The following is a 144179-nucleotide window of genomic DNA, read 5'->3' as shown; positions in this document are numbered from 1 at the left end:
TCCTTTGCACACACAACAGCAGTGGCAGGAGGGCTTTCCCCCTTCATCACACCAGGCCTTATAATTAGGCTGGGGCCCTGTGACATGCAGTGTGCCCTCCACTCCCATTAGCTTCCAAGGGAGCACAGCATAAAATCAGGCCCATTCACGGCCCATCCCTGCTCTGCAGATCCAGAGACGACTTGGGACTGCTGAGGGGAAAGGGGTGTGGGGGGGAGAGGAGGGAAGAAGCAGAGTGAGGGCAACTGGCTTCAGCAGTGTTACTGAGCATGCTCAGTCTGTGTGAGCATGCTCAGTACAAGCCAAGCAGCAAGTTGGGGGTGGGGCACATGACCCTGCATGCCCCCATCCATGTGTCATCTCTGACAGGGCCGGCTCCAGGGTTTTGGCCACCCCAAGCAGCCAAAAAAAAAAAAAAAGCCATGATCGCGATCACAGTCTGCGGCGGCAATTCGGCGGGAGGTCCTTCGCTCCCAGGTGGAGTGAGGGACCGTGCGCCAAATTGCCACCGAATACCTGGATCTGCCGCCCCTCTCTGGAGCGGCCGCCCCAAGCACCTGCTTGAGAAGCTGGTGCCTGGAGCCGGCCCTGATCTCTGATATCTATCCCAGCATCCTTTGTGCTGCCTTCCATAGTGCTTCAGTCCTTAGGGAAGCTCCTGGCACACCCCCTTTCATGGCATTCCGTTTCTCCAGTCATTTCGGTCTGGAGGGCTTTTATTTTACATTAAAGGGGAGCAAACAAGATGGCACCAAAGTACGGCCTCCATAAGAGCAACCGCTCTGTGCTCTCTCCTCTGGCACTACGCTGCATCTGCCCTGCTCCATGCCCGGGCAGCTGCCTCCAGTGACAGCAGCCTCCCAGGCACAGAAAATGAAATCCTAACATTTGCACCCCCTTGGCATCACAGATTAAAAACCTAGGAAAAGGAACTGGAGTGAGGTCAGGCCTCTCCCCACCCATGAACAACTGCTGGCGATTCCCCTTTGTGAGGTGTGAGGACAGCAATCCACAGGCTATGCTGAATCAGAGACATCTCAATGTTGGCAGATGCAGCTGTCCTGCAAGGAGGGACCACGTTCTGTCCCCATAACACATATGCCCCTGCTGCCCACCCTGCGTTTGAGCCTTGTGTGTTCAGCCAAGCCTGGAACTGCCCACATAAAATCGAAACACCACAAAATGAAGAAAAAGGAAGCAAAACTTAACTACATCTACTTCCTGAGCAAATGCAAGCAACAACATCGCCAGAAGTCTCACCATCTATAACCTTCTGACCACTACATACAACTCCAAATGTGCTGAACAGCTCTGCAGATGGACTTCAGAAAAACTGAGGAACCATTTACTGCACCTTACATACTCCAGAAGGGGCCACCTCAAACAAGAAATCACCAGATGCTCCCACACATTGCAAGGGGGGTGGGAAATCAGGACATTTATCTGGAAATCATGTGAGAAGTCCAAAACAACTACCAAAAAACCTGATGAGAGCCATCCAACACAAAAAGAAAGTGGAACCAACCACTACTTTACAACCCACAGAACATCATATCTGGAGAAGCCATGGCACCCGTATCTACCCCATGGACCCCATCTACACAACACCTGAACATCAGTTTATCAAGACTACCCCTAACTGAATTAGCTGTACTCTAAGGGAAATTAACTTCTGCCTCACTACAGAACCTTATACTGTACTAACATGTGGAAAATTCTTCTGCTGACTCCACCTAAGAAATTCTTTCACAACAATTTCACAGTTACCACGTCCCCACAATCATAAGAAATAAGAATCCTCTGACTGGACAGAGTGCATGAAGTCACACACTTGATCATTACATTGACTGCCTAAGGAAAAATATTGACTGTGAAATCCTTAAACATCATATCCACCACAGTCTCTCCACCACCAAGAGGACAGTTATGCTGTCCCTGAAATCTAACCACCAGATAGGATCAACCCAGCAGATAAAGGGGGCTCCATTGTAGTCCTCAACCACAAGGACTACATTAATGAGGCCAATTGTTGACTCTCCGACACCACCTACTAAAAAGTTCTCAAAGAAGATTCCACACCACAATTTCCCCAGGAATTTAAGGTTATCATCAAATCTTTCCTCAAACAACTTCAAGAGAAACTCTACAAACTCATCCCCCAAGAAGCCACCCCCAGGGACCTTCTACATGCTTCCCAAGATACACAAACAAGGGAACCCAGACATACTCACATATCTGGCCACGGCGATCTTACTGAAGGAATGTCAGGACTCATAGAAACCATCCTTCAGGCCACTCACCACATAAAGAGCCAGTTTCCTCCAGGACACAACTGTCTTCCTCCATAAACACCACAACATTAACAATCTCCCTCAGAACACTATCTTTGTCACCATAGTTGTCATCTCCCTATATACCAACATCCCTCACAAGGATGACATCGCTGCCTGCCTCAAATATTTACAAGACAATGGACAGGTCTCAGCTCTCCACCCCAAAAACACATCGCCAAACTCATCCCTGTCATCCTTACCCATAACAATTTTATATTCAACAAACACTTTGTCCAAACCATGGGAACAGCCATGGGTACTAGGATGGCTCCTCAGTATACCAACCTCTTTATGGGTCACTTTGAAGAAGAATTTCTGGACAAATGCGCCACAAAACCAATGATATACCTGTGATACATTGATGATATTTTTATCCCCTGGACGGACGACTTAAACTCTCTCATAGATTTTCACCACAACTTCAGCCACCACCACCCATCCATTAAACTCTCTCTGGAACACTCCCACACTATCAACTTCTTTCACAACAGGATCAGTTTCAACAATGGAACCCTACAGACAACTATATACAAGAAATCCACAGATCATCATACTTACCTTCACAGATCTAGTAAACACCCCCAAACACAACAAGAAATTGGTCATCTACAGCCAGGCACTCAGATACCACAGAATGTGCTCCAAAGAGAAAGTCTGGGATAAAGACCTTAACACATTCAAAACCGCCTTCACCAGACAAGGACACTCCACCAGAAAATTATATTGCATCATGGAATGGGCCACCCAAATAATCCAAGAGAACCTGCTTCAATTCAGAAATAAACCCACCTAGGACTGCACACCCTTAGTTGTCACCTACCACTCCATACTGGAATCCATAAAGGGTATCAAACTACTACAACCATACTCAGTGGGGACCCCATCCTGAAAGAAATATTTCTTGAATTCCCTCTTCTGGCCTTCAAACAACCCCCCAAATTCTCCAAACTCACATCACAAGCAAGCTCCCTGCAGACCAGGACACCCCAATACAAAGCGGCACCAGACTCTGCCAGAACAACAGATCCAAAATCCAAAACCTGCAGACAAATCTCCACTGCTACAATGATCAACATCCCCCATAACACACCTTTCAAGATCCAGGGGTCCTACACATGCCTATCACAACATGTGGTGTACCTCATCCAGAGCACTAAATGCCCCAATAGCAACTATATGGGTGAAACCAGACAATCACTATGCTCTCAAATGAACTACGCAGGAAAACTGAGACAAAAACACCACACCACCTGTGGGTGAAGACTTTTCACAAAGCCATCACTCTATATCTGATCTCTCAGTCCTCACCCTCAAAGGAAACCTGCACAACACCTTCAAAAGATGAGCCTGGGAGCTTAAATTCATAACTTTGCTAGATACTAAAAATCATGGTCTTAATAAAGACACTGGATTTATGGCTTATTACAACAATGTGTAACCCACTAACCCCCCTTTTTGTCCTGTGACTATAGGGCTATTAACAAGTCACTTTACCTTGAATGGTCCCTTAGAATATGTACTAACTACTAATGCTAAATTATCTGTTCCATCTTGAATTTAGCTGTGACACTCTCAGTACCTTTCCAGACCTCTCCATGTAAGAAGAGCTCTGTGTAAATTCGAAAGCTTGTCTCTCTCACCGACAGAAATAGGTCCAATAAAAAATATTACCTCACCCACCTTGTCTCACAATCTCAGGCATTTATGTTGCTAACTCTCACGATGTTATCACTAGTCTCACAACAGTTGGTGTTTTTCTTACAGCCCCAGCTCCCGGAGTCAGGTGATTGCATGAGAATCTCAGCTTTTGTTTCTTTAAAACAGGTACATTTCTAGCTCTCTCTGAGGAGAAAGGCTTGCAAATGTGTCCTTAGTACACCCTAAAGGTTCAGAAATCAGAAGGCAAAGACCTACCCCCCACAACAACATTTATTGAAAAATCTCATGATGTTAAAATAATCTTATAAATGTTGATGCTTGTGGGTGAAAATATGGATTTTTACAATACTCATTGGTCAAATGTCTCATCACCATGGTCTGCTGCTGCACCTGAACTGCCTATGCTACCAGCCTATAGATGTGAGTGACTGGTCTCACTGGGGGATCCGAGCTATGGAAGTAACTTTCCCCACTGGTCTGACAGAATGAGAAGATGTACTGCAGCATTCTGCCCTGCTGCATATCAGGGTCATCTGGATCCCCGTGCACTGTGTCCCTGAGCTGTAATCCATGCTGCCCGACAGCTTGTCAGTACCACCTGCATTCCAGTGCAGTGTCCTTGCAATATACTGCTGCAAATCAATATCATCTGCATCCACTGCAAACCCCAAAGGATCCTGCAGCGTTACTGCAAATAACTATAAACTATACTACAAAGTAACTCTCCAGTGGCCAATAAAGTGACTTGATGCAGTACAGTGCAGCATCCCACATGGACTGGGAACCAATTAGTCACCTATGTACCAACCCAGGGAAGGAGGCTGCCATGCACTGCAAGGCGACAGTGCTCTGAGAAACACACCACAGGAAGGCAGTGCCAGTATGCTGTGATGGCCCCTGTATAGGTTCACAGCAGCAGTGCAGGGCTATTCGGAATGACAAGGAGAGACCAAGCACTGCACGAGATTGGGAGATGGAACCACTGTCTTACCCACAGAGGCAGTTTCCCTAGAAATGGGGTAAGGTGTATTAGCAGGCCAATGCAGGGAACTTTACATTGGCATTGCTGCTGTTGGGTCAGTTGTGTTGAGGAATAGATGACTTGCGTCTCCAGTACTGTCAATCTTACACCTCTGACAAATAATATGGCATACCCCAAGCATTCAAAAATTGAGAGTCAGGCCCCCCAAAATCATGACAGTTGGCTTAAAAATCAAGAGATATTCAAAATAGCAGCTTTGGTGTCCTGCTTGTTTTCCTTTTTTATTCTTTATGGGCTACATTTTCCAGCTTTTCTCTACAACCACGAGAGCTAGAAAGGTGCCTCCTTTTAAAAGAGGAGAGCCTAGTCTCTCCTGTAATCCCAAGACTTCAACTGCTGGAGCCTTACAAAAAACAAACAAACCACAAATACTTCAAGACTCATGATAAAATCAGGGGAGAACTTGGCAACATTGGTAAGAGAAGTGTGGGTTGGTTTGGAGCAGCTCAGGGAAGCCTACTGCATTAGACCAAGGCCATGTCTACACTACAAAATTATGCCAATCTAATTTATGTTGGCATACAGCCGCCACAGTAACTACATTGCTTGTGCATGTCTACAATTTGCTCCTGGTGTTGGTGGTGCATGTATTGATTGTACTGTCAGTGTGGGGCATTGTGAGATAGCTCCTGAAAGCCAGTAACAGTCAATGTCAGCAATGCAGTGTCTACACTGACACTGCGCTGACCTAACTACATTGACCTTGACTCTATGCTGCTCATGCAGGTGGAGTTAAGTTGGCAGGCAGTTAACTGCCAGGCAGTTACATCGGCAGGAGCGAAATATAAGTGTAGACACTACCCTAGTCAGATTGATGTAAACTGCTTTTCCTCAGCCTAACTCAGTCATGTAGACCAGACGTAAGGAGATTAATAGGAACTCTACTGAGGCGGAGCCTGCTGGGTATAACACAGGGAATGGATAGATAGCACAGTGCAGCAAGAGTGTGTTCCAATGGGTGCATTCTCGAATCCTGAGGCTCTCACTCAATCACTGCTCAGTCTATAATTAGGCCAGTGAAGTCAATGGATGTTTCTCCTGGGGGACTGCTCTGCCACCTCAGTACCTTTAAAAATCTGGCCTTTAGTCCAATGTGAGTAAGGACCTCAGGAACTTGAGGGTGCCTAGATCCAAGCTCCAAAAGCAAGAAGGTTGAAGCATTAGCTGCTGGCCTTTGTCTGCCTAAACAGCAATGGAATCTGGTGTTACAAAACAAGCACATCACACCCGCAGTGCTCAGAGATGCGGATGAAGACAGGTACTCAAATGCTGATTATCTGAGGTACAGAAGGGATGTCACAGAAAAGGGGAGACTAATTTTAACTGTGCTGGGGATTAAAAGCCTAGGAATACTATAGTGCTAGCTGCATTAGAGGCAGTTATGATTATTATTCCACTAGCAGCTAGATACCAATTAAGCTCAGGGCCCCAGTGTGCTCCGTCCCATACATACACATAGTGAGAAACGACCCCTGCCCCCAAGAGCTTACAGTTTAAAATAGACACAGACTGAGAAGACAAAGTAACTTGCCCAAGGTCCCAGAGCAGGTCAGTGAAAGAGCCAGGACTAGACTTGAGGTCTCCTGAGTCTTAGTCTAGCTGCCTGTCCCATAGGCCATGCTGCCTACAAAGACAATGACCTAGCAGGTGTCATGAAGTGACACTCTTACACATAGTTATGCAAGTTCTTTTTCATCGTTTGACTCTTGGGAAGACATGCTGTGTTAGGTTTTTGTCGAGAGACTAGCTGGGGAGAGAGGCAGCTGGGAGAGCAGCAGGAGAGTTTGCCATCTGCTGTGGGCTCTGACTAGAGTCAATTCCCGAGGCACAGTTGCTCCTTGGGAACCAGGCATTGAAGTTTGGCCGGAACTCACAGACTTTAAGGTCAGAAGGGACCATCATGATCATCTAGTCTGACCTCCTGCACTTTGCAGGCCACAGAACCTCACCCACCCACTCCTCTAACAGACCCCTAACCTCTGGCTGAGTTACTGACATCCTCACATCATGGGTTAAAGACTTCAAGTTACAGAGAATCCACCATTTACACTAGTTTAAACCTGCAGGTGACCTGTGCCCCATGCTGCAGAGGAAGGCGAAAAACTCCCCAAGGCCTCTGCCAATCTGAGCTGGAGGAAAATTCCTTCCCAGTCCCAAATATGGCAATCAGTTGGACCCTGAGCGTGTGGGCAAGACCCACCAGCCAGACACCTGGGAAAGAATTCTCTGTAGTAACTCAGAGCCTTCCACATCTAGTGTCCCATCACTGGAGATATCTGCAGCAAGCAAATTCCTGGAAGAAGAGGTTGCCCTGCATGATGTTTAACCATATAATCTTGGGATCGGTTTGTGTGTATACATAAAGCAAGAGCACCTCAAGCATAGCCCGACTCCATGTCACTGGTTTCTAATTCAGTGGGGAGCCAACCTGCAAGACCCTGCCTCTGATACTGTTTGCCAGTGGGGCGAGGCTGGTGCCAAAAAGGGGCAGCAATAGACTAGATGAGATTTCTCCCAGTACACTCCTAGGGTGCTGCAGAGAAGTGTCTTGAATGAATTTGGTCCCTGAAGAAGTGCAGCTCTGGTGTGCTATAGAGTGGGGAGGAGCCCACGTTCTTGGATGGGCTGAAGACTTGTTTACCCTGTTTCTCCATGTCAGGTACTTGCACAAGAGCATCACCACGGCACCTCTTTCCATAGCCAGGCACTTTTTACTAACAAAAAGGTCACATGTTTTTTTTAAATTTAGATCTAATTATTTGTCATGCGAAAAAATGGCTTCTTTCCCTGGCCAAAAGGCTCTCTGAAGTGACCCAACAAGGAGAGGTGAAATGATGCTCTTTCCTTCTGTACTCTAAGCCTTGCACCACAGATAAGTGCTGATGAGGATACGCACTCTTCCGTGCTGCATGGCTTCCAGTACCAGTACTAGCGACTACTCCCTGCAGCCAGCCACACATCGTCTCTATCTGCGTGCACTCCTTGGTGGAGATGGTTGGAAAATGAGGCTTTTTTCCTGGAAGTTTTTGATGAAGAAAAATCTTTTCTCTCTAAATCTTCCACAGAAAATTGATTTTTTTTTTCTAAGTGAAAATTTAAATAGTGAAAAATTTCAGCCAATGCCTGTGTAGTAGTTTTGGGCCGCGGTTCGGCCCTCAGCAGGGCTGTGGGGTAGCCCACCGCCTCGCTACAGTCAGAAAAGAGCCCCGAGCCCTCAATCAGGGTGGGGCAGTAATCACACAGTCAGGCAAATACCCAGGCCCTTAAGCAGGGGCTGGGTCAGAGTTTGTAGCAGCCCAGGCCCTAGGTCAGGGCGGGGCAATAATCCAATAGTCAGGCAGGCACCCAGCCTCTCTAGGCCAGGGAAAAAAGGGGGAGTCTGCTACCCAAGGAGTGGGTGGCAGGGGGGACGCAGGCCCTCCCACTCCACTGCATCCCAGCCCGGGGCCCTAGCAACGACGGACGTTCGCTGCTGTCAGTGGGGATCCTGGCCGCAACACACTGACATCGGCTCTGGCAGTGCAGCAGCCAGACTGGGGTCAGCTGCCCCCGGGCTACTTCCACATTCCCCCTCATATGGTACCTGGGCCGTCTTAGTGTCGTCGGTGCTCTCCACCAGCATGGGCTCCTCGGGATAGGTAGCAAAGGGCAGGCTCGGCTCCTCCTCGGGGTAGCTGGCACGGGGCAGGCTTGGCCAGTCCTCCTCGGGGTAGCTGGTGAGAGGTAGGCTCAACCGGCCTGGTGAGTCAGCAGGCTGCTCGCGGCCTGTGGCTGTTTCCCAAGCGGGAGCTCGGCCAGGGACGTCTGCTCTCTCCGCTGGCCTGGGCTCCACTGAGCTCTGCAGGCGGGCTTTTATACTTCCGGGTCGGGGCCGTGACCTCGGAGGGGCGGGCGCCGGACCCGGTGGCTCCACCCATGTTGGTAGTAGGGGAGGTTCGGCCCTCAGCGGGGCTGTGGGGTAGCCCACCGCCTCGCTACAGCCTGAAATACTTCAGTTCAGAAATTCTGCCATGGAGTTGTAGTTTGGAATGCCTCATGCTTCCATTGTCTTCCACAGGTTGAACTTCTTGGTTAATTATACCTCTCTTGATGCACCACACTTTCCCCTCTTGGAGAAGGGTTGCAGTGCATCAGAGAACTCCTTGGCCATGGTGCATCATGGGAGATGTAGGGTACAGCTGGGAAGCTTAGACCATAGCAGAGAATAGGGACATAAAGCAACCAAACTTCTCCTATGAAGCACTATGACAGCATTTCCAAATCAAAATATTTCAGGTTTGGGGTGTTCAGGGGGTTTTTTTGGAAGGGAAGGTGTCAAAATTTCCTGTGGAAAGCAAACTTCTCACAAAAATATTTGTTTAATTAAAAAACAATTTTCTGTTGAAAAACATGGTCATTAGAAAATTTTCAACCATATCAACTCCTCACACACTAACAGAGACCATGCCATGTTGGGCAGCACTCAGGTCATAGCTGAAGTGCTAAGCAGTGTTGCATTTGGCAAGCACTTGGATGGATAACCTTCAAAGAAAATTTAGGTTCTGGAGGAAGAGAGATTGAAGAGATTTGGATTGTTTGCCTGAGAAAGGGGATGAATAAAATGGGATAAGATAAAAGTATATAAACTAATGAATGGTCTAGTGAAGGTGGACAGGTAGAAGAGAGGCTCCAAGTCTTGTAATACAAGACCAAGGGGGTAGCCAAGGAAAATGAAAGGCAGCAAATTCTCAACTGAAAGGACACCCTGTACTTTTTCACTCAGCTGTGGAACTCACTGTCACAGGAAGTCATTGAGGCAAAGAATTTAGCGCGATTCAAAAAGAGATTGGACATTTATATGGATAAGAATAGCCAGAATTATCATCAAAATTAATGATAAACATACTGGAAGGGATATTAAACCTCCTGCTTCAGGTCTTAAACCAATCTCTAACTATTAGGGCTAGTCTACACTCCCGTGCTACACTGGCACAGCCGCACCACTGTAGCGCATCGCTGAAGATGCACTATGCCGATGGGAGAGTGCTTTCCCATTGGCAGTGATCCCTCTAATTTGTCCCATCCATGTGCGGAATGAATTTTGTTATGTGCACCAATGTGGAGGGGATGTGTGACACATCACCTTCATATTGGTGCACATAAAATTCATGTGTTGTGGTGCAGCTGAGGGGTTTGGAGTGTGGGAGGGGGCTCAGGGCAGAGGGTTGGGGTGCTGGGGGGTGAGGGCTCTGGCTGGGGGTGCAAGCTCTGGGGTGGGGCTGGGGATGAGGGGCTCAGGCCTGGAGGAGAGGGTTGGGGTGGGGCTGAGGGATGAAGGCTCTGGCTGGGGGTGTGGGCTCTGGGGTGGGGCTGAGGGGTTTGGGGTGCAATGGGGCTCCTTGGGGCTACAGCAGGGAGAGAGGACTCCCTCCCAGCTCTCTGTCTCCACAGCTGCACTTGGACTGTGGGAGGCTGCGGCAGGTCCAGGCCGTGCTGGGTGAGGGTGGGGAGAAGGGTGCCTATCCCCCAACTGCAGCAGGTTCCGCGTTGGGCTGGGTCGATGTTTGGGGAGAGGCATCTCTCCCCACCACAGCCCTGAGCACCTGTGCGGTGCTTAATAGGCAGCTGTGTGGCTGCACAGCTTAGAGGGAACTTAGCCCATCAGCATGATTACTCCACCTCAAATGAGAGGCGGAAGCTATGTTGGTGGGGGAGCATCTCCTGCTGACATAAAGTGGTGTCCACATCCGCGCTAAGTCAATGTAAATTACGTCGCTCCAGGGGATGTCTTTTTCACAGCCCTGAGCAAGGTAATTTACATCGTTTTAAGTGGTAGTGTAGACAAGCCCTTAGAGACCAGGGTGAGACCTAATGGGGGAAAGATTATTTCATGTCTGCTTCTGTGGGTTCTTACACCTGCCTCTGAAGCAGCTGGTGCTGGTTAGTGTTAGTGATACTGGACTAGATGGGCCTCAGGTCTGATCTGATCTGGCAATACACCTCTACCTCGATATAACGTGACCCAATATAACACGAATTCGGATATAACACGGTAAAGCAGCTCCGGGAGGGCGGGGCTGCGCACTCCGGTGGATCAAAGCAAGTTCAATAGAACGTGATTTCACCTATAACACAGTAAGATTTTTTGGCTCCCGAGGACAGCGTTATATCGAGGTAGAGGTGTACATACTTTCCTAGAAGTGTTAGCCTTACTATCCTAATCAGTCTGGGCAATTACATCCTGCCTCCCTCAAGTCCACCTATTGTTTCAGTTCTATAGGCTTTTCTCCTTCCCTTTCTGCTGTGTAGTACTGCTAAACAGCTGCCACTTTCCACTCAGAGGTGGCTGCAGTTCAGTGGTGGTTGAGGCACTCTCCATATATGGTTATAAGGCTGGGGGTTACTTTGAAAGGCAGGGGCTCTATAAAGGACAGCTAACATGTTAGAATTGAGGATTACTCCAAACCATGCACTGAGTGGGGATCAATTCTGACAGCAGGCCTCAAGGCTTTAAACATGGCCGGAGATGACATGGAGTGGTGTGATAGAGAGCTAGCTCTATCTAGGGCTCACTTACACAACAGGTGAGGGATATCTGACCGGGAAGGGGAAGTGGTGCAGCAGGACATGTGAAGGGAGATGGTTATGGTAGAGGCTACTGACCCAATCTGTCTCTTCTTCTGGTTTTTCCACCTGCTAGGACTTGATACGTTCTTCTGCTTCCCCTTCAGGTAGGTCCTGGGTGGGCAGGAAGCAAGGCGAGCACATCAGGGTCTTCTCTCCCTCCACCTGCTGAGTCCAGGGAATGGATGGGAGCACTGAGAGCTTCCTTGCAAGGGATTTTCTAACTCCCATCCCCTTGTTTGGCTGGGGGGAGGGAGAGTGCTCTAGGGGCAGGCAGAGAGCAAGGCATGGTTGCTTCTGCTCCCAGCTTGTGGGATGGTCGACTGTTCGTCAGCTGAGAACAGCATGAAGATCATTCATGCACTTGGGCAAATCTAATTTTCGGCACACACCTGTACGCACTGCATGTCAGACAAGCCAGGTGGGCTCAGTTTGGAGATCCACATTTTAAAGAGACAAAACTGGACAAAGTGAAGGGGAGAGCAAATTTAAAAAGTGATCCCAGGGTTTTGGGAAACAAGTCTCCTCAGGGCAGAGTAAGAGCTGGGTGTGGGTGCAGGGGGGCCAGAAGAGAAGGGGGAAGGTCCAGTGGTTAGGGCAGTAACTGAGGATTTGGCAGATCTGGGTTTAGGTCAGTCTTTTGCCACAGATGTCCTGCATGAGCTTGGTCATGTCACTTTCTCTGTGCCTCAGTTCCCCATTTCTGAAATGGGGGATAACATGTCCCTAGCTCCCAGGGGTGCTGTGAGAATAACCACATTAAAAATAGTGAGGTGCTCAGTTACCATGGCAATGAGGGGGTCTTACAAGTACCCTAGATAAATAGGATAGGCAGCATAATGGTCTTGTGATCCAAGCAGTGCTGCTGGTTGCTGTTAAACACGTTACATTCCCCTCCAGAAGTGGTCGTGTTTTAGGGATGACTGAAGTGACCCTTGCACACACTGATGTTTGTGAAGTGCTTTGGGATCCTTAGGGATGAAAGAAGCTAAATCAATGTAGAGTGTCATTCTAAAGTGGTCAGGGGTTATTCCTGTTGCTTGCTAAGCACAGGTGACCTGCTCCCTAGGCACTTTGGAGGACCAGGAGGACAGAACAAGGCAAAAGGGACTTTAGATGAAGCAATGAGAATTCACAAATCTCTAGGGACTACAGTCCCAGCTGGTGTAAATCGGCATTGCTCCATGGAAGCTACACCAGTTTATGCCAGCTGAGGACCTGGCCTGTGACTCTACAGACAGGTTGAGAATGGGGCAAGGTGCCAAGGGAGGTAGTGCAATAGGCAGCACTAGAGAGATTCGGGACAATGGTTCTCTGAGGGCTGGTGAATGTGGTGAGGGAGGGACTAGACTACTCCAACATTCTAACGAGGTTTCACATTGTACATTTCACAATGGTACTCAGTCTCCCCCCCCAGGCAGGGAATCATTTGCAAACAGTCTCTCAAACTACACCAGTTTCCTCGGTGCTGGGATAAAATAAAAGCATGAATTTACAATGTGTGGCATCTTTCTGAGCTGACACAGGGGTTCCATCTTGTCTCAGCTGATGGGTCTTTCCTCCCCACTCCAGACAGACCACCAGAGTCTTAGCTGCACAGGGTACCCCAATGAGCAGGGCCTGGATTTCACACACACTGAGAGCAGGTATGTGGCATTTAGGAAAAGGTTATAGAGGAGATCTATGGCTGTCTCTCTACAGGAGATATGGACCAAAACTCAAACCCCAGAGCTGAACACTCCCAAAGTTCAGACCTGGCTCAGGAGCCAAACTCTCCGCAGAAGCCCCGTATCTCTTGGGCGTAGTAGAGTAAATGAGGTGGGTATGGGAGGTGCACAGATACCTGCAGCTCTGTACTTGTCAGCGGAAGGCAACTCACCCCAGCGTGGAGGGAGAAGTGTCTGTTCCTCCCTGGGATGCTTGAATCAGAAAACATACCCTTGTTTGAGAAAGCTGGGGAACTACTGCTGCCTTCCCATGCAAGAGGACCATTGCTGCCAGGGCTAGTTAGCAGTGAAGAGACACATTGCTCAAGCTTTCACAGGTAAGTGAGGCTAGAGTACCCCCTGAAGTCAATTGCAGAACTTGTATTAAGTCAAGGGGCCAACATTTCCCCCAGAGTTTTCCACCCAGAGATGGGAGATTAGGGGTTGCACATGGCTGATGTGTAAACCCTTGGCAGGCACCAGCACATGACAAATGTCAAACAGGGTTGCCAGTCAGTTGCATGCTCCTGTCTAGGACTGTAGTCAGGAGACTCCTCCAGTTCCTGGGTGGATTATTTAAAGAGGAAGCATCAAGCATGTGCTTCCTAGCCTTAAAGGCACAGTGAAGGGACAAATTGCCAAACTCCCATTCCAGCTACTGGCAGCCATGGGATTCCCCCTTTGCCTCCCACCCCCATGGTTTTTAACTCTTCCCTGCCTGGGAGAGCCACTTTTACCCAGAGCACCAGCACTGCTCTTGCTAGCTGCCCCCCTTGGTTGATCACGCAGGGTCAGTGGAAGGGGCTAGGGTGCGGAAACGACCCCTTCTGCCCACATGCTGTGGGATCGCTTCCCAGTGACAAGAAGGAAAGTTGATGAGTCCGTACAGAGACAGCGAAGTGGCCACTGTGCTGCTCCACATAATTAATAAATAAAGCACTGGGGGAGTTTTTGCCATGGCGGCTGCTATGACAGGGCTGTCTACGGTGCACTTAAGCATTAAATGACCAATTTCTGTCAGACTAACTTCCCAAGCCTCTCTCTCTCTCTCTCTCACTCACAGAGCTAGCTTCCTCGCTCCCTGCACTTGGAGTTTTTCAGCAACTGATGGCTCCTGGTTCATTTCTGTGGAATTAATTGGTCCCTGAATGAATTCTGTTGACAGGGCAATTTATCATGTGTTTGGGTTGACAGTGCTGGAGAGTGGCGGGGGGTGTGAGTGGGATGAGGGTAGATGGACAGGGTGGGGGTGGACAGGAAGATGAAGAGGAGGAGGAGTGGAAGAAAGAGGAGGAGGGGAAAGGAGGAGGTTGTTTTGGGGGGAAAAATAAAATTCTATTTATCTTCTGCTCCCTCCCCCACCCCAGCCTGGTGCTGTGAATATGAGAAGGGGGTGGCTGTTTGGCTTCTGATGGCTCCTCGCCAAAAGTCACACCATTGGCTGGACAAATAACAAAGACAAAATAACTTTCCTGGTGGCTTCAGGCTTAGCCCCAGACCTCTGCACTGCCAACCCTCTATGACTTGAGCAGGATCACAGGGCAAATCAGATTAACCCTTATAATGCCATCATGTCCCAAACAGCTTCTTCAGTGGCATCCCTCCAATAAGGCACAACCTGAGTTACCCTCATGGCATGGTTAGCCACAATACTTCCCTGCTGGCCACGGTTATCAAAGCCAGCAAGGGGATTTGGGAATTGGCCTTTGACAATCTCAACCTCTGCATTATGTCAGGTCATCCAGGTTTTGGACAATAAGAATTATCACTGTAATTAATATTGGGGAGTCATCTTCCAGTAGCTAAGGGACATACATATATATAGGTCTCACTACAGGAATCTCCAGGTGACAGTCTGATCTGTGCTATGCAGATGAGGCTAGGTGACCACAAGTGTCTTTTCTGGCAGTAGGTTCTAGGACACTTCACATGCGGAAAGATACGGGCTCAGCATGCAAAGAGTTAAAACCAACCTCAGCAACGAGGGAAAGAACTGGCACCTAGAGAGTTGGGTAAATAATCTAGATCAAGTCACTGGTCTCTCTTCCAGACAGCTGGGAGGCCTTTACGTAACCTAAGGACACAGTCTGGAAACCCCCGTGCTGAAGGCATGTCTTTGGAATGGGCGGGTGTCAATAGCAGCCCCAAACATTATCTTCACCTTTGTCCCCATGCTACCTAGCTCTGCCCTCCACAATGGAGCTGGGACTTTCCAGAGCCCCCATTGTTGGCCTAACTCTGCTCCTGCTGAAGTCAATGGGAGTCAGTTTCAGAGTGGGAGTTTTACCATCAATGCAACTGGAGCAGAGTTAGGCCAATGTTGTTTGCTTCTGAAAGTCTAGACTCTGCTGCGACCTACATTTGGCCCGTGGAGCCAGGAGAGGCACTGAATTTCCAGTGGCCAGGGCCAACTGAGGATGGTGAACCATTGAAGTTACACAGGAAGTGCACCAGCCAGGATTCATTTGCAATGGGCTAACGAGGCTCTCCTGGGATGAAATACAAGTACATTTCTGTCCATGCAGTGGAAGACTTGGGGCTCTTGGCTTAAAAAGGGGATAGATCAACAATTATTATTGCTGATGGGACTTAGATCATAAACTCTTCAGGGCAGGGATTAAAAGAGAACTAGATAAATTCATGGAGGTTAAGTCCATTAATGACTATTAGCCAGGATGGATAAGGAATGGTGTCCCTAGCCTCTGTTTGTCAGAGGGTGGAGATGGATGGCAGGAGAGAGATCACTTGATCATTACCTGTTAGGTTCACTCCTTCTGGGGCAGCTGGCATTGGCCACTATCGGTAGACAGGATACTGGGCTGGATGGACCTTTGGTCTGACCCAGTATGGCCGTTCTTATGTTCAGGGCATTTTTTGTTCTGAGTGTATGTGCAGAAGCTCACAATGGGGCCTATGTACTAACAATAATAATAAATAGCAAATAGGGCACTAGGTTTCCCTGCTACAAGTTATACAGGAAGGATAAGTTAAGCACACACAGCTTGGCGAATGTGAGCGATAGATAAAGGGGATCATTCCAGGCTAGGGTGTCTGAAGGTGGAATCTAGCTGGTTACAAATTCCATGAAACAGAAATACCTGCCTAATGGTTTTCTATAATACACAGACATTTGTACAGAAGCTGAGATACACTTGGTAATGTGGTCAAATAGGTTTGATCTCAGAATACAGATCATAGATGTTTAACTTAAAGAAGATTAAGGGGTGACGTGATCATAGCCTATAGGTACCTATGTGGGGAACAAAAATTTGATCTACGAGGGCTCTTCAGTCTAGCAGACAAAGGTATAATGAGATCCAATGGCTGGAAGTTGAACCTAGATAGGTTCAATCTGGAAATAAGGCCCAAGTGGTTAATAGTAGGGATAACTAAGCACTGGAACACCTTACCAAGAGGTGGTGGTGTCACACTCTGTACCTTGGGAGAACACCCAGCACCCCCATGTTCATCCTTACAAAATGATTGTGTGGTATCCAATGCAAAGTTTGTCATGTTGGGTGTCTTCGGAAGGCTTATGATGCACTGAGCATTGTTGTTATAGTAATTGTTACAGTAATGTTATAGGTTATAATTTCATGTATATAGTTATGAGGCTGAAACTGTGTCTTCATGCCTTAAAATAAGCCCAGGCAAAAACTTCCAAGAGCAGAGAGGCAGTTCACACCTCATCAAGGCATGTATGGGACAAACCTAGCTCAGCCTCACAGGAACAAAGGATGCTGGTGTAGGCAGCAACAAAAGGATCTCTTGGACTCGAGTGAGTCACCCCCCCTTCCTTTGGTCAGTTTGGGACTGCAATGAGGTAATGCTCATCTGACTTGGGGGCGGGGGGGGGGGAGGGAGGGAGCAAAGCCAAGAGGGAAGAAAGGACATGATAAAAAGGAGAGATGTTTGCCATGCTCTCTCTCTTCCACCTACATCTACAGACATCACTACCAAGCGACTGAAGCGCTGATCAAAGGGGAGATCCTGGCTGACGGGCAACCAGCCAGCCTGTAGTGAGAAGCATCTAAGTTTGTAAGGGCACTGAAAGTGTTAAGATCAGCTTAGAATGTGTTTTGCTTTTATTTCATTTGACTAAATCTGACTTGTTATGTTTTGACTTATAATCACTTAAAATTTATCTTTGTATTAATAAATCTGTTTGTTTATTCTACCTGAAGCAGTGCATTTGGTTTAAAGCGTGTCAGAGACTACTCTTGGAATACAAGCCTGGTACATATCAATTTCTTTGTTAAATTGATGAACTCATATAAGCTTGCAGTATCCAGCGGGCATAACTGGACACTGCAAGACAGAGTTTCCTAGGGTTGTGTCTGGGACTGGAGATATTGGCTAGTGTCATTTGGTTGCACAATCCAAGGAGCAGCTTACATGCCAGCGGCTGTGCGTGAACAGCCCAGGAGTGGGGGTTCTCACAGCAGAGCAGGGTAAGGCTGGCTCCCAGAGTCAAGGATTGGAGTGACCTAGCAGATCATCGGTCCGGATAACACCAGAGGGGAACGTCACAGGTGGATTCTCCATCACTGGAGATTTTTACAATCAAGATTGGCTTTGGTTGAACTAGAACATCTCAGAAAAACAGCCATTGAAAGAGGAATTAATGCAGGGAAATCCTGTGGCATGTAAAGGATCCCAGTGGTTCCTTCTGGCCTTAATATCTGATTATAAATCTGCCCTGGGATAAGTGTGGCAATGAACTTGAAAAGTTTAAGCTAGATTCTAATCTCATGTAGCCCCCTTTTACATGAGTGCAACTCCACTGACTTCAGATATCTTATTTACATGGTGGAAGTTGAAGGAGAATCAGTCCTTCTGAGAAAGAGGACTGTATGGAACCAGCCAGGAGAACATTGGGTGTAAAAGGACACTGTTTCACTGAAGTCAATGGAAATGCAGCAATTTAAGCCACATGAGAATTTGGTCCATTGGGTCATAAACACCGATTTTTTATGAGCTACACAAGAAGAGTCCCTATAAGAAGTCAATGGCTATTAGCCAAGATGGGCAGGGATGGTGCCGTTTGCCAGAGGGTGGGAGTGGGTGGCAGGAAATGGATCACTTGATGATTGCCTCTTTCTGTTCATTCCCTCTGGGGCACCTGGAATTGGCTGCTGTCGGAAGACAGGATACTGGGCTAGATGGACCTTTGGTCTAATCCAGTATGGCTGTTCTTATGTTCTTAAAGTAGTGAGTAAAACCTATAATTTGAAATGGAGGTGAACATAAGTTTTAGGGTTGAAAAAAGCATCCATTAAAATCTGTGCTTTAATAGCACAGATAACAAGTAAGCTGCACATTGAAACTAGAATATGAGGGGCAAATAGCCAAAGATAGTAGGACAGAAGATTAACAAATTATTCAATACAATCTGCATGGGCTGGAGAACTGATTGCTGTTAGCACTTAATGCAAGAGGTCTAGTGAGATCTCCACACACTCCCCACACTGTGGATTTAGGAACATAGGAATTGCCAGGTGGGATGACACCTGAGCCCCATCTAGCCCACTATCCTGTCTCCAAGAGTGGCCAGCACCAGATGCTTCAGAGGAAGGTGCAAGAACCCCCAGAGTAGGCAGATGTGGAATAACCTGCCTCCTGCATTAGGACTCTCTATCATCGCTAATAGCTAGAGATTGACTTAAGCCCTGAAGCACAGGATTTAATATCCCTGCCAAAGTTTGTTGGCATTAATTCTGGCAACTCTGGATATTCCTGTTATCCATATTCAATCCCTTTTTAATCTTGGTAACTTCTTGTCCTCAAGGGAATCCTGTGGCAGTGAGTTCCACAGTTTAGTTTTGTGTTGTATGAAAAAGTTTGATCAGTTTTGAATTTTGCTGCCCTTTAATTTCATTGAATGTCTCCTTGTGCTCTGGTGACTTGCCAGGCCTGGGAATGCTAAGGAGGCTGCAGGCTCAGCCTCTGGAGAATGAGGCACCCTGTATTGCTTGTCAAATCAGTCCTCCTCGGCCAGGGAATGTCCCTGAAACATAGGGCTATGCAGATAGCTTAACCAGCTCAATGGCCGATGAAATGCAGCATGGATAGAGGTAAGGAAATGGCTCTGGGGCATAACTGAGCTGAAGTCCTTGTAGACACTGATGGCCCCTGAACTTCCAGGATTCTTTGAGAAGGGACCCCCTGGCGTCATTGTGGATGGTTCAGATAATGTTTCTGCCCAGGGTGCAGCGGCAGCTAAAGCAAATGGGATGCTTGGTGGAGGAGACAATACATAGATTATCCTGGCCTTACATTGCGGGATGGTTGCCCACAACTGGAGGATCAACTGGGCCCTGTTTCGGTTAGCTCACTTTAAGCTTAACACAGCAGAGATTGCAAAGGTCCAGGGAAGGTCAATGAAACGGGCAGCAATACAGCAGGACACATGCATAGATTAAGACCCATAGGGCCCATTCGGATGATCAAGCCTGATCTCCTGCATAACATAGGCCAGAGAACCTCCCCCAGTAACTTCTACATCAAGCCAGGACTTCTGCTTGAGCTAGAGCATGTCTTTTAGAAAAATACCCAATTGTATGTCAATACTGCAAGTAATGGAGAATCCACCCTGATGGGAGCTGGCAAAGGCTGGGGCTAGCATCAGGGGATGACTCCAGTTTGCATTCTGTACTCAGTAGCTCACATGCTACTATAGATGAGGGGTTGTTGTGGATCTTTTCCAGCCCCTTCCCACTGCAGCTCGTCCTAACTCCAACTCCATCCAATACCATTACCCCCCTTTCTTTGAATGATTTCCCTATTTAAAAGCCAGAAGCCACATATCTGGCCTTTATGGAGTCTGACACAGGGCAGGCTTCATGGGCAAGGGAAGAGCCAGGAGAGTTGATGGGAGTGGAAGGAGAGTGGGACACTTGGACACCTGTAATTTTTCCTCAAAACACCACACACCTCCCTCCTACACAGAGCAAAGCAGACAGTCAGAAGGGCTTCATGGAAGTAGCCTCCTCCTTTCCCCCAGAAAGGCTCCACTATTACATGGCAGTCCCCTGAGCTTCTTCTGACCTCCAAACAAAGACCTAATGAACAAGTTTATGCTTCCATATGCCTGCACCCAAACCTCTGACCCCATATAGCCCCTGGCATAAGAGGCACAAGTCTCTAGGAGCTATGCCCACTTAAACCAGGGTGAAACTGGGCCCAGATTCCTGGCTATCATCTTCATCTCAAACCAGACGTGTGACCTTGTGCAAGTCCCTTCACTTCTGTGCCGCAGTTCCCATCTGTAACATGGGGGCAATAACATTCTTCTCCATCATGAAAGTGCTTTGTACAACACAAGATGAAGAGCACAAACCCCCCCGCTAAATCTGGCAATTCGAGTTCAGCCATTTGTGAGTTATTAGCATGGGGGGAAATCCCTGGAATTTCCCCCAAACTCAAAGGTCTATCCTTCCCTGGCTCAGATAACACAGAAGTGCCACCAGGGCCTTTTGTCAACCTTTCAACAATAGAAATCATATCGGGGGGCGGGGGGGGGGGGAAGAGAAGCATGACTCTAGCAGGAGAATGTTTGAGAAAGTTATGAGTGGGTGAAAGTTTTCACAGCCCTCTGGCCGAGTCCAAAGCCCCGTAGAAAGACTTCCAATAACTTCAATAAGTTGTGGAGCAGGCCCTTGTAGAGCTGATACAAATATACTCCCAACTTGATTGCACCTTGTTCTAGGTGACTGGGCAAGCTGGCACAAGGAGCTCTCTCCTCTTAGCTCAAGGGCTACACAAATCCAGCTCCTTGGTGATGTTTGACACCTCCATAGGGGTAGCTGGTTCTACATTGGTCAAAACATCCCCTGCCACCCCATTTACTTCTGGCTTGAGCAGAAGGCTGAGAAATCCCAGGCCTGCCATTTAATCATGCATGCCTCCCCCCCGCCCCCCCAAATGCCCTGCATCTCCCTCTCCTCCAACACAGGAGGTGACATCTATTATTGGTCTCGGGGGCAAAGAGGTCTCGAATCAAATCACAATGGCATTGATTTTTGGCTTTTGCTACATCAGCCAAGCAATATATGAACCACCAACAGGTCCAAATAGGCAATCCATATCCAGAGATAAAAATCAAAGAGACACCCTGGATGATTATGGAAACCCCAGTGGCATCTGCATAGTTAAGGGTCTGCCTTACTGCCAGTAATAACACCCCACCCCCCAGACTGTCCATAACCCCCATCCCCTTTGGGTCAGAAGCGTCTCATGTGGAGTCTCAGGCCAGGAGAGCCTTATTTTAGAAGGGAGTAAACTCAGAAAAGCTGTTCTCAAGGAATAAAAGTGTAGGACTTCACTAGGGCTCTGTCCAGCCACGGGATCAGAGCTTTTGGTTTGGAGCTTCTCTACCAAGTGAAGTGATTATTTCTACTACAGTATTGCCTGGAGCCCCGGTCATAGACCAGGTCCCATGGTGCTCAGCACTGTACAGGCAGAACAAAGAGATGGTCCCTGGCCCCAAACAATTTACAAGCTTAGTGAGAGACAAAGCAGGTGAGGTGATAGCTTTGACAGGACTAACTTCTGTTGGAGAGAAACAAGCTTTCAAGCTACACAGAGACTGAGACCTGAAGAAGAGCTCTGGGGAGCTCCAAAGAACATCTCTCACCACCAGAAGTTGATCCAATCATAGATATTACCTCACCCACCTTGTCTCTCTAATATCCTGGGACCACCACTCACTGCAAGCTATCATCTTAGTAAGAAAAGGGATAACAGGCGGACAAAGGCAGACAAGGGAGCACAAGGAAACATAGCATTGTATAGCATTGTATACAATGTTGTATAAGCTTAAGTGTTTTAGGAACAGAAAAGTGACTCACCACTAGCACTCCCTCTCATGGCAGGTTCTCCTCATTCACCACCCCCAGGTCACAACTGCTCTGGCCTTGCAGTGGTCTGCCCCTTCTCCCAACTCAGCCCTCCAGCTGGGTCACTTTCAGTCCCACCCCTTCTGGGGTAACAGAGAAGGCAATAAACTGAACTCAGATCAGCTGAACTCTTCATCCCTTTCCAGGCTCTGCAGGGCTGGCCTCCCACACCTGCATCAAGTGACACCTCCAGGGCCCAGCTCCAAACACAACAGTCCATCTTCCCTTGTGTCAGGGTATTTCTGCACCACTTTTTCTTAGAGGAGCAGTAGGGGAACCCAGGCAATCCCCCTCCTTTGGGAGCAGTCCAGGGACCCCACAGCAAGCAACTAAGCCCTGCTCCCTCAAACTCCTCATTATCTCCCATGACTCCTTCCTTCACCTGCCTCTAGGTCCTTTCCCACAACTCCTCTGTAGGCCTGCTGTATATTCACCTCTCTCTCTAGGCCCTTCCTTCACACCCTAGCAGCCAACAGGACTGTAGCCTCCTTCCCAATCACCTCCCTTTATACTCACCACCAGCTCCTCCCCCAGCCGGGCTTCCTCTCCAGTTGGGCCTGGTCCTCCCGACAGGTGCAACCAGGTGCACTAATTGCTTGTGACCTCCAGTTAACTCTTGCATTACCTGTGTGGGATACACAACTCATCCCAGGAACTTACAGCGGAACCAAAAAAGGGCTTGGTTGGAGCATGAGAAACGTCCCATATACCTCTGCTGGTTGGAGAACTAGGGGCAGATTTTTCATAAGGATTCAAGGCCAGAATTTTGGGGGGAGCCAAATGCCCAGCTCTCATTTAGGCACCAAAAGAAGGGCCAGATTTTCCAAAGCACCCAGCAACTGCCACGGTGACACCTATGGCTTGGTTGTCAAAAGGGCTCCGCAACCAACGTGCACCCAATGTCCTGACCTCTTATGAAAATCTGATCATTTCTTTATGTGTCTTGGGCCTGGTCTACACTAGGAGGTTATGTCAAATTTAGCAGTGTTAAATCGAATTAACCCTGCACCCGTCCACACAACGAAGCTATTTAGTTCAACATAAGGTCTCTTAAATTCGATTTCTGTACTCCTCCCCAAGGAGGGGAGTAGCGCTAAATTCGACATGGCCATGTCGAATTAGGGTAGGTGTGGATGGAAATTGACGCTAATAACTCCGGGAGCTATCCCACAGTGCACCACTCTGTTGATGCTCTGTACAGCAGTCCGAGCTCGGATGCTCTGACCAGCCACATAGGAAAAGCCCCGGGAAAATCTGAATTCCTTTTCCTGTCTGGGCAGTTTGAATCTCATTTCCTGTTTGGACATCGTGGCGAGCTCAGCAGCACTGGCAACGATGCAGAGTTCTCCAGCAGAGGTGACCATGCAATCTCAGAATAGAAAGAGGGCCCCAGCATGGACTGATCAGGAAGTCTTGGATCTAATCGCTGTGTGGGGCGATGAGTCCGTGATTTCGGAGCTGCGATCGAAAAGACGGAATGCAAAGATCTACGAGAAGATCTCAAAAGCCATGACAGAGAGAGGATACAGCCGGGTGCAACGCAGTGCCGCGTGAAAATCAAGGAGCTGAGACAAGCGTACCAGAAGACCAAAGAGTCAAACGGACACTCCGGATCCCAGCCCCAGACATGCCGTTTCTACGAGGCACTGCATTCCATTCTAGGTGCAGCCACCACCACTATCCCACCACTGACCGTGGACTCTGAGGATGGGATATTGTCGACGGCCGCTTCCTCGGAGATGTTAGCGGACGGGGAAGATGAGAAAAGTGAGGAGGAGGAGGAGGCAGTCGACAGCGCTTACAACGCTGATTTCGCAGACAACCAGGATCTCTTCATCACCCTCACAGAGATCCCCTACCAACCGTCCCCAGGCGTTAACCCAGACCCTGAATCAGGGGAAGGATCAGTCGGTAAGTGTTTTAAACATGTAAACATTTATTTTGAACAGAACAGGAATATTAACAATAGGTTTTTCATGATTTGTTTGCCCTAGGCGCTTAACGTTTTAATCCTTGGCAGTGCAACTACTGCAAAAGAATCTAACAATGTCCGGTTTATCATGATTAGTTTGCCCTAGGCACTCTACTTTTTAGTCCTTGCCAGTGCAGCTACTGGAAAAGAAGGTCTATATGTTCGGGGATAGAGCTGAAATCCTCATGGGACATCTCCACGAAGCTTTCCTGGAGGTAATTGGAAAGCCTTTGCATGAGGTTCCTAGGGAGAGCGGCCTTATTGTGTCCTCCATGGTAGGAAACTTTTCCTTGCCAGGCTATCATCAAGTACTCTGGGATCATTGCCTTGCAGAGCATGGCGGCATACGGCCCTGGTTTTTGCTGGCTTTCACGCAGCATGCGTTCTTTCTCAGTCTCAGAAATTCTCAGCAGAGTGATGTCGCTCATGGTGACCTGCTTAGAATTAGGGGAATGTTACTATTGGGACTGCTTGCCTGTTCCTTTACAGAACTGTCATCGGCGTTTTACCGCCACGCGGTGGAGGCGGGAGAGGGGCAGCATACAGTGATCTTTCCCGGGGACAGCCGCGAGGGGGTGGGACAGGGGCAGAGTTCATGCTTGCCGGATTGCCGGCAGCAGGAACTGCCCAACGATAGGAGCATTGCTTTGAACGTGAAAGGAGGGCACTGCTCTAATTTAAGTTTTAAGCAGCCAAAAGTCTACGGCTTACCATGTCAGCCTGCTACCCGAATTCCGCTGTCCTACCCCGCTTGTCTGATCTCCACTGCAAGACCCCAGGCACTGAATGCGAAGGCCGAAAATTCGACCTTGTCCTGAGTGCGCATGTGATAGGTGCTGTGCATGGTCTTGTTCACAGAGAAAGACTATGTTCATTGTTCACAAAAAACTTATCTTTGTGAGGAATTCACTCCCTTTTTCCCATCCCACAGCTGTGACTGTCTCCCGACCTACCCTGGCATCCCCCTCACAGAGGCTGGCGCAGATTAGGCGGAGAAAGAAAAGGACACGGGACGATATGTTCTCAGAACTTATGGGCTGCTCCCGAGCCGATGCGGCCCAGCAGACCCAGTGGAGGCAGAACATGTTGCAATACCAGCGAGCACACAGCGAACGGGAGGAGAGGTGGCAGCAGGAAGACCATCAGGCGACTCAAACGCTGCTTGGAGTAATGAGGGAGCAAACGGACACGCTCCAGCGCCTTGTGGATTTTCTGCAGGACCGGAGGCAGGAGAACAGAGCCCTGCTGCAGTCTATCTCTAACCGCCCTCCCCCACCACAAACTCCCATACCCCCCTCAGCCAAAGTCCCAAGAAAGAGGGGCGGCAGGGGCCGTGAAAACTGTCACTCCACCCCTGCAGACTGCTCAAGTACCAGAAGGCTCTCATCCCCAAAAATTGGATAAGTCCTTTCCTTCCCACCTCACCCAAGCCCCCGTCCCAGTTTCATCCCCTAATTGTGTAGTTGCTAATAAAAGATACATTTCTGTTAATTACTGTTTCCATCATGTTCTTTTAGGGGAGAGTGTGTTTGAAGGGGGAGAAGGGGGTTGGTAATTGGAGAGGACAGTCACCTTTACCAGGGTACAGACACGGGGGCAGGTTCAGCAGAAGGTCACACACACATTGCAGTCACTAGGCACCCTGGTCAGTCTGGGAGGTGGTTTTCATGTTCTGTGTGTGTGTGTGGGGGGGGGGGGGCGGATAGAGATCTTATGCTGCGATCCTTATCCTGGATCACAGAGCCACGCAGCAGGGGATCTGTAACCGTCCTCCCCCGCCACAAAGTCACATAGCCCCCACACACAGAGTCCCGAAAAGGAGGGGTGGCAGGCTCTGTTGAAACAACCAGTCCACCACTGCGGACCTCTCTAGGAGCAGGAGCCTGTCATTCCTCGAGTTTAGAAGCGTTCTTTCCAACACTACGCCCGCTCCCCACCACAGTCTGTGTCCCAGTTTCAACACTTTACCGCGAAATCCGTAATAAAGAAAACGGTGTTCATTAACAAAGTTCCATTTATTTTATTTTTAAACGTGTGTTGGAAGGGGCGGGACAGGGTGAACGGGGTATGAAACTGGAGAGGATAGTCAACAGTAAGTGGGTAAAGAAACGGGGGCAGGTTCAGCTTCTCTTTAAACAAACTTAATAGTCACAGGTTACCCTGCTCACTGAGGAACCTAGCTTTCAAAGCCTTCCGGATGCACAGTGCGTCTTGCTGGGCTCTTCTAATCACACGGCTGTCTGGCTGGGCGTAATCAGCAGCCAGGTTATTCGCCTCAACCTCCCACCCCGCCATAAAGGTCTCCCCCTTGCTCTCACAGAGATTGTGGAGCACACAGCAAGCTGCAATAACAATGGGGATATTGGTTTCGCTGAGATCAGAGCGAGTCAGTAAGCTTCTCCATCTCTCCTTGAGACGTCCAAAAGCACACTCCACCACCATTCTGCACTTGCTCAGATGGTAGTTGAAGAGTTCTTTTTCACTGTCCAGGGCGCCTGTATAGGGCTTCATGAGCCAGGGCATTAGTGGGTAGGCTGGGTCCCCGAGGATCACTATAGGCATCTCCACATCCCCAAGAGTTATTTTCTGGTCCAGGAAGTAAATACCTTCCTGCAGCCCTCTAAACAGACCAGAGTTCCTGAAAACACGAGCGTCATGAACCTTGCCCGGCCATCCTACGTTGATGTTTGTAAAACGTCCCCTATGGTCCACCAGTGCTTGTAGCACCATTGAAAAGTAGCCCTTTCAGTTAATGTACTGGCTGGCCTGGTGGTCTGGTCCCAGGATAGGAATGTGAGTTCCATCGATAGCCCCACCGCAGTTTGGGAATCCCATCGCGGCAAAGCCATCTATGATGACCTGGATGTTTCCAAGGGTCACTACCTTTGACAGCAGTAGCTCAACGATTGCGTTGGCTACTTGCATCACAGCAACCCCCACGGTAGATTTGCTGACGCCAAAGTGATTCGTGACTGACCGGTAGCTGTCTGGCGTTGCAAGCTTCCAGAGGGCTATGGCCACTCACTTCTGGACAGTCAGGGCTGCTCACATCCGGGTGTCCTTGCGCTTCAGGGCAGGGGACAGCAACTCACAAAGTTCCAGGAAAGTTCCCTTCCGCATACGAAAGTTTCGCAGCCACTGTGATTCATCCCAGACCTGCAGCACTATGCGGTCCCACCAGTCTGTGCTTGTTTCCCAGGCCCAGAATCGCCGTTCCACAGCATCAACATGACCCATTGCCACCATGATGTTCACGGCGCGGGGTCCCGTGCTTTGTGAGAGGTCTGTGCAACTCTCAGACTTCATGTCCTCACCGCGCTGCCGTAGCCTCCTTGCCCGATTTCTCAGCATCTGCCTCTGGAAAAGGTGGATGATAAGGTGCGAGGTGTTGACAATGGCCATAACTGCAGTGATGGTCGCAGCGGGCTCCGTGCTCACAGTGCTGTGGCGTCCGCACTGTCACTCACCAGAAAAGTGCGCGAACTGATTGCCTGCCGGCGCTTTCAGGGAGGGAGGGCGGGAGTGACGGTTGGATGACGACAGTTACCCAAAACCACCCTCGACACATTTTTTTCCCAGCAGTCATTGGGGGCTTGACCCAGAATTCCAATGGGCAGCAGGGACTGCAGGAACTGTGGGATAGCTGCCCACAGTGCACTGCTTCCAATGTCGATGCTTGCCCCGTTAGTGTGGACTCACAAAGTCAAATTACTGTCCTTAGTGTGGATACACACGTTCGACTTTGTAATATCGATTCCACATATTCGATTTAAGTACAATCGAACTACTCTTGTAGTGTAGACATACCCTCAGAGGGAGCTGGGCTTCGCTAGACTCTGCCCCAGACTGTGCTCCTTTCCAAATGTCCACCAGGCTGGAGGTGTGACCCTCTGGACTTTCTGCAAGTGGTTGGAGACCTAGTCTTTCTTCTGGAGACTTGTGTGGCTTTATAAAGAGGCAGCATTACCTAGTGGCTAGGGCACCAGCATGGGAGTCTGGAGAGCTATGTTCTACTCCTGGAACTGTCACTGACCTGCTGAATAACCTTGGTTGAGTCATTTCCTTCTCCATCATGTTGATGTAGTGTATAAAATCTTTGGGGCAGGGACTCTCTCTCATTCTGTGTTGGTACAGCATCTAGCACATGAGCCCTGATCTCAGATGGTGTCTCCAGGTGCTACTGTTATATGAATAATAATGCACATAGATTGCGTGTTGTTTTCCATGCCTGGCACCTGTAACTTCACCACTTTCTAGGCTCATCCAGTACCCCAATGCTGGTTGCTATAAGCGCTGACTTTCTCCAAGCTCTTTTCCAGAGCTTGACCAATGAACCATGATGCACAGTTTGCAGCTTGATTTCACAAGCCACGCCAGCAAGCTTCCACGTGAGTGTTAGCTGGCACAATCTAGCATAGAAACTAGCCAGGGTCTCAGCTGGTGCATGTCTCACTTGCCTGAAGTCATATGTTCTAGATGCGTTATATTGCCAAGTCCAAGCATCAAACATCAAGAGTCAGGCTCCACAAATCCTGAGATCAGCTTAAAAATGATGAGCTTTTTTTAATGTTTTTTTCCCTTTGCCTTGCGGGTTCTGTGCCTGTAGGTCACATTTACATTTTCAAGCTTTTCTCTACAACCAGGGCGGCTAAAAACTGAGATTCTCCCCTAATCCCAGGATTCCAGGAACTAGGTCTAAAGTGACAGATATTACAAGTCCTGTGCTCAAGTCGTCCGAGTTAGCAATGCTGCCACACAATCGATTTCTGAAAGAAGTGGCTAGCTACAGCTGGGCTAAGTGAATTGCAGCAACACCCACAAGACAGTACAAGAGACAAAGTGGGCGATGGACCAAAACAGAAGGAAAGAGAAAATAAAAAGTGAGTGGGGCTGGGTTTGTGGGGTGGCTTGAGAGGCGGATCTGCAGTCAGGTGGCAGCATGGCAGGGGAAACAAGATGCCTTGGAAGGCAAGGAGCTAGTGTGAGGAGAACATTCCAGTTTTGACACGCTCAGAACTTCAAGCCAAACTGTGCTAAAGCTCCAGAGCAGGGAGTGCCATTGCCATCTTTGCTGAGGGCTAAAGAAGCTGCCAGGAACCATGTGTCAGACATCTTTGTTGTGGGCAGCAGAGTACAGAATCTTATAGCGGAAACTGGTTCAAAGGGGCTGGCTGCTAAGAATCTGCAATACCAGACTAAACAGGAAGGAAGCAGCAATGAGTGAGGCCTGGTCTTAACTAGGGGGTAATCGATCTAAGATACGCAACTTCAGCTACGAGAATAGCGTAGCTGAAGTCGACGTATCTTAGATCGATTTAGAATCACTTACTTCGCGACCTCGCGGCGTGGGATCAACAGCTGCCAGTGCCCCGTCCACTCCGCTTCTGCCTCTCGCCGTGGTGGAGTTCCGGAGTTGATGGCAGAGCGCTCGGGGATCGATTTATCGCGTCTACACTAGGTGCGATAAATCAATCCCCGATAGATCAATCACTACCCGCCGATCTGGTGGGTAGTGTAGACGTACCCTTAGTTATAGGTTTGAAAGAAAACAACAGCAAGGAGCAATTGTCGGCATGATTGTTGCATCACCTAAGATCCCATCATGGAAGAGATGGAGCAGTTGGGCTTTGTCTACACTAGCACTTTTGTCAATCAGGGATGTGAAAAAACACACCCCGACCTACAAAAGTGCTGATGTGGCGAGTGCTATGTCGGCGGGAGATGCTGCCCTTCCAACATAGCCACCGCCGTTTGTTGGGGATGGTTTAATTACACCAGCCAGAGAGCTCTCTCCCGCTGGCATAGAGTGGCTACCCGGGAGACCTTACAGTGGCACAGCTGCAGTGCTGTAAGGTCCGTATTGTAAACTTAGCCTTACTCAGAGATGGCAGAAAGGGATCAGCAGCATCAGACATCTGTTGGGTGCCCTTGATACTGAAAGCCCTCAACTACGCCCTTCTGCCATGCTATGGCCCAGACTGTGACAGTGCAGCCAACTCTGCCTGTCCAAAAATCAGGACGCAGGCCTGCAAACAAATCCTGAGATTAGATTCAAACTAACAAATGTGGGGTTCTTTTTATTTGCTATCTGGTTCTGAAGCCTTTAAATGGTCACATTTGCAAGTTTTTCTCCTCAACCAGGAGAGCTACAAACTTTTTTCTAAATAGTTGAGATTCCCACGTAACCACCTGACTCCAGGAGCTGGGGGTCTAAGAGAAACACAAGACATCACTAGATTCACCATCAGAGCTAGCAACACGGCTGCGAGTGATCCATCTGCAGCTGCATGGGGGGGTGACATGGTGATCAAGAAGGCTTCCCCGGCTCCTGCAGCTGCCCGGGGACTGCCCCAGACCAGCAGGCCATGAACTCTGTGGAGTGCTCACGTTTGCTCTTCTCCTGGGGGCAGAATGCCGAAAGAACAGTGGGGAAGAGGTGGGGCCATAGTGGAGAGAAGGTGGGGCCATAAGTGGAGTGTTTCACACGAACCATGGCTAAGTCCTACAGCCATGACAGGCCACTCATTGCTGGCAGACGCAAGCACTGCCCAGCCTCACGGTGCCTGTTTGGATGTCACTTGAAATCCCCTCTAAACAGGTGACAGCTTCAATGGACAGGGTGTGAAGTTCCCTGGACTCCAATCTCCATGAGGAACAACCTCCGCCCCACAGCTCTAACTTCCATGGAATGTGTGGAGTAGATTATTGCTGCTTGCTACCCAACCTCTCCTTCCTGTGTTGTCTGAAACACCTCTTCTCTCTCACATCCAGGGTCTTGCACAGTTCCTTTCTCCAGGGTCCTGGCTGGCAGGACCCTGTGTCTTCTATTGGATGGGCAATCGGACCTTGGCAGGGTGCTCAGAAAAGTGGAGGGAAGGACTTTGGTGGTGTCACCTCCCACCCCAGCTTTGCTGTGGCTCATCCCCCAGAACCCCGATGGCATAATCTGCCAGATCGAACAGTCTCACATCGCCTTTCCAGTCATCGGGAAATCTGCCTGCACTGAGGGGTTGCGGCTTTAATTCACTACATGAGAAATGATGTACAGAACAAAGCCAATGGGAGCCCCAGGCCTTTCCCAGAGCCAGGAGGAAAGGGACGAGCTGTGGATTTTATTGAAAATCTGAAACTGAAAAAGGCAAACTCCCCCCTCCCTCTTCCGAAGCCCCAGCCGCCAATAGGGATTCAAGGCTCCATGAAGAGTCCCTCTGAGCACAGGGCTGAACCGGAGGAGTGACAGGTGCCTCCTGATATGCCTAAATGAGAAGAGCCAATGGGAAGAGCCTGCTCAGCTTTTGTTGTCATCTGGCTTTGCTCGCAAAAGATGCGTTTGATTGACAGATGCATCAAGGTTCACAGTTTATTGGTTTTTGCAAAAGAGCCAGATCTGCCAATTTAGACAGGGGAGTGACACAAAACTTTCCATCTAAATGGACTAATTTTACCACAGGGAATTCCCAGGCAGAGCGCACCGAGGCAGGCGCAGTCCTGTTTTATTTTTTAACAAGGACTGAATGACAAATATAAACGACAGTTCGAGGCTGATGGAACATCAGCATTTGACACTTCACAGGGGAGCGGTGAAATAAACAATAGGCAGAGAAATTGAATTAGAATCAGCTGAGAGTCAGGGGTGCTAGAGGGAGAGAGATGGCCTGATCCTTCACAGTCATTTACATCAGGGCAAAGTGAGTGCTAAGTCAGTGTAAAGTAGCTTTGCTAGCCGTTTGCATCCATTTGCATTGATGTACATAGCTGCACAAAGATGCATGGCAGTGGAGACCCAAACCTGAGGGCAGTTAATCGCTCTCTCCCTGCTAATTCAGGTAATCCAAAGCTGCGTTATTGACAGCATCATCGAAGTTAAAGATGGCAAAGAACTACAGAGTGGTTTAATTGATCTCCCTGCCAATGCTGGACTGTTCCTTACAGGACATTGTCTAGGGTTCTGTCCAGTCTCGTTTCATTCTGCCATCTGCTAACTTTTGAGTGCTTGGTTTTGCAGCCTAATTTTAATTTCATTTTTTGTATGGAACTTCATAGATCACAAAAATAAATAAAAAATCTCCATCATGTGCAAGTGTAATGATCCTGACCATAGGTCATCAGCCTTGGCCTTTCAGGTTAACAACAGAGCCGTTACCACTTGAACTACAGGAATAACACTGTTAGCTGATAGCTGTAGTAGGCTGTTATCCTCTTTGTGCACAAGCCACTTAGGGAGATGTGACTTAAACACAATTATTTGCTGCAGTAGCATGCTGGGAATCTGGATTCCTGGGTTTTATTCCTTGTTCAGGGGTTGAGAGTGTGGGCTAGTCATTAAACCCAGCCAGGGAAGTGGAGGGAGACTGTGATGTAGGACTCTTAGGTCTGGTCTACACTGAGGGGATCGATCTGAGTTACGCAACTTCAGCTACATGAATAATGTAGCTGAAGTCAACGTACTTAGATCTACTCACTGTGGTGTCTTCACGGCGGTGAGTCGACAGCTGACCCTCCCCCGTCGACTCTGCCTGCGCTCCGGTGGAGTACCGGAGTCGATGGGAGAGCACTTGGGGGTCAATTTATTGCATCTAGACTAGACACGATAAATCGACCCCCACTGGATCAATCGCTGCCCATCAATCCTGCGGGTAGTGTAGACAAGAGCTGGGCAAATCATTGATTTTTTTTTTTGGTGTTTCGTGGTTGAACCAAAATATCGCCAAAAAATATTTTTTTTTAATTTGACACGAAACAACAATTTTTCATTTCTTTTCTCACCAAAATAATAACCCTCTCCCAAAAAGGTGTCATTTCAGGACGAAAAAACATTTTGTTTCACATGAAACCCAATGTTTTGTTTTCAATATTTTTAACTGTTTTTGTTTGTAGTTAAATCTGGCTAAATTGAGAGGCACCATTTCATTCAGAAAATGTGGAAACAAAATATTGTGCCTTTTTCAGAATTTTTCCCCATTGTTTTCCCCAGCTGAAACTATTTGCCAAATTCAACCCGAATTCATGAACAATTTTGCTCAACCCAAAACTGCATTTTTTTAGTGAAAAACCCCCGCAGGGAATCATGGTGGATGCAGGAGGTACTCTGAGTGGACAGGAGAGTGGGGGAGGAAAGGGGCAGAAACACGGGGACCATGTGCTTGGCAAAGTCATGTACAATATGGATGGACAATGTGAGTGGGACAGAAGACTGGGTGGGGGAAAGGAGGGGGCCACTGAGGGGAGAGGCAGAGCTGCCGAGGAGGGCCACAGGATAGTGAGAGGAGCGGGGGATGGAGCGGGACAGACTGGCAAATCCCTCATCCCAGGGGTAAGGCTAGGGTAAGTGGAATGCCCTCTCCACAGCCAGGAAGGGAGCTACATTTATGTTTATGAATTTTACATTGAATCTGGAACCTGAAGTGACAAACACACCTTGGAAGGGTGGCTTCTCCTACAGGCTCAAACATCAGCTGGCAGCAGGGAAAAAAAGGATATTTTTGTTTTTAAAAACCACCCCAAGGCCTCATGATTTTTCAGCCTGTCTCATGATTTGTGTGAGTGTGTCTGATTCGTGATTTTTCAACACTTATGCTTGGCAACACTGCTCTGCCTTTCCCCTCCTACTACAGTCCCCATTCTCCTCTTCCCGCCTTGTCCCAGCCCTTGGAAGCTCTAGGGAGGAGTGGAGGCAAGGAACTGATAGGCCAGCTACCACCAGCTTCCGTACTGTCCCAGCTCCTGGGTCTGAAGCCTTGTCAGCACTCAGTATATTATCCTGTGTCTTGTGAGATTTGGGGCACTTCCGGAAGCCCCAAGCCCTGCAGGGCTGCAATGAGTTGAGCAGCTCAGCTTTCATTAAAAGAGAAGTACTAGTAAGTTTCTGGCTCTCAAGGTTTGGAGAAAAGCTTGAAAATGTGCCCCAAGTGCTCCCAAAGCCTCCAAAACCAGAAGGCAAATAAATATTGGGTTCGTTTTAATATGTAGGTTTTAAAAAATCTCATGATTTTACCCAAGCTCTTGAGTTTTTACCCAAGCTCATGATTTTCAGAGGGCCGGACTCGTGCCTTTAAAATGATTGGGGTTGGCAATCCTGGGTTTGACAAACTTCCCATAATGCATCATGGGGAGCGAGGGGAGCTTCTCTGTGCTGAATCATGGGAAATTAATTGGCCAGACACTGCCTCCAGCTGCCATGCCAATGCAGTCTAGTTTTTGTTCTTTACAAATCCGTGCAGTTTATTGTCCATGTCTCCATTAGCCTCTAGCTGTTCCGTGAGTCTTCCCTTCACCCCCATATTTCCCCAGTATTTTATTCAGGATAGAAGGACCAATATGTAGACACGTGAGCTGTTAATTAGCAGGATCATTCTTCTTTTCTTTAGAAGATGGGTACCATATTTGCTTGTCTTCCATCCTCCCTAGTCGCCACGTTTTTTCAGAACTGATTGCCAGGGGACAGAATTCATTAGCTAACTCAATATCCTCAGATGCATATCATCAGGACTGGTTGGCTGGGACCATACACGCTCATGGATGCCAAGGGCTCTGTTACCTGCTCCTTATTCAAAACTCTTTTTATAGGGCCTTCATCATGTCAGAATAGTTCAAGTTTTCTTATCCAAGTAGCTATAAAAAGAAATTCATTGTCTTGGCCATTGTTGTGCTATCCCTTATTTCATCCCTCTCCTTGTTGAGGCTCAGATTCTGATGCCCTTACTCATGCATGGTACCTTGCCCTTGAGAATGGCCGTGGGCTGCAGTAGGATTAGTAGAGGGATAAGAGTATGCAGGAGGATGGCAGAATCTGGTGCTCTCTACTATTTCTTTTTTCCAGGCTATAACAGCTCCTGCGACTGGATGTTTTCTCAAACTATGCTGTAACTCAACCATGAATTACAGGGCTAGAGGCCGGAATTACAGAGTGAAATTTTCTGGCCTGTGCTACGCAGGAGATTAGATTAGATGAACAGACTGGCTTTAAAAAACGATGTAGCTATTATTAAAACGGAATGAAATTTGAAAATCCATTTTCCTTTCCACCAGTGACACTGGTTGTTGACTCTTAGTGAGATACTCATCTCTGACAGTGAATGTAGATTGGTCAATTTCCTTTGTTTGTAGTCAGGTTCACTTCCCAGTTCTCACACATCAGCCCATTGCTGTCCTGGGCACAGGGGTGCTGGAACAATTTGTATAGTGTGGGAGCTGAGAGTCATCGAACCACACTGTAAACCCTGCATATGAAGGAAACCACTTCAAGCCAGGGGGTGCAGTAGCACCCCCTGCAACCCTAATTCCAGCACCTATGCCTGGGCGTATTCCTAACACCTGCAACTGTGCAGAGAAAGGTAGTTTTGTTTTGTAGAGGATACTGATATTTCAAAATTTGGTCTCGTTCTGATTTGGAACAAAACCCCAAAATTCTTTGTGAAAGGGACTGGAGTCCTGGCTCTGGGCCTGCCTGCCTGCCTGGGGGCGCTGCCGTGGACGCTGGGACGCTGGCTGGAGGCACTGGGGTCTGCAGCTCTGAGGCAGTCCACCAAATGGTTCCATTGCAATATCGTCAATTTCGACGAATCAGCATTCTCCAAAAGAAAAAAAAGTTCTGGAGAAAACAAAATTTAAATTGAACCAACTGTTTTGATTACAACAACAGAAGCCAAAACAATTTCATGGAAGCATTTCTGTCCAGACTTCAGAGGAGCTATGCTGCTTTACATAAACTGGGGATCTGGTCCCTTGATGTCAATGGAACTATGCAAATTTACATCTGCTGAGGATCTGGCCCATTGATTTTGTGTAAAAACAATTTAAAGAAGCATGAAAAATGTGGATGCAAACCTAGTTTGGCCAAATTGCGAGCACCTTGCTAGGGTTTCACTGGGCCTGTACTAAGTTAAGCTCCCTTGGACTTCATGTTGAGCTGATGCCTGAGGAAACATTGAGTAAACAGTTCAGGATCTGGCCTGTTTACGGTTCTCCTTAAAATAACATACAGCTATTTCTTATGCAGAGGATGAATACTAAGGCTGGTGACTGGGCTATTAATGATGTTGCATTAAGTTTTGCCCCTCAACTGACCAGGATGATTCAGAGTAGAGAGGAGGGTGCGGTAAAGCACCAGGTTACAGGGATTCCACTCATGGAAATAAAGCATATGTATGTAAGTGTAGCAGATTGGCAGGGGTCAGCTCTGACAGCTGTCAATCACCCTCCCTTCTGTTGAGGCTTTGCAAACTACACCCACTCTGTCCAATCACTTTGGTTGAGAATTGGGACTAACTCTGGAAGGTTAAAATAGGCCCGGAAGACACCTTGAGCAAGTGATGCTAACCCCTAAATGAGACTACAAGGAGGCTGGAGAGGGGTGAAATGGGACCGGTGCCCTAGGTCACTGTAATGCAATGGCTAGCCCAGTAACATCTGGACTGCTTGGGAGACACCAGATGTATCATTGGGAGTCCACTGAGAGAGATCAGTGGAAGAGGAAGTTCCGCTGGCACTTCACAGGGCTGGGAAGCTGGGCTAGTGGAAGCTCACAGAAGCGGGACACATTGCTAGAATGCATATGGCGCCTTCTATCAAGCAGAGTGACAGTTAGAAGTAGTGGTGTTTATTGTTTACAGGGTGTCCAAAGGGTGTAGGTGCAGGGACTGTGACAACCCAGAAACCCCGGGGTGAATCTACTGGAGAGAGAGAAAGAGAAACAAGCCAGGAGCCAGCAGGGTGACATACAAAAAAAAATTGTTTTTATTTCTCATGTGCGCACACACACAAAAAAAAAAAAAAAAAAAAAAAAAAGGAGAAGAGGAGGAAGAAAGAAGAAAAGATTCAAACAGAATTGAAGCAATGAGGAAAAGCCAAGAATGGCTGCAATAGCCTAGAACAGGTATGACCCTACGCCTGACAATGCCCTCCTCTCCCACCCAGCTTCCTCCCAACGGCTGCTGCTAGTTCTGGTTTGATTGTGTCGTCAGTTCTAGAATTGTTATTTGATCCCTTTTTCCTGCCTTTCAAATCTTTGTCACCTTCCCAGACCTGAGCGGGGAGCACATTGCAGTAGTATGGGTGGGTCCTACAGAAACCCTCATCCAGTCAGTCCCGAGCAAGACGGGTCTGGCTGTTGTTTCTTTCCTTGGGGACTGCAGATCCTTTGGGCGAAAAAAGTAATTTTTTTTTCAACAGTTCAGTAAAACAAGATTCCTTTTGGGGGGAAAATGTATCCAGAATAACACTCGCGAGGAGAGATGGGTGCAGGGTTGTTTGGGTTTTGTTTCTTTAATATCCTCACATTCACGTTGTGATTAGTTCTGAAGCCTTGCTCTGAATTTGACTCAGCACTATTGATGGATCAGAAAGCATGCAGACATGGCCCCGTTTCAGCACCCCGAGGTAAAAAAACCCACATTTACAGGTCATAAAAGGTGTCGCTTTAATGGAATCATCCCTCCCTCCCTTCCCTCCCCCATTGCTCCCATATCCCAGCAAGGCCGCTAAACAAGAGGTCAGTTAATAAGAGGACACAGGAACTTCAGAGAACAGGCCTCAAGTGCCACCAGGTTCCAAATGCCGCATTTCCTGTTCCTTCCAGCAAAGCACATCATTTGCAACAGCTCATGGGATTCTTTCCCCCGAAAGAGAAAAAAAATGGGTTGTGCCACCCTTCTGCTTGGTCTGTTACAGAGAGCAAACATGGCGATGGAGCAAAGAATGAATGGAAAAGACAAGGAGAGCAAGGAAGAAGAGTAAAGAAAAGAATGACAATAAAGAGAAGAGAGAGAGAGAAAGAGGAAAGGAAAATGAGAGGGAAGGGCAGTGGAAATCATTGCTATTGCTAATAATACTTTACACTTCTGTAGAGCTTTCTATCCAAGGACCTCAAAGCAGTTGGCGAAAGTAACAAATTCAGCCTCACCACCACTCTGTAAAGTAGGGAAGTATGATCATGCCCATTTGACAGGTGGGGGACTGAGGTGCAGAGAGATGATGTGACTTGACAATGTTTCCCCAAAGCCAAGAAGAAAACTCAGGAGTCCTATCTCTGTCATCTGGTCTGACCACTGGAAACATCAGTCCCCTCTCCAGAAGTGATGGTGGGCTAGAAATGAAGGAGTAGTGGAGGAAGAAATAAAGGGTGTTGGGGAGGAAGATAAAGAGGAGAAATGAAAGGAGGGAGAGGAAAATAAAGGAGATCGAGGGAAGGAAAGAGAGCAGAATGGAGGAGAGACGTGAAACACAGCGACAGATTTAGCTGGATTTTGCATAGTGATTTTGTTTTCCTTCCAAACTTTATTTTTTGTTTGTTTTTTGTTGTAATTTTTTTTTAAGAAAAATGAAAAAAAAAATCCACCTAAAATAAACCAACTCCCAGGCTCCTGGGGAAGGAGCCCTTCTACAATTTGGCTGTTCCCTCAGGTTCTGGATTTGTGCTGTGCTTTATTGAACAGATAGTTTTGTTTTCAGTGAGCACAACGAGACTTGCACAGTACAGACAGAGCGTTCCTTATGTACAGGATGAGACGAGGCTGTTTTAATAACTACCATGATGAAGATGGAGATGAACTTATATACAAGAGGAATTGCCTTCACATTACACACATTATCTTCCTACAAAGCAGCAATTGTTTTTGCAAATAACATAATATTAAATAATTGGTAGAATTTTTGTGTTTCCTGCATAGTCCAATCTAATGGAATCTATATGAATATTGATGGTTTTCTTCTGCATAATATCACCACATAAATCCCCGTGTCAGCTACTAGACTTTAGCTATAATACTGCTTTACAATGCATCCATCGACTGTAACTCAAAACAACCAACACAAGAAACTCTTTGGCAAATGTAATTCAGTACATTCGCATGGGGCTTTACGGGGGAGGTGATGGAAGAGGATAAGAATGCCTAGTCCTCTGCATATTACTCTGTACTTCTGTTTTCCTGATCAAACCCACTTGCTGTTCTTCTAAACTTTCCAGGCCAAATCAATGCATGGGAGAAATCCCCTTGCATCAGTGGAGTTAAACCAACTATGAATTTGGCCCTCTGAGCATCAAATTAAACCAGCCATGACTGAGCCAACCAAATCCTGCCTTCTTAGCCTGTACTATCTCTCTGTGAAATGCCATCATAAGAGTGGACTTTTCTCAATGGCTAGTTGCTTTGGAACAGGCTTCCTGAACTGCATGTTGTCCAATGTGAGGTGTGTCAGTCTCATGTTTTCTAGCCCCCTGGGTTATTCTAGTTGTCAGGCTGGGTGAAGCTGGATTTTGGACAAGGAGAGCAGAGGTACTACTGAGAGAATCAAATGGGGACATCACGGCTTATGGTCCAGCATTTGTCTAGTATGTGGGGGACAAACCAAGGGGATGATAAGGGTGAGTTTTTAAAAATGATTAACCAGTGTCTCTTTTTTCATAGACTGAGACAATAGGCAAAATTCTCAGCCCAGTCACAATGACATAAATCTGGATAAATTCCAATAACCATTGACTTCAGTGGGTTCACAGTAATGAATCTGGAGCAACTCCATTGACTTAGTGGAGGTGGAGTAACTCTGTTGACTTTACTGGAGTTACTCAAGATTTACCAGAACAGATTTTAGGCCCTTATCTTCTGTGTAAACAAAAACACTCCCTCTTAGCATTCTGTGCCATCCCATTGCAGAAAACGCATCCATATGGTCACCCTGAGATATGCAAGTGCTGAAAAGAGCTCTGGGTGAGTGGGGTCTTTGGGCCCATACAGCCAGTTGCTGACGATGGACTTTTCTTGCCTTCAGTCTAACCCTGGAGACAGAAAGCTGAGTCAATGTGCACATTTCATTCAGAGGCTGGGAACCATGGGCTATATACAAATGCTAGTTTTGGAAATTGCTCCACGGTTCACATTTCCACCCTCAATAGGTTGACTCCTTTATTCATGGACAGTGGCCCACTCATCTTATCCCAATCGTCTCTCTAAACCAACAATAAGAATCTACCTCTTGCTGCCCAGGAGATCAGCTCTAGCCTTCATGTTTTCTTTGACTAGCTTTTTGGGAGTGTCAGTCCAAAGAACAGGAGCATCTGAAGTTGCCAGCAATACAGGAGTAATAAGCATTTCCACTGACAATCAGCCTTTTGCAAAACAATGCTTGGCAATCACTGGGGAACCAAAGAGAGCAGAGAATCACTACAGAACCATTACAAGAGCATTCAGGAATCAGAGAGTGAATATTATGGGGGGTAATATAGGGTTGAGGGTGCAAGGATGAGGGTATAGGGGATAGATGTTAGGGTGCAGAACACAGAGAACTAAGTGTAGGGATTAGGGTGAAGGGACCGTGGGAATGGGATAGGGCATAGATAGCAAGGCTGTAGGGGTTTGGGAATTGAGAATAAAACACTTAATGGGACTGTAGGGATTAAGATGTAGGTATTCAGGGACCAGTGTAGGGCACAGGTATTAAGGTGTGGGAGTTAAGATGTCAGGTTGACTGAGGCAGGTGTGGGTGAAGGGAGTAGGTGCAAGTTTAAGTGCATGGGAACCAAGTGTAGGGAACCAAGCAACAATCCCAGCCAATTCTGAATTTGTCTGTTTCAGCTCTGCTGGCTGAAGGGAGATCTAATGGACCTGCATGAAACCCCACACGTTCCTTTCTACCACAAGCGCAGTTAGAGCAAGAGACTGGGTTTGTTTTCTTTGTTTGATGACAACTGACACGGAAAAAGCTGACTTCCCACGGGGTGCGTTTAGTTGGCTGGTTTGTTTGGTAATTTTTTTTTGCCAGATGTGAATTGTCCACACTGCTCCCCAGAGAATGGGATTGGGATTAGGAAAAGAGGAGGTGATGGGGCCTCCAATCCTCTCCACCATCACATTCTAGTGCAAAACAGAAAGGAAATGAAACCCAAGAGTGAAAGGGGAGCATCAAACATCAGAGGAACTTGTGTGCCATTCGGGCGAGGGGATTTGGGTTTATTTTTCTAGGGTTTTTTTTATTTTGTTTTTTTGTTGATTTTATTATTTTTTTTTAGAAAATTGGGGATTTGTTCATTTTTTTTTCCTTTTTACAGACCTTCATGACAAAGCATAAAAACACAGTTATATTTATATATCTATTTATATATTTCTTCATTTCATCGGTCGGTTGGTTGATGTCGCTCCATCCTCCTGTCTGAACTGATTGTGTGTCACAGAAATCATGTTTGTGTGTGTTTCAACCCAACTCCGGCCTGCGAGGTCACAACATGCCGGGTGTGGCCTTCAAACGGAACCTTGAAGGAAGCCAAGACATGAAGAGAAGAGTGGGGATGGAGCACACAGAGAGACCTGGGGCGGGGAGGAGGGAGGAGGAGGAATGGAGAGTGTTGCACTTGGGCCTTTCCTTCACTGCCAGATGGGTTGCCTCTCTGTGCTGCCATCCCCATGCTAGCCAGTCCCTCAGGCCTTTGAAACAGGCTTGTCGGTTAGCGTTTTGAAGCATCCACCATGGAAGAAAGTTTCTCGAGGGAACAATTTGTTGCAGGTGGTTTCCTCCCCACTTCACCTTGCCTCTACCGCTCCCTGGAGAACAGGGTCCTGTATAAACAAGGGTTGCGGGTTGCATTGCTTGAATTCCCTCAGTCTTCAAAATCAGGGAGGCCTTGCATGGCTGAAGTGTGCCTGGGATGGTTTGAAGGTCTACAGCAGCAGGTGAGCTGGTCACAGGCCTTTCCTGTTGTCCATGGAAGTAGTTGAGTTGGGGCGAGGGACAGAGTGCAGGGGACGCGTATTTCTCAGTCCGATGTTGCGATCGCTTCGATCCAGCACATTCTGCAGGGAAGGGGAGGGATAGCTGGGCATGGAGGGGGACGGAGAAGTTCTCTTCACCCTTCCCGGGGATGGAGAAAGTTGATCAGACAGGTACAATATGAAGGCCTAAGCTGTCGCCCTGCAGTTTCATGTGGTTTCCATGGTAACTAGTGGCGGTCATAGGCAGCGGCAGCAGTGGGAGGTGCAGCGCCTCGGGATGTGGCACTATAATAATAAGGGGAACCTGAAAGTTAACACAGGAGAAGAATGGACTGGTTTGAAAGGACAAACAGTAAAAAAATAAAAATAAAAAAAGAAGAAAAGAAAACAAAACAAAAGAAAAGAACAAAAGGAGAAGGACCAAAGGAAGGACCTGTGGCCAGGAGCAGGTGGGCCAACACTTCCACCCAACTGCTGTATTTCTCTGAGGATACATTGCCACACATCATGCTCCTGGCAGAGCTGGTCTCGCCAGGGCTGGGAAATCCTCTTTCCTGTAGACCAGCCATTCCCATGCTATGGGCTGCGCCCCCACTTGGGGTTGTGCCATCAGCAGATGAGACTGCGATCCCAATTGAATATGATGGCACCTCCACCAAATGGCGCCCTCTGCTTGATGTTGCATGCACCCTGAGTGCACACCTATTTCTGCTGGGGCCCTGTGGAGGCGCTGCAAAATGAGCACCCTGTCCTGGATTCTTTGGTTGCTTTGTTGCTTTCTGGTATTGTGGGAATCAATAAGTCTCCAAATGGGGGTGTGCAGGCAAAACATCTGGGACCCATTGCTGTTGCGCTGAGAGGTGAGTGTGTGAGTATCACTCTGGCAGCACCCTGTACCTGAGCTACAGCAATTCATCTGCTGTAGGCCTCTAGGGGTTGGATTGACTGAACAGATGTGATATGGAGCTGCCAGCCATCTCCAAACACAGCTGGGGGAGAAACAAAACAATTGTCCGTTGTTTCATTGCTTGGGATTTTGGTCACACTTGGAAGAGAAGCATTCCGGGTGGTTATTGGATGGGAGTTAAATAGTGATTGATTATTAAGATCACATTTGCTGAGGTTTAACAACACTGGAATAAAATTTGTAGCTATTACCCAGTTGTTAAACCTTAGTGAATATGTAGTTAATAATCACAGCTTATTTATTTTACATACAATAAATCTCATCCTGTTCCCCTACAAGGAAATGCTGTGTGAGAGGACAGAGTTTTAGGGCTTTTCTCCCTCCCCCCAACAGATTTTACTTTTTCTGTGAACATTAGGTTCAGTGGGGCTCCAACCCTGCTGGACAGACTCCACCAGCCACCCACAAACTTGGTCAAATTGACCCAGGCATTGTGGGCATTGCTCCTGGGTGGAGAACTTGCTGACCACCCTTGGAATGGGCTCTGGGTGCAACCCATGGAGAAAGGAGAATCTGAAGTGGATTTCTGCCCTAATCTGAAGTAGAGTCTTGGAGCAGTCTCAGGCCAGAGAAAAAACAGATGTCATGAAAATACTCACTGACAGGCCAGATTGGACAGTGAGGGAAAGGACTCTTAGCCTGGCCAGATAGTTGCAGACCCATTTCAGAAAACAAACGAACAAACAAAAAGAAAACAAAGAGACGTACAGAAGGAGCGCGAGGCGGGTGTGTGTGTGTGCGGGTGGGCAGGTACTCACTTAGTAACGCGGGGTTGCTGAATCGCCAGGCCTCATTGTAGGTCGTGTACTGAGGGTGACTGTAAGGGTTCCCCGAGAACTCACTCCCTGCAAGGAACACAGTGGGAAGTGAAACACAGTGGGAAAGACATGTCTCTACCCTTCCCCTGAGCTGGTGCTTAGGTTCATCTGACCCAGGCCATACCAGTTTGTGCAGTTTCCTCACCCACCTGGAAGTGCAACTTAAGGATATACAATTCTTTAATTTTCAGTGCAATGCTGCCAACCCTGGACAGTCAAAAAGCATGAGTCAGGCCCTCAAAATCACAAGATCTTTCTAAAATGTTTAAAATATTGGTGTCTTTTTCTTTGCCGCCTGGTTTCCAGATCTGCAGGGTGCACTGTGGGGTCATATTTTCAAGCTTTGCTCTGCAACCATGAGGGATAGGAATTTGCTTTTTTTTTTTTTTAAATGAAAGCCAAGATCCACACCTAATCCCATGACTCCAGGAGCTGGGCCTTTAAAAGAAACACCAAATATTGCAAGACTCATGATAAAACCACAGGAATTGGCAACACTGTCAATAGCAACTCGCGTTGGTCAGTTTTGTTCTTAGTAGGATGCTGGGGGTTGTGAAATAGGGAAAGTTTGTTAAGGAGGAAATCGTGGGTGGTGGTCATCAGAAGCACTTCACAGGGAAGTGAGGGGGAATGTTATATATGAACTGCAGAGTGGAATATGAATGCACAGCCCTTTATTTCCTCCCCCCTCCATAGCATCGTCCAAGACACAAGAGTGGCTCTGATGTTATGGGCGCCCCATTGATATTCTCTCAATGACTCTTTCAAGTACATAAAAGGTTGTTACAAGGAGGAGGGAGAAGAGTTGTTCTTAACCTCTGAGGATAGGATGAGAAGCAATGGGCTTAAATTGCAGCAAGGGCAGTTTAGGCTGGACATTAGGAAAAACTTCCTAACTGTCAGGGTGCTTAAGCACTGGAATAAATTGTCTAGGGAGGTTGTGGAATCTCCATCATTGGAGATTTTTAAGAGCAGGTTAGATAAACACCTGTCAGGAATGGTCTAGATCAGGGGTCGGCAACGTTCGGCACGCGGCTCGCCAGGGTAAGCACCCTGGCGGGCTGTGCCAGTTTTATTTACCTGCTGATGCGGCAGGTTCGGCCGATCGCGGCCCCCACTGGCCGCGGTTCGCCGTCCTGGGCCAATGGGGGTGGCGAGAAGTGGCGCGGGCGAGCGATGTGCTGGCTGCTGCTTCTCGCCGCCCCCATTGGCCCAGGATGGCGAACCGTAGCCAGTGGGGGCCACGATCGGCCGAACCTGCCGCGTCAGCAGGTAAATAAAACTGGCCCGGCCCGCCAGGATGCTTACCTGGCGAGCCGCGTGCCGAACATTGCCGACCCCTGGTCTAGATAATACTTAGTCCTGCCATGAGTGCAGGGCACTGGACTAGATGACCTCTCGAGGTCCCTTTCAGTTCTATGATTCTATGACAAAACTTGCTCAGGTTACAAGTCAAAAGGTGATTTTTCCAAATGCTAGTGCAACGGATGCTGCTTGAGTTTGAAAGGCGAACTGGGTTCTTTCTGCCTCTGGGTTCTCTTTGTCTCTTCATCTTTGCCTGAGATGGGCCCAAACCAACATGCCTATGAACTCTGTGAAATGCTGGAAATCTGGATCAGGATCCAAATTTTGCAGCTTTGGCTCAGAAGAGCACCCAGTGCACCTCCCTCGCTACATGGGCTCTTCAGGGCTAATGAACTTGCAACTGAGAAAATATGACTGGAAGACAAACATTGAGGTCAGACTGGGTGATCATAATGGTCCCTTCTGATCTTAAAATCTATGAATCTGTTGAATAAGGAGATGGCATTTTTAAATAGATACTTGTTTGATCATCACCTCTCTTTAATGAAACTGCAGACAGGCTGGGAAAGAGCAATGCCAGCCGAGAGCTAATGCAATGCACTCAAATGTCACTGAACATAGGTCTGAACTTTGACAGTGGGAAAAGAACAAAGTGGCCATGGTGCCTGGTCTGTACAGTCTGATAATAACTTGCCAGCTATTCTCTGTAGGGACCAGAGTCCTTGGTAGAGAAACAATGAGTGTAGAAAGCATCCAGGCCTTCTAATAGAGATCCACAGCATGGAGGTTAAAGGCAATAAAGCAAAGTACATGGAATGCCTCAGACACAATTACCAAAGAGATTTCAATTCATTATTCTCTAATCTCTGCCAGTGCTTCCTTCTCAGGAGCATTAGAGCGAATAGGCCATATTCTCTGCTGGTGGAAACTGAGTCCATGGAGTCAACACAGCTACAATGATTTACCCTTGATAAGGTCCTATTGGGTTTTCTAAGGAATTTAGAATAATAGCATAAACTAGTCACCATAAAAAGGTCAACTTTTGTCAAGAGCTATACCCCCCCTTCCATCCTCCCCTCTCTGGGGTCTAAGGTACCGCAGTTACAGTAGTTCTTACTCTGAGGGCTTGTCTGCACTTGAAATGCTACAGCTGTACTGCTGTAGCACTTCAGTGTAGACACTACCTATGCCGACGGGAGGGGCTCTCCCATCAGTGTAGGTAATCCACCTCCTCGAGATGTGGTAGCTAAGTCAATGGAAGAATTATTCCGTCAGTTTAGTGCTGTCTACATGATGACTTAGGTCGGTTTAACAATGTTGCTCAGGGAGTTGGATTTTTCATACTCTTGACTGATGTAGTTAAAACAACCTAATTTTCTAGTGTAGACCAGGCCTGAGTAGAGGGAAATAGATCAGATTCTCAGATTCTACCGAGTTGGAGCTGTTGGCAAATGTTGACTTTATAATGGCAACCACTGAATGTGCTTCCAATCCAGAAACATCCAGTCCTGGAAACCCTGACGGATAGATGGGGGATAGTCAGAACATCCCTGCTACAGATAACATGGGATGCCCTGGGGGGCAGGCAGAGGGAGACTACACAGAGGCAGAGTACCAAGCATGGCCCTGCTGTAACACCACTGAAGTGTGCTGCTCAGCAGAGTTGTACCAGGGAGAAACCTAGCCCAGAGAGAAGGAAAAGGCCAACCAGATGGGCATTTCTGCTCCAAGATGGCTCATATAGCATAGCCCATGTCTCGGTATGGCTGCGGGGGAGAGCAAAATTCTGATATTTCAAAGCCTCTCTCTCTCTCTCTCTCTCTCTCGCTCCCTTCTCTGTTGTCATCCTAAACTGTTTACAGTGATCCTAAACCACAGGTTAAGTAGAGGAGAAAGAGCCCCACTCTGGTGCAGCCATGGGGATTTGGGGAGGATGGAGGGCAGCCATTGGAAACGGTGTTTATTGATGAGGAGTGAAAGCATGCATGCAGTAGGATAATGAGCTTTTGAGCTCAACTGTGACCAAGAGGAACTGAGCTATTGCCTTTCCCGATCGCTAATGAAACAAGTGTAATTTCCTCATCAGCATTGGATTCTGTTTAATGCTCCCCCCGTTGCTGCTACCAGCCCTCTGCAGGCTCCATGCTGCTCTCTCTAAACCCCTTCTCCTTTTGGAGAGTCCTCCAGAGGGTTTGCAGAGTGACTCCAGCAGGCAAAGGGGTTGAGGCTGGGGCTGCCAGCTTCTCTAAGAAAGAGGGGGAAGGGAGTCAGGGATTGAAAGTGTCCTGTCACTTGAGCAGCAAGCCTCCCAACATGCACAGATCCAGCATAATATTAAAGTACTGTCTGATTAATCCTCCTTTGAGTGACCAATTCCTGTCCTTTGCAGGACGATGCACTCAGTGACCTAGTAGCTTCCATCCATCTCTAGAGCCAGTGAGACTAAGTTGCAGCTGTGAAATGTGTGCAAACAGGTGACTGTGAATGCAGGACACATCTTAAGGCAGCATCTGTATGAGCCAGAGGGATACTTGTACCACAGATTACCCATTTTGCACATGTCTGTGTGTCTCTAAGGAGGACAAACTCCTTTCTGTTACACCAGTGCAACCCCATTGATGTCAGCGGGGTTTTACTGATGTAACAGAGATGCATTTGGCTAGAGCTGGTCAAAATGTTTTAGAGGGAATAATTTTCCTTCTCAAAATGCTGCTTCAACTAAATTGAAATATTTCACAGGAATGTGTAGATTTCAATGACATTTTCAACAGACAAGTTACAAAATTATTCAAAATTGAGTATTTCGTTTAAACGTCCTTGTTTTGTTTCCACTTTCTCATTTCATCTTAACTTTCCTGTTTTGTTTAACTTTCTTCTTTTGTTTTATTTTGCTTTGACATATATTATTGAAACTAAGCATTTTGATAGTATCAGAATGTTTTGTTTCAATGTTACTGCACCAAATATTTCAATATTTTGATTTTTTGTCACAATTTGAGATAAAAAACAAATTTTGAAATGTTGGAATTTCCTGCAGGACAGAAATTCCATGTGTGTCCCTTTGGATCCTGAATGCAATCCCCTGAATCTGAACCTTTCTTCGCAGAGTCTGTGTTGTCTTATGATTCAGTTCTTTAGGCCATACATCTGCACCTCATGTCCAACCACAGAGTCACATCTATGCTCTGGCATCTGTATCATGGCAGCTTAACACAGGAACCAGTAAATCAGGGAGGACCCAAAGAGGCTCCAGTGGTGAGGTCTCAAGATCCCTGCAGTGGAGTGGACGTTCAAAGCAACTGGACGATGCAGCTCTCTGGCATGTCGGTACATTTGATTACATCCCAGGAAGATGTTCTCCGATTGGTCAGCAAGAAACCTTCTCTTACATAATTCCTGTTTCTGATACACTTAAAGAGTTTCCTACTATTTGTATCTAAGTCTCTGGATGTTTGCATTTCACATTCCCCATTGGGCCTATCAATGTCTATCTCATGTTCTATGGAACACAGTTATGATGGCTCCAGTTGGACTAGAATACAGGAATTGCCAGACTGGATCAGACCAGTGGTCCATCCATCCAGTCCAGTATCCTGTGACTGAAAGTGGCCAGCACCTGGCACTTCATAGGGAGGTGTAAGAAATACCACAGCATGTCCAAGTAGGCACCAGGAAAAATGTCCTCCTAACCCTCAGGTTGGCTTAAGCCCCAACATGGTTGGATTTTCATTTTCAGAAGGATACCTATTTGGCTTGAATAATTTCTTACACATTGCAATTTAACTAGCCTGGTTTTTTTCTTTACCTTCCTGCTTCCATTCTTTGTTTTGGGTGTCTGCATGCCCTGGGTGTTAACTCTGTTGTCATATGGGTAAGCTGAATTCCCTTACCCTGGACTTAAGGGTCTCTCTGATTAGCTTCCTCATTGTTGTCAAATGCACATTTTCTAAAGCGGACTGTCCCAAAGCTAGATTTTGGTATGATCTCTGCCATGGGGATGATGAACTTCATTATACAGTGGTCACTAGTATAGAGTGCCTCAAGGAGAATTACTTCTTAAATAGACTCCTGTGAGTTACTAAGCGTATGTCTACACTTCAAAAAGAGGTGTGTTCTTAATTTGGGTTAAAATAGCAGAGAAGGCACGGCAACACTACTTTAAGCATAAACCGGTTATAAGCTTTAAATATGTGATTTACCTGAATTCACCCATTATGACTGGGTTTTAACTGCTATACATCACCTTTGTGTTCCCCTCGCCCTCGAACCAGCTGGGGGCCAAGCCAGCTCTTGGCACAACTCAGAGCAGGTTAGGGGCTGCTCTAAATAATGCTGACTCTGCACCACTTGGAGATTTCAACACACAGATAGCGGCGGGGCAAGCTTTGCAGCCCCTCTGCACTGCTGGAGTGGTGAAAGAGGCTGGAGTGGTGCAAGGGGCTGGAGTGGGAGCCAGAATCTGGCCCTATCACTTTTCCTGATCCTATAACCTGACAAGTATATCCCCAGTTATCTTAGGGCTGTAGGCAGTGGGTAGTTTGTTAGCCCTGGGCAGAGAACACTACTACTACTAGCCAGTACCTCTAGGGATGTAATCAGGGATTAGTCAGTTAAGGATATTAGGGCTCAGACCTGCACACATTTATCGTCAGTGATAGTGTTCACTGTTGTGAATAGCCCCGCTGACTAGCAGTATGCTCAATAACGTTTACCAGATCAGACCCTTAGCTAGCTATTCCTGGGGTCTGGGCAATGGCTAGTTGGCCTTTCTGTGAGCAGCAGGCAGTACAAGTTAGGCTAGGTCTACACTACCCGCCTGAATCGGCGGGTAGAAATCGACCTCTCGGGGATCGATTTATTGCGTCCCGTCAGGACGCGACAATTGATCCCCAGATCGGCGCTCTTACTCCACCAGCGGAGGTGGGAGTAAGCGCTGCCAACAGAAAGCTGCAGAAGTCGATTTTGCCGCCGTCCTCACAGCGGGGTAAGTCGGCTGCGATACGTCGAATTCAGCTACGCTATTCACGTAGCTGAATTTGCGTATCTTAAATCGACTCCCCCCTGTAGTGTAGATGTACCCTTAGTCAGACTTGTGCTGAGTGAAGATATTTATCCGTAGCCAATAGGTAGCAGAGAGCCATTTGTCTCTTGGATGCATGGAGCAGGTAGCTAGATATCCTTATTCTGTGGGCAGTGGCTGTGTATAAGAGCAAGCAGTCTGTGGGTGGCTGGTTAGCCCTTGGGTTGTTGTAATAAGTAGTTTTCCTTGAGTTGTGCTACTTATTCCTGGTATGTGGGCAATGGGTTCTTAGTGAGTCTAGGCTGTGGGTAGCACTGTAGCCATCCATGGCTGTAGATAGTAAGTTACCATTTGCATCTGGTCCTTAGCTGTCCTTTGGACAAAAGACAGCTTGTTACCCTAGGTGGGTGGGTAGTTAATTATCCTGAGCCATGAATAGTGGATAATAATTTACATGGACAGTTGGAAGTTAATTACGATAGTTAATGAATACTAAGATTAATTAATTACCATAGGTTATAGATAGCTAGTTGCCCTTAGCTGTGATGAATCAGTTTTCATGGGCAATGGTAGTGCATTATGTTTGACTGTGAGCCATGGGTAGCAGGCAGGGCTTTAAGGGCAGCAGAGACACTGATGGGAAGGGACTTAGAGCTGTAGCAGAATACTCCAGTGCCTGAGCAGAATGATCAAGGCCTATACACTGGCTAAGCACAACACAAATGCTTTTGGCATTGACTTACCAGGTACCATTCCTGCGAGAGTTGAGGTTGGGTAGCTGCCCTGTCCAGTCGGCGGGACATGGGGTGGGTAACCGGGCAAGGTGGTGCTCGCCATGTCACGACCTGGAAAGAGAAGGAAGTGGGGACAGAGGATGAGCAGTGACTTGAACTGAGATCCTTCAGCACAGAGCCTGGTGTCTCCTTCTTTCCAAGTGTCCAGGAGCCTCTTGGGCAAACACTCTGAGACTCTGCCTGGGACCTCTAACCTTCCTTTTCATTGGAAGATTTTCGTTTGGAGACCTTGATGCTTTTGAGTCCAAGCTGCAAAGAGGGAACTGAAAAGGAGCCTCTTCAAGGCTCAGAGTCATTCATTTCATCCCACTGTATACACTGAAGCTAGTTGGGCAGCTTGGATCTATTTAACCTAATAGAAGCAAATCTAAGCTGCATAGGAAGTTCTACCACATTCATCACTGGAGTAGCTGAGTTCCTGCATGTGGTGCAGGCAGAGAGAGGCGGCATGATCCAGTGCCTAGAGCTGTCAGAAGACCTGGCTTCCATTCCCAGCTCTGCCACTGTCCATCCTTGGGCAAATCACTTCACTTCTCTGTGTCTCTGTTTCCCCTCCCACTATTTGTCGGTCTAGGCTGTAAGCTCTTTGGGGCAGGGAGTATCTCTTCCCACATGTGCACAATACCTAGCACAATGGGGCCCCTCTAGGTGCTGCTGTCATACAAATAAAAAATAGGACCTGGGGTTTTAATTTGATCCCTTCTTTACTTCTGTCACAGATACAAGTTTTCACTGGTTCTTTTGCAAGCCCCGGAGTCAGGACGCCTTCGCCTGCAGGGGATGGGCATGGGGATGGGTGAGGGAGGAGAGGGGCACAGGCCGGTAGATGACAGGGGTTTATTTTTCACCGCTGAGTAAGTGCAGCTGTAGGCTCCTTGCCTGCTGCCAGAGGCATGTCCTCATTGGGACGGGTTCACCTGGAAGCGGGCCAGCGAGGAGGGCATTTTGCTGTGAGTGCTCATTGTATTTAAATGAACTAAAATCATCTCAGAAGCTGCTGGGAGTTTCAAGCCAAAACCAAAATAAAAACCCCTCTAAATAAATTAAGACAATCCTTTCCCCACCGCTGCTGGGATCTTCCCACCTCAACCTCCTATGCTGCCTACCGAGATCTCAGCCCACACCAGCCTCCAGATTCCTCTGCTGAGCTGTAGCTTGCCATGGAGCTTGTGCCGTTGGCTGCTGCCTTGTTAAATCCATTCTCTGTTCTGTTTGGAGACCTGAATCCCAATTCTCCTTCATCTGTGCCCATGTGAATCAGGACCAGCCACCCCCCAGAAGTCAACAGAGTAGCACTGGTGTATATAAATGTAAGGAAAACCAGGCCCACTGTTTCAGCTCAGCTTATGGGAGAAATCAAATCTGTGGACTGGGCCCTGGAACCAGCCTTACATTCAGCACTCAGGGTAAATGAACCCTACCTCCCAGCAGAGGGTGAGTTCTCTCTAGTGGGTGGTGGGTAGAATCAGTGTCACAGCTTTTGGACTTTGACTAGTGATTGGTGAACCAGACTGGTTAAAATAAGAAGAAATGCAAGCCTTGGTCTGTCCCTTGAGAGGGTCCCCACCCATTGCCATCTCTCCTCACCCTGGATGGTGGGAATTGGCGGGTTGGTTCTGCTGCACTCTGTCCATCCCCCAGAGGCAATGCCTAAGAGCGCATTATGCCATTCTATTCTATTCTATTCTATTCTATTCTATAGGTTCTTATCCCACCCTCATCACGGTGGTACCTTAGTGATTTCCAGTCATGCATTAAGCAACGTAACTAACATCTGTCATGTGTGGGTTGTTCTTTCTTTCATCCTCTCCCTCAGGGGAGAATTATATGTACAGTGGAGCGTCCATGCTTTGGACTCGCTGGGCTTTCCCAGGCTGAGCAGCCTGGCACATTACAGCAGGTGTCAAGTGGGGAAAAATGTCACCGAAAAGTGGTGGAGACCTCTCGGCTTGATATCCCTGTACTGAAATGCTGCCGTGGCAGGTGAAGTACATACACGTTGACATTCCTACTCAAATGTGGGGACGCAGGCACATGCACACAAATCACACGAGATCTACGCCCACCCAGATCTAGGTACACCCCCTTCAGATTCACACCCAGATCTAGGTACACCCCCTTCAGATTCACACCCAGATCTAGGTACACCCCCTTCAGATTCATATCCAAGTATAGGCACCCCCCGACTCACATTCATACCCAGATGTAGGCACACCCTTCACCCTACATTCACACCCAGATGTGGAAAATACAGTTGGAGTTGGACACCTAATTCCCTAAGGCTCCTTCAACAGTGCCAGCCTGGAAAAAGAAGGTGACAGCTCTCCTCCGTCTGGGTCAGTGTGGCGATGCAGACTGTGCCACCATCTTGGCTGTGGTGGAATCAAACCAGATTACACATCAGAGTTTCTCCATGGGTTTCTCTGCTGACATCACATGGGGGCCCTGCTTTACTTTGCTGGGGTTTCACTTGGTTGTAGATTGGTAGAACCTGTGACACTCTGGGGTCACGGGGGGTAAAGCTGCCTAGTTCTTTAGATAGGGTTTTGGTTGCCTCTCAAAAAACATCAATGGCCTCATTGAGGAACATTTTTTCAGGGTGGTGAACACTCACTGACATCAATGGGACTATTCAAATAAGAAAGAGAACGACAAGGGGAATAAGAGTTCTGCAGTGGAGCCCTGGAGCATGCCCTGCACACAAACTTCTTTCAGTGTCAGTGCGCAAACAGGCTCATCACATAAGTTCCCTCTAAGCTGCATGGTCGCCATGCAGGCAGGGAGAGCCCAGCCCAAGCCCACCAGAGCTGCCAGGGAGACGAGCCCGTCTGTCGGCCCGGCCCAGCCCAGGCCCACTGGAGCTGCCTGGGAGAGGAGCCCCTCCCCCATCCCGGCCCAGCCCACGCCCGCCAGAGCTGCCATGGCCGGGGAGAGGCACCTCTCATCTGGCCCCGAGCTGCTGCCGCGAGAGAAGGCTGAGGGGTGTCCTCTCTCACCACCACAGACCCGGGGCAGCCTGCACCCCAAACCCCTCATCACAGAGCCCGCGCCCTCAGCTGGAGCCCTCACCCCCTCCCACACCCCAACCCTCTGCCCCAGCCCTGAGCCCTCTCCCGCACCCCAATCCCCTCATCCCCGGCCCCATCCCAGAGCCTGCACCCCCAGCCAGAGCCCTCACCCCCCCACACCTGAACCCTCTGCCCCAGCCCTGAGCCCCCTCCCACATTCTGAACCCCTTGGCCCCAGCCCTGCCACACATCACCTCCATATTGGTGCACAGAACAAAATTCATTCTGCACATGGATGTAAAAAATTAGAGGGAACACTGCTCATCACCCACCTGAGCTCACAGGTCAATGACAAAGCCAGATTGCTGTCTGATTTCTGACAAGCCTCCATTGCCAGGCCATTCCCGCAACCCAGGAACCTCCTGAGTGATCAAAACGGAGTCCTCGACTCAACTGTGGCTCTCTGAGCTAGAGAACGGAACCTTGAGCTTTCTCCCATCTACAGTTCCCTGGCCTGAAGGCAGAGAGATACTGAAGGAACCTGCATCTCCTGAAACATTTCACCGTGCTCTGCTCCAGAGGCTGCTTGTCGAATGTGCAACTAGAGGAACATTGCTGGAGATAGCTTGGGCTAGGCGAGACACAGAACTTAGAAGCACCAAGACGCTGCCTTTAAGCTTGGACCAAGAGAGCTCACAATTCTGTTTTGCTTCCTGGTCTCCTACTGGGAGGTTCTCAAAAGAGCCAGAAAATAAGAAATAGAGATTTTAACAATGCAAACCTCGATGAAAAGGGAGACGTTAGAGGGAATAACAACAACATAGGAAGTAGAAGGCAGAGGTGGCACTGTTTGCATTGGGCACTTTCCAAACTTAAAGTAGTCATGGGCCCTGAGCTGAAAAGCTTAATGCACTTAAAGGACATGAAACACATTCTTCAGACTTGCATCTGAAGAAGTGAGGTTCTTACCCACGAAAGCTTATGCTCCCAATACTTCTGTTAGTCTTAAAGGTGCCACAGGACCCTCTGTTGCTTTTTACAGATTCAGACTAACACGGCTACCCCTCTGATACTTGATTCCCTAGATGGTAGAGCCAGAACTGCCACCTTGGGTCATCCAGTCTGAGTCACCACACACTTTTGCAGGATGGAGTTCCTACTATTTGATAGACTCCAAGGCCAGAAGGGACCATTGTGATAATCTAGTCTGACCTTCTGTATAGCACAGGCCAGAGAACTTCCCCCAAATAATTCCTGTTTGAACTTATTCAGAAAAACATCCAATCTTGATTTAAACATTTCCAGTGACGAGGACTCCACCACAACCTTTGGTAAGATGTTCCAATGGCTAACTGCTTTCACTGTTACAAATGTACACCTTATTTCTGGTCTGAATTTGTCTAGCTTCAACTTCCACAGCCATTGGATGGTCTTAGATCTTTCTCTGCTAGACTGAAGAGCCCATTATCAAATATTTGTTCCCCATGTCAGTACATCTAGATGGATCAAGTCACCCCTTAATCTCCTCTTTGTTAAATTAAATAGATTGAGCCCCTTGCATCTATTGCTATAAGGTGGATTTTCTAAACCTTTCAGCATTCTTGTGGCTCTCCTCTGAACCCTCTGCAATTTGTCAATATACTTTTTTAATTGTGGGCACCAGAACTGGACACAAGATTCCAGCAGAGGTAAAATAACCTACCTGCTCCTGCTCATCTAACCCGTCTGTGAATCTCTGCTGTGTTGGTCCCTCAGTTGCCTCCCACAGGAGTCTGTTCCATTGTCCAACTGCCCTGGCAGGTAAAAAGTTTCCCTAGTATCTAGCTCAGATTTTTCCTTCTTTGACCTCAGGCTTCTGCTCCTTGTCTTAGCAGCTTCTTACACTGTGAAGAAGCCTCTTTCTTCATTTCTATTGTTAGCTCTAAGGCTGGCCCATTTGAAGACTTCATAACTTTATCACCTCTGCTCTCTCCCCACCACACCTCTTATCTTTCAGCCTTTGAACCATTGTTGTATTAGCTGCAGCTTCTTGATCTCTTTCCTTAGCTGGGGGCTAGGACTGCTCACAGCAGTCTGGTGATGCATGCACCAGAGCAATGATACTGGGATGGGAGGGAGCAGTGCAACAGAGTGGGGAGGAGAGGGATGCACAGGAGGGTACAGGGAGTGGGATGCAAGAAGAGGCAAGCAGAACAGGATGGGGTGTGGGCGGAAGCAGTGCAGGGGGCAGGGATGGGAGAAGGATGCTCTGAAGCTTCTGGACTGTCCTTTCTGCTCCTCCATCCTCTCTGTGGGGTCAGGGTGCATGGTGATGTGGTGCCAAAACCCTTTTCCCTAGGAAAAGTGACTGCTGTGTCATCTCAGACCCAAGCTAGGGTTCCTTGGTGGAGGAGTATGGTACATCTCCATTGAGAGACTTCTGAATGGGAAACCCAGATGTGCAGAATTGGGCCAAGTCAAATTGGCCATCAGAGTACTCAGTGAAGACCCAAGTAGAACCTAGTTCTCAGCGAGGTAGGCTACCAGACAGAAACCCTGGGCCCCCAACCTAGGTGTCTATGTCAGGGACTCACCCAGCTCAGAGATCTAAAATGTGGCTATAGACTAGCACCCATGGTCGTTTGTGCCCTCAAGAATGAGGCAAGTGTCAGAAAATATGGAAGAGAAAACTGTATGGTGGGATCAGGCCCAATCCAAGTTTGACATGGCAAACCGCTACCCTCACATCAATGAATGGCATCACTCTGCCATCATGGCAGGTATTGCCAGTGGCGTACAGGTGAGTCAGCTTGGGTGACCTTGGTTTGTATAGAGTTAGGCATGTGATAGATGGCAAAGTCTTTCAGACTCTCTCATCACTTGGGCAGGCCTTATCAACTTCAGGTGCCCGAATCGATGCTAGGTTGTAGCGCCTGTCTAGGTGGTGAGAGAGGGGAGTTTCTATGTCTGAGTGCTGCTTATTCTGAGTGCACCATACAATCCCCAACATGTTTGCCTCTAGCACATCTGTCTCAGATAGGTTTGCTGGCAGTCAAAAAGGCAAATTTGCTATGTGTGGTCTCCTCCTGGGATCTGGAACCTTTACGGCCAACAAAGAACTCTGAGCACTGGGACCTCTTTGCAACAAGTCTGTCTGCAGTGAGGACACAAGTATATAACACATTTCAGTGCAAAATGACAAATGTGGTGAATCAGTGTCAAGGTACCTGTACCAAGTGCACTGTGGTCTAGCGTGATCACTCCCTACCTTTGTAGCCTGGAGATTTGCATGGCCACCCAGCAGCGTAGAAGCTGAGCATCTCCCACATAACTGGGGAGAAGCTGCCCTTCCAAACCAGGGTTCAATAACCAACCCAGGACAGATTAGCCTCAGGCAGTTGCAGGTCTCTATATCCCAGCATAGCACAGCAGGTCTGGCTGGCACCCAGAAGGAGAGAATCGTGGGTGGGCAGGAGTGAGGGGTGATATGGGCAGAGGTTAATCCTGTTTGCACAGCCCCCAGGCACATGGGGTTTTTCCAGTCCCTCCTCTGCTTTATTTCTCTTTTAAAGCATTGAATTTTCAGCTCTAATCCTTTCTAAACCGCAACATTTTTCAGGCGCTCTGTGTAAGTGAAACCATAATCTCTGGTAAAACAGACTGCTTAAGCTGCTGCAGCATTAGGCCAATCTGATCCAGCCCCTGGATTTCCTCTCTGCCCAGCCACCACAGAGAGGATTTCAGCTTGAAAGGCTTACTAAAGCCCTCGCAATGGGAACAACAGCGCCAGGCCTTGCCTTGCAAAGCTGGGCAGGGTTAAGGGACCAGAAGCTATTTGTCCCAGTGTTTTGAGGTGGTTAAAGCACCTGCCAGACTTGCAGTGGAGATGATCCCAGTCCCCACTTGCACACATCAGGGCTTAGGAAGAAAAATTCCTCACACCTTTCAAAGGCAGCACCTCAAACTCAATGGAGGGGATATAGGGGTGGAGAGCAACACAGCATGGGTGACAGGGACGCAGACCAGAGACCTTCCTCTGGTGGGCAAAGAGTGCATGATCAGAGGGCCAAAGATGAGCATCTGTCTGTCAGTCTACACTAGGAAACTGCACAGTTGTAATTCACTTGCAAGACAACTCCACTGGTGGACAACACATAAACATGTCTACCACCATGTTATCTAACCCTGCCCTGAGTAAAAGCACCTATGTTTGTCTGCAACCTAGCTTTCCCCATTGCTACCACTGGTAGAGCTACCCAGGTAGTGAAGTACAGCTACACAGTGTGCCATGTAGACATGATCGATCAATCGATCCCATCCTCCTAAGAATCTGTCTCTCTCTCACACACATACACACACACACCCCTAAGCAGCTAGAAGAGACACCCACTTTTCATTTTAACTCATCCCAAACTTCAGTTGCAGATTCAGTCTGGATGGTGGGCCCTTTTCACTGTAACTCTTTAATCCTGTGGTATTTCAGGTAAAGGAAGGCAGACCTCTCCCCACATCTCCCCCCACGCACAGACATCCTGGAAGTGGCATCAGTCCAACGAGCCATGGCGCTGCAATACGCTGGCTTGTCTCTTTCTCACTGGGAGGGGCGTCCCTCGGTAAGATTGCATTAGGGAACCCCGGCAGTATCTGTCAATGTCTTATTACTATGGAAATCAACCAGCAATTGAATCAGAAATGGAACAGCTTGTGACCCCTCCCAAGAAGCGAAGAGCCTCATTCTATCTTATTCTAGGTTCCCTACACATTGTAAAGGACGCTCGGTGTCCAGATGCTGCCCAGAGTCATGTTGGGGAAAGTTTTGGGGGACCAGAGGTGTGGGGGGTGTAGCTACTATGACACTCATCTGTAACAGAGCTGCAGAGGACTAAATATCTTCCCCACTTTCAGCTCCTCTCTCCCCCCTGTACTGGCTGAGTTATGGCTGTTTTCCTTCCCTCCTAATACTCTCCTCTGTTATCCTGGTGGGCAGGCGGAATTGGTGATCTCTGGCCTAAATTCCCTCCACAATTTTGGCCAGACAGAGCGAGAGGAAGATTCACAGCTTTGGGTTCCTTCGGAGACTCATCTCAGCATTTATTGCCCTCTCTGTGGCTGATGGGGGGCGGGGGAAGCGGGTTGGTTTGCAGGAGGGATAAGCTGCTTGTTTTTCAGTGCCGGTTTCCTGGAGGACAAACTAGCTGCATTCAGGGTTTCTTTTCTTTACACAAAACAAGGAAGGGAATTCCTGGATGGCATGTCCCCACTCAAGGGGTCACTAGGCACACCCTCTTAATGCACTGCTGTGCACTGTCTTGCCAATATTTATGAGTCCCTCAGCATTTCCCTGGTCTATCTAAGGTCTTTATCTGGCCCCCACTCCTATTGTATCTGAGCACTTCCTGATCTTTAGTGCATTTATCCTCACACTGCCCCTGTGAGGTAGGGAGCACTATTATCCCCATTGTACAGATGGAGAACTGAGGCATGGAGATGCTAAGTAACTCACCCAAGGTCACACAGGAAGTCTGTAGCAGTGCAGGATCTTGAACCCAGCTCTCCCACGTCCTATGCTAATACTCTAACCATCGAACCAGCCGCCTTCCCCATGGCAGCTCCCCCTGACTTAGAACAGATTGTCCCGTGCAAACTGGCAGGGCCAGATCCTGAGTTGCTGTAAATTGGTGAAATTCCACCAAAGTCAATGGAGCCATAAGTCAATTCCACCAAAGTCAATTTCCATCTAGTCAGGATCTGGCTCCAGAGGTCTTACGAGTCCTGCAGGTGTGACATACTGTATCTTGCACTGTGGCTGTTTCCACTCCTTCTTTGACCTTCCTTTTGCAAGAACGTTATGAAAATCATGCTCAAGCTAAAAATCATCCTGTATTTAAAACTCTCTCCCCCTTTCCCTGTGTTGCTAACATTCCCTTGGTTATAACAATGGAAAGGATGCAAAGACCCTAATCTGCTTTTCAGGGCAACTGCTCTTGCTTTCTGTTTGCACTGCACTCTGAGTGGACAGCGAACCGTGTGGAGCTAGTTTCTGTTTCTGCTCCGATTCATTCACCATTTTCCAAGCCCTAGCCCGATGCTGTCCTTTGAGTTCTCAGCACTGCAGGGAATTGCTGAAATACATATGCAAAGGAACAACCCCAGACCTGTTTTTTCTTGAAAGTCAAAGCTGTTGTGATTTTATTGATGTTTATATCAGGTTTTGTAATGCCCTTGCACCTTCCTTTTTAAAACTGTATTTTACAAAATCTACATTTTTGGTGTTGACAGTAGCTCTATAAATAAACAGACATGTTATCTTCACCTCCTCCCCTACTGGAAAAATCGAGGCTCTGCAGTCCTCAAATACAGTACAGCACGAAGCTTCCAGTATATTGGGTGGATGCATGCATTCTGTCAGAACATGCTTAACTTTAGTCAGCTGTGTAGCCCCATTGAAGTCAAGTCTACATGGCTCTAGGAACATTTATCTGCCGGTACAACAGTTAAAACCTGGACAAAGAATGATGTGCCTGGTAAGTTTGGCAAATGCATTAGTTCAGTGAAGCCTCATTTGCTGACTCCTAGTTTATTGGGATGTTGCATGCACATGAAAATATTCACATGCTTAAAGTGAAGCACATGTTTAAGTGCTTTGCTGCACTGGGGCTTAAATGTGGCCAACTACATGAAGGTGCCTTCAAAGTATGCTCAGAAATACTGTCAGAGCAGGAGACATGTCAGTTTCCAGTATACTCCAGGGCAGGGCCAGTGCAGGGCCAGGGCCACCTTGCACCCCCCGCACCCAGCCCTGCGGCAGCTCCCCACCCCCCTCCACCCTGGCGCCCCCCCCCGAGGCAGCTCCCCACCCCCTGGCCCGGGGATCCATGCGGCAGCTCTGACCCAGGGGAACCCCTGGACTGCCAGTGGCGCGCTGACCCGGGAAACCCCTGGGCTGCCAGCGGCGCGCTGACCCAGGGGAAACCCTGGGCTGCCGGCAGTGCGCTGACCCGGGGAACGCCTAGGCTGTCGGCGGCGCGCTGACCCGGGGAACCCCTGGGCTGCCTGCCGGTGGCTCAGACTTCCTCTCCCTCCCAGAGCAGCAGCTGCTGTAAAAAAAAAAATTGGGGGCTCCACTTTTTGGCGCCCCCAAATCTTGGCGCCCTAGGCAACCACCTAGTTGGCCTAAATAGTAGCACTGGCCCTGCTCCAGGGCCATCCTAGGCATGTGCAGTCTTTCCTCTGTAGAGATATTCTTCTATTGATACTGAAGCACAATGAATTTTCCTGGAGAATCCCTCCCCAATTCTACACTGATGAGAGAAGGCCAGAGCCTTCCACACACTATCCAGCTCTCTGAAGGCATGCATTTAATGATGGCTGTTGACTGACTCTGATGTAAAATATATTGGTGGGTCCATGTCACAGAAATCGCCATCACAGGAGGCACTCATGGGCAGCCTCTTAAATCCTAGGACTGAGGGGGAATGGGGACTACATAATCTTCTTCCCTAGAGGTGGCCCCTTGTGGTCAGGGTTGAGGCACAATTGCAAGGTCATACCTGCACTGAGGCCAAACAAATCTAGGAATGTCAATTCACTACTATCTCTAGCACCAACTTAAACATTAATTTAAAGGTGGCATCATTTCTTGCAGGTCCAGCCACATCCAGCTTATCACACACATCTGCCTTTCATGCTCATTCAAGCCTGAGATTCACTAAGTCCTTCCTCTTCAAAATCCTTGTCTATTCCCTCCCCTGTGCCTTCACAATTATCCTCAATGAACCTTCCCCTGAAAGCTTGGAACCAGCTCCTCTGATTCCTGTCCTCTCCCTGCTATCGCTAAGCTATCTGGCCAACCATCAACTTGGGCCATTTGGTCCTGGAAGTCATTGAGCGGAGTGATGCCTTTTGCTTTCCCAACTCTTCTGCTGAGATAAGGAGATAACATCTCTCCTGGTGCTGGAAAGTCAATCCTTGTCTGCAGACGTGCCATGAGATCTATTACTATTGTCTGATCACAAATAGAGAAGGAGCTTACGCTACATCTTAGGTCTCCAAAGTCTAAACAGGTATCTTGGAAGGATACAGTTGCGAATCTTCACCCTCAATGCAGTTTTCCCTTTCCGCCTTAATCTATACTGGCTCTGTGCACTTGACCTAATTTGACATATTTCCATGCTGCAGTCTGTCCTTCTCACAGAAAGTATCTCCATTCTGCTGGAGGACCAGAATCATTCCCAGTAACAAGTGATCTTCTCAGGGCTTGCGGCATATGCCTCTTGGTGACAGCCATTCAGTGGAGGCACTGGGTATGCAGGAGTGAGTGTTTGGTGTAAGAAGTTCCAGCCAAGCAAGTGACCTGTAAAAGCTTGGAGGCCTGTCTTTCTCTAGTCTTTACCATCTATGAAGCAAATTTCTAACTCCCAGCAGTTAACTGCAGAGGAACTATTAGGTCAGGTCACTCAATCCCTGAGCAGAATTGTTCTCTAGAGTCAGTGGTTACAGGAGATTGGAGCAAGAGGGGAATTCTCACCAACCCAAGCAAGGAGCAGGGGAGGTTGCTTCAATCCCAAGCCAAGGAGAGGAGGAGGAGTGTTCTGCCTCATTTTAATCCGTGCCTATAGTATTGTCTTAAGTTCTTTGCCAGTCCACTAAAGTACTGGGGCTCTCACCATGCCATTGGAGAGACTATTTCTAACTGGAGCTCACTGTTAAACTGTTTCACTGCAACTTGCTTGAGTGGCAAAGACAGTAGCTGAAGGTGTGTGCTGTAGTCAATAGACCCTCAGAGGAGGTCACCATTGCAACAGGTGGTGAATTCTATTTTCTTAAATGTGGATCATCACAAGCACATTGCAGTGCCTCCAGGAACTAGTTCAAATGCATGTGTTTTTCTCCAGAATGGGATAGGATCCTGGTTCTCTATTACACTCATTCCATCCTTTCTCCATGAGGAAATCCTCTTTCCCTTTCCTCTGATGCACAAGGTCTTGAGGAAGGTGAGACTTTAAGGCACTTGCACATTTCTGGTAGCCTCTGCTTGGGCACATCATGGGTTAGTTCTCAGGCCTTGACTCTCTGGATGCTATTTGTTCTTCTAAGAACAGGCCTTCTTTCTCAGGGAGAGGGAAGGGTTTTCCATGAGAGCCAGCCCCCCTGCACTTGGTGGCTTTGCTGGTGAGAACCATGATGTGAAGACTATCCTGCTTCTGTCCATACCTGCTAACCAGCTCACTACAGTATCTCGGAATCCTCCGCATCGGAAAACAAATGGAGATCCTTTTCCATTTCAGTTGATCGCAAAGTGTTTTAAAGTACCTGTTTGCCCCTTTGCTTGGACCATAGATTGGTCTGGACTGCAGGTGGCTGCAGTCAAGATTCATTTAGCTGATACTACACCTTTCTAGGAGCGAATTGAGGGAAACAAAATTTTCTCTTGCCTACAGACAAATATTTCTCAAAGGGCTGTCTTCAGATACAGCCTCCTGCGAAACAGAATGTTCTCAAATAAGCTTGCAAGCCAATTGTGAGTGTTCACAGCATTTTATTTTCCTCAAGATTGGCCTTCTCAAATCTTCTGATGGCTATCCTGTTGGTTATCCCTCCTTGATTGAATTGAACGACCTCCATCCTGATACCAAGCTATTACTGAAAGCCACTTCAGAATTCCATCTCAATATTCTCTTCTGTTCTCAGGTGCATATTCCAAAAAGGGAGACTTTCCTCCATATGGTGGATGTTAAGGAGGGCCCTTAATTTTTGTTTTAGTAGGACTAAGGCCTTTTTTTAAGCCTCCTTAGTTTGTTGAAAAGTTCCACATCCCATTACGAGCACACCTGGAAACATGCGGCTTTCCTCTGTTCCCTTCTGTGTGATAACTACTTGTTAGTTTTCAAGAATGGGGATCTGTGAAGACACTGATGACAGATGAGAACAAGCTGCTGAACTTTTTGGGGTTTACATTCCCCATCCAGGTGCACACTCATCTCTTCTCCATGCCTACTGGCTTTTAGAGCTGTTACTTCTGGGTTGGTAGTTACAAACAAGGGAGACGGGCTGTCCTTGCACCCAAGGTGTCAACACCTCCATGCACATGCATTGAGACCCAAAACCTGGGTTAGGCTCCAACTATGCTATCAATCCCATGGATAGGGCACAACCCCATGGAGGATAATATTCTTATTGGTTGTCACCAGCAGGTAAAGAACTTTCTGTACCATTTCACTCTGGCTGCTCCTGAGTTATTATTTCTCAGACTTTTGGGGTGCTGCACTCCTATAGACGAAACTGCAAGCCCTGAGCACCTCTGAAAATCAGCTCACACTGTATATATTGTCGCATTAGTGTTGCTCTTTGCTTTCCCAGTACTACATACCCTCCCCGCTCACATGTCTATGGGGACTATCAAAACACGTAGGAGCATTCAGGGCCAAAATAACCAAGGGACATGGTGGATTCTCCATCACTTGAAGTCTTTAAATCAAGATGGGAACCCTTGCTAAAATAAATGCTCTAGCTCAGCCACAAGATATGGGCTGGATGCAGGGATCACTGGGAGACATTCTCTGGCCAGTGTTATGCAGGAGGTCAGACTAAATGATCAGAAATGTCCCTTTTGGCCTTGAAATCTAAAAAAATTGGCACACATGGGTGGCCCAACATTAGTCTCCTCACTTCCTAGTTAGGTAAGGGGCCCAATTTTCAGAGACGCTGAGCACCTGCAGCTCCTACTGACTTCAGTGTAAAACACCTTTAAAAATCCAGCCTCGCTCGTTCTTAGGTTCTCAGATACAGCTGCAGCTGCTTAACTTGAGGCCCCCAGGCTTGGCCTTGGTTTCTGAGAAAGCTGTTTGGTTCCCAGGGATCTGGGATTTTCCCCAAGTTTCATCTCCCGAGCACTCAGCTTGCTGTCATGAAGGAAACTGCCCCATCCCCCTACGCATGCAGAAGATGAGCTGAAGAAAATGGGGCTTCTAGCGGCTCTGATGCCATCCTCTGGCACATGGGGGACAGCAGCAGCACACTACACAACTGCACTTCTCTAGCCCACTGGCATCAACTTGGGAAGGAAACGACCAGCTGATGTTCCAGAGGAAGCATAAGGGTGGCCCGTCCACTCCACTGTGAATGAATGGCATCAGGTGGTCTCTCTTCAGGAGGTGATGGGGCAAACAGATCATCAAAGGTGTTCCGGATCACTGTTTGGAGGCTGATCCTCAGTGTTGGCCATGCTAATCAAGGTTCTGCCTTTTGTAACCACACCACTGCAGCTGCTCTTGGAATATGCACTGTGATATTGCTCTTGGCAGATTCTTCCATTCATGGTGGGGAGGCCCCTGCCTTCTTTGCTTCCAGTAACATCATGCAGTGTTGGTGACCACTGGCCCTGACTTTCAGCACCACACACTTCCCTTTGCTCTCAGGATTTCCCTAGAGCACTCTGTGGGTCAAGGAGCCCACTGGTGAACTTGCCCTTGTTTGGGACACCAGAGGAACACAAGCCATACTCTGCAATCCCTCTGGGGTTATGGGCTGCAATATTTAATTTACACACCTCCCAATCAGATTTCACAGACAGAAAAGACACCATCAACTGCTGCCAAAGTAAAGCCAACCACCATATTATTCTTTCTGGAGACTTCAGAGAGAGCCCTTCCTTCTGGCCCCAGCTGGCTGGAGCCCCTGGAGAGCCTCTCCCCCCATCCAGCCCCCTCCTAAAATGGCCAGAGCTTGGACAATAGGCAGCACTCTACAGTCTCAGATTGTAGCGTGTCCAGTGTTCAGAGGCGTCGCCCTTTCCACAAGCTGAGATGGCGCACTGCTGGGAGTCACAGGGACCCCCAACAGTACAGAAGAAAAGGGTACCATAGGTATGGGTGACCCTGAAGCCCCTTTATCTCACCACCCAGCCTCATAAGACATGGCCCTCATCCTAGCGCTCAGTCGTGATGGTCATCCCTATGCAACACACTGGGAAACTGAAACACTGGAAGGTCACATGACTTGCCCAATGTTACACACCAAGAGTGAAATTCTGGCTCCACTGAAGTCAATGGCAAAACCCCACAGGGGCCAGAATTTCAGTCCAAGTGAGAAAGAGCCAGGAACAGAACCCAGTTCTCCTAAGTCCCTGTCCAGTGCTGCATCCACTATGCCACACTGCCTCCTCCAAGCACCCAGAACAGCCAAAGCCCTGAACTTCAGGCAGGCACATCCAGTGTCCCTTTGCTGGAGGGGAACCTGCTTTACCACAGAGTACCCCCATGGTCCTGCCCCCACATAGCTCCTGGCCAATGGATGATCAGGAAGTGATTCACCGTTCCTCACCTTGACAGCCCCTCCAGAAAACTCTGCCTATCCCCATAACAAACACATTGTGAACCATTCATCTTTAATGGCTTATGCAAATCAGGGGGGACAGCAAATCAATGAAGATCAATAACTGCAGCCGTTTAATTGCCAGCAAAAACATTTTAAGAATGAGCATTATCTGCAGCCCTTTCTCGGGTAATGGCGCCATTAATCCAAACGTTGGATCCCGGCCTATGTGCAGAGGAATAATCCTCCACCCCTTGTTCTTCGCCCCTCCCCGCGCCTCTTGGGTTGGGTTTTATCCTCTTTTCATTTCCAGTTTCTGAGTTTCCCCGTCATTACCGCTGGCAAACAGCTCCCAATGTTAATGGTTCTGCTTTTGTTACTCTGTGCCTGATTGAAATGTCGCATACAGATTGAGATGTTAGTGCTAAGTTGCCACCTGGGAATGTCAAGCTGGGCCTGAAATGAACTTTTTCTCACTCTCAGATCCAGATGGATCAGGCAGGGATGTTCCCAAGCTGAGCTGGGAGTGTTCCATGGTGCAGGGTGGGTGGGTGGATGGATGGGGGAGGCACTGAGGTCAGTTTCTGCAGCAGTTCAGGGCCTCCTTTGCAGCCCCCTCTCCTCCAACCCATTCCTGAGGGTCAGATCCAAAATGTGTGCAGAGTCTCAAGCCTACTGGGATTCTGCTCGAGTCCCACAATGAATGATGTTCTCTGGCCTGTGCTGTGCAGGAGGTCAGACTAGATCATCTGATGGTCCCTTCTAGCCTTAACAGCCATGAATCTTTGCCCCCCTCCCTCATCACAGGCCAGTAGAAGGAAGAAGAGGGGATGTGCTGCCCCCAGGTCAGAGAGGTGCCTCTTGTGAGAGAGATAAGGGTGCCCTATTCCTCTGGCACTGCCCCATAGGTGAGCGAGGTGAGGTCCCCCAGATCCTGTGCTCTTTGTCAGGGAAGCACCCTCTGCCAGAGGTGTGTCCGGCCCCCGCAGCTGGGCTGTGCCCGGAGGCGCATCTCCAGCCATATATATCTGAACAGGAAGGAGGAGAGGCACAATTGTTCCACAAATTCCAGCTGTCTAAGTACCTCTGTAGTGCTTGGCGGGGTCAGCCTCGTACTTACCCCAGGTCAGGCTCTGATATCAGCCAAACCAAAACCTATCCCCCAGGAAGTCTCAGGACGCACATTGCTTGGCTCCCTCAAACCAAGCCCCTGACCTTGCCCCAGTGCCCAGTAACCCTTTGCAGGCCTCTGGCCAAATAGCCCATGTATCTGTGGATGACTCTCACCTACGCTCCTGGATCCCACCTGGCGGTCAGAGGTCTCCAAATCCTAACATGGTGTCGTGCAAAACCCCTGTGATCAGTGACTACTCTTGGGGAAGCTGAGTGATGCTGGAGCCAACCACGCCAGCTGCCTAGGAGCCATACCCAACTCAGCCACCGGCGACACTGACCCTGTGGGCTACTAGGCAAGGCTGCTGCAAGAAAATGTGGGAATCTCCTACAGAGGATGAGTGAGGGCACATGGTCCCCCCGGAACTGTCCCCGACTGGCCACAGAGCATTTTCCATTTCAGGGGACTACTCCCCAAACAAATCACCTAGGCAAATGCAACCCTGGAGATTTGGGGTACTAGAGCCATCCACCCACTGGCTCAGCTGCCTCTGAAGGCTGGAGAGCAGTGCCTTGGCCCTCACAGACAGGCTATGTCCCATGGCTCACTCTTGCATCTCCTCTGAAGGATCAGCAAGAGTGTTTGGGCCCAGCCTGACATCCCAGCCAGCTGCTTCCCTAGTGAGGAAGGTGGCTCAGCTCCACCTTGCTTCCTTCATCATTACCACCAGTCCTTAGTGCCATTGTGCTTGAGGTCATTGCGTCTCCCTGTACCTCCTCTATTCCTCACTCAGTCATGGGATACCTCTTCATCCTCTGCCATTCTCAGTCTTCCTGTTTCCTGGGGAGCTGCCCCTTTCTCTTAGAGCCTCAAATGTTTCACCTACGGGAGTTAGGACCTGTGTCCCTGGCTTGTGCTATTCATAGATACCTGGGCCATTGGGATCTCCTGTATAGCACAGGCCAGAGAACTGCCCCCAAAATAATACCTAGAGCAGATCTGTTAGAAAAACATCCTATTGTGACTTAAAAATGGCCAGCGATGGGAAATCCAACATGCTCCTTGGTATATCGTTCCTATGATTAGTTACCCTCACTAACAAACTTTTACGCCTTATTGCTAACCTGAGTTTGTCTAGCTTTATCTTCCAGCCATTGGATGGTGTTAGAACTCTCTCTGCTGGACTGAAGAGCCCTTTATCGAGTAGTTGTTCCCCATGTAGATATTTATAGACTAATCAAGCCACCCCTTAGCCATTCCTCATCTTACATTGCTATGGATCAAGACAGTCTAACTCCGGCACAAGGGTGCCACCCCCAGCACTAGCATCTTCTGAGCCATCCATGGCATGTGGATGCAACAACGAAAGAACCTGCTGGCTCAGAAATTGTCCGTTGCTCCTTTGTGCTCTGGTCCCCCAGCTGTCTCACATTTGGTTTCATTTCCTCCCTCTGGCTTCCCACAAACACCTGATTTTAATGTGCCTGCTATGAGGGAGAGGGGAAGCTGGGAACTGAGCTATTTTGACAGATGCTGTAGGAGGCACATGTGCTGAGGGGAGGGGGAGCTTAGCCAGGATAGTTTAGCAGCACTAGCTTGCAAAGGAGAGTCCTGGCTAGCAAGTATCCCTTCCAAACGTTAGGGCCAAATACAAACCTAAACAGCTAGTTCTCCCCGAGAAGTCCAGGTGTGAGCAATGAGTCTGTTGTTCCAAACATGAAGGAGAAATCTAGGACACAGCAACACAGGCTCTCTTCTCTGTCTGCCTATCCTATCCCAATGAACAGCTGGGCAGATCTGTCCCTGCGTCACACCTGGGCACACCTGTATGTAACCCCTGGATGCCAGTGCTGTGAATTTTAACCTTGTCTTTACCTCTTATATTCCTCAGGCTCCCTTGCTCTCTCTTTCTATTCCGGTGTTAGCCACAGAGTTGCATCTTGCATCGGGAGAAAACGCAGAAGCTAATGGTGATGACTAGGGAATAAACGAAAGGCTTAGGAGTGCCGTTTGGGCAGGCAGCTTACCGGTTACCACGGGGTACGTCTGGGGTCCTGACACGTTGGTCCCCAGGTCTGGGTTAGCAGAGGCAGATAGACTTGACTTGACTTCATCAAGACCAGGGGTCAGAGCTGGGAGGGAGTACTCATTACCCTGGGGAAGAGAGGAGAGAGACAGCTCGCTATTGATGCACCGAGAAGAAGGGAAAGCATACAGATGGGGGGAGGAAGAGGAGCGACGCCAAACCCTGCACAGATGGGAGAGGAGGAGGAAACAGAGCAGATGAAGGAAAAAGGTGATGGGGGGGCAGGGAGCTGTGGACGAGACCCTCACTTCTGCTGTGAGCAGTGGCTCCTTCCCCATCTGGGCAGCAGCAACAGAGAGGGACCAACAATGGGCATTATTTTGCTGTGGCCGAGCGCAGAATGTGGCCCATTCCCTCTGGTGTGGCCAAGCTTCCAGGCCTGTGGGTGAGGGGGAAAGTTGGTGGGTAGAAGCTCAAGGGGGATCAAGAAGGGATGTGGCAGCCTCCCTGGCAAAGGAGAGTTGGGGGCGTGGCTAACACATATGTCCCCATGGTTGGGGCAGGAGGTTGCAGTGGAAATGAGAGGGATGCTGGGGCATTTCTGCTGCAGGCAGGGCCTGTGTAGGCCGATGGCCATTGTATCTGAGCTCAGTTTGCTTGGAGATTCCCCCCACCTCTTTCCTGGCTCTTGAGAAACAAAGAAGCCTCATTCCCCACCTCTGTCATTTTGTGCATCAGGGTATGAAATTGGGGAGGGGGAGAACCACATGGCTAACAGAAGGGTGGGAGGGGGAGAGCCACTGAATCTGAAAGGGTGTCCTGTCCGAAAGGCTCTGGTAATTGCCTTTTTATTGTGGCAGCCTCCAGACCAGACGCGGAGCCAGAGAAACCAGAGGGACTACAAAAACACAGGAAAAGTTGCTCTGATTAATATTACGTTAAATTAAAACTGATTTTCTGCTCTTTCTGCTCTGTTTTTTTCCATCCGCTTTCCCAACCCACCTACCCCCCATATGCTGTGTGCAAGTTGCCCCCTCCCTGCCCCCTCCTGTCCCTGTCCGGCCACGATTGCCTAGTCATTTCCAATTCCTTCTCGTATTGATCTTCCTGTAGAAATCAGTTTTGTAATTAGCTGCAAATTAGGCCTTCTACTGGGGGTGAGCCTGCCCCCTGATTTATCACCAGAGTAATTCGCTGTGATCGGAGAGAAATTAAAATGAACTCAATTAGGCTTTGGATTTGCTTTATGGGCCCTGCTCAGAGTTTCAGGGGGAAAAATGACTGTGTCGGTGTTTAATAGTCTAATGAAAGTAAATAAAGGTTATTCATTGTAATAAAGCCAGGGACTCGGGGATGAAGGGAGTCTACAGCCAGTTTCTCCTTCCTTTCCTTTGTTGGTTTATGGCTTGGGGCGGTTTAAAAAGACTTTTGATTTTCATTTTATTAAGACAAACAGCTTTCGGGATAAAAGGCGGAGTGTGGGGCAGGCGCTGCTGAAGCACAGAGGGGAGCTGGGTCGTGAGAGAGAAGCCCATGGAATTTGTAACAAGCTCATAGCTCCCTGGTTACTGGTACAATCTGAAGTTGCATGTTTCCTTACAATAACGTGTGCATGTGGATATTTAGAGGGGTTCATGTGCGTGTCTATGTGGAGAGGGCTGTACATGTATGTCCATGCAGAGAGGGATGCATGTGCATGCTTGTGTCCATGAAGCGGTATAGGGGTATGTGTATGTATACATAAGTGCCAAGATAGGCATACATGCAGCTGATGTGGGTCTCAAGGGTGCATGGGAGAGTGAAGGAGCTCACTTCTTGCCATGTCCCCCATGTGCCTGATTAACACCCATTTGTGCCCATGTTGCTGGGTGAGGCCCCCACCTGCTCAGATTTGATGTGCTCTGATGTTTGAAAGACATCAGGGTAAGAAGGACGTTCAAAGACTCGATCTAAAGCTTCCAGCTGTTGCTGGGTGAAAGTGTCGGCACGAAGGTGCTTCCGCAAACTGTCCACGCTGCTCTGGGAGTCTCCATTGGGAACCGAGCCCTCAGACACATCTGTGGGACACAGACAGAGAGAACAGGGAGTTAGCCCCACCCAGTCCCTGAGGAAAGGTGTTTGCTGGCTCAGATCAGCAAGTGATGCAGTGCAAGGCCCAAAGGGGCCAGGAAAGGAGCACCCCCCCCACTCCGAGGGAGCTGTGCCTGTGGGGAGGGAAGGCTGAGAGGTCTTGGGGGTGAGCCCCTGTGCCCTGCCCTCACCCCTGGGTTCCAAGGGGAACATTACAGCGCTCCCGCCCAGCACACTTGAGGGCATGGAGAATGGCACTTGGCTCGGAGATGAGTTTCAGTTCCGCTGATTTCCAGTGTTAAAAATTGCCATATCTCCATTGCAGAGCGTAAAATGGGAGCAAAGCGCAGAGATTAGCATTGCTAGGGGACCACAAGAGATGCAACTCATTCCAAAGCGATGGGCCTGAGGGATGGGGACATGTAACCAAATCACAGCACACCAAAAACACCTGGAATTTAGGGAGTGTTGTGGTGTGGCATCAAATCTGTGGAAGTTTGTGTTATAACAGCCTGTTCCATCCAAAATGAGTCTGTCTGCGTTCTAACTCCTCTTCCTGCCAGACGTGAGTCTCTCTTCATTCTAACCCCCCTTCCCGCCCGAGGCGCCTCCGTCCGCGTTCTAACCCCCCTTCCTGCCCGAGGCGAGCCCGTCCGCGTTCTAAACCCCCTCCCCGCCCATGGCAACTCCGTCCGCGTTCTAACCCCCCTTCCCACCTGAGGCGAGCCTGTCCACATTCTAACCCCCCTCCCCACCCGCAGCGACTCCATCCGCGTTCTAACCCCCCTTCCCGCCTGCGGCGACTCCATCCGCGTTCTAACCCCCCTCCCCACCCGCAGCGACTCCGTCCGCGTTCTAACCCCCCCTTCCCACCCGCGGCGACTCCATCCGTGTTCTAACCCCCCTTCCCGCCCGAGGTGAGTCCGTCCGCGTTCTAACCCTCCTTCCCGCCCGAGGCGACTCCGTCCACGTTCTAAACCCCCTCCCCGCCTGAGGCGACTCCGTCCGTGTTCTAACCCCCCTCCCTGCCCGCGGCGACTCCGTCCGCGTTCTAACCCCCCTTCCTGCCCGAGGCGAGTCCATCCGCGTTCTAAACCCCCTCCCCGCCCGAGGCGACTACGTCCGCATTCTAACCCCCCTTCCCGCCCGAGGCGAGTCCGTCCGCATTCTAACCCCCCTCCCCGCCCGAGGCAAGCCCGTCCGCGTTCTAACCCCCTCCCCGCCTGAGGCGACTCCGTCCGCGTTCTAACCCCCTTTCCCACCTGAGGTGACTCCATCCACATTCTAACCCCCTTTCCCGCCCGAGGCGAGTCCGTCCACATTCTAACCCCCCTCCCCGCCCAAGGCGAGTCCGTCCGCGTTCTAAGCCACTCCCCGCCCGAGGTCAGGATCTCCCTCTTTCACCTCCCCTTCCCCCCATTAGCGTTCAGCTCTGTTCGTTAACCCCTCCCTGGCAGCCTCTCTGTTACACCCCCATCCCAGGGATTGTGCCACCTCCCCAGATGCCAGGCTCTCTCTGAGTTGCCCAAACTGTGAGGCTCCCGAGCGAAACTCATTCCTCAGGACGTGGTGCAGGGTGTAAGCACCCACTTTGCCCTCCCCCTGCTGCATGTCATGGTGGCCTGCCTGTGGCAGAGACAGTGCCCCAATGGACACCTCGCCCCCCAGAGCTCTGCTGTCACTCGTCTCACCCTCCTGCCCTGGAGCAATTGCCTCCCCGGAATAGTTCCTACCCCAACCTGAGACCAGACTGCAGTGGCCTGGAGGAATAGCCCAGCCTGCTCCCTCTTGGCTGTAAGATGTATCCCTTTATAGGTGATTATACGATATGATATAATCAATAGTACATTATATACAGTAACCTAGTACAGTGCCACTTGCACGACCATAGAAAATATTACATATTGATTTGTCCCAGCTGGCAGCCTTCCCCTACAACAGCCCCTTCTCATTCTCCCTCCTCGGCCCGGGAGGGAGGCAGCATTTCCTGGCACTAAGCCCTTTTCTCCTCTCTTTTCTCCTCTTATTCCATGGGGCCAAGTCCTGAAGTCTTTAACCAGGCAAAGCAAGGATTTCAGTGTGCAGGGCTTGACTGTTGAAGAGCTAGGCGTGCCGGGCGCGGCGAGCTTTGGGTGAACTGGCTGTTATGTCAGGGGGTGATGTTCAAAAGTACCTCAGGCATTAAGGAGCACAAGTCTCAGTGGCTTTCAGGGAGCTTGAAAATCATCTCTCCAGGTGCCGAAACGGCAGTTAGGCTCTTTTGAAAATGCAGGCTGCCAGCTCAGAGCCCAAGGAAAGCCAGTGCGGTGCTCTTTGGAAAATCTGGGTCCACACTCAGAAAGAGGAGCCTGTGTGTGTTGATGTATGTGTGTGCCTCAGTCTGTCTCTCTGGAGAGAGGGGTGTGTATCTCTTTAGGTGTGTCTGAGTCAGTGGGCATGTCTGTGCGAGTGTGTGCATAGTACCTCGTATGTCACTGTGTGTGTCTCTCCACCTACTTGTGGGTGCTGCATGTACTAGTACGAATGTGTGATTCTAGGCCTATGAGGGCTTGCATCTCTATGTGTACCTATTATTTCAGTTATTTGTGTGTTTGCATGCCAGTGTGTCTGCATATCCATGGTATATCTAGGTGGCAAAGCTCCCACTGACTTCTGTGGGGCCAGATTTCACCCTCTCTGTTTCTCTGCTTGGCTGTTTACGTGTGTTTGTGTGCACGTGCATTTGCAATTTATGCGTGTACATTTGTGTGTCTGCTATGATTCTGCGCTTGTGTATCTCCAACATCTCTGTGTGTATGTGCACTGGCCAGGCTTGTGTGTGTAGGAGCTTTCTTAAGTTGCTGCAGGAGTCTCTTTTCCTTCATTTATTCAGGGGCCCTTCAGATCTTGACAAATCTGTCACTCTAAATTTGCGAGAGATTATGGTGCTCTCTCCCCAGCACGGAGAGAGGTGATATATGATATCTGCTGCCTCTATTGATTGCCTGATCTGGTGGCAGAGGGCTGGCGAAATGAACTTGAAATGAACATCATGCCTCAACTCATTGTGCGTATAATACACTACTTAATCCCACATTTTTCAGCCGCTATGGAATTCAATTGATCAATCATGTCCCACTGATAGTACTGTTTTTAGGGGTTATTGCTGCTCTGCTCACTGACCTTTTTATTTATTTATTTATTATTTTTGTTGGTAAACTCAAGACCTGGTGATAGGACAGGGCCTGCACAGTCCCCGAGAGAGGGAACAAAGGATGAGAATGGGAGAAGGGAGGGAGGGAAGGTCCAAAGCAAGAGAGAGGAGGAGGGACTAGATGGGAAAAGGGATTTATGCAAGGGACATAAGGAAAGTTATAAAGAGAAAGAGACACAGAGAATGATCTAGCTCAAAGAGGAGTTATGGGCTTGGTGCAACAATTGCTGGGTGAGGATCTCTGGCCTGGGCTAAACAGGAGGTCAGAGTAGCCAATCAGAATGGCCCCCACTAGCCTTAAAATGTACGAGAGATGAGGAACACAGCGCAGGAGGGAGGAGCGAAGGCTGGTCTGGCCTAGGGTCATCTCCTAAACTCTCCTAGGGGTAAGAAGGATGGTTCGGTAGCCTAGGGCTTGGGAGAACCAGGTTTAATTCCCTGCTCTGTGTGACCTGGGGTAAGTTATCAAGCCTCGCTTTGTCTCAGTTCCCATCTGTAAAATGGGGATCATACCACCTCCCTGCTTCACAGGATAAATACATTCAAAAACCTGCCACATGCTTTGTGTGTTGTTATACACACAAGGAAGCAGGACCCCTACAGTGTAGTGCTTTGAGTTCACTGCCTCTGAGAGGTGGTTTATGAACAGGGAAGGTCAAAGATTTGGCAATTTCCAGGTGGAGTGTTGCCAGCTCACAGAGTTCCATTATGAGTTTGGCCCCCAAAAATCATGAGACTGTCTCAAAAATCATGTGACCGTAAAGGGGGTTCTATAATTCTTTGTATTTGCCTGCTGCCATCGGACCCTGTCAGGTTTCCTTTTCAACTGCAACCACAAGGGCTAGAAACTTACTTCTGTTTTTAGAAAAAAAGAGCTGAGATTCTCACCTAATCACATGACTCCCAGAGCTGGGGCCTTAGAGAAAACACCAAATGTCATGAGAATTGTTATAAAATCCCCAGGGTTGACAGCACTGTGGGTGGGAGAGAAACAGAGGAGAGGGACAGTATAGAGAACGGATGGGGGATGACAGCGGACACTGGGTCAGAGTGAAGGGAGGATTCAGCGGAAAGAGTACGGGGTGGGAAAGGGGAGGAGATCCTGTGGAGAATGAGTATCATGATGGGCAAGGGGGGACTGTAGGGAGTGAGACGGAAGAGGGGGGGTCCAAGGGAGTGGCTCAGGAGTAGAGGATGCTAGAGAAAGACCCTGGGGCTGTTTAGAAGGAGGAAGGGCAAGAAGAAGAGCTCACGGGGTGAGAGAGCTTCTGGGGGTGGGAGGGCTCATGGAGGAGGGCGAGAGTCATGGGGACGGCTCAGGGGAAGCAGGGAGATTCTGAGAGGAGACAGGGTTCCGCTGGGGAGGGACCACTGTTAGGTTTGGTAGAAAGGAAGGAATGACAGAGCAGGGCCTTATTATGATGAAGTGAGGCTGTAGGTAGGATTATTGGACAGATGACAGGCAAGAGAGTACCCAGTCAGGTAACTTGGCAACACTTTTGGGATTGGCAAGAGAACCCCCCCATTTGTGCCTGGCCCAGGGACCCCACCAGCCCAGTGACACAGGGCACCCATGTTGGATTGGGAAGGCCTGCACGAACAGCTTGAGAGCTGGACCACGGACCTCAGTCACAATCTTTCTTACAACAGAGTATGAACAGTACAATCAGAACCAATCCTACACACATAATGGGAATGACATCTGCTCCCAACGGGCTGCCAGAAGAACCCGAAAACAATTGCACAACTGGCATAACCGCCTGACAGGAGACACATCAACACCCCTGTGTGTGTGTGACAGAAATACCCCAACAGGTAACATGGAAACACACTGCCAAGTGACACAGAAACACCCCCATGGGTGTCACAGAAATAGCCGTACTGGTAACATGGAAACATGCTGACAGGTGACACAAGGACGTTCCAGGATGTCACAGAAACAGCCCTACAGTTCAATGTGATTCCATGTTACAGGTGATACAGGGACACCCCTGTATCATAGAAACAGCCCTACAGGTGACACAGAAACACTTACGTCTCTCATGAGAACATCCATACAAATGACATAACACTCACACTGTGCTCTCTTTGGAGCAGGGACTCTCTCACTGTGTGTTTGTATAGCGCCTAGCAGGTGGCATTACCAATAATATTCACACTCATAACAAAAATGGATGGATCTGACCTGTGGACACCTGCCTGGTGACAGCAACACTCATCAGAAGTGCAGAGGGGAATGCATCTGGGTAAGCGAAACTGCGCCAGAAACGCTGTCCCTCTTCGCCAGCTTTGTCAGTCTGGGGGTGGTCCCCTCCCACCTGTCTGTCCCAGCGCTACCCTGGCCTAGGATGACCAGATGTCCTAATTTTATAGGGACAGTCCCGATATTTGGGACTTTGTCTTATCTAGGTGCCTATTTCCCTCCACCCCCATCCCAATTTTTCACACTTGCTGTCTGGTCACCCTACCCTGGCCCTCTGTCTGACCGTTGCCTCGGCTCTGTTCTAACCACACACTCCTGTCCCCTTACAGCAACACTGCTCTTTCCCTTCTTCCTTTTCCCCTTCTCTTTTTCCCCCTCTGATGTGTTGCTGGGTCCCAGTGCAGCCAGGGCCTGTCAGGTATCTTTCCTGGACATCCCCTGAGGGGGCTTTCACAGACTGCCAGTTGTAGCAGTTTCAAACTCAATTGTTCTCCTCAGTACTGAGGCAAATGGAGTCATTAATTACCTTCCATCGGCTGGGCCGAGTTCAGAACGCGATCAATACGCAGCGCTTGTCATTCACGGCAGCCAGCTCTGCACACCCCCTTGCTCTCACTGGATTCAGCACGGGCCCAAAGAGCTTTGCTCCAAAGCCCTGGGGCAGCTCTCCTGGGATGAAGCAAACCCCCAGTTCTGGAAGGGAGATTAAACCTCCTGCTTCAGGGTTCAGTCCAGTCTTTGATATGGGAGGCCAGGAGGAAACACAACAGGACATATCACTCCACCTCTGCCCACTGCAGAGTTCTTCCACCTCCCTCTGACGCATCCGGTGCTGGCCACTGACAGGATATTGGAGGGGGTGGGCCTGTGGCCTGATACAGTCTAACAGCTCCTGAATTTCCAGACACCTCAGTTTGGCCCCCGATGCTTATATCAATACTAAGCCTTTGTGATGCCTGAGGAAGCCTTTACCCGTGGAGGGGGCAGAAAGCAACAGCGCCAATCTGATCTTGCCTGTGCCGCTCTCTGGGCCCATCCAGCAGGGGAGGCTGAAATATTGGGGTCATAGCTCCCCACAGAGGGCTCTGCCCTACATTTAGGATACCACCATCTCTGGGTGAGTCAATTCTATGTCGAGCAGGGCTGCCAGAACACATGGGGCTTTGACTGAGGATATTGGAGCAGACAGGGTGGAAGTCAAGGGCAGGGATTCAGCTGGGAAGGAGCTCACTGGGATGGGAGCAAGGTATGAAGGGTGCCAGGAAGGTGCAGTGGGTAATGAGGTGGTGAAGGGGTGTGTTAAGGATATTTTAGGGTTACCATACGTCCTTTTTTTCCCGGACATGTCCGGCTTTTCGGCAGTCAAACCCCCGTCCGGGGGGAATTGCCAAAAAGCCGAACATGTCCGGGAAAATGGCGGCTCTGCTCCTCCCCGACTCTTCGGCTCTGTTTAAGAGCCGGGCTGCCCGAGCGCTACCGACTTTGGGCAGCCCCGTGCCTCCAGACCCTGCGCCGCCGGAGCCCGGGAGGGGAAGTGCCCGGCTGGGGGCGCAGGGTCCGGAGGCATAGGGGCTGCCCAAAGCCCGAGCGCTACCGGCTTCACGGTTTGCCGGGCAGCCTCCAGACCCTGCGCCCCCGGCTGGGCGCTTCCCCTCCCGGGCTCCAGCTGCGCTGGGGAAGCGCCGGCCGGGGGCGCAGGGTCTGGAGGCTGCCCGGCAAACCCTGAAGCCGGTAGCACTGGGGCAGCCCTTTCCCCCTGGCTGGGAGTGGAAGGGAGGAGGGGGCGGAGTTAGGGTGGGGAAGGGGCGGAGTTGGGGCAGGGCTAGGGGTGGGAAAGGGGCGGGGCCAGGGCCCGTGGAGGGTCCTCTTTTTTTATTGATGAGATATGGTAACCCTAGGATATTGAGGTAGTGGGGGGTGTAGCAGGGATAGTGGTTCGGGGGATAGCAGCTTGGTAGGATATTAGCCTTCAAGAACCAAATATGTATTCAAACCCCCATGTCCATATGCATCGGGTAAACCTATGTGTCTGAACCTCTTTATGCAAACCCCACGTCAACAAATCTATGTCAGTTTGTAACTAGGGATCTCTATCACCAATCAGCATACAAACTGATCACATTTGCTGTGTATCTGGACAGGTGGAGGGACAAAGGACAGCAAGGTCGTGTATTCTGGCATCAATGTATAGCTAGGATTATGAATCTATGAGTGAGGAAGACTGCATATACACATATGTGCCTGGGTACAGAATGGATAATGTGGTATGTGCATTGGGCATTTAATACAGGAGGTGCAAACTTACTCTTAATTGTGCAGGCTAAGTTGCATTTAATATTGTGTGAGTGTGCAAATATGCATTGGATGAAGTCTGCGCATACAAATAGCATGCAGTTAATGTCATGTTTAGGTGTGCAAATGCATATGTATTCAGGTCTGTGGGCAAATTTGCATTGGATTACTATGTAGTATGCAAATGTGCATTTAATGAAGTGGGTGTGTGCATGCAAAAATAATATGCATTCAATACAGTTTGCAAATGTACAAATTCAAATTCAGCACAGGGTTTGCGGGACAATGCTGGTATTGAACACGGTCTCTGTGTCTGGTTGTATGCCCGAGGCTGTGAGTGAGCATGCTCATCTGTACTGAATACAGCTGTAGTGTGCATGAGTAAAGGCACTTTTGTGTCAGCATGCACACAGCTGCCATATGCACATGTGCAACATGTATAACCATGCTACATGGCTGTGTTTGAATGAGCATGCACATGCTGATGTGTAGTGTTGGTGGTTGTGGCTGTGCTATTTCAGTGTAGGGCAGGGGTCGGCAACCTTTCAGAAGTGATGTACCGAGACTTCATTTATTCACTCTAATTTAAGGTTTCGCGTGCCAGTAATACATGTTAACGTTTTTAGAAGGTCTCTTTCTATAAGTCTATAATATATAACTAAACGATTGTTGTATGTAAAGTAAATAAGGTTTTTTAAATGTTTAAGAAGCTTCATTTAAAATTAAATTAAAATGCAGAGCCCCCCGGGCCGGTGGCCAGGAACTGGGCAGTGTGAGTGCCACTGAAAATCAGCTCGCATGCCACCTTCAGCACAGGTGCCATAGGTTGCCTATCCCTGGTGTAGGGTGTACTGGTGGCTGGCTTATGTGTATCCAGTGCAGCATAATGGCTCTGTGCGCTGTATTGGAGCCAACTAGGCAAATTCTGCTCTCAATTCTGCTGTAGTAAACCTGCAATGACTCCAGTTACCTCAGTGGAGTCACTCTGGGATTATACCAGTGTCACTGAAAACAGAATGTGAATCCAGTAACTCTTGCTGTGTTGGGTTTGACCCTTTAGAAGATAGAAATGCAGCTGTCATTGGTGTGTGTATTTGCCTTGTTTATATCAATGGAGCAGCAGCAATGGTACTACACAATGGGCCAAACCCCCGACTGGTATAGGTCAGTGTAGCTCCATTCATTTCAATGGAGCGATGCTGATCTATGCCAGCTGAGGATCTGGCCCTCCAATCCTCTCCCCAGCTGGTGCACACATTTCCTCTAGCACGGAGCCAGCAGGGAGAATGCTGCTGCCTAGCTAATGCAGAGCAAACAGGGCTACTGCAGCTCCGTCTCCCAGGACAGAAGACCTACTTGGCTTTGTCATGGGGTACGGCTCTCTCCCTTCAGATCTTGAGCCTGTGTGTCGTGGTGCTGGACCTGCTGAGGATCCCCTTGGTGAGTTTATAAAAAATGGTGGGTTTTGTTAGCTCAAAAGGACACAAGCAAGGCAAAAAATTACATTGCATGCAGCCCTAACTATGCTTGTTTAGAGAAACTGCTTGCATTTATGAAGCCTTTGGTGCGGAAAGCAGGGTTGCAAATGACTGCATCAGACCGACAGTAAAGGCCATTAATTTCCTGTTATGTTTTCCTGTGTTGGGGGCTTTATTAATTTAATTTTACACTGTCGAACAACAGCGAGCGCTGACACTGCCACGCTCAGAGGGATTTTTTTTTTCCAAGCAGCGCTTTGCCTGACATGCAAATCAACACCATTACTGGAACCAATAAAGATGAGGAGGGGACGGCGGTACCCGTGCAACCCCGTCTCCCTGCTTCTTGAGAGGCTCGGGTTCCCGGTCAGGGCGCTGGCGCCTGATTTAGCTGTTGGCTGCCTGAACTCAATTGACCTGACTCAAGCCCCAGGCAGCTCTATGCACTCCCCAGATTTTATTGGTCTCACCCATCCTCTCCGCCCAATAAAATACTCCTTACTTCCTCTCCCCTTTCTGTTCCATTCTGCTCTCACTCCATCCCAGACCCCATTCCCTCTACATCATCCTACCCTGGGTCACCTCAGAGCCCACACATCCCCGTCCTTTTGCCCCATCCCCATCATTCTCCCCTTTCCCCACGTACACACCAGCAGGGGCAAACGCACACTCCAGTCCTGAGCCAGGTGCCAGTGAATCATTTTATTGGACAGTCTTCTGAGTCAGCAGTGAACCAGTGCCCCGGAGGGGGTGTTGTTAGCGGCTGCCATCTTTTTGATGTGCCATAAAACAAAGGCTCTGATCACTCTGAGTCGTTAAAATTCCCATGGCACTTTTTGCAAGAGTGCAGACATTAACCTGGCTGGCCTGACAAATTCCAACCTGAGTGATTACACACTGCCTAGCTAAATCCCCCATGCAGTTTCAATTGGACTCTGCAGTCTCCTTCCTAAACTGCTGTGTCATTGCTCTGCACTGTTCAGTAACAGCTGTGCACCACCCCAGACTTAGCTGCATTTCAGTGAGGACTAAAGTGGTTCCTATACAGTGAAACTTTCCAAAACAGCCTGTTTTTTTCTCTCACTAAGCAACTGAACTGTGACAGAAAGGTCACTGAAAAGTGCAACGCACTGAAATACTGTCTGAATGCAATGCTATAATACACTGCAGCTATCTGGGATGTGCACTCTACCTCAGTACCATATAAACAGAGTGTCACTGTACCCTAGTTCCCTGTAACTCCTGTAACTTGCTGGGAAAGCGCTTTGGGATCCTCCTGAATGAAAGGTGCCATATCAATGTATAATGAAAGTGATGAAAAACGGTCCCTTACAGCAACATGAGGCCTGCTCATCATTAGCAAAACAGTTCCAGATACACAACGGAGCAGGGCAGAAAAGAACCTGAAAGACCTTTAAGGCCTTACAGGATATTTATTTCTCCCACTGGGAGGCTAAGATGCACCCAGTGTCATAGAGGTGAAAGCAGATGGGACTCAACCAAATCCTTCCAAAATATGGGAAAGTTCAGATCTGGATGCAGGGTCAAACTCTGTGCTTGTGGCCCGTCTCTCTAGAACTTCCTGCCTTTTCCCCCCAGCCCAGTGTTGTGGGCAGCCACAAAAGCCTTCACCCCTCTGGGAGCCCAGTTATGGAAATGTTGTGCCAGCTTCTGCAAGGCCATTGACTGTGGAGAAGCGTCTCCAGGAGGGTAGCAGGTCCTCCAGAGCCTGGCGAGTGTTTCATGTGCAATTGGTGTCACGTTAAAGTTTAATTAAGTGCCTACTGAAGACACTTCATTAGGAGCCTGTCCCAGAGAGACATGCAGACCCCCTTGCTCGGCCCACCAGCTGCGCCCATGGAAATTCTCTGCCTCAGCAGCTGTACGACACCTGTGAGCTGCTGACAAACACAGCATGGGGGAGAGAAGGGAAGCTCCTCAGCCCGGCCTGGGCTGCCTCCCTGAACCAAAAAACACCCCCCCGCTAGGGTGACCAGACAGCAAGTGTGAAAAATTGGGATGGGGGCGGGGGGTAATAGGAGCCTATATAAGAAAAAGCCCCCAATATTGGGACTGTCCCTATAAAATCGGGACATCTGATCACCCTACCCCCCGCACTCTCAGCCCCCGCAGGCTCTTTCCTTCCCACCCAGCTTGGGGGAAGGGGGAGAACCAACCCCTACAGCCCATGGAGCTCGGCACTCGACACATCTCGGCAGAGAGATGCATGGAGGGAGAGCGAGAGAGACCAATGAGAAGGTGGACAGAGGCAATTACTGAGGCCTTTATTCTCCTTGACACTAAGGCCCCTCCCTTTACACCACTATGGCAGCCTTAAAGTGGGCACAAATTACATAGGGTCCCACTTGAAGCTGCTAGAACAGTGCCAAGGGGCTTTCCTATAGATGAGAATGAGGTTCAAAGAATTATAGGCAGATTAGACAGGCAGGTAGTTCATCCCCGGGGTCCTACTGGAGATGTCCTTGATGCACAGGATCATAACCTCGCCCCAGCCTCGGCAGGCTGACCCGGCCAACGGGTGCGTCTGTTCCAGGAGCCATTTGGCAGCAATGCCGGCGTTTGGAGGGGATCCAATGTTCCCTGAGAGGTGAATTAAAACTTCATAAACTGCGTTTTCTTGAACGCAAGTTCCTGTGGCACAATTCAGCCAGAGAGCCTTCTCTCTCTCCCATCTCCAATCACCTTCCCCCCTCTGCTCCGCTCGCTAGTAGTGGGCTAATCGCTAAGTGAGATCTTCCCGCCTTCCCCGGGATCAAGTGAAACGCAGCTGGAGGATCTGATGCCGTCCCCAGACAAGCAAAGAGCTCCTGCTCTTCTTTCAGATAACACCAGCCTTTCTAAAATCCCCATCTTCGAGGGAGGCGGGGGATTTCCCCGGCTCAAACCGAGAACAAGATGCTCAGTGCGTTCCCTTAGCAGATGAAGACTTGCCTCTGGAGGGGCGGTTTCCATCTGCGGGCAACAAACAACGTTTAATGTTACGTCATCTCCACCGTGGGCTTGGGAGCACAGAGACGGCCAAATTAGGAGCGAATAGGCTCACGGGTGATTGACTGTCAGGCCCCAGAGCTGCTTGGATGTGGTCGAGGAGAGAGAACACGAGCCATCCTCCACCGACGCCTCCGTAAAGGTTGGGATTTCTGAGGCCGCCGTTGTCTACTGCCGTCAAGGTCAGCAGGTTCGGGTTCACTGAACGGTCAGGACGGTTTGAATTACCGGCGCTGCTTGCCGATTCCCTCGCTGATTGTGATCCGTCTTCCAGCGCCTGGCCGTGGGATGCCATTCCCCGCCCATGTGCCATGCACCGGGGAGGGGGGGGGAAGGGAGGGTGCACAGGGACGTGGGAGAGGCAAGAGCTCTCCAGAAAGGAGATGAGTTTTCAGCCACATTTCAAGAGCGAAGTCAAAGAGAGTGTGGGACCCACAGCACATTCTCCACGCACAGGGAGAAGGCGGGGAGAGATGCATATCCCATGACTCTTGAGGACACCCCAGCTGGAGATTATGCTTTCAATATTCACCTTCCTCTGGGGAGTGAACATCCCTGGTCCTCTTTCCCCAGCCTGGAGATCTCTGAACTCCCCCCACCCCTCATCTCCACCCTCTATGGAAATGACGGGAACTAAAATTTACCAAGCCCTAGGAGGGTGCAGAGGGGGACTGTTGGCCATGAGCTCCATCCGGTTCTGTGCACATGACTTTAGTAGTCTGAGAGCATGGAAAGACATGCAGGCCTCTACAGAAACCATATTGCAGGGGAGTCCTCTGCCCCAAACATACCTATGTGTGTGTACAGGAGAATAAAGGGCTGAGCTAACTTAGTGTGCTCCTAGATTCATCGCCCCCAAAGGGACATGACTGCTGGGCTGGCGTGCAAAGTTTCTGAAGGGAGGAGTGACATGACTTGAAAATGTAACTGTCACCTCAGCATTTGTGCAAGAGAAGCAGCATGGATGCCAGCGTGAGTGGACGCACGTGTGTGTGCGCATTGCATACATAACAGGTGTGAAAGTGTGGAGGGCAAGGGTGACAATGTGCATGCGAATGAGTGTGACATACAGGGATGAGAGAATGATAGTGGACCCACGTAAATAGCCTTTGCCATTGTACGTTACATGTAGGCTTGGAAGGGTTCCGTTTTCACTGGTGAAGGTCTATGAACATTGATGTCACTGTACATGTGCAAACTGATGAAACAATATTTCCACTGATAACTGAAATTTACAGCGAGGCAAAGTAAGAAAAATGCAGTTTGAGAACTTCTTAGAGGTTAAGGCTATTTCCTTTGTATACTTTGACGTGATGTTGATGGTCATTAAATAATTATTATCTGCCCCCTCTCCCCAATTTTCTGCAACTGTGGAAATTTAAATAGATCAAAATTGGAAAAAATGCTTAAAAATAAACGATGTTATCCATTGAAATTAAAAAAAAAAATAGAAGTTGAATTCTGCCAAGCCTAGTTATGTGTCTCTATGGGCCAAATTCACCCTGGGCATCACTCCACTGACGTCAGTGGGGTTGTGACAGAGATGAACGTGGCCCGGTACATACATATGTTTACAGTCACACCACACGCCTATTTGTGTATAAGCCCCAGCATGTACAGCTGTACATGTGTGTATCTCTATCTGGCTACCCCATGTATGTGCATCAACAAAGGCCTGTGCATACCTGTGCATCTGCCTACATATGTACACCTAGGGGTGTATGTGTGGTGGGACTGTCCGAGTCAGACACTGACGCTGTGATAGGCTGACTATGGCTGTTGGCATACACTCCCAAGACTCAACCTTCTTCAGGCCAGCAAAGTCAGAGGCCCAGACCCTACCCACTGCCAGATACATCCTACCTGCCCCTCACTCCCCATCCTACCCCCTCCAGCTGCAAAGAATGAAGGGGGGCAGTACCCAGTGTCTTGCTGGTTTACATTAATGAGATACACACAGCATAATCCGGCAAAGGATTCAGCTCTACAAAGGGAGGTAATAGCAGGCTGCCATGCACAGAGCAGCTCAGGTAATTGGTTTATCTGTCTAGAAGCAGTGGTAGCAATCTCTGCACAGACAGACTAGCAGTAAAGTCTCTTCCTTAAGGCTATTTCCTTTGTCTTTTCAATTGCTTGCACATCCATGTGAGATAGAGAGAGAGGGAGAGAGAGAGAGCGAGCTAGAGAGAGAGGGAGAAATGTTAATTTGTGAATTAATGGCTTTTCTCAGCGGAATTGTAAATTCAAATGTCACCTCGCACGGTGACACTGTGTCTGGGCTGCTGAAGAAGCAGCGTTCACATACCACCCCTCTAAACACACACACTGCCGTGCACCTCCCCTCCCCAAAGGTAGCTGCAGAGTGGAACATGCTACTTTTAATTCGTAATCACACCACAACAAAGCTATGCAACCAGGCTTGCTCTCCAACCCTCCTGGCCACAACTGGACGGCTTGCCCGCTGCACCTCACCCCCTATTTCAAACATGTACAGCTCTAGTCCAAGACAACACATTATCTCACCCCACCCCCGACTAATCAAAGGATAGTTGTTTTTAAGGGAGGGCTTTAGAACGGATGCTGCTGCAGCTTTCTCTTCTCCTGCAATAATCAGGTGAATTAATGACCCTGAAGTTAAAGTGAGCGCGGGTACTTGGGCGCTGCATGGCATAGGGGAGAAAGCCTTCATTGTTTTTGAGCAGGAGGCGGGCAGCAGTGAGGGAGATTCATGGATGGAGATTGAATATGCAATTTTCTTTCACCTTGCCAAGAGCTGCCCCTGGGCTGTGCCTGGCCTAAATTTTTTTTTCCCTTTTGCCATCTCTGCCTTATCCGGCCCTCCCACCTCCCTTCCATTCTTTCCAGAAAATTACCTTCAAAATTGATTTCCACTTTTACAAACAAATATAATGGGAACATGAAAAAAAAAAAAAAAAACTTGGGCTGTGATGAATTGTGGCTGTCAGGTGCTTCCAAGTTGCCTTTGTTTTTGTTTTATTGCCCAGTAGCTTCTTTGTTTTTCCAGCCACTGGCAATAGTGCCCCTACCTGCCCCATCATCATGGTACACAACCTCCATCATGGTGATACCCCTGGTGTTATTGTGGTGTTAACCCCATTACTCCTGATTCCCCGCCCCGCCCATGGTATTGCTGCTCCGCATCACTGAGATGCTACCAGTCCCCATTACAGTGTACCCCAATGCTACCACCATGATACAACTGAGCCCCCATCATTGTGATACAGCCAATCCGAGTCACTAGGCTACCCTGATCCTCTAACACCACCAATCCGAGTCACTAGGCTACCCTGATCCTCTAACACCGCCAATCCGAGTCACTAGGCTACCCTGATCCTCTAACTCCACGCTACAACAGATCCCCATCACTGTGATTTGGGCCTGTCACTGTGTAGCCTTGGATCCTATTGCCATGTTACATAGATCCAGTTTTGCTACTTTAGAGCTTCATCACTATGTTACTCCTGTTCTCCGTTGCAACATCAAACTGACCTCCAGTGCTGTTACCCCGACTGTACTTTAATGTTACATCAAACTGGGGCATCGCCAGGTTATCCCATGTTCTCATTTGCCTCATTGCAACATAACCCCCGATCCCCATTGCCATGTTCCCCTGATGCCATCACTTCACCCTTGTGTCCCATCGCCATGTTACAACATCACCCCTGCACCCCATTGCCATGTTAGCCCCGTGCCCCATCGCAGCCTCCCCCCTGCACCCCATTGCCATGTTATCACTGATCCTTGTCACATCACCACCCAGCGCCCCATTGCCATATTACCCCAGTCCCCCATTACCATGTTACTCCTGATCTCATTGAATCATCCTGCCACGCATTGCCATATAACCCCTGATCCCCAACACAACATCAGCCCTGCATTGCACTGCCATGTTACTGCTGAGCCTTGTCACAATATCACCCGGTGCCCCATGGCCATGCTACCCCGCATTTCCACCACTGCTCTCCCGTCCCTCCTCACCTTCTTAGCCCTGACTCCAACCACCATGTTACCCCGGCCCCCATCCCACTCAAAGTCCAGAATAGATTCAAACATCCACCTCTTTGCATGCAGACAGCACCAGTGTATACCTGGACTGCAACAGACAGAAAGACCCTGAGACCCCAAGAGACAGATGGCCAACAAGAGATCTGGGATGAAACACACAGAGAGGACACACGAGGTGGACCCGGGAAGGTGCTTTTCTGAAGCATTGCGAGGCGTTCTAGCTGTGTGATTCCCATTGGACATGTCAGTGGGAACTCACCCTCAGAGACACAGACGGAGGAGGGGGTCTCCAGAATTCTTCCACCATGGACACATGCAATCCCCTGTGTCCAGGTCTCCTGAGCTTTACCAACACAACTCCACAACAGCCAGTTGCTACCTCCAGCTCCAGCTTTCTGTATACACAGGGCTGGAAGCGGTCTGAAAAATGGGGGGTCTGTTAGAATCCTGGAGCTGCAGCTGCGGTAAGGTTGGGCTAAAGCCCCTCAGCAAGCTGGTTTGATTGTTAAATTTCTCTTTTTGCTGGGACCGCAACCCCTTGCACCCCCTCGCCCCTTCAAACACTGTGTATACCTTGCAGCTCAGAGCAACAAAGAATGCCTGCCCTCTTTAGGGTAATAACTTCATGTGCACAAGGCTCTGACAGCAACATGTCAACCTGAACACACATCCACTGATGTTAACACACAAATACACAACACACAAATATGTACACAAATGCCCAACTCTTGCACAAGTACACCTATACCTAATATACACACAAATACACAACCCCCCAAACACATACAAGTACATAGCACCCACCCACATACATAAAAATATATACACAAGCACACCCCGTTCACCAAATATATATTCACACAACACTAACATAAATCCAGATACACACAACAATGCACAATACTCACACAAATCTACAAAACTACACAGCATTCACGCAAATACACTCAAAATATGCACACAGATACAGCATTCACAGAAATGTACAACATGCCTATACTCACAATGCACAGATTAACATGCATAGTGCTCGTACAACATGCACAAAAATCCAAATACACAAGTGGCACTCTGCCAAGGACAGATGTACAGACAAATGGAAACCAGTCACACTAACACACACAAACATAACAAACAAATACACATATGTTCTTGCAGCCACAAATACAAATGCAGAGAGGTACACACACACACACACATACACCAGGACAGATTTGCTTGTCCTCAGTATTACTGATCCATGGCAAACTAAACAGCAACTCCAGCTTTGCATGTGTTCTGCCTATCTAGCCTTCTGTGATGCACTCTTTTAACTCTGTCTTGCCTACAATTCTGCTCAGCAGCGGCACATCCATCACACAACTCTCCACCATCCCTAGCGCACGCTCGCACATACACAAACACACACACACACTCAGGCTGGCTGTCTCTTTTACTTACAGACAGACCTCATGCAATCACAACCCATATTTCTGGCACAGCCACGCTGGCACCTGCTAATTCTGCCCCTTTTCATCAGTGTTGTGCTGCTTTTATGCCTTGTTCTGCCATCACCTCTTCCTCCTCTTCTTCCATGCACGCTCTGCCCTCTCTGGTCAGCCTTCCGCAGTTCACTCAGAGAGGTGCAGGGCGACTGGCAGCTGTCACTCATTTCTACATTCTAATCTCTTGCTGTTGGGAGTCTCACCAGCGTCAGGACTAGGGGGCTTCACAGACAACAAACTGCCTCTTGGAGCTACAACTTCATCTGGTGCATGAGGGAGCTGTTAACTACACTTGCCTGCATTGACACAGCCACACTGTAGGTTCAGCACAGACACTGCTGCCTACAGGGATACAACACGGCCATGGGCAGGCATGGCCACGCTGTCTGAAACAACATAAACATAGGGACAGGGGGATAAAATCACAGCACGAAACAACACAACTACACCTCACACACAACCAGATTAGCCAAAAGTGACACATCCAACACCCACCTGCGACAATAAGTACACATGGCTATCACATGAGGCAACACAACTACACCCATCTGCAGTGGCACGAACACAACCATTCACCTGCAACAAAGCAATCATACAGAATAATGCAAACACCCTTCTGGGTTGACACGGAAGCACAGCATGAAACGACACCACCACACCACAGACAATGTTGCCAGGCTTCACCTGCAGTGACCCTGCACACTCAGTGGTCTTTAACACAACCACACGCAAAGACACAAACTCATCCAACTGCACTCACACAAACACACGTCAGATGCAGCGATACAATCCCATGGTGTGACACAAGCACATTGTTTGCAGCACCACATTTAAAAGCACAAAGGCATATCCCTGTAATGACACAAACACTCCCATTTTGCTGATACAACCACACTACTGATAATGGGATAATCACATTACAGACAACAACATAAATACGCTACCTGTAATACCACAATCATGGAAGATGGAGCAACATAACTACAGTTCCCAAAATAAACATGGTACAACATGATAACACTGACTGAAATGACATCATCCCAGCACTGCAATAATACAACTACACTGCCTACAGTATCACAACCAGATGGTACAACCCACCACCTGCAATCAATGACCACATCTGTTGCAATGACACAGCCTCCTCAATAGAAGTGACACAACAATACTGCCCGCAATGATGTACTGATGATGCCTACAATGGAACAACCTCACTGCCTGCAGTGACACAAACACGCCATCAGGAATGATTCAATCATGCCTCCTCAAACAATACAATCACTTCAGCTGCAATACTGCAAAATTGCAAGCAATGATGCAGCTATACCGTCCCACCAGCAGTAATGGTAGAGCCCCCCAACATGAGCACTGTGGCCATGCAGCCAGCAATGACACAATCAAATCACCTGCAGTGACAACCATACCACCGCTAGTGAGATAACCATGCTGCCTCGAACAATACTATTGTACCACACTGTCAATGACACAACCAGCTGCAGCAAGTCTTCTCAAGCACATCACAAGCACAGGCTGCTGCACACACATCACACCTGTCATTGTGCAAAAGTCTCCATCCTGATCTTCATGGCATGGGCCCAGGATATGTAAGAGCCCAGAGCTCCTGCATGGACATGGTGGTCGTCAATTCCACTCTTTTGACCCAGTGGAATTCTACAATAACGGTAAAGCTCATCTGTGCAGCGACTGCCAGTTCTGGACTGTGGACTGAACTCTCCCAGGAGCTAAGGGCCTGCCCAAACCTCCCTGCTTTCCGCTCTAAGAGCAAGGCACATATCTTCAAGAGGCCTTCGCTCACATAAACACAGAGCCATGTTAACGGGGCGGGAGAGGTGGGAACAACCACCAAACTAACCAATACAACCAAACAAAACCACCAATACAAATCCTTTTCCAAAACCAAACCACTCCGCCACACCCACGATTCTCCCCCTGGGGAGAGGAAGAACCACATGTGACAGACTGAACACCACAATCATACCACATGAAATGACAGGACGCATCTTGAACATCACAATCACCCCTCCCTGCCGCAATGACAGGACGCACCTTGAACATCACAATCACCCCCCCACACACACCCGCCACCGCAATGACAGGACACACCTTGAACAACACAAACACACCAACTGCAATGACAGGATGCACCTTGAACACCACAATCACACACACCACCTGCAATGACACAACCCACCTTGAACAACAAAATTGCACCACCTGCAACGACCTAGCCACTCCACTTTGAACAACACAATTGCACCCCCTGCGATGACTCAGCCCTGTCTCCCTCACTTAGATGTATATCGTTCCAATCATCCAAATGTCAGACTACAAAAGAGAAGGAAAACGCTGAACTGCGTTCAGCCTCTCTCCTCCTGGGGATATCACACTGGAAGCACTCTGGGTATTATTGCCACTTAGACTAACAACCACCCGTCCACCTCCTCTCCCACAAAACCACTGCTGATATTAGTGCTGATAATGCTAACAGCCCTCTGGGTTTTATTACTGCTGATACTAATAATACTAGACACATTACGGCTGCTCCTGCCAATAACACGCCGCCGATATGATCCCTGCTAATGCTGACAGTACTTGTGGATAATATCGCTGCCATTGTCAGCACCGCAGATCTGATTGCTGTTATTGTCGCAGGCCAGTACAAATAAACACTGCCGTTGTTACGGTGGAGGAATTATCAGCACTGGAACAGGAATCCAAAATGAGAATCCGGATCTATAAAAGAAATTTGCCCACGCCCTGCTCTCGAGAAAAAGAGCTGCCTTTAATCATGATGGTTTTCTAATGGTCACAGTGGTCTCGCCTATCATATGGAGCAAAAGTCCTCCTGGGAGCCTGAAGAGGCCAAGGGGTGCAAGAGGGCACTAGGAATGGTGCTTTGATTATCCATTCATTCATCTCCTCCATATGCAGCCACCCATCCATCCCCTTACATGCCCATCTAGCTCATATATAATGCCCATCACCGTAGCAGGTGAGCGGCACTCATTTCTTTATTAGAATTGGTGGGTCTGAGCAGGGCCTCTCCGTTCTCTCATGTGCCCAGTCTGATCCTGTTGGAAGGAGGGAAGAGGAGGAGGGGAATAGCCAATCGCTCTTGCCACCTTTTCACTGGGGGCCTTTGTGTCCTCTCTCCCATGGCCGTGGTGCTGCCATACCCAGCTGGACCTGCTGTGCACAGCAGGGAGAGGGGCTCAGCCTAGGTCTGGGAGCACAGGAGTAAGAGCAAGGGATCTTACCGTGGCTGTGATACGGGGACAAGGCTCTCTGTGGCCTCAAGCTGGTCCATTCCCCTCTCTGTGCCCGGTTCCTTGGGGACAGCTGGGTGGTAACAATGATACATCTGCCCCATGGCATGGCCATGGGTGGCCCGGGTCAGCTGACTGTGTGGGCTCTGGGACCCTGCGAGTGGGGTGGGTTTCAGAGCCGGGGCTCCAGCCTGAGACCAAATGTCTACACTGGGATTTTATAGCCCCGCAGCCTGAGGCCAAGTCAGCTGGCCTGGGCTCTGAGACTGAGGTTTTTATTGCAGTGTAGACACCCCTCCTCCCCCCGCCCCACAACAGGGCTGAGGATTCACCTGTGAATGTCTACAAGGGGCTGAAATGACAAGAAGTGCTAACTACTCGTCGGGGACGACCCTGCAATCCTTACGCAGCCTTTAGGGACTGGCCCCTTCCCGACTCTGATTAAAGGGCGCACAGTGTCCCTTCCCTATTCACTCTCCACCTAGCCCCCCCATCAATCCCCTGCAAGTCCTCCTCTGCGGGACACCTGGCTGCCAGCGTCCCTTGCCGAGCCCACCTCACAGCCGTCTGGCTACCTCTGCCTGACTCGGGAGTTTGGCTACATCATCCTGACACATAATTATCTCCCCGCTTCTTAATCATCTGCGCCGCTGTCTAATGCAGGCACCAGCTGCTGCAAGGAGGAGCGGGAGGGGAGCCGGGAATGAGGGCAGAGGCTCCTCTCTGCTCCCTTTCCCCTCCAAGCCACCCCGCATGCTGCTAACGAGGTTTTCAGAACCAGGGGCAGCCTGGCTTGTCCCCTCTGCTCTGATTGGGACTTCCGGAGAGACCACTCCTATTTACCCCATAGATGGGAGAGGGGAATTGGCAGGGCTGTTCCCTGCCCCCTAGCATGGCTGGGACTGCAGATCTGCCTTCGGAGGCAAACTCTTGCTCTTTAAATGCAAGACGCAAGCCCCAGCCGGGATCACTGGTACGGACATCATTCAGCACCCATGGAACACATGGGGAAGATGACTCCTTACAGTACAAAATACCAGCAGCTTGCCAACAATCACCCCCTCCAGTCTCCCATGCCTCCCACCCGCCCCTTCCCACCTTGCAGCTAAGACAAATTAGAGCCTGCCAGGCTAGGAGAAAACTGCCGGAGAACAAGAGAAAGGCACTGGCTGCAGACACACCACCTTGGGAGAGCTCCTGCCAGGAAAAGAGATCTGAAGCAGAGGGACCTCCAGTTAGTACTGTTGGTGGGTGGGGTATGATGCCGGGGTATCCTTGGGAGGGCAGGATCAAGACATATAAGGGCAGGTTCCTCTAAGGCACTGAACACACGCTGCAAAATGCAGCGGCCACTGGCAGCACTGAAAGCTGAGGGTTCTCAGCACCACACAGGGAACGGCCGATGACTCCCCCAGCTCCCCACTGGAAGCAGGGACTGCAGAGAATCTCCTTTCCTTAATAAATCAAATCTGGGAAGAATCAGAGCAACCAGTAAAAGCTGCCCTGTATGTCTGGGTTTCAGATACTTTTTTTTTTTTTTTTTTTGGTACTTTCATTGTACTGCGCCAAACAGCTCAAATTCTTGGACTGAAATCTAGGGAGTGGATCAGCCCGTCATAGGCAAAGCTCCTGGGATATTTGTGAAGAGCAAAGTACTGATGCCAGATGATCTGGTTAGCATTATACCGAGTACTAAGGGATCCTGCCAAGAGCCAGATCACAGCAAAACTCCACTACAGGTGAAACTTACCAAATCTGGGTTTTCCTGACAATGCCAAACACAGCCGTGGTGTACCTAGGGGTTTGCAAATCTATAGGGGAACCTGGATTCACTTGAAATTGAGGTACCAGGTCAATTTATGCTTTAGGTGTAACCATGAAAACTACTGGAGCGTTTGCATTCCAGTAGCGACGGGTCAAAACCAAAACCCTGGATCCTAGCACTCCAAAACTTTGAGGCAGTAGTTCTCAACCTCTCCCTTAATGTCCTCCCCTTTCCATAGTGGGACTGTCCCAGGACCTCACTGCCATCAGTCTGGGGACTGGATCTGCACCTGGGTCCTGATCCAACTTCCAGTGGAATCAGCGGGAGTTTTCCCATTTGCTTTAATGGGGTCTGAATCTCTGCATTCCAAATGATGCAGTCCCTGGTTTTCACCAGTAACCAGGCAGAATGAGGCTGCCGGAGCTAAGTTTTACTAGGGGTTACTGCGTTCATTTGAACCTGAAACTCAAAGTGAAACTCAGGAGTGCGTGAACCCTATGAGAACCGAAGCCATGCAAGTAGCCGGCACAACCCCCATACAGCTCTTCTGCTGCAATAGAGCCTCCACCTCCCCCTAACCCACCAGATAACACAGGCTCCCTGCCATTAACTTACCCCCATTTGGACTGGGGGTTGCAGGCAAGTCAGCCTCCTACTGCTAGGAGGTGCCATCCACACAACAGACAAGAGTGGGAAGTGACAGATTAAGGCAGTGGTTCTCAATCAGGGATACGCGTAACCCTGGGGGTCTGCGGAGGTCTTCCACGGGGTACATCGACTCATCTAGATATTTGCCCAGTTTTACAACAGGCTACATAGAAAGCACTAGCAAAGTCAGTACAAACTTGAAATTTCATACAGATAACAACTTGTTTATACTGCTCTATCTACTATACCAGTATTTCTCCACCTGGGGGTGTCAACGCGGGGTTATGGAATGGGTTTAGAGGAGTCTCAAGTGCAGGGCCAGCATTAGGGAGTGGCAAGCAGGGGCCCCACGAAGCTAAGATACATGCCAAAGCCTGAGTCCGCCACCCAGGGCTGAAATCAGACTCCTGATGGGGTACAGTAGTCTGGAAAGGTTGAGAACCACTCAATTAAGGCAGGATTGAACGGGTCAAACAACTCAGGCCTCACACTCTGAACAGCCCCTCCCCAATTTTGAGTGCATCCAAATACAAGAACAGATTTAAGGCAACAAGTACGCAAGCCTTATGCCCCCCCGCCCCCGAATGCTGAGCCTCCACTCCCACTCCTTACACTGCCCACCTGGAAACACGCCAGCGGGTGGGCTTGGCTCTACAGCTTTTTGCTCATTCCAAGATCTATTTAGCCATTAATCCACCCCGGTGTGGGAAGGGGGGAGGGGGAAGAGAAGGAACAATCTTAATCCCTAATTTCTGTGGGTTTGGGGGTGGGGGTTAGATACCACCCCCAGGGCCAAATACTTAGTAGATCTCCTGTACTGTGTAAGCAAGTCTGTTTGGTGCTGTGAAGGAGGCCAGATGAAACCGGGGCCCTTAATGTCACTGTAAATAAGTGGCTGATGGCAGGTCGTAGGGAAAGGGCTGCTAGCACCGAGAGCCTGAGAGTCACATTTCCTCCCACCCCGCTGCAGGTGCTGAGCTGAGATGGCGTCAGGTTAGGAAGCGAGTGAGTCAGAATGACCTGGTTTCCTCGCAGTTCAAAGCGCGGGCACCTGCTGGCACCTGGGGAGTTGGGTTCCAGCCCTTTCCAGTGGAGAATGGGCTTGGGATCAGCTCCAGGAATGGAAGCGGCTGCTCAGCCCGCTGAGCAGATGTCTGGAGAATGTAGCCTGTCACGAAAGGCCTCGGAAGAAGAACATTCCAAGCCAGCAGGGCGGTGCGAGAAATCGGCCGCTGCTGCTAAAACTGATCTAGCCCCGGAGCAGCTGCAAGGCCTGGTTTGAAATTGGAGCCTGTGCATGGGGACAAAGAATATAAAAGGGGAGGATGAGCCTCTCCCCTCCCCCTACCTTCATCACGTTTCCTCTTCTCGCCATTCGACCGAGGAATGCCCAGGATCCCGTTAATGGAGTAAGAACCCACTGGATCATTGGAGGCACTGGAGACGGGAGGGGATGCTGTACTGGGAACTGGACAAAAGGAAAAGGGAAAAGGGCCATGAGGAGAGCAGCACAGCACTCAGGGAGCACCTAGTTGAAAGCTACCCCTTCCCGCACTCTCCTAGGAGAGCCTCTGGCACCAAACAGACCCCAGTTCGTGTCAGTGAAGGAGCCATAGTCTGATATTCCATAGACTGACAACGCCTCTTGCTGCCTCTCAGTCTTGCCACATATCTCACCATACAGCAGCTCCACAGACCCCAGTGCATACCACCAAGCAGCTACAACCTGCCAGTAGATCCCAGTCTAGAGCAACAGCTCCCCAGTGCCTTCCACTGGAGTCCCATGCAAGATCTGCATGTGCCACGCAAGCTAATGACTGCCCACTCTGTCCAGGTACAGCCAAGCGCCTCCCAGGAAAGCCTAGTGTAGAGCGTTCTCTCCCAGTATGCCCCATTCAAGAGGTACCTGTCACATGATATCCCAGACATCCTCCCAGTACAACCTCCCCTCCAGGATACAGCCTAGCACAGGTGCACAGCATTTCAGTGCATCTCAGTACAAGCCAACGCCTTCTACAATCTCCCAGTGCAGATCAAGAGCTCACTGTATGTATCCCGGTACAGATTAACACCATTGTGGTGCATCCCAGTACAGACCATCTCCCAGTATAGGCTAGAAGTCTCCCACTACAACCTAGTCATGGTCATCATCTCTCAACAGTTTCCAGTGTAGCCCAGTATCAGCTCAGAAAACTCATTCAGAAGAAAGAAAGAAAGTGCAGGTGTACAGGGTAGTACAATGCATTCCAGGAGGCTTGCCATCACTTCCCAGTACATCCCTGTATGCATCTTAGCAATTAGCAGCACAGCTCAGATATACATCGGTGCTCCCCTGTGCAACCTCCCCTGCACACCTCTGCCCCCCCTGAACATTGTACTCATGTGATCAACACCTCTCTGTGCAATAGGAGCCTTCCAGTACAGTACAGACTCTGCCAGCCCCATCTAGTACAGACCAGTACTTCCCAGTACAGCCCAATATGGTGTCACACTTCCAGTGAGAGTACCCACAAACACCATTCCATAGAAGCCAATGCATTCTACTACATTGCAGGACACATCACTTTTCTTCCAGTACAGAACAGAACCCACCAGCTCCATCCAGTATCGACCAGCACTTCCCAGGAGATCCCCATACGGTGCTTGATTTCCAGGAACAAAACACCCACAATCGCCTTCACATAGGCCATCACATTTCACAGCTTCCCAGCATACAGCACTGTTCTTCCAGCACAGATTAGTAACCCCACCCTGTACCAGCAGGAGCAGAACATACACACAAGACCACAGAGCCAACAGTAAAAAATGCCTTATAAGCCCTTAGCACAGAGTCTGTAACACTATAGACTAGCAAACTCTCTGTAGACGTTATTACAGGCTCAGAATCCTGCGCACACCATAGTCAAGCCATCTCCCATTAACGTCTCAGTGAAATACATCCCGGCACTGCTGGACTCAGTGGCCAGCTCTCGGGAATGTCTTTTCCTGCTACAGGCGTATCCTTGTCCCTGAGAAACGGTCTCATTCCAGGGAGGGGAGAGATGGATAAACAGAGAGGGGGAGGTGAAAGAAGAGGAAGAGTGTGAAGGAGGCAGGAAAAGGGAAGCACAGGGAGAAATGTGCTTGGACACTCTGGTGATGGACACTTTATATACAGGGAGGGAAAGGAGAGAGAGGAAAGACAAAAGGAGGTAGAAGGATAAAGAGTGACTCAACATGAGATTCCAACCCCGTCTACATGCTGAGTCGCATTCTGACTTGGACGTAACCCACTGACCCCACTGGAGTTAGGCCAGCAGAGAATTTTACCCTCTGCCTTTAGCTGCACTGTTTAGTGCCTCTCTCATGCTAGTCTGCCCTAGTGTCCATCTTGCTTCACTCCCCCAACCTCATCCTTATTCCCTTGTGTCTAGATCCAACGGCCCCATCCCTCATTGTGCCGGCCCCTCCACTGCCTTCTTACCGATAGTGTGTCCAGGTGCAGTCACTCCTGTCCCAGTCCCATCTGGTGTCGGATGGAAAGGCTGCTGAACTTTGGTTCTGATAATCCTGTAAAAGAGTGAAACTGGGTCAGAACTCAGTTCCTTCCACAGCTCCTCCAGCCCCTCAGAGCCCATCAAATTCTGGCACTGCCCTCACCAACCCCAGTTGCCAAACCAGGAGGCCTGATCTGCTGTCAATGCACAGCACAGCAGAAAATAACCGTGTGCAATGGCTTCTTCTGACTCAGCATGGCCACAACATGGTCATGGGGGTTTCGCCAGGCATGTCAATGAGAGTCCCTCTGAGTCCTTCTCTGATGGGAGTTTTCACTGTAAAGCTAACACAGCTCAGAACGATCACCGGGAATAGCAGCCTGTCTCATGTGTCAGCAACTAAGTTATCGTTGACGTACTGGCTGTTCAGGACCATTATTCCCGGTGATGCTGGGAGAGGTTGGACGAACCCAGCTCAGTTGCCAGACTCTGGCAGCCTTAGCATCTTGCAGAATCACTGTGTAATGTGTGAGTGGTGCATATCTGATCTGTAGTGTGACTGAGAGGGAAATACTTGTGAAGGGTGACAGGGCCCAAGGACATAGATTCATAGAGTTAAAGGGCAGAAGGAACCATTAAATCATCTAGTCTGACCTCCTGTATGTCATAGATCATAGAATTTCACCCACTTTCCCCTGTATTGAACCCAATAATGTGTGTAATTATGACCCATCTGGGTGTCAACCAGTAGCGTAGCTAGGGAGGGAGTGGGGGAGCAGCCGCTCCCCCACTGAGCACAAGTGGTGCCTTGTCAATTTTTTGGCGCCTTTTTACTCACCTGAGGCGCCACCCACTGCGGCACTTTTATTTTACTCACCCGGCGGCGCTCCAGGTCTTCGGCGGCGGGACCTTCACTCGCTCCGGGTCTTCAGCAGCATTTTGGCGGCAGGACCTTCAGTGCTGCCGAAGACACTCGGAGCAAGTGAAGGGTCCACCACCAAATACCCAGAGCGCTGCCAAGTGAGTAAATGCGCCGCAGCAGGTGGCGCCTTTTATTTTTATTGCTCCCCCTGTTCCCTCCACCTGGCTACGCCACTGGTGTCAGCATCATGCTACATGATCAAGAAGTTCTGACCCAAGAGAGCAAGAGACTGGAAATACAAAGCACTTTGTTTTTTTAAATAAAGTAAAGCACTTATTAACTGATTAAGCATTACCAAGGACTTTTCCTTGGATAAGTGAGCAACTGGGGGCACAGGGTAGCTGAAGGAACTGGCAGTGGGACATAGATCATAAGTAAAGACAAAGCTCCCACAAGCATGGGGCTTCGGCATTTATCGGGCAGTGAATTAACATAACTCAGAAGCATAGAGAAGGTGTGTTGGGGAATGTGACGCAGCAGAGGAGACAGTCCAGAATGAAGATGGAAAGTTAAAACTCAGTTTATGTTCCTGTCCTTGTTACATGAAGTTTTTTGCCGCTAGATCACTGGTTCAAATCCAGCTGAGGTCAGTGATGAAAGAAAATCATTACCTCCGGATGGCTGCTGGTGAAAAGGGCTGGAGAGGTTCCTAGCCTGTGCTGATGGGCAAGTGTTTGCAACCCAAGCACCACCTTCACTAATAGTCCTCTTGCTGGTGATCTCAGCAAAGCCACCAAGAATTGGAGAGGCCATGAAGGCCGAATCCCCCTCAGACCCTAAATGGGGGTCCCTCCAGGTCAGGGCTGAGCCATGGGGTGTGGGGGGGGGGCACATGAGGGCTGCCCATGCTGTTCAGGGATTGGTTTCCAGAACTGTCAATCCTGTATTAAATTCACTTTAAGCTCTGTCCTAAAGTCCCTCCTAAAAGAAAAAGCAAATAACTGAAGGTGCCTGACATCCTCCCCTGCTCCACCTAAGGTGGGAGGCAGATACATTGCAGAGCTCTTTCTACAGAACAAGCTGGCCAGACTTCAAAGAGAAAAGGCATGTTCTGCAGCCCAGCGTGGCACGGCTGTACAGGGCTTGGGGGAGGCCGGGCCAGGGCCAGGGCCAGGATAGCATAGGTATGGCTGGGATTCTGGGGGCTGTTCCCAGGCGAGAGACCAGTATTGTAGGGCTGAGCACCTCAGAAGCATCAGGATGTTCAGGCATTACAGGTGATGGAGCCTGAAGTGTGCTGGAAGAGCAAGTGTTGCAGAGGATGGTGCCTGGAAAGTATGTAGAGGCAGGTAATGTAAAGGTTTGTATCTGAAGAAGCCCAGCTGGCATAGTCCACTCATGTCAATGGATCTGTGCTGATTTACACCAATTGAGGATCTGGTCAGGAGGTATTTGAGAGCCTTGTACATATGGGGCCAGATCCTGGAGCTATGCTGATTTACACCAGCTGAGGAGCTCACCTAAGAAGTCCATGAAGGGGCAGGTATTGTAATTTCTTTCTTTCCCCCTTCTCCCCCATTCCCTTGAAGCACCCTGAAGTGCCACTGTGCTTGTGTGAGTTTATTGATTCAGCCCAGCCCAGAGAGAGCAGAAAGTGGGGCTGGGGTGCAGGCACAGGGATGGAAATAGAAAGCTATAAATTATTTGTGACAGGAAAGCAATAGTGCCAGAGAGCTGAGCACAAGTCCCGTGTCACTATTAGATTCCTTTTAGCCTGATGACACTGTAAAAGAGGTTAAGTGTCTGATGGAATCGTACACCTAGGGGGCAGGGGCAGGCTGGGAGCAGAACAAGCCACACAGAGCGGGTATATCAATTCTCCAGGCCAATAATATTCCTCTCATTGATCGCAACACAAAGTTCAAAAAATCTCATTACAGCCAGGCAGACCTGGAACTTTTTAAAAAAATCAATAGAGTGATATAATGTATGTATGCTTAGTATAAATGTATCTATTCATCTATCCATCCATCCAAATTCTGCCCAAGGGGGGCTCTGAGTTAACCTACACATTATACTATGTTACGTTGTATTGTACTATATTGAAATGAGCGAGTTAGAAGAATTCCCTGCAGCCTTAGAGGACATACTGTAAAAAGTCCTATTAGCAGGGAGATGACATCAGACATCCCCATTCATACTTTGAGATGACCTCATACTATACTAAGTTATTCTGTGCTGAAATGAACAGATGAAGACAATTCTTTTTGAGTCTTACCCTAAATACAGTAAGAAGAGCATTGAAGTGACATCAGAGGCCCTTATTTGTACTAAGGTGACCTGAGATGCTTCCATTCACAGGGATGCCAGCAGGACTTTTTTGAAGTGAAAAATATAAACAAATTAAATGTAGAACGGAAATATCCTGGCCTGCTGTTATAAGATGTAGCCCCTCTGATTTGAGGGCAGCCGCTTTCATAAGCTCTGTTCACCAACTCTTGGTATTACACGGTTGGTTTTCTATTCAGTTTGATTCCCAAGACTTTCACCTTGCTCTAGAGAGTCTTGATGAAAGCTGGGTGGAGGGGAAGAGCGGAGGAGGTTGAGGTGGCATTTAACATACCAGTGAATAGCTCTGATCTCATAGGGTGGGATGCTGTTCTACAGGGAAATTTATCTCCCTCCCTCACCACCATATTACCTGGGCACCTCACAACATTAGCATATTTAACCTCACAGCACCCCTGGAAGGCAGGGAAGCTATAGCCCCATTCTCAGAGGGGGAAGTGAGACACAGACAGACAAAGTGATTTATCCACATTCACACAGAACCAATGGCAGAGCTCGGAATTGAACCCAGGTCTCCAGAGAACTACGCCCTGCCCGCCCTACCACACCAGCCTTTGTAGGTTGGTTGGACACGTGGTATTTGCGTCACTCTCTGGGAGGTTTTAGTCAATTCAGCACAGTGAAGGTTCTGGATTGACAGTCCAGGGGCCAAAAGGCCTCCTTATCCACAGAACAGGAATAAAAGCCATGCAAGATTCCCCGCTATGTCCCACCAACCCATGCAGGGGGGAGAAGGGAAGCTCAGTCTCCATATCCACCCACACCTTGGACTTTCCACTGGGAATGCCATTACAAGGTTGCCAGATAGGGCCAATTGGGATGGTGGTTGCTGAGATGTGTCCATTAGGAACTGGATCTAGACTCACCAGCAGCTGGTAATTTTTGGTCACTACCAACCAGGACCAGAGTTCAGTCAGTGACTTGAAGGTGACAGGCTCTGTAGAAAATATTCCTGTCTCAAGAATGAAGCTGGCTTTGTGTCACAGGCTCACAAGGAAGTGGGTAGAAGTACTGAGACTGTGTTTCTGCAACCCACTAACAAATCTGATCAAAGTAATTCTTAGAGAGATAAGATGGGTGAGGTAATATCTTTTATTGGCCCAACTTCTATTGGTAAGAGAGACAAACTTTCAAGCTGACACAGCGCTGAAGGACCTGGAGAAGAGCTCAGCTCCAAAGCTTGTCTCTCTCTCTAACAGAAGTTGGGCCAATAAAAGCTATTATCTCACCCACCTGTCTCTCTAATATCCTGGGACCAACACAGCTATAACAAGGCTACATACATAATAATTATTGGCATACAAGGGATAAACCCAGTGGAGTCTCAGAATGGAAGACATTTCCTATGGCTAAAAACAGCCTGGCACCCTAAAAGAATCCTCATGTTGCAATCATGAATGACATTGTTGGAAAAGAAAGAATGGAGCTTTTGGATGGGTTTGACTGTAACTCTAACTTGGAATTTAGAATGTGGCCATTCCTTTACCTTGCAGTCTATCTGTGGATGGAGTTAAATAGTCACACTAACAACTAGAGCTGGGTGAATAAGTGATTTTTTCCAGTTTTCTGCCAGCTCTGAAAAAATCAGGAGGAAAATATCATCCCGGGTTGAATGATTTTTTTTTCATAATTTTCAATGAATTTGAAAAGTGTTGAAAATGTTTTGTTTTGATTTGGAGCATTTTTTAACATTTTTTATTGTTCCTTTAATAAAATTGAAATACACTTGAAAACAAAAAGTTCTCTTGAAGCAAAACATTGACACGTTCCATTTAGAAAACATCATAAAGAAATGTTTCCTTTTTTCACTTTTTTTGGGGGGGGCGGACACAAATTCACAAAATGTTTTTGTGTTGTCAAATGTTTTTTGTACGAAAAATTTTGCCCAGCCCTACTAACAACTACTTCTGTCACTTTAAGAGGTAAAGTGAGCCCACTGTGAACAAGAACACCTGAAGCATGTTCCCCAGGCAAACAGCAGATGAAAGCTGAACAGAGTTGACCCAATCCTGGCCATTGCAGCAATCCACACAGCATAACAATGCAACCCTCAAACACCAGGGTTTTCCTGAACTTTGAAACTTCTTCCACATGTGATCCCTAGGTGGCCCTGAAACCTCGGCCTTCTGGATTTCTGCTATGGGAGAGCAGAAGTCCAATTCACCTCCTGCTGCTGCTGCTGCTGCCTCATTGTCATTCCCTAGCCAAAAAGTTGAAAACACATATGCTTTTGACCTTCTTGCACAACTACTTCCTGAGTCCTTCTCAAATGCGGAGAAGCCACGATTCTCAACGACTCAAATCAGTGGTTGTCACCCAGCCAATGCAGTAAACTTCCTTGCAGTACATGTGAATCCTTTCAAAGCTCTTTCATCTAGACAATGTCTCACTGGGGTAGATCCATCCCTGGTTTCACCCCCTCATACTCAGTGGCTGATGTAACAGCATTTGTGTTTAACTAAGGGCAAACTGGCTACCAGTGCATGGGCAAATTGGTAGTTATTGTAAATTCCCATTTTCATTTTCCAATGGGAGACTTTTGCCCAAGCAGCAAGTGTGCAAATCGCACAGATGCAACTTTGACACTAATCTTTGAAAACACGGCTCCTTCGAGTTTAGTAGAATATGCAGAAGATTTAATATATAAGCTTCTGAAGCTTCAAATTACGGGACATTTAAAGACATTTGATGACAATAAAGAAACAAATTCATTTTGTCAACTGAGTTTAATATGCGATATTATGTTAAGTAATGGTATATTATATCATTACAGGACATGACATCACACTGTGAAATAGTGTCTCTTTTAGGAACCTGTGAGTTATTGTAGTTGGTTCCTGGTATCACCCTCATAGTTAATATTACAAAACAGTTTCCACTGAAACCAACCCCATTTTCAAATGCTCATAACTTCCTGAAACATTCACTGTTTGGACTGAAATTTTCCATGTGTGGCCTCTGCCCAAGGGTGATTATTTTTGGAAAGTTTAAGTTTAAAGTTTAGGTTAAATTTATTTTTGGAAAGTCCCTTCAGCTAATTTTGAGTTCAGAGAGTTACAAAAATTCACCTTTCCTGTTATTAAACATAAATCTGCTAAGGACACTTATCTGATTGAGGCTTCACAACAAAAATGAAGTATCAAATGTGAAGTTTAGCAGCATGGACATAATCCTCACTCAAGTATAGCAGTTATGCTTAGCCTGCAGAGCATTTTTTCTCCTGATAAACAAGTGATTGAAAAATTCCTTCTGTTCAGTGAGAATCCAAGATTGTGATCAACTGTAAGAAAGGTCCTGCCCCATTTTGTGACATCATTACATGTTCTCACTTCCTAGCCTGAGGCCCTGGGACTTCTATCTTACTGCAGCTTGGGATGGTTTGTGAAAGGAAATGGGTAAGTGCCTCAGTGGAAAACACACACCTTGTCAAATCTCACCAGAAACTGACACAGCGTTGGCCACAGGAGAAAATTGTGGAGTCTAGAATTTCAGGGTTTCTGCAGCTTGTGCCACATTCTACAGTATTCTTCAGAATCTTTTTCATTACAGAACCGAAGGTCAATGTTTTCAAAGTTGGATGCCAAAAGCTAGGCGCCTACATTCATGTAAAAGCAGCAAAGAGTCCTGACTAACAGACGTATTGGAGCATGAGCTTTCGTGGGTGAATACCCACTTTGTCAGATGTATTCACCCATGAAAGTTCATGCTCCAATACGTCTGTTAGTTTATAAGGTGCCACAGGATTCTTTGCTGCTTTTACAGATCCAGACTAACACGGCTACCCCTCTGATACATTCATGTAGGCATTTAAATAAATAGCCTGACTTACAGCAGCAGTGAGCACCCACTGCTCCCATTTACTTGCATGGAAAGTAAAGATGCTCAGCAGCTTATTAATTTACTTATTTAGGCACTCAACTATGGATTATTAGTATTATTTATTTTAAACAAGGACTTGAGAGGCCAGTACTTTGCACCTTGCATAAACTGAGACCTAAATAAGTAATTTACTAGGCTATTTATATTCTAAAATCCGCACGCCATGCACTGTGGTCATGTTACGTCACCGTAGCTCTCACACGTCCTGCCTTTAGGTGATTTAAAATGGATGAACCAAACACATTCTCCCTCCCCCATTTATTACCAGGGTGGGTGTAACAGTATTGTGCGTGTACGACACAGTGCACAGCAGACTGAGACATCGCCATCACTCAGAGACCCTGCTCTATGGAAGTAGAGGGTAAGGACTTTTCCTTCACAGAACAACTCAGAAATGCTTTACACTTTTATACAGACAATGAAAACATCCACAGTTAAGTTAGACGGGGTAAGATGATAGAATAGATAGATCCTCATGCTTCTGCGCAGTCGTGAGCACACTACCATTACAAACTGTGAAGTGCTCAGATACTACAATGATGGAGGCTATGATAAATAGCTGTAATTCAGCATTGGTGTAGCTTCCCTGCTTAGTGGAATGTCTAGTATAGACAGGGCTTGGGTGTTCTATGGGTAGGATTGGACATCATGTTGGTAAGAACATCTGCATCCTGTCTACACTCAAGGTCCCAGTGGGGGACCTGCACCGGTGGTGAACTGTGGCTTTGAATTTGCTAGTGTAGATGCAGCCAGAGAAGTGGCTGCTCCATTTTGCTGCTGTGTACTATAGCCATAATGTAATTTCCACCATTCTGTGACATGGATAATAGCCTCTCCCGTTGCTGCTAAAATGTACTGTGACATCCATGATCCAAGGAACAATGGGTGATGCTGGTAGGAGCAGTAGACACAAGTTGGTAGCTAACCTGAGGCTATGGCGCACCCTGCCCTGAGTTCAGAATGCCCCCAAAGTTCAGCGCTTTCCGGAGGAAACACAAGACCCATGTATTCACCCAAACTTTCCCTGATAATGAAAAACAAATACAGCTTTTCCTACTCTTGAGGCAGGGAGAGACAAGAAGGGAGCTCAGATACTGCCGTGGTAAGCATAGAATGGGTAACTAGATACTAGATCTGGGAGGACAGGAAGAGGGGATGGATTTTTTTTTTGAAGCTTTGAGGTGATTGAGGGTGGGGAAGGAATTCAGTAGTGGTCTCTGTTCAACACACTCAGGTTTCATACCTTCTACCTTGTGCACATCAGTCAAACCGTGCTGCCTGTCCTGCTTTGCACACTAGGGGATCGTCTACACAGCGAGTTACTGTGAGTCAAGCCAAGGTCTGAATCTACACCCACCAACTTTCCGTGCAGCATTCCACATGGACACTGAAAGTCCTGCCATTCGAGGTGTCCTACTACACTTGCAAGTAGTCGTGCACCGAACTGCACTCCAAGACGCTGCACTGTGGCAGTATCCACACGGGATGTTACCGCATGGCAAGCTGGTGCGCTGTAGAGTCACACGCTGGCTTGGCAAACAGTAACATGTAGACAAGCTCTGGGCGCCCGTTCCCCGACTGATGTAAATCACTGTCGCTCCACTGACTTCAATGGAACTATGCTGATTTACACCAGCTGAGGATCTGGGGAAAAGGAACCAATCTCTCCCAACTTAGCCTCAGCCCCAACCCATGTGCAAGAGAAAAGCCCAATCCCTTCCCTCCCCCCGCAAGTCTCTGACGAGATTTTCCCCAGACTGAGAAGGCTCCTGGCATGCCGGAGACAGGCAGAATCCTCAGCAGTAGTTTTACCGTCTGAAGGGCTTAGAGGGGCTGGAGTTTTGTTGTTGTTTTAAATCGGTGACCCGTGATGACACCATACGGTTTTATTTCATTTAATTTGAGCAGAGCATTAACGTCAGCTTGTAGCAGCTCCTTGTCCATCCCAGCTCCACTGCACTATGCGGTCCCCAAGTAGAGAAGACTGGTGGAGGGAAGGAAGAGCAGCAGCCAGATCAGGGAGGGGGTTGGGGGTGGGGAAGCAATTCTGTAGGGCTGGATTTTGAGGGCTCTAACTCATGTGGGCGAGCAGTGATCCAAGCCCATCCCATTGGCTTTAGTGCATCTAGTTAGCATAAGACCTGGGCTACACTTCACATTTAGATCAATCTACCCACAGTGCTCAGGGGTGGGGGAAAATTCACTCCCCATGAGCTGCGTAGTTAAGATGATCTAACCCCTGATTTAGATGCAATTTGGTCAATGGAAAAATTATTCTGTCAACCTAGTTACAACCGCTTGGAGAGGTGGATTAACCACATTGATAGAAAAACCCCTTCCATCCACATAGGAAGCATCTGCGCTACAGCACCTGTAGTGTAGTCATGGCCTAAGCCATGTAAAGGTTACACCATGTAGCCACTAGTCTGGCTGAACAGACAGCAGTGTTATATTATGGAAAACAGGCTCTCGCTACCACAACTGCCATCGTTTTTTTTATTTTATCTGACGAGCTCATGGTATGTTTGTATTTATACACTCAATAAGCCAGATGTTTAGCTGTGTAAACAGGCATAACTCCACTAACTGAAGTCAATGGATCTATGCTGATTTACACGAGCAAGGATCCCGCCCTCTCTGGCCATGCCCATGGCTGTAGTTGGCCCTACAGAGTAGTTTTGCTTTGGGTTAATTTTCTGTGAATTCTGTGCCAAGAGCTGGAAAAGGGACCCACCCTACACCAAGCCCTTGGAATCACCAGCAAAGCAGCCCCTTTATTTCCACTGAGGTATTATAAAGCATCCAGGGCTTGGGACACAGAACAGCTAGAGAATCCAGGCAATTGGGAGGGATACTACCAGGAAAGACAGATGATAAAGCAGGGTATCAAAGTCACTCTGGGGAGAAGGATGGGTTACATTTTTAGTTATAGGTTGGGACATAAACTTAGGACTACCCCCTGTCCATCAACCCACTGCAGAACTCCCACTGGGGTCAATTGGTAGTTTACACAAAGACCCAGGATAGAATATTTTGGTTTTGTACAGGAACTTAACTTCTAATTACTCTCATTACTTATTAGTGGCTTGGTTGGTACCTTTAGTATTGTTCAGTGGGAAAGTATGCTCTCCTTTCAATCCATGGTTATTTCTGCCCTCTATTCCTTTTGCTGGTTTTCTCTCTCTCCCATCTTTCTACATATCCCCTGCTCTTTGGTCAACATTTCCTTCTCTTCAGCAGCACCCAGTTCCCATCCCCACTCCATCCAGTGCAAGGATCCAGCAGTGCAGTAGTTAACAATAACAATTTTTTTTAATGTTGTGTTTAATTTAGTGTTGTGATGAGGTTTGAGATGATACACCCAGAGATCAATAGAGGGCAGGGGAGTTCACACTTCTCAAAGTGATTATTTCAGGCTGGCTGCAGACTCAGGCAATCAGTGCTTTGATTACATGCAGTTCCCATTTGAGAAGTTTTCTTTGCAAACATGAATGCTGAAAACTTCTATTAAACAAAAATAAATGGCCATATTCACAATATACAGAATACCATGCAAGCCACAAAATTACAGGAAGCAAGCTGCATTCAGCCATAAGGCTGAGTGGTTGGTATCCCTACTATAAAAGAAACTGAGGAAATTCTTAAAAATGACATGGGCTTTGCTGGCTCCTGATTTGTCTTTGAGGAATGAAGAGTCAATTCATCTGGGAGAGTCTGACTCAGCCTGGAAGTGTCAGACAGTAGCTGTGCCAGCAGCTGAGTTTAGAAGACCTGCAGATGTCCTGAGGCATTCCAAAATCAAATGCCTTAGTATGGAGCCTTGGAACATTACCTGAATATTTTTGCTTTCAACCGATTTCCAATTAATAAGTTCACATTTAAAGTGCTGAATTCCTCATGGAAATTTCATTTTGATTAACCATAGACAAATGCATGCTACAAAGAGAGTCCTGAACTAGGAAGAAGCGGGTAAATGCTGCCACCTCTTGCAATTCTATTCTGAGTCTCGCGCTATTTGGTGTTTTATATAAAGCCCCAGCCCCTGGAAGCAACTGATTGTGTGAATCTGAGGGTTTTATTATATTATATTATTATTATTATATGAAAAGGCACGGCCAGCCCTCGTGGTTGTAAAGAAAAACTTAAAATGTGACCTAAGTGTACCCTACTAGCTCAAACCAGACAGCAAAGATAGAGAGACCCAAATTAATTTTTATTATTCAAAATCTCCTGATTTCTAAGCCAATCTCATGACTTTTGAATGCTTGTGGTTTGGAACACTGCAGGTTATAAATAGGTAGCAGTGGATACATTATAAATGTTTATGCATTTTTCCATGCTGGATCATGTGCTGATTTTGTAACCTCCATCTCTGTATGTGGTTGTATCTCCGTGTGTATGTAAGGGATCGTGTCTGAGTACTGATAGATTTGGTCAAAGATTTTCCAATGAAGTGTTTTTCTGTGAGAAAATGCCATTGTCAAAATCAAAATAGAATTTTTATGCAGAATGTGTTGATTTCAACCTAAGTTTGTTTTGGGGGGAAAAAATAACTGAAACGAAGCATCTAGACAAGGTCTCAACTTTGTCGTCAGAACAGAACATTTCAATTCTTCATTTTAAAACAAATTCAGTTCAAAATGTTATATTAGCCTTAAAAAGTCAAAATCCGAATGAAACATTTTGATAGTCTTAAAACAGAATATCTTGATTGATCCACACATTTTAAAATTTCATTTTGCAGAAAACTTTTAAAACATTCAGAATGAAAAAACAAATTTTGAAATGTCAGAATTTCCCACAGAACAGAAATTCTGAGTTCCAACCAGCGCTAGTTTTTATAGCTGTGGGACAGATCCTCAGCTGATGGAAATCTGCCTCACTCCATTGAAATCACTGGTAGGAGTGAAGGTTGAGAAGTATGCACTGTGTTTGTGTATGGAGCTACATAGGGAGAAAAACCAGTGCATGTTTTATGTAGTGTATATGGGTGCATGTGTATCTGGGCATACATGTTTACAAAAGAATAGCACAAGCCTGTAGGAACAAAGTCAGAAAGGCTAAGGCACAAAATAAGTTATACCTAGCAAGGGACATAAAGGCAGTAAGAAGAGGTTTTTAATATACCAGGAGCAAAAGAATGATGAAGTAAAGTGTAGGTCCTCTACTTAGCAGGGAAGGAGAGCTAATAAACTGATAGCATCAAGAAGGCTGTGGTGTTTAATGCCTATTTTGCTTCAGTCTTCACTAAAAAGGTTAATGATGACTAGATATGGGGGGGGGGAGAAGAGAGGAGAGTGGGACACCTGATAACAGTCATTAGATATGTTCAGAGCAGTTATAAAGAGGACGGGGATCATTTTTTCCTTCATCTCCATTGAGGGTAGGACAAGTAGTAATGGGCTTACTCAGTAGCAAGGGAAATTTAGGTTAGATGTTAGGAAAAACTTTCCAACTCTAGAGATAGCTAAACTCTCGAAATAGGCACCCAAGGGAGGTTGTGGAATTCTCACCACTGTTGTTTAAAAAACAACAACTCCAAGTTGAACACACCTGTCAGGGTTGTCTGGGATTACTTAGCCCTGCCTCCACGTAGAGGGCTAGACTTGATGACCTCTTCCAGCCCTATATTTCCATGATCTCTAAGTCTATCTAGAGTTAGACATTTGGGTCACACTTTATATTGAGATCCCCTTTATAAACAGTTAAACAGAGAAGGTGGGTGAGGTAATCTCTCTTATTGGATCAACTTCTATTGGTAGAAGAGCAAGCTTTTGAACTACACAGAACTCTTCTTCAGGTCTGAGTCCAACTTGTCTCTCTCACCAACAGAAGTTGGTCCAATAAGAAGCCCACTTTGCCTCTAATATCCTGGGACCAACACTGCAGATAATAGATGCTTTACTAAATGCTCAGTTGTCAGAGTCCAAGAGGCTCATAGGTTGTTTCTAACTGTCTTATAATCATCAAGAGCAGTTTATACAGACGTCCTTATCACCATGTTACAGACTTGAATTTCAGTGTTCTAGAGGGTTATAACATCCAAGTCATTTATTAGCCTTTTATGTGCTAGCTCTAAATGGAACCTTAATATAGAAGGTCTGATATTTGTGAGCATACATTTTTGTATGCATATAATGCATCCTTCTGCTAATTTGCAGAACCATATAACAACTTGCACCTTGGACAACTGTGCTACTGTTTAGATCATATCTTGTTCCAGTTGCAGTAGCAGCTAGAGGGCCCAATTTGGATCTGGGCCCTATTGTGCTAGCCATTGTATAAAAATAGTCCCTAGCCCTAGGAGTCTGCAGTCCAAGACTGCATTCTGCCAACACAGCCATCTTACCAGAAGCTACTTCTAAAATGCTAAACCTCTGAACACCTTTCAAACAGTTGCCAAGGTTTTACTTAAATAAAAACCTGCCTTGTGATAGGGCTGGCCAACTCCTGAGCACCCCTGTATGGCCTCACTCTACAGCAGTCCTGCCTCAGTTTCCCTTCTTCAGGGTTCTCTCACGCACACAACAAAAACAAAACACACACTCTTCTGGTTCAGCAATACCCCTCCTTAGGGCTGGATTTATTAAAACAAACTCACTCCCAAAAATAAAGTTCTGGGAGCTACATCAAGTCTGTGCTTCTACTGGGAGTCTCTCAGGCCCTCTCAGCACGAAGCCTTTTCCAGGAAGGCTCAGGGTTTCCTCCTCATAGAGCCATAGGGTTAGAAGGGACCACAAGAGTCATCTAGGCCTAACCCCCTGCCAAGATGCAGGATTTGTTGGGTCTAAATCAGGAGTGGGCAAAGTACGGCCCAGGGAGTGGGGTCAGGGACTTTCTCTGCACGGCTCCTGGAAGCAGCGGCACGTCCCCCTCCGGCTCCTATGCGTAGGGGCAGCCAGGGGGCTCCGCACTTTACCCCTGCCCCAAGTGCTACCCCCACAAACCCAGCAAACGGGGCCAATGGGAGCTGCAGGGTCGGCGCCTGTGGACTGGGTGGCGCGCAGAGCTGCCTGGCCGTGCCTCCATGTAGGAGCCAGAGGAGGGACATATCGCTGCCTCCAGGAGCTGCTTGTGATAAGTGCCACCTGGAGCCTGCACCCCTGACCCTCTCCCACACCCTAACCCCTTGCCCCAGCCCTGATCCCCCTCCCAGCCTCCAAACTCCTCAGTCCCATCCTCCTTCACCCAGAGCCTGCACCCCCCCGAACCCTCACCCCCCCACCCCTGCACCCCTGCACAGAGCCCCCTCCTGCACCCTGTCCTCCTCATTTCTGGCCCCACTCCAGAGCTTGCACCCCCAGCCGGAGCCCTCACCTCCTCCCACACTCCAACCTCCAACTTCATGAGCATTCATGGCCCACCATACAGTTTCCATACCCAGATGTGGCCCTCAGGCCAAAAAGTTTGCCCACCCCTGGTCTAAACCATCCAAGACAGATGACTGACTAGCCTCCTTTTGAAAATGTCCAGAGAAGGAGCTTCCACAACCTCCCTAGGCAGCCTGGTCAATTGTCCTACTGTTCTTACAGTTAGGAAGTTTTTCCTGAGGTTTAGTCTAAATCTGCTATGCTGTAGTTTGGACCCGTTGCCTCTTGTCCTGCCCTCTGTGGCAAGAGGGCACAACTTTTCTCCATCTTTTTTATGTCCGGCTTTCACACTATCATGTTCCTCCTTAATTTCATCTTTTCCAAACTAAACATACCCAGTTCCTTTAGCCTTTGCTCATACAGCTTGCATTCCATCCCTTTGATCATCCTTGTTGCTCACCTCTGGATTCTCCTGCTCACTCCCAGCAGAGCCTTTCTCATTTCCCCCCAGTACCACAGGGTTCCTTATTAGGATTTACTCACTTCTAGCAGCCACTCTGGTTTGCACCTTTCTGCTGCTCTTTATAGGGTAATCAGCTCCCCGGCACCCGACTGGTTCTATTAAGCCCCACACTCCCTCCAAGGTATGGAGGCAGGGCTAATTAGACTGGGCTGGTCAGCTCCAGGCCACCCCATTACATACTCCAAAAATGTTTCCTTTTCCCCCTTCTTCCTCCAAAATGAGGCATTTCTCCCCCAAAATGACATTGGTCTGAGACGCACGACAGGTAATACTCAATGCTGTACTTGTAACAGGTATCAGGTCTGATAGGTCACAAGCCACCAGGGCTAGAAATAATGGGCTGGCTGCTCTGTGGGTCTAAGTCTTCACAAGTGTAAATCTTGACTGTATTGGCTCCATGATGAAGATCTGGCTTGTAAACTTTTCACTATCAAAGAGCTGAAAATGTCCCATTGCCGTGGGATACAGCACTTGTTTCTGAGTCCCAACAGGTCACAGGAAGTTGCTTCTTAAAATCATGATATTGTAGAGGACCTGGATAAGGTCATTTTTACCTAATGCAGTTATTTCCAAATGGGGCGCTTTTATTCTGAAATAAGTGTTTGCTTACAGAATTGAATTGAAATAACTACAGGTGTGAATGAGAACTGATTTAGTTATTTTGTTAGTTAGTCTGTTTAACATGTAGACAGGCCCTGAGAAGATAGCTTGGTAGGTAAAGAGATATAAAAGAACAGGGCCAAAGACATTTGTAAAACCACCCTAAGTTATTTCTACATTTGTTTTTTTCTGCAAAATATGTGGTTTAAAGAGAATACTTGATGGCGTGGGGTGGCATGAAGATTTTACGTGCAAAATCAACCATGAGCAGAGCGAGTTGGGAAATACAAAGAAAAACTTTTCTTTTCTTTTCTTTTCTTTTCTTTTCTTTTCTTTTTTTTTGCAAAAATTTTTACTTTTTTATATATTTTTCCATCAAACTTTGGACATTTTTCATGAGATTTTTGAAATAAAAAAAAAACCCCTCTGCATACTCCAAAAATGGTCAAAACCCACCAAATCGTGAAAAATTTTGTCAAACTGTTAGAGGGATTTTGGAGGGAATTCATCAAAAATTCAAAACTGTAATGAAAATTTTCATTAAAAATCAAAATCTAGAAAATATCAACCAGTTTTATTCATGAGCAATGCATCCATCCTGAACTCTGACTGAAAAAATGACCCTTTGTATCATCCACACGATCATGTGCTCTCTATTTACAGGGCTATTAACCTTTGTGCGTATCTGTTGTTATGTTTATATGCGCTTATGTTTCTATAGGTGTATGTGCTTATGGATTTATACCAGTGTGTGTTTTGCAGGCTCAGTATTATGGTCACATCCTGAGTAGTGTGAACTGTCATAGCTCCATTGAAACCAACAGAACTACTCCAATTTATTCCAGCTGAAGGTCTGGTCCATTGTGTTCATATGTGTATGTACAATATATCTATAGCTACATATGCATCTAGATGAACAGAAATAGCAATAAATAAAATATGTATTTGAATCATTGCATGTGTTTGCATGCACATCTGAGTGTATTTGTGTGTATTTACATCTGTATGTGCATATATTTAATTTGTATCTGTATATGCATTTGTATACACATCTATTTGTGCTTGTGTGTCAATCTGTGTGTATGTTTCTACCTCTGTATGGAATCTGCCTCTGTGTTTTATGAATAGGGATAATGTACGTGTATGTGTTTATATATTTGTGTACATATCTCTGTGTGTGCATATATAGCTGTATATGTGTGCTCTTGTGTTATGCATCTGGATGGGCTTATATTTGCCGGTTTATAGATGATGTGTGTATTGTGAGGGGGATCTTCTGCATTAATCTCTGTGTTTTTGCATAGCCTTCACAGGTCTGAGAGGCAGCACGGCCTAGTGGACAGGGCTCGGAACAGGTAATCAGGAGGCGCAGCTCTGCCAGTGATCTGTTGTATGACCTTGAGCAAATCTGGTTCTCCTCCCACCTTTCGTCTATGTAGACTAATATCTTTGGGGCACAGTCTGAATCTCACTGCACGTGTGCAGCGCCTCGCACGGTGGAGTCCTGATCCTGACAGGGGCCTCTAGGTGCTAATGTAATTGCATTCTAATAATGCATATGTACTCACAAACCAGTAAATGTGTGTGTGTGTGTGTGTGTGTGTGTATTCCTGTGGCTGAGTGTTCATAGCTTTGTGCCGGTGTTTATCTCCCTATGCGTATGTGCAGGGCAAGGGGAGATGGCAATCAAAGAGTTATTAAATGCCAAGCGGATAGGCAATAAATCCCATTGATTTTACAAACTCCAACTTGTCTTCAATCTCCTTCCATTCTTTATCCTGGGGGCATTGCACCACAGCCCTGTTTTAAATACCTTTGCTTCCCCTCCCCCCACACCTCCCCCGCGCCCCAAAAAAGTGTCAATATTTTATTTGGATTTTTAACTTCACTCCATAACAGTTGTTTGACCTCCTGACTCGGGCGAGTCACATAAATTCTGGGACTTTATTCAGGAGCCATGTTCCCGCTATTGAATAAGCAATTTGGGAGGGTGAATTAATGACTTGTGCTGCTGCTGGAAAGTCCCTGAAGAAATATTAAAATTGCTTGCAGACTGAATCAATACCCACTGAACACCCAGCATGAGGAGCTGGGCTTTTTAATGGCTATGAACAGAAGCGTTTGGTAGAGGAAGGGGAATTCCTACACACACGCACACACACGCACACACACGCACACACCTGACAGCATCCGCTCCTCCCTGTCCTTGTTGTCATCTCCAATAACAGCAAAATCCTTTTATGCACAAAAACTGGTTACAGCTGATGTGTCCAGTGCCTGAAAAGCGACTCAGGGGCTGGTTCCCTTCTCTCACTCTCACAAAGACCATGTAGGACTTGCAAAGACTGGATATGCTGGCTCTGTGTTATGTGGTTACACTGGTGTGCGCTGGCCAGGGCACCCGAGTGGTTGTGTTAGCATCGGGGAGCACTGATGAGCTTGAGGGAGGTCTGCTGCTGTGTTGGAGTGTGGGCTTGTGTCATTGTGACCGTGTTTTATGGGGGTGCCCGTTGCATTCCGATGTTGTGCCTGGGGGAGACAGTGGCATGGGGATGTCTGTGTTACTGTGTTGTGAGGGATGGTTTTTGGGTTATATAACGGTGTAGCTGTGATACGTTTGTGTCGTGTGTGCTCAGCACCATTCTCACTCAGGCTCTCTGTCACTGTTTGTATTGCTTTTGCAAGGGCGCTAATTTTAACCCACAGGCCCCTGTGCTTATGTCGGCTTTTGTGGTCACACTTTAGGATTCCCTTTGAAAATGTAGCCCACATGGTTTGGCACTGTGTGTTTGAATGGCTGTGCTCCGTGTTAGCCAGCTGGGCGGCCGTTATTGTGTATTAATCCCTGGGTGTGCGCTTTGTATGACTGCATGTCTGTTTCATTGATTTGATCGGGATGATTTTGTAATTGTGTGTCTCCGTGATTGAGTTAGTGTGCATCTCGGCGCTCCTGTGTATTGAATAATGATGACAGGGCTTGTGTTGTTGTTTGACTGACTAATGGCCTCGTTTCAGTGCTGTGAGTGAATGTGTCCTTCTCCTGTTTCCATGTCTCTGCTGGGGTTGGCTAATTTACACTAGATGATTCTTTAAGGTGCTCATATGAAGTAAAAATGTCGCCTCAGCACCCAACTTGTCCTCTTTATTGGGCTGTGCTCGGACTACAGTGCTTGCATATGCGTGTACAAATAGGACTGTGTGTGAGAAAGGACATGGCTTGCAGCTGCTTGCTTCAATGAATATTGTGAAGTCACTTAATTGTGCACAACTGCATGATTGTGTGTATGTCTTGTGGGTCTGTATGGCTGCCTGTACATCATGCTGCAGATGTCTCTAGGCCCGGTGTGTGCACGTGCAATATGTATTTCTCTGTGCATACATGTAGGAATGCATACGTGTTTGCACAGGTGTTACATGACATGAGTGACTGTGTGATTGACTGTGGGTGTACACATATACAACTATATGTATGAATTTATGTAGGGAACTATGGGTATATGCATGTGTTCATCGCTGTGTCTGCAAGCCTGTGTTGTGTGTATGTATGTGTGTATGTTTTAAAAAGCAACAGAGGGTCCTGTGGCACCTTTGAGACTAAAGCTTATGCTCCCAATACTTCTGTTCGTCTCAAAGGTGCCACAGGACCCTCTGTTGCTTTTTACAGATTCAGACTAACACGGCTACCCCTCTGATACTATGTTTTAAAAGATGCAATATATATGAATGTAGATATGTGTGTGCATTTGTGTGCAAGCAATGTGTTTTCCCTTTTGTAGACATATTATGATCCATTGTCCCATGACAACTTAGCCTCAGACTGGGCTGAAATCTAGTCCCATGGAAATCAGTGAGCGATGTGCATTGTTTATTTTTATGTCGAGGATGAGTATTTTTATTTTGTTTGTCTATTTGCTACATACTATCAATGCATTTGACACTGAGTTTTCCCATTAATTTTGGTGCCATCAGGGTTCGGTCTAGTGGCAAAGTCATCACAGGGGCATTAGAGGACTGGAAACCATTTGAGGGAGTTCTCAGATTTGTTCCTTCACCGAGGTAGCCCATCAGGAGACAGCCTATACCCTGCTCTGATTACCCATGGAGCCATTTGCAGTGTAGGGACTCAGCAGGCCAGTAAGTTTGGCTGATATTTCCCTGTGAGGTTTTTCACAGGGCAACTCCTCCTCGCATTAGCTAAGTCCTTGTGACTGTCTCTGCTACCTCCCTCTCACCTCTTCATTCTCTCCCACTCTCTTTTTCCCTTCCGCCTCTACTCTCCCTGCCTCCCTTCTGCATTTGACCTTGAACATGCAACTGTATCCTTAGTCCCCCCCTCCTGTTAAACACACACACACACACACACCCCTCACCCCACTCAGGAGGAGCAGCATGGGGGTGGGTGGGCAGGGGGAAGAGACCTGGTTGAAAATAATTGGAGGTTGTTAAACAGAAGAACGCAGAATATCACTCGGGTAATGGAAATAAATTCCATTATATTTGCATTTTAATTTTCCACATAAACAAAGGCCCAGTGTGTGCCGGCTTCACCAGAATCACCGGCCGGAATTTAATTAGAAATGAAAAGTTTATAGGGCCCTCTTTAATGCGATTAATGCACGGTTAACATTTATCACATACATATGCTGGAATCGCCTTTTTTAAGCAACCACCGTCCATGAAATGAATTTCTTTTCAACTTTTTTAGCGCGTGTGAGGAAGGCTGTCTCTGGTGAGGCGGTCCAGTGAGCACACTCCTGACAGCTTGGTAAACTGCAGCCCTCAGAGACTCAGCAGCCCCTACTTACCAAGACAAGTTCAAGGTGGCTTGGAGGGAGCATGGTCTAGTGGTTAAAACGCAGTGCTGGTTGTCAGGGGATCTGGGTTATATTCCCAGTTCTGCCGCACACTAGCTGTGTGACTGAGTTGCTCTCTGAGTCTGTTTCCCCAGGTGCTTTTTTAAAAGAGAAATGAGCCAAAACAAGGAATCTCATATCCAAAGCCCTTTGCATTTCAGGGGATCTTGGATCCAGATCTCGGGATCTGAACCTGGCTCGGTGGTTTGGGAGGTAGGAGCCTATACCATAAGAGACCTATATTCTGGTTCTGGTTCTAATGCCGGCCAGATATTTCCAATGCAGTTCCCCTCATGAGAATTCTGCCATTTTGGATAAGAAGAACTTGTGAGATTTCAGCACATTAAATCCATTCCCAACCCCATAGGGCTGATTCAGCCTCTTGCCTGAACCCCAAACCCTAACCTAAATCTAGTCCAGATTGGAGTCCAGTTACTGCCTCCTCAGCCCATCTCTAGTAAATGGAATAACTGCACTTCCCTAATTCAGAGGGGCACTGTGAGGTGAAATTCATTAATGTTTGTAAAGTGCTTTGAAATCCTCTGATGGAAGGCATTTTAGAAGAATGATCCTAAAAACCATGGTGATGGGCCCATTAGAAATCCATCTGTAGAGAGACAGTCAGATAGATGATTATTTGCCCTTGCTCAGTACCTTCACCTGACAGAGTAAGACACAGAGGTAAAGGGTCAAAGATTTCCACCTGTCCTAAGTACTGTGTGAATCTATGCTCCCTGACCCACTCCAGCATCAGGAGGGAATCACACTTATTGCATCACTGCCTCCTCCTGGAGCCAGGAGTATTACACCTGTCCAATCGCCTTTTATCACCTGCCACAGATATTCTTGACTGTTCCTTCCCACTTCCTGCCCCAATTCTGTGACAGATGAGGCTTTGCAGTCACCCCACCACCCCACACACAGACACTTCCATGTCTCTCTCTCTGACTTGCAGACACACAGAGTGATTAAACTGGGCCTGTGGACAGATAGAGAGTGTTAGGGACGCAGAAGAGAAAGGGAGAATATGAAACCTCTATTGGTCCCTTGAGGAATGATGTCCTTTCCTTATCTTATCAGCTTCTCTTCGCTCTTCAATTATAGTCTATTGAGACTGGCCTCTTAACCCAAACAAGATAACCTGGGTAATGAGGAGGAGAGTGTGAGGGGAGAGGAGAGAGGGGGGCTGAGTCTGATATATCTTATACCGCCCCCACCCTCATTTGTACCCTCCCTGCAAACACCAAGACACTCCCCCTCATACACAAATAATCCACCAACACAAGCATTCCGTACCACACATATACACTCTTCCAAACGTAATGCCCTAACACCCCCCCACTGTCCTAGACACTACCACTCACACACACTCCCTCATGCACAATCTCCCACGAATACATACCTGCTGTGCTATACACACTTATCCATCCACATCATCTCGATATGCACACACTCTGCCATGCTCACAACTGCATACATAGACACTCACTCATACAGTCTCTCTCTCACACACACTCTACCATGCCCACTAGCATACACAAATTCACCCATACAATCTCAAACTGCCACGCACACACTACTATGCATACACACTTGCATTATACCCACTACTCACCTCACACATACATATTTTCCCCAAACACATATACGTGATATGATTTCCATATTACAGCACACACTGTCCCCAAATGCACACAGAGACTACTCCAAATACTTCCAGTGCTAATTGTACACTGCTATGCATGTGCTGTCCCCAAACACACATTTGTGGTCCGATATACACTAACAAACTTCTCAAATACATTCACACTGCTGCCCAAATGACAGGATATAACACACATACTCAGACAGAAACACAAACAGATCCCCACAAAGCCATCCTCCTAGCATGTATCTATGCCCATGCATGCACCGCCACATGAACACAACTCCTGGCATATGCTCATAGACACACAATACACTCTCACAGATATGATCCTCTCCATTCCTCATATAGACCCCAATACATACAGTCACTTTCTAGTAACAAGCATAACACTCCCACACAGACACATTTCCTCATAGACCCCCACACACCCCTTCTCTTACATGGTGTGGTGTAGAGGTCATGCCTCACCTAAATATCCATTACAGGGAAGAACATCTGATCAAACATTACAAACATACATTTGCGCCCTCAAAAATGCACGTGTCTGTCGTGTTCCCACGCTGCTGCATTTGCATGCACAGATCAGTCAGCTTTGCATCTAAGTACCCAGTGGCATGTACAACTGGTGCAGTCAGCACTTTCTCTTTGGCAAAGATGGTCTTTTGAGTTGATACAAATGATTAGCCTGAATGCCCCCTGCCTCTTCCTTCCACTCTTGCTCCTACAGGGCTTCTTTACTCTTTGCAATCCCAAGGATTACTTTGCCCCCTGCCTACCCAGTTCAGGGGTCGTTCCCTGCACACATGTTCACCTGTAAGCTGCAGGGTTACTGTCCCCACCAGCTCTGCCACTTACAGCTGCCTGGGAACCCTCAGGCACCAACTTTCCATTCGTCAATAGTGTACACTCCCTCTATGCATCGCATACATCCCTAAGATGAACTGGATGGTGGCCACGGCAACGCTATGTACAAACACCACAGATTTATTTTCAGTGATAATAATGCGGCCAAATTTTGCTTAGTCTTTCACTCTGTTCCTACCCCCTTGCCTTCATGAGATGCTTCTTTCTTCTCTCAGCCCACCCCACCCAGCAGCCACCTTTGCTTTCTCCTGCTTGCTACGGAACCATCAGACCCCAACGTTCAATTTAGCGGCTGTTAAAGGGACAGCACCCCACATGCTTTGTCTATTTCAAACTTTTGATTTGCTGTTTGATCAGTGGGAGGAGGGCCTGCATCACATTGTTCCTATTCCAATCTTCTTCCACCCAGGCGTGGTCCCTGTGTAGGCAGTGCATACACAAACACACTCTCTCTTCCCCTGCCACAAATCCTTCTTCACACAAAAATAATCCACTCCACCTCCCCCCTATATCACCTGCCTCCCTAGTCATTTTATAAATAAAGGTCAACACTTTCAGTCTGCAGAATTAAAGCTGGGCTTCTAGACCCATATTCAGGCAACCAAATGTGAATTTAAGAGCCTAGCTTCCGGCACCATGCTTTGGAAATATTAGCCATAAACAATATTATGCAGCTGCATTGGGCTGCAGTGTTTTCTAAAGGCAGACAAGCCAGAAGTGATCCTTTAAAAAACTGTTAGAAAAGCAATGGCTCTTTATAAGGTGATGGTCCCTTTAAGAGGCATCCACATGTTAATGTCTGAAGGTTCCATGGCAATTTAAATCAAAAGCTTGGAAATGGACATTGGTTTAGAGTATAAGGCCAGGAGGACCCACCAGATGATCTAGATTCTAGTCTGATCTCCCGTATCTCACAGGCCACCACCACCACCACCCATCACCCGCATGCTAAACCCAACAACTAAAATTAGACCAAAATATTACAGCCCACAGGAGACTAGACTATTATGTGCCACAGACAGAGAATAGGAGGGACTGAGGTGCACCAGTGCTCGAGGCCCCCGCTATGGCAGGGAAATGGTTAAGTGAGATATACCCGGATAATCCTGGCAAGTGACCTGTACTCCATGTGGCAGAAGAAGGCGAACCCCCTACCCCAAGGTCTCTGCCAATCTGACCTGTGGGAAAATTCTTTCCCGCCCCATTTTGGAGAATCAGTTATACCCTGTGTGAGGTCACACTGCCTTGTACCTCAGCCCCAACCAAAGGAAACGGTAGATCTGTTAATCGTTCATCACAAAAATTAGAGCTGTCTGTAGCAAACAAAGGATTGGGATGTCAATGGACCCAGTCAGAAAATGGGTTTTCTGTTCTACAAAAAATGGTGAGATTTTGAAGTTTTTTTTCAATCTGAGTTTGGGACAAAAAGCCAAAATTTTGAATTTTTTTACAAAACAAAATTCTGAAAAAAAAATTGTTTTGGTTCAATCAAAATGTTTCATTTTGAGTTCAGTCCTTCTTTTTTATTTTTTTCCAATATAAAATGAAGTAAATTTCAAATTGAAAAGTGGTTTCAAAACAAAAACAAATGGAACTTTTCATTCTGAAAATGTTAAATGTTTAATTTTCCAATTTTTTCCAAACAAAATTTCATCCAAATCAATACAATTTTGAAAAAAAATCAGTTGCATAACAATGGCATTTTCTGATGGAAAACTGTTTTAATAAATTTTTCTGACCAGTTTTGGCTGCTAACCCTTCTAATTAAAGCAGGGTGGGGGGATTTTGTTGTTGTTGCCAGAAGAAGCTAAACCACTGTTAAATCAGAGAGTCAGGATTTTGAGTAGAGCAAACTTGCTACGGAATAAGTTAACACATTTTGTGCCTCGCTTGTTTATTTTGTCCCTTCTTCCCCTTCTTCTGTTGCATTATTCACTTTTCCTTCTATATCTTGATTCTATATCAGCAAAGTTTGGACACCTTCTCCCTCAGCCAAAGTTGGAAGCTGTTTGGCTCTGGGGTTTTGGCCTAGGCCCACATCTAATCTTGGTGGGATTTGCTCTCCCTGCCAGAGATGGAAGTTTAATCCTGTGCCCTGCAATCTACAGAGAGGGAAGGGGATTTACCCTTGGAAATGAAGAAAAGATGTTCAGGTGGGGCCAGGAACAAGGCAGGGAGAATGCAAGGTAAAGACTGTGATTGACTCCAGAGAGAGCACAACTAATGGAGGCAAACCCCAGTGTATGTGTGTGTTGGGGGACTTGCTAAGGGCCCTGGGGAGAAGATGCCGCCCACAGCCAGTGAGATTATGGGAGGGGCATTGCTATAGGATGAGAGCAGCAGGAAATGTAAAATTTCTGCTCTTTGGACAGGGGGATTACATGAGATGAGAACCTACTTTCCCTGGTTTTCCCCAATTTCACTCAGAGCTTTGGGTAAAGATTTCATCAGCGATGTTTCTGAACGGCATGTTCTGTGTAACAGTCTATGAGCTCAGGGTTATACCTGCAAGCAAGTTACACTTCCCTCTTGCTTTGCACACACATATGCTATCTACAACATCAGCCATACATTCTCCACTGTCAGACACACACATACACCCAAAGCTCCAAGGAATACACTGGAATATATCCAGCCACATATATACTCCCCACAAGCATAAATTGCCCAGGTATAAACTTCTCTCAATTTACTCGCACTCCCTCTCCCCATATGTATGTATATATACCTCCCAAGGACTATATGTTCCCTGCATACAGACACTTAGATACGCACATATTATCCAATCAACACAAACACACTCCACATACAGTCCCTATACACACGTTTACTATACCCACAATGCTGCTCACTGAACAGACATACACCCCCAAAAACCCACCCACAATTTACATAAACATATACACAAGTGTACCCATCTGCATGCACACACAGACACACACACATACACATTCACTCTTCCTCACACATATCTACAGGGACACACGCACATATGCTGTCCACACATCACACATGGTCTCTTTCTTTTTTCTCCCTCACCCCCAACAACAGCTAATCTCCTCCATGGCTCCGGTATTGAACTATTGTGTTGTCCATTTCCCAGTGACAAGGGGTCTAGTTACAGGGTTATTGATTGGTTTTCATGCAGACAGATGGATCCGTCCTGGTCGCCCATCGAAACCCACCTCTCTGTGGGCTGATTGTTGCAGCTCCGGGGATAGGATTGCACAAAGAGACCACCCTCCACGCCAGCATCCTTCACCCAGACCGCAGATAATAATAAATGGAGCCAGGCTGAGCCGTAATAAAAGCAATTGAGTGGGTTACCTGTGCAGACGTGGATTTATACCGCCTCGTATTTGATGTGATTGTTTTATTGAGTTCTCAGCACAGTTAGGACCCCATTTATTTATTTATTTTGTAGCACTAGCCAACGTCCACCTTTGATCTTTTTCTGAGATGTGCCCTACAAGAACAGGAATGGATGGCAGGACCCCTCCAATCTTGCTCTTCCTTATAGGCCGATGCTGATGATGCTTTGGTGGGAAAGCCCTAGCCACAAACAGCTTTCTTATTCTGCAAGTCTGACTGGCAGCTAGCCATGTATATTTGTTTAACCATTAAAATGCTAGATTTTTTTCTGAACAGCCAGTGAGAGGAATGTTGAGGTCCACTTGCTGATTTTCCAGAGGAGCCTCTACTCAGACTCATGCAAATGCAGTGTTTGCACAGTGCCTAGCACAATGGGGGCTTGATCTGTGAATGGGACGTAATACAAATGATAAATAATAACAGTAACTCGGCCTCTTATTCAGTACCCACATTTGGGTGCCCACAAATAATTGCAAGTGTACATTTCCTGGGTGCAACCGTTTCCGGGCATATTCTGAAGCACTTGGGTGCCCTGTGATCTGATTTGCAGGTTGCAATCAGGTAGATGGCTGTCTACATGGTATGAAACGTACTCCCAGATATTTGCACTGTGAAAACGGGAGGTTGCTTCTGAAAAATCGCTCCCTGTAGTGTTTTATCAGAAGTGCCATGGTATTTGCTGTTCTTATTAAAGCTCCAGCTGCTGGGGTCAGTTGATTACATGAAAAAAGCAACAGAGGGTCCTGTGGCACCTTTGAGACTAACAGAAGTATTGGGAGCATAAGCTTTCGTGGGTAAGAACCTCACTTTTCTTACCCACAAAAGCTTATGCTCCCAATACTTCTGTTAGTCTCAAAGGTGCCACAGGACCCTCTGTTGCTTTTTACAGATTCAGACTAACACGGCTACCCCTCTGATACTTGATTACATGAGATGCTCAGCTCTCAGTTTTTAAAAGTAGTAAGTTTCTAGCCCTTGTGGTTGCACAGGCCAGGTCTACGCTATAAACTTACATCGGCAAAACTACATGAGCTCAGGAAACCCTCACACCCTTTAGTGACACAGTTCTACCAAGCTAACCTCTGGTGTACACAGCGCTATGCAGGCGGAGGGCTTCTCCCGCCGACATAGCTAGTGCCTTCACTGGAGCGCTAGAGCAGGGCAGCTGCAGTGTTTTAAGTGTAGACCTGCCCAGAGAGAAGCTTGAAAAAGTGACCCGAGTGTGACCCGATGGCTCCGAAACCAGAAGGCAAATAAAAACACCCCCCAACTGGATTATTAGTATTTTTAAAACTCAGGATTTTTAAGCCACTCTCATGACTTTTGAGCCCTGACTCATGATTTCTGAGCACTTGGGCTTGACAAATCTGCCTGTAGATTGATAGCATATGACAAATAAATTGGGGATGGGGGAACCCTCCCCCCCCATTCTAATCAGCTTTTTCAATTTCAAGAATGACGGAATGACAAAGCCAAGCAGAACTTTTCTAACTACCCCTAATCATTGTCATAATCATTCATACTCTGGGTGGGGTCTTCTACAGCATTCAACCTTGGCTTAACTCAGCTGCTATTGACATTAACCCCCATTGACCTCAGTGGGAGCACAGTTAGGCTAATGCTGAGTACTTATGTTTAACAGGCCCCTCGCACCAAGAAGGATACCCGTGTACTTTGCTGACTGAACCCTGCCTGCCGACCCTCAGATGGAGCACTGACACCTCTCCCTTGAAGTCAATGCCAATTTAATTCAGGTCAAGATCTCGCCTAGTTTAACTGTTTTCAAAGTCAAATCCTGGATTTTTTTGCTATAACGTGAAAGTCATTTGATAAGATGGGGTTATGGAGAAGCAGGGGCTTTTCCATGTGTTTGCTATATGACTTCCTTTTGAATCAATCTTATTATCCTATCATAAGGGTAACAGATGAACTATTAGATCATCCAGTCCATTTCTCTAGCCAAGGCAGGAGTGTCCCCTACATTTTCTTGTGTTTTTATCCCGTCTAGTTTGAAATATTCCTAAGCAGTGAGGAATTCCTGTGAGAGACAATTCCACAGCCTAACAGATCTCACTACCAGGAAATTCCTTCTGCTACTCCGTTTAAACGTTTCCTTTCTTAATTTAATCCCTTTACTCCTAGTATACCACTTTGTACAACCCTGAGTAATTTCTTTTCTCCCTCAGAGTGTCTGAGCCCTTCAGATATTTGCAGATCATTTTCTTGTCCCCCTATTTATTCGTCTCTTAGCCAAACTACTTATTTCTTTACTCATTCCCCCAAAGTCAAATGAGTTTTTCGGATAACAGAGGTTCTGATAAATGAGGTTTGACTGCATAGGACTCATTCACCCAGCACTGAAATGCAGCTGCCTCTAGGGTGTAGTACAGCAGCCATTCGCTATACACAAAAACTTGCATAAGCTTAACTCGCAACAACAATGCACCTTCTGGGACATCCATACAAGACTAAAAGGGTTAGGATTTTTAAAAGGCAAAAGGTACATGCAGTCTCTGAACATATAGGGTTGCAGAACAGGGAAGATAAATGCCAGGAGCTAAGATCTCTCCTTTCCAGCCCCATTCATTGGGCCAGATAGGAAAATCAGAGGGAATATGATTAACTCAGTCCATGCATCACGATACAACCTGCCAATGGCCAGATGTGAGGAACACAAGTAATGGTGCCACAAACAAAAATGTAGTCTTTTAACTGAAGCAACATTGTCTATGACCTCAGTTTTATCGTCTTGTCCTTTATTTGCAATGATGGAAAGGAGGTAATACTGGGTTTGTGTGGGTAATACAGGGGAATCTGGGCTTAAAAGGAGGATGTAACGAAGTCCTACATGACCCAATCATTTTCTCTGCTCAGTTGAAAGCAATTGGGAATAGGAGCTGCTCTCCCTGGGGTGGAAAATTGAATGGAAACCTGGTATCCAGCATTAGATCAATGGGGAGATCGTAAAAGGTGCCGCCACCTTGCTGGGATCCAGAAAGAGTTTCTTTTGTGTGTGAGGAGAGGTGCCAGATTGAGAGACCTGAAAGCCACGGCCCCTATTTATCCAGACAGCAGATACAGCATTAGGGCAAGCGTTCCCCACCCATGCCCTCCGTCACTGGATTACAGGAACCCACCTCGAGTCAGAGGCTTGTTCACTGTACCTGGACGGGTTAATCCCTGGCCGCTCTGCTGAGACAACCAAGAAAGTGGCGGCTTAAGCACCAGCTATCAAAACTATGTTTATGTGATGTGGACACTTGCTGATTAGGAACTGGACTGAGAGGCACCAACTCGTTTAATATAGACCATCCAATAGTTGTTACTTTCGGTCACTATTGACCTCGCTCACATTACTGATGCTCTGAGCTATCCAGAGTCCTCAGAAGAATCATTATTCATCCTCCAGATTTCACATCTACTTAGTGGGATGTGGAAGGTGGCAGGGACTCCAGGACTCAGCCACAAGTGACAAAGATGGGTACGGGGTTCTTTTGGGATAACTCACAGATTGAATTACAAAAGTTGTGTACTATAGAGGAAAAGAGAGAGGGATGTGTATAGAGATTAGATAGATAGATAGATAAAATGATGGGTGTGTATGGGGATGGATGGATGGATCAATCCTTGACTGATGTAAATCAGCAGTACTCCAGGATTGGATCTGTAATAATTCTACTTTGAGCTATATGGGATCTTAAATTTAGGCAAAGACACACAGCAGTGGCTTACAAAGGTAACTAAGTATCTTATTTCTGTTTTACAGAGGGTGAAACTAACACACAGAGAAATGAAGTGAATTCCCCAAGATTACATATCAAGTCAGTGTCAGTGTCGGCAAGAGAACCAAAGTCTCCTGACATGAAATCCCCTGCTCTGACTGTTAGACAAGGCTGCCTGCAGACACTGATGGTTTATAGCCACATGCTCAATATTTCACAATACAGCAAACACAGTTCCAGGGATGATATCACCTGAATCAATGTCTGACTTTCCATTTGTATTTATAAAAGAACATCATAAAAAGAGGCCGTGTGAAGATCTACAATAACTAGGAATCATTGGCCAATTATTACATAACGTAACAGAAAACATTTTCCAAAACCAATCACATAATTCTAGAAGTGCACGTATATTAGATACATCTTGGGAGGGGACTGAAAAAGCTTTATCTTGCCACCTAGCATGTGACAGCCCAACTGAGGTTTATCATGTCCAGCAAACTGCACACCCTGCTATACGAATCAGAGAAACACACAGTCCAAAGAGTAACTGTAAGCATGCAAACTGACTATAATATTATTCCACAAGCCTGTGACTCCTGCATTCCTCAGATAGGGATCATGCCTGTTTCTCACAAACTGCAAATCTAATAGTACTGAAAGCCACCTCAGTACTGGAATGGAGGGGCACTTTGTCTGTGGGCTAGGTTATTGGGTTCCGCACTTGGGAAACTGTACAGTATATTGAGTGTTAGAGGGAGGTAAAAAAATAATGCTTAGAATAGAATGGGGGTTGAATCCTTAACTACGGAACTATGAACACGGTTCCATGATGTGCTGTTCCCACTAAAGCACACAGCATAGCTCATACAGATCTCAGTGGGTTATCATAACATGCACAACCCGGGTTCTTAAGGTTCTCCAAGAGCAGCAAAACAAAGCCAACATCCCTATTGACATCAGATAGCCTGGTCCCAGTGGGAAGTGATATCCAACTCCCCAATTCATATTAGAGAAGCCACTCTACTGCTAACAGCACTGCGGACGCAAACCCAATTTAAACAGTCCACGTTTAAGTGATCAAAGATAACCAGTCTGCTTCCATGTGATAATGGAAACTCTCTCTAGTCATTTGAGATCAACATTCATTGCTTGCTATGTTGATGGAATTAGAACTTTATGTCACTTAATTGCTTCTCATTGATATATACAATATCTATCCTATAGGTATAAAATATATTAAACCTGTACTAATTATTATTATATAATATATGAAATGTGTACTAGAAATCTCCCATCTTGAGACTACCAGTTGAAGTCTATTTTGTCCATTGACTAAAGCATTGTGCATATTTATTCACCACCGTTAACAGAAGACCACCAACTGGTAGGCAAATGATTTTTGCTGGTGTCTTAAGGGTTACGATAGGGGTTTTTCAATGTACTCTATATGTAGAGCTAAAACACAGCATTGCAGCATACAGGTTACATCAGCATACGTTTAGGATGATCGTGTTACTCACAAGTGGCCCAGCCGAGAGTAAGTTATAAATGTCGTCCCAAATGCATGCTGATCAAACTTTTACAGTCCAACATGTATTCTGTAGGTGCCACAAATTTAACAGAAAATCTATTCGAAACGATTTTAGGAAGATTTTAAAAATTTCACGTTGACTATTTTTTGTATCCTTGCACCTAGAAACCCATGTACCTTTGTTAATCTTAGTCCAGCTGTACAGAATCAGAACAAGCAAAATCAAAATGTAATTAATACATTTTCAGAACCTCTTAAAATGCCCTAGAATAGCTTTTTTTTTATACATACAAATGTCATACACAGCTTTAAAGTCTAATATATTTGGTCTTTCCAGGGACAAAAGCTATTCTCATTTCCCGTTAGAAAACTGGGATTCTGCCATTTCTGCAAAGATGTCATTTCTAGAGCCCCTAGATACTGGACTTTAAACCTGTCATTAGTGCACGTCTGAAAACTGCCCACGGTGGACTTTGGGCCAATACAGTTTTGGGGGTAAATTCCACATTGCAGGGGTAATGAAATGTTTTTGTGGCAAGTTGGTTTCAAGAAATGGCGTCTGTCTGAAGCCGTTCAGGGAGTTGGAATGTTAGAGTAAATCCAGGAAGGGCCAAACTGGTGATCAGAGGGCAGGTGAGGTGGACACAGATGCATGATAAATGCAGCTTGTCACATGACTCGGCAATTTATCACACATATGCGATGTCTACATGATCTGGTTATTTCAAAATGTTTGCTTCGACAATGGAAGAGAATGAGAATTTGCATTTTAATTATAAATGCAGTCCTGTCTCTTTCTGATATCTTCCCGGTGTTGTTCCCACTGAAGTGAATGGTGAAACTTGCATTGTTAATGGCAGCAGGATTGGGCCCTTGTATTCTCTCTATTTCCTGTTTTGCTGTGGTTCCCTCACAACACACTGCTGTGTTCCTCCCCAGCACACATCCTAAAATGGTGCTTTTTCTATCATTGGCCGCAGCTATTAAAGGAATCATTTCCTTGCCAGTCTGGGATTCTGGAATCCCCACACAAAGTTAATGGGTGAACGGGAAGGAGGTCATGCTTGCATTATGAAAGAGATTGAAGAGAGTTTTAATCACCAGAAACTGAAAAGATCCCATTCTTCCTTGGCAATCTCACGATGAAATATCACAGTGATGAGAATTGGGGCATCACAGTTGTCAATTTACATCCCCAAAGAGTTTTATGAACATTAGCTAAGTACAATGTCCCCGACCCCTCTGAGATAGATCATTATTATTATCTTCATTTTAGAAGTGGGGAAACTAAGGCACAGTAACGACAAGGCAGCACAATAAGTCAGCAGCAAAGATATGATTAGAGCTGGAAAGCATGTGGCTCTGGTCTTGTGCATGAATACGACACCGTGCAGCCCGCTGCAATGTGCTACTCTTCCCAAATAGGTTACAAGTCCCTGCCTTCAGTGGCTATTGGATGTCAATTTGCTTTGGGCTAGCTAACCTAGCATGCATGTTCCAGCTAAGCAGACTGCATCTTTGCTCCTCTCTGAAAGAATGTGCTGTTCCTTCAAAGAACCTAAAACCCTTCCTCTGGACTTCTGGGGCATTGGCTTAATTCTTTTCAGGGATATCTGGCTGTCCTTCCACAGCTGCCTTGTAAGGTGTCTGAATGTCAAACTGTTATTTCAATACCTGACTGAGACAGTAACAGGGACCTGGAGGTTTTTTAGGAGGGTGTATAATTACCCGATCAGTATTATGTTACCCTGTTCATAACTTAATAACCATTTTAATACAGATGGCACACACAGGGATAATTTCCTGGGGTAGCCGAGCAGTATATTACAGAGACTGTGTGTCTGAGGGAATCTTCTTTAGCCAAGGTACATTCTACCAGCTAATTCTACCTGCTGTTTTCAAGATGATTTGGGATAATTTCATATCATTTGCAAAATATTTAAAGCTATTTATATAGGATGCCAATAAATATATGTTGTCTGGGTTATTAGACTTATTTTGATAAATCTCCCACGGATAGCACAAGACAAAAAATACTGTAGTGTTTCCCCAGTGTTTATTTTTCCTGATGTTGGTGTGAACATACAGTGTTTTTCAACATCCTGGCTATGCCTAAGTGTAAATATACAGGCATATGCATGTATGCATGCACTAGATACTACCATGCTGGTCAGTGTGCATGTGTATAAGGTATGTGTATATATACTCCATGTAGTGTGTGTATTTGTGAGTGTGTGTGTGTATATATATATATAGCGGTAGTATTTGTATCCAAGTGCGTAAATGTGTATGTTTTTGTAAGTGCCTGACTAGATGTATTACAATATTTCTAATAGTGTGGCATAGGTGTGTGTAAGTATGTACAGTCTTGTGTATGTTTGCATCTTTGTGTTATTCTACCTGGGCCGGTGTGATATTTGTATGTGTGTGCACAAGCGTCTACTTGTGTGTTGCCAATGTGTGCCAATGTATGCTGCAGGTGAATGTGCATGTGTCTACACATGAATGTGTGTGTTGTTCATACACGTTTATATGCATCACAACATCTTGCAGCATTCCCCATTTTGCCACCTGGCAATATCCTTTTTGCTACCAAAGAAAGGATTCTTTCTAAGTGTTGGGGAGGGGTGGGTGGTTTGTTTTACATCCATCCCACTGCAATCAAAACTTCTGCAAGGGGCTGTGATCTGTGCAGGTTTGAAACAGCAGCTAGACGCCTCATGGAGCTTTTCCCTGCCTTCAGAAGAGGCGTCCTTGCTGGCTTAGCAGCTGCCCCTGGGGGTGGGGTGAAGGAGCCTCGCATTTGGGAAGCTAAGTCTGTTTGTTTAAGATAAACAAACATTTGGTGGTTTAATGGCTCAGGAGTGCGGGCTGTGATTGTCTTTAGATATGGGCGCTTTTAATCTCACAGTCTTAATTACTGAAAACACTGGCATCCACTGACACGAGGGAAAGAGCGTTAGAGAAGCAGGACAGAAGGAAGCAAGTCTCCTGGCAGGTGCCTACCCTCGCACTCCCAGCCCTGCCATGCACAGCCAGGCAACACCCCGCGGCGCGTACTTTCACCCAGTAATTTCACCCGTCTCCCTGCCCAGCCGGTCCCCTCCGAGGGCCGCCCACGCGCGCTGTCTCCAAGCAGGTTTCCAACACCAGCAGGCCCCAGGAGAGGAAAGCTCCGGGCGGGGGGGTTCGCCGCGGGGGTAGGGGCACGGATGGGGTGCGCTGCCTCCAGGGTCTAGCCCAGTCATGCCGGGCCTTGGGGAGCGGCAGGCTCTGTGTTGGAGGACTGGGAACTCCAGTGCTGCAGAGGAAGCGGGCGCCTTAGAGGGGGAAATGTTAGAGCCCCTCGGGCCGGGTAACCCGTAGGCTAAAGGAACTGGTTGTCTGCCTGCTGGGAGAGCTTTATGGGGGCCATAAAAGGGAAGTGGCGTGGGGGAAGGGGAACTGTGGGAAAGGTGGGTCGGACTGTGCGCAGGGGAGGGGGCCGGACACGGAGGGACTGGCCCGGGGGCAGCGAGCCCATGGCCGGCCCCTTGGGCAGGGCGCTGGGGGCCGGGCCGAGGGGCGCCCTTACCTGTTGATGGAGGAGACGCTGGGCACCGTGTCGTTGTCGCAGATGCCCTCGGCCAGGAGCCGGTCCCGGATCTCCCAGGCGAACATGGTCGGGTTTTGTCTCTTGTACTCGGCGATTTTATCCACTACTTTGGGAGTCGCCACTTTGGGCTTGGAGCCGCCGATCACGCCGGGCTTGATGCTGCCAGTCTCGTAATACCTGCTCCAAAGCAGAGCGCTGTCAGTGCCCGGGGCCTGCGCTCCACTGCCCGAGCTCATCCATACCTGGCCACCGGCTGCCATGCGATGTCCTCCACACTGCCAGTGACCCCGCACCGCCCCCGAGCCCCGCAAATCTAGCTGCCCTTGCTGTCGAGCGGAGCCTCCCCCGCCTGGGGCCTAGAGGTGCACGGCTTCGGGGAGCCATTGCCTGCCTCCTGGTCTGCTCGCCCTGGGGCGCGGGGGCGCCTGGCTGGGGTGGGAGGACGTGGACAGTGGAGGGGGGGGCTGTGCCCTTGTGCGGCAGCGGGGTGTGAGCAGCGGAGGTGGGGCTGTGCCCTTGGGCTGCGGGGTGTGTTGGGGGGCTCCTTGGCAGCGGAGGTGGGGCTGTGCCCTTGTGCGGCAGCGGGGTATGTGGCGGGGGTCCTTTTTCCACCGAACGCCAGGCCCAGCCAGCGATGGGGAAACAAAACGGAAACCGTGCCCCGGATAAAATCCAGGGGGATGGAGACCAGTGAGGGGCCCGAATCGCTGAGCTCAACCCCTTTTAGCGGATGTTTTCTCCTCCTTCCCTGGCCCCCCAGTCTCACCCCAGCCCCCATCTTTTCTCGCCCCCGCTGGAACGGCCTGGCTGTGCCGCAGGAGGCGGAGAGCGATTTGCTTGGCCTGGGTGCGCAGCGGTGATTTCGGGGTTCCTTGCCCTCTCGGCTCATCTCTGGCCCTTACACCCCCACGTCCTCGCGTGGCCATTAGCTCGGCACGGTTTGGACACCGCTTTTGCAAAGGGCAGGTCGGAGAATGGCCGGGAGGTTCAGACACAGACAGCCTGTTTCCTTAACCCCAAGGCCGGGCTGAGGCAGGTTCCCCCACCCGATCTGCCTCCCGGGAGATTTCACACCAAATTTGGTCGCGACCGTTTTTTAAGGCTGCTCGGCAGAGTGGGGGTGGGGTGAGGATTTTTTCCCTTTTCTTTCCTACTCACAAAATGTTCCTACTTCAGGTTGTTTCCCAGGCAAAGGGGAGGGAGAGGAGGCTATTGGTGGAGAGGGGTTGTCCTGCAAATGGCACTTCTCCCCCTTCGGGCTGCGTGACAACCCGGGGGCGCAGAGGGGGACCCGGGGGGATGGGAGAGGAGGCTGTTTGGAGGAGGGGAAGGGGTGCACACGCTGCTCGCCCGTGCCTTACCTGCCCAAGATCTTGCTGACACAACCGTGGCTGACCCGCAGCTGCCTGGAGATGTCACAGGGTCGCACTCCTTGGTGAGCCAGCTCGACTATCCTTTGTCTCACCACGTCAGGTAGGGGCCTGCCATTCACAAACACCCCCCCGAGCTGGTTCACTCCCCCATGCCCTGCTGGGGAGAGAGAATAAAAAACACAACAACCCACGCACCCCAGAAATAGACCGTTAGTCGGGGACAGTTAGCGACCCGCGGGTAAAATCTCCAGTGACTAGCTATGAATGGAGGCGATGGCAGGGGCGAGGGTGTGGGGAAGGACAAGAAAGAAAGAAAGAAAGAAAGAAAGAAAGAAAGAAAGAAAGAAAGAAAGAAAGAAAGAAAGAAAGAAAGAAAGAAACCCTAACCCAGAGCAGTGAATTGCTAACGAATGTCCTTTCCTCCCTTCACACACCCAGATACTCTCCAGCGGCAATTGTGCCCCTTTATTCCCAGGATCTCTAAAACGGCCTGATGGAACAGCAGAATTTCAGGGCATTATTCTGGGGACGAGCACGGGAACAATACCAATCCCCAGGCTCGTGCCTGCTCCAGGAGTTGGGAAGAGATTTTCTCCCGAACTCCTGAGTTTCGCTTCTAGCGGCTCCAGGCAGAGCCCTTTCGGATTTCCCCCTCTTTCTGCGGCTGCTCCTTCCCCTCTCTCACTTCATTCCCGTGCCATGATTTTTCATCACATTGCCTGCTGCACCCCTCACCCCGGAGAATTGTTACCTGGTCTAGCTCGTTTTCTCCATTTATTTTCGGATAGATCTAAAAGAAAGAAAGAAAGAAAGAAAGAAAGAAAGAAAGAAAGAAAGAAAGAAAGAAAGAAAGAAAGAAGAACGATACCTGTCTTTGTGTCCCGCAAACGGTTACAGTTTATATAAACAAAACCTCTCTCTCTCTCTCTCTCTCTCTCATAAGCTTTCGATCTTTTCGGGGGGGGGGGGGAAATCCGCCAGAAAAAAAAATCTCGCCTTGATTTTTTTTGAAACAAGGATTTTGTTCAAGGGGAAATAAAAATTCCCCATTGGACCCCCTTCAGACAAAACCCCAGCTCTGTCTTCCATGGGGCGCCTGGGTTGCCTTTTTTTCAGTAATAATTCGGATGAATACGGCAAGGATGGGCTTTGCACCTGCTAAATGTTGTCAGGCAGGAAACGCCTGCCAGGAATGAGGAAATATCTTCATTCGGATATTAGCAAAATATGAGCTGTATTTGTGACGCTTGCACCTAAGTGTGTGCGCGAGAGCTATACTACAAATGCGCATTCGTAGATATGTATGTGTGCCCATAAATATTTACAGAAGGTATATCTTCATTTGCCATGATCCCTATGTATCCGTATCGATAGAACTGTGCAGTGTGTGTACTGTGTTTAGAGCCTTCCTTTCACACAGAGCTAACCTGCTGCAGCTTCTCCTGGAAAGAGATCTTCAGTGGGTTTTGCAGTTTGCTGAAAAATGATCTGTTTATATTTTTGCTGATTTTTTTCTCTCCTGCTTTTGACACTGACTTATTGGCTCTGAACTTAGTGGGAACTCTCATTGCCCTACGATCGATCCAAGTCCTTCTTCACAAATAGAGTTTTTTCATCTCTCACAACCCCCCCCCCCCAACACCTAAGAAACACCCTCCAAACTGCCTTGAGCATAATCCCAGGATGGTTTCTTTAGACCGTTCTTTTTGACCCGGTTAGTTATTTTTTAAAACCCCATTGTGAAAAAAATGCTTGCGATTATTGGGTGGTGGTAGGGGACATTTCTTCCTGCCCTTTACCTCTCCCCACTCCTCGGTATCATTTGGGTCTTTCTTGAATGGTGCGTGTGTGTGTTTTTTCCTCATTTGTCCAGACCACCTTTTGCACATGTTGCCTCTAAAGTTACAAGCCAGCAGTTTCTTCAGCACCTCGCTGATAAATAATTCAAGGCACCTTTGATAACTCGCATTACAGAATATTAAAAGGCATCAGATGCAAAAAAGATTAAAAAATTAATAATTCAAATTATTGCACCCAGTGTTTTTTTCCTCTGGGCTTGTTTTAATTTAGATCGGTCCCTTTCAAACCTTATTTTCTCTCTCTATATATATACATATATACATCTATCCCTTTGAACAGAACACATTCCATAGTCTGTATACATATGTGAGCGCGAGAGGAAACCGGCGCTTATGTGTATTATAACTGACTGTTAATATATGTATTATATATTGTATAAATGGCCCAAACTGAATCATGCTTTTTTTCAAAGTTCGGCAGCAAAAATAAAACCTTCCCAAATCTCATTGGGTTTTCTTTAAATCATCCGCTGTGTTGTGAAATATTTCTATCGATTAAATATATTTTCCAAATTAAATTAAATGCAAAGGTATTGCAATCAATTAAAGAGTAAGCTGCCGGGGTGCAAACAAAATATTTCCAAACGCTGGGAGTATTTTCAGTGAATATACTTGGGAAACAATATTTTTCCCTAACAAAATCGCTCAGAAAGCAGCAATTTTGAAAGAGAAATAAAGCTGCAGCCAACCCTCTTCGTGGGCTTTATATTTCTGCTCTTTTTCTTCTTGCAAATCATTTTTAAAAACCCAAATATTGTATAATGTATCCTTTAAATATTGGGTTATTTTTATACAGCTGCCAGGGCAGCGTCTTGAAAAGTTTCGCCGTGGAAAGTTACAAATTGTTCTTAATTATTCATTTCCTGACTCAGTATGGTCTCTAGCTCAGATTTTTATTTTTCTTTCTGTCTTTTTAAACCCCTGAATTATTTTTCCTGCCTGCGGTTAGCTCAAATGAATTGTAATTTCATTATTACAATAATTGTCATGGGTTGTTTTTTCCTTTCCCCCTCCTTCGATTGAAATGAGATTCTAGGCTGAAAACATATCAGGAATCCACGTTCTTGTATGTCAATAATGTATTTAAAATGCACCCCAGGGATCTTGTAAATAAATAAATTTAAAAGAAAAAGAAAAAAGGAGGACTGTGACTTCTTAATAACCCTCGAAAATGCCAGATTTCCAACAACATAATTGTCCTCTTTCTTCCCCTAATTCATCCTTAAAACAAACAATCACCTTCCCAGTCATTTAAAAATGACAATTACCCCCTCTTCAGTTTAAAGAACAAAAAATTACAGGGAGAACTGTGGTTCCACACATATATATGTATTTAAAATTTAAAAAATAAAGCTTTGACCCACGTTGCAGATTAAAATATAAACGATCAAAAATACAATTGGACACACGCGTCGGAATCAACTACTCCCCCTCGGAGGCACAATTTGCAAAGTGGATTTGGAGCAAGACCTGATTTTGTTGTTGTTGTTCCCTTTCACACACACACTCATTCCCTCCAGTAAGTTTGGGGGTTTCCCAGGCTCCCGGATCCCCTTTGATGGGGATCTTAGCCCCGAAGGAGCTAGGGAGCAGCTGTGGCCGGTGGTGGCAAAGCAAGGCAGGGGGCTCGGAGCCCACCTTGGCTGGGGAAGGCGGCAGACGGCTGGGAGGATGGCCTGGAAAGAGGGTCAGGTGAGGAAGAAGGGTTGGGGAAGAAGGCATGGAGGGATGCAGCAGAAGGAGCTGGGCTCCGGTACTCACGGTGCATTGCCGAGAAGGGGTCTGCCTTGCAGTGCATATCCATGGGGAGGCAAAGGAAGGGGAAGAAGTCGGCTGAAGCCGCCGTGTCGCCTCTAAAACTCAACTTCAAGACTTAGGGGAGAAAACAAAAACAAAAAAACAGCCAGCAGGGCGAGGGGAGGCGGGGGGGGCGGGCGCTCGGCCCTGCCCGGGGAGCGGAGAACTTTCCGGGGGCCGTGGACGGGGAGCTGGCTTGAGCTGGGGCAGAGCAAGCGGAGCCCGATGGTTCTGGTCAGCAGCGTCCCAGCGGGCAGCGAGAGGCAGCGGCCGGGGGGCAGGTGGATGTCATGGCTGGAGCGCTCGGGTCAGATCATCCCTGGCAGCCGGGTCAGTGAGGGGCTGGAGGCTAGAGCGCGTCGGAAGCAAGGTGAGGATGATGACGGTGGTGAAGCAGCAGCGGCAGAGGATGATGCGGCTTCCTTCCTCTTCCTCCGCCAAGTCTGGGGCTAGTTCATTTAAGTTCAAAGTGGAGTAGAAATCCCCGGGATCTCTGAGCACCGGCAGCCCCCTCCCTGAGTCCCCTCGCCTCCTCCTGCTCCCCAGGCAGAGGGTCCCGCTCCTGGCAGACTTTCTCGCAAGGTGGGATGTGTTTGCGAGGAGCTTTGGCTGGAGAATGGAGCCTCCTCTCCCCGCGTGTGTCTCTCTAAAAGCTGCAAAGCCCCCTCCAGATCTCTCCCCCCCACCCCCCACCCCCACCCCTCCTCGCCCTCCCCTTTGCCGGGAGATGGATGACTTGTCAGACAAAGGCAATAGATTCCAACACTCTCTGATTCGCCAGCGCGCGGAGACGGAGCCCGGGCGAGGAGGTCTGTGCTTCTGTCACTCGGGCAGAGGAGAGGGGGAGGGGGGAATGCCAGGGCACTGGGAGGGGGGGGGGAGTTGGGATTAAAACTACAGAGAAAAACGAAACTAGCAGATAAGACAAACTCTAGATAAGGGCTGCAGAGGGGACGGGGCTCTAAATATTTAGGGGGACACAAGAGGATGCGCTGAGCTTAAACAGCCTGATTCCCTGCTTTGTTTGCGGCGCCTCCAACTCCCCTATTTAAGCACATTCTCTCCCCCACGCATACACGGCGCTTGTCAGTTTCATCGGCCTTTTTTCTTTTTCTTTTTTTTGCACCCTCAGCCGCCGATGAAAGTGCTTTCCGCCTTCAGGATCCAGGAGATCTCTCGAGCTAAAGCGGCTGGGATTTGATACACATCAAAGCTTTCTCGGTGTTTAACTTAAAAAAAAAAACCCTCCTTATTGTATCGCTTTGAAGTGGCATATTTGGGACTAGGAGATGACAAATCCGGGGGTTACAAAGTTTCTCTGGTTTTGCGCGCGCGTGTGTCAAAATAAGGAAAATAAAATAATCCCGAGTGTCCCTCCTCCCCGTTTGTTTGTTTGTTTGTTTTAAGGCAGAGGATTTATAAAGTATTTCGGAAACGGGTCGAAAAGTAAAAGAGGCGGCTTTGACCTAACAAGAAAGCAGAAGAGAAACGCCCACCTGGGGATAAATAAATTCACACGTGAAAACGGGGCAATTTGCTGTGAGCTAAATTTTTGTTTCCATATGTGTTTATCATCATATGAAACACTGTTCGTTTCTCCTCTTCCTTTCTTGGTCCCTCCTTCCCCACCTCTTTGCTTATCTGTCACAAAATAGCCCCTTTGTTTTCTAACTGGTTAAGTAAAGAATCTCCGAGAGATCTTTATGAAATATTTTCCACCATCTCATAAATCATTTTGGCACTTCAGCTGATGTTTTATCTCTCTCTTTCCCCTGAGTTTGCAAACCCTGATTTTAAAATCTTTCCGACACTATATATGGTTAAATGCAGAGAAAGACAACAATACCTGTTTTCAATGTGTACATTAAAAAAAAAAAAAAAAAAAAGCTAAGCCAGTGGAAACCGAAATATCCAAACACTCCCTCCGAAGGCTACATTTGTCTTGCGTTTTTAATGGAGGTTTGGAGTATTTGTAGTCGGATCTGTAATAATAATTACTGCTGTTACAATTAATGCTCATGTTTATTAATGTTCATTATTATTTGTTATCAAGCCCGGCATGACTGTGATTTTCCTCCCTGATTTTTTGAGAAAAATCCCAAGACTTTAAATTTCATCAGATGTAAAGTTTGGAAGAGGCTTGTGAGCGGTTCTGGCTCAGAGCCCCTGTGTGTGCGTGTGGAAATACTCCGTACGGAGCATTATTGCTTCTGGTTTGGGGGGGGGGGGGGGGCGCTTGGGAGGCATCTGTGCCCCTTTCTCGAAAATTCATTTCTCCCCTTTGCAACTCACATAGCCCTAATCTGCCATCGGCAAACTCACTGCTCCCCATGGTGAACCTCCCCCCCCCCCCCCCCGCCATCCATCCTACCCCCTCCCCTCTATTCATTGCCTCCTACTTTGCTAGCTGCCTTTCTCCACTCGCCCGGCTGAGGAGGCAGATCAAAAAGGAATCCTTTCCCCGCTCATTCACGGAGCAGGTGGGGGGAGGCGGGCAGGGAGGAGGAAGGGGGCAGCGTTCAGGACTGGACGGCTGCAGGTGAAGCAGGCCTGACTGGTCGGAATCAAATCCTGTGTAAGGTGTACGGGAAGGGGGCGGGCGTTCCTTTCCCTCCCAAGGCCTGTAGATGGCGCTCTCCGGTTTGTTTTTTGTCTGCGGCTCCAAACTGATACACATCAACTTCTATCGCAGGGGGAAAGTTTCAGATTAACCGGATTTGAACTTAATCCGCCACCCAGTAGCCGCAGCAAATATTAGCAAATGGCTGACAAACCTCTGACACTCACCGGCCAGCGCTGGGCAGAAAGGAAAGGGAGCGGGGGGAAAGGGAGACAGACTGATAAACACACACAATTACAAAGACATTTGCCATGAACTCTTCCCCCCTCCAATAACTTCGGTTTGCATTGCGGACTGGGAAAGCCAGTAACTGTCCTAGCTGTAGCCCGCTGGCTCCCAGTCTGATAGCTCCTTTCCCTGACTACCTCGCCCCAGGGGCCTCCGTTGTTAGGGGACAACCTGGACCAGATTAGCGCTTCGGGGAGTCCTTTTGGGGGAGCTTCCTCGACGCAGATGCTCTTGGGGCGTTATAGCGCCTGGTTGTGTGTTAATGAGACAGCAACTTTCCTCGGGTGGGGCCGGGGGAGGAGAAAACGAATTTCCCCCCACCCTGCGGGAGTCGTCACTTTGACTCTGTTCCCCTACTACAGTCCCCGCATTAGCAAAGGGGTCCAGGAACCCGCAATGACTCTGGAGCCGCGTCGGTGCCAGCGGCTCGCCCAATTTAACGAAACCAGTGTCTGATCCAGTTAAATCGGGCCAATGTTCCCATGTGGACAAGGAAGCCTTTTGCTTCCCCAAGAGGGGAGGAGATAATCTCAGAGAGCTCCCCCACCCCGCATATCGCACCGTCACCTGGCGCCCGTTCCCTCCCCACGGCTTCCTGGAAGATTTGCTTTGTCAACATTCAGATCCACAGAACAATTTCTATTTGCGGGCGGAGGGGGGAATATCCAAGACCACAAGGATCTCTGAGAATATTCCCCGCGCACGCTTAATAATTCGAGATCAGGAACAATGCAAGATCTGCTGGGAGCTCCCACTCTGTTTTTTAGGTGAACCCCCCAAACTCGGCTCCCATTCGGTCAGGCTTGGCTGCTTTTTCCCGTCCGACTTTAAATGAACCTTTCTGTTTCTTTCTTTCTTTCTTTCTTTCTTTCTTTCTTTCTTTCTTTCTTTCTTTCTTATTCCAGAGAGAGTCTCTCCCCTTCCCCTTATCCCCCCCCCCCAGCTAGAAACATTTACACTTCAAAAGAGGCGACCGCCTCTCTGCGGAAATTTAAAGAAAAATAAACTTTTGGAGGAGTTGAGGCGATACCGATCTTTGGATTTGCTTCATTAGCTGCCTTTCGCCGACTGATCAAGCCCAAATCTTTGCTATTGATCCCACTCGCCCCCCCCCCACCCTAATGCTCTGCTCAGCTCCCCTCAAATTTTCGCTGAATGCTCTGGGGCTGTTCTTCAGACCTGGCAGGTTTGTATTCGCTCTTGGAAGGGAGTGAATGAAATGTTAGTTTTAACAAGCGCCTCTTCCCAGTCCCGCAAAAGTGGGGAGCGGAAGCGATTTCCGAATCTGAAAGCGGGGGAGGGGGAGGGGTGATGGGAATTATGATCCGGGCCTTTTTGTTCATTTCTTTTTAGGATTCGGGCCTATTTAAAAAAATGATTTTGACTGAGATCATTACGTCCAAAACCATAGCCCGCACCCATGTTGTCTGGTCGTTTTATATACATATCTATAGGGTTGGAAAGACGCCGAATCTACTGCTACAGAATTGGGTTGTTGTGGGGACAATTCTCATATTTATGTTATCTAAAAATGTTGCTAACTCCTGAGCGTCACAAAATCATTTTTTTCTTTTTGCCGGCTTGTGAAATGATTCATTCTAAATATACTTCGTTTTTAGGTGGTTTATTTCAGCCCCCCCTCCCCCCCACACACTTATGATTTTACATTAAAATCCACCCTGGCTATCCCCCCTCCCAAACTCTGCAAACTCCTTTCACCCCAAGTGGGTCAAGAACCTTATTCCCAAGGAAGAAGAAAACCCGATCCTGTAGGTTGCTTCTGGGGAGAGTCAATTTGGAGGAAGGGAGTTGCCTCAAGGTGAGGTGTTTGAGGGTTTATGAAACCATTATGTGACTACTTGGATTTGATCCCCCGAGTTAGAATCTGATTTGAGGGGGTAGGGATGAGGATACACCTTGGATCTGTCCTTGATACCCCCCGCGGCCCGTATACCCCTCACACATGCGGGGGAACTCCCAAACGCAAAACTTTTTGTCTGATTTCTCCTCTTTCTTCCCAACAACCCAACTAGGGAGCTGCGCTCGGAGGGATTTTTTTTGGCGGGGGGAGGAGAGTATTGCATTCAAGAAATTCCGAAATTTAAGGGCGGCTCAAAGGGAGGACTCCGGACTTCAGGAGAGTTCGAGCAGAGAAGGGGCGCTGGGAGAGGAATTAGGGGGTGCTGGTTAAAGTCCCTGGCGCTCTCTCGCTCACACCCCGAAATCGGTGCATCGGGGAGACAAGAGGCCACTGCTTTTTTCCTTTCCCTTGTGAAATAAAGTTAGCTTCAAACGAACAATTAAAAACGCCTAATATTTGTCTCGGCCCCTCCCTCTGTGTGTCTCCGAGCCCCCCTCTCTCTAAGCACCTCTGGTCACGTTGGAGGATGAGCTTTTTGGAGAGCTTCTGGTACAATATGGAGCACCATGGGCTGCAATTTCACACTCCACAGCACATTCCCCCTAAAGCTACTTTCTTTCTTTTTCTTTCCCCCTCCCATCTAAGACCCCCTCGTTTCTCCCCCTCTCTCTTTCTCTCTTTTGTGACTCATGGGTGGGTTCCATGTCTGGGGGACAGGCTCCTTGGGCATCCTGGCACTGGGCAGAAAAGGAAGGAAGGGGCTTTGCTTTGCTCCTTTGCTCTGTCTGCCGCTGCTACTGTTGGCTTTCCCCTCTCTGCATTTGTTTGCCCTGAATGGTAATAGCCCACGTGTGCTGCTCTTTATTCAGTAACCGACACTTTAACCTCTCCTCTTTACAAGAGAGCGTTTGCCACAAAAACGAGACAAGCCGGAGACCTTTTACAGCCTCATTGAGAGGGGGTGGGGGGAAGAGCCAACATTGTGGAGAGACTCTTTTGCAACAAAGCCACCTCTTAGCGCACCGTGCGGGCCGTCCAGAGCTGGAGGCAGACCCTGGCCAGGGTTGAAAAAACACGGCAAGTAGTCTCCCAGGCCATGGACATACGGACAGCCTTAATGCAAACATGCGTGTATGGATATAACC

The 144179-nt window shown here is 47.9% G+C and overlaps 1 protein-coding gene across 2 annotated transcripts; it reads right to left on the bottom strand.

Annotated features, from left to right (window-relative positions):
• Positions 1-38548: 38548 nt before the first annotated feature.
• Positions 38549-138946, bottom strand: PAX2 (paired box 2). Of its 2 annotated transcripts, none has more exons than XM_054034864.1 (10): positions 138290-138946; positions 134658-134826; positions 133276-133473; positions 98173-98258; positions 96058-96177; positions 71136-71311; positions 69256-69382; positions 50765-50866; positions 43637-43723; positions 38549-42196 (listed from the first exon to the last, which is right to left on the bottom strand). In XM_054034864.1, exons 1-10 carry the CDS (start codon positions 138330-138332, stop codon positions 42075-42077), a joined length of 1230 nt encoding a protein of 409 aa, XP_053890839.1. In that variant the 5' UTR covers positions 138333-138946; the 3' UTR covers positions 38549-42074. The 2 variants fall into 2 exon arrangements, with proteins under 2 accessions (XP_053890839.1, XP_053890840.1); XM_054034865.1 differs by having other exon boundaries at positions 134658-134823.
• Between the last annotated feature and the right edge of the window lie 5233 nt (positions 138947-144179).

This window comes from Malaclemys terrapin, chromosome 7, assembly GCF_027887155.1.
Source record: "Malaclemys terrapin pileata isolate rMalTer1 chromosome 7, rMalTer1.hap1, whole genome shotgun sequence".
Lineage (NCBI taxonomy): Eukaryota > Metazoa > Chordata > Testudines > Emydidae > Malaclemys > Malaclemys terrapin.
The sequence above is the reverse complement of the archived record's forward strand: the minus strand, read 5'-3'. Positions and strand labels throughout refer to the sequence as shown.

What these genes read in the sequence shown, in the direction of transcription:
- PAX2 (XM_054034864.1), bottom strand. Translation starts at nt 138,332, where the DNA reads ATGGATATGCACTGCAAGGCAGACCCCTTCTCGGCAATGCACC. An exon ending in CCCCTTCTCGGCAATGCACC is followed by an intron (nt 134,827 to 138,289) that starts GTGAGTACCGGA and finishes CTCTCTCCCCAG; the next exon opens with CAGGGCATGGGGGAGTGAAC. An exon ending in AGCGTCTCCTCCATCAACAG is followed by an intron (nt 98,259 to 133,275) that starts GTAAGGGCGCCC and finishes ACTCTTTTACAG; the next exon opens with GATTATCAGAACCAAAGTTC.